This window comes from Pseudophryne corroboree, chromosome 2 (genome assembly GCF_028390025.1).
Source record: "Pseudophryne corroboree isolate aPseCor3 chromosome 2, aPseCor3.hap2, whole genome shotgun sequence".
NCBI lineage: Eukaryota > Metazoa > Chordata > Amphibia > Anura > Myobatrachidae > Pseudophryne > Pseudophryne corroboree.
This window is the reverse complement of record NC_086445.1, coordinates 155,672,142-155,816,320: the sequence shown is the minus strand read 5'-3', so window position 1 is coordinate 155,816,320 and position 144,179 is coordinate 155,672,142.

Below are 144,179 nucleotides of genomic sequence, written 5' to 3'. Positions count from 1 at the left end.
GCGGTGTTTGTTGTGGGAAAATTGTTGGCTTTAAATGATAATGTCTATTGTTGATAAAGTTGTCCGAGGAGATGATAATGAGGCTTGAAATGTACCATTGAAAATGTATAAAGCTCATCAAATCTAATGCTATTGATAATAAGGCTTGAATAGCATAATCAAAGATGGCTACCGGAATCTTAGTAAGGTATAATGGCCACAGAATATAATGTAAGTGAAATCAAGGTTTGAATAGCAAAGTTAAAGATGACCGCTGTAACCTATATAAGGAAGTGAATGAAGATGAAGCTTGGAACGCAAAATGCGGAAGTGTTGTGGCCGCTATAAATAAGCACACCACAGAGCCCAAACGTGTCTGAGGAAGCAGCTGAAAGGAAAGGCAGGGAAACACGTTACACAAGGGGCTCAACGGAGTGCTGCTGTGGTAGTATATGACATATTTACCGCTGATCGTACCAAAGAGAACGGGACTATGGAGATTACTAACACCTTCATTCCCACCAATGCTGTAAAACACTGGCAGGACCAGTAGAGTGGACGAGGAGGAGAGAGATTGTAATGTGGAGACCCAGGTATATTTTGCACTATAAGAACTGTGTTGCCATTGGAGATCAATGGCTTGATAACATTCCATCCGGGACAGTAAATAATTGCTTGTGATAATTGTGCACTATTTTGATTTGATCCAAAAAGGCATCAACCAAGCAGCTTTCCATACGGACAATTTTTCTTATTCTGATTTGTATTGGGGGATATTAGTATATGTTTTTATTGCGATATTAAACCATATTTTCCTATAATGAATACCGCCAGCAGAGTGTATTGTTAAATTCTTGTCCCTGAGGTCACCAACCGTGCTACTATTGTTTTTGGTAAGATTTGCTTCTGTTTGTCAACATATTTTATAAATGTCAGCAACTAGAACTGGTTTTACCTATTACATTGACCATAATTAATTTGCTCCTCTACCACCAATCCAAGACAACCCTGCAAGTGCCCTGAGGCACCCCAGGGTGCCACGGCACACAGTTTGAGAACAACTGTTCTAGGGAATACATAAGTTTTACTGGCGGTATCCCGACATTGGCATCCCGCCCGTCAGAATGTCAGTATCACTGACCTGGGTTGAGAGTGTTGTGAACTCGGGGGTTCTTCCGGTGACCGGGAAGGAGAACCACAGCTGGGCCGAAGTAGAGATGGCCGAATATAGGTTTTCTTCATACAGGACTTTAGCGGTGGGCAAAACTCGTGACGGATACTGGAAACCACCTGAAAGACAGGACTTGAGAACGGTGCTGGTGATTACTGTGAGATATGCTAAAGAATCACTGTAGCGATGCTGAAGAGCACTAGGAGTGAGGCTGAAGAACACTGTGACACATGATTGTGAGCGTTGCTGAAGCACACGGTGGCAAATTGTTGTGAGCGTTGCTGAAGCACACAGTGACAAATTGTTGTTGAGCGTTGCTGAAGCACACAGTGACAAATGGTTGTGAGCGTTGCTGAAGCACACAGTGACAAATTGTTGTGAGTGTTGCTGAAGCACACAGTGATCAATTGTTGTGAGCGTTGCTGAAGCACATGGTGAAAGCACTGAAGTTTGTTTCAGCTAGGAAACACGCTGATCGCTGTAAGCCCAGAGTTCGTTTGACAGAAAGTCCCGCTGAGCGCTGGTTGCACTGGTGTCTGTGCAATCGAGGGACTCACTAGATGCTGGAAACACAGAGGTCTGTGCAGCTGAAGAACACGCTGAATGGTGCAGCACAGGAGTCTAGAAAGCAGCAGTAGGAGATTCTTGATCGAGGAAGCACTGGAGTTCAATCTTGTAGATGTAGATGATACTCAGGCGCCGGAGCTCTGCCCGGCGTCTGAATTTGAACTTCCCGCCTCCGTCTGATTGGCGGGGAGCGCCGATGACGTCACCCGCCCACTCATCCTCCGTGGACGCCGGACGTACCCGCGGCGTCCACACTCTGAATGACCGCCGGGACCAGCGCCAATGGGACACCGGGACCCGGAGACCACCAGCAGGGACGGCCGCCAGGAGACCCAGCGCACCCAGAGGGGTAAGCGCGGTGGCCGCGGCAGTGTGACAGTACCCCCTCCTCTAGGAGTGGCCCCTGGACACTTTCCTGGTTTTGTTGGGTGTCTAGAATGGAAGATCCGAATTAGTCGAGGAGCAGTGACCTCAGAAGCCTTTATCCAACTTTTTTCTTCAGGTCCATAACCCTTCCATTCTACCAAATATTGTAGATTCTTATGATAGTAACGAGAGTCCAGAATAGTTTTAATCTCAAATTATGTTCCAGTTTCAGTCTCTACTGAGGTTGGACTAGAAGGCTCAGAATGGAAACGATTTAGGATGAGAGGACGAAGGAGAGAAACATGGAAAGAATTTGGTACACGAAAGTGAGAGGGCAAACCCAATTTGCAGACCACAGGATTCAGGACTTGTAAAACAGGGTAAGGACCGATGAACCTCGGAGCAAATTTCATAGCGAGTACTTTTAGACGGAGGTTGCGGGTGGAGAGCCATACCCTATCACCAACCTTGTATTGAGGAGCGGCCCGCCGTTTCTTGTCTGCAAATAATTTGTATCGGACAGAGATTTCTTGAGGTTAGCATGAACCCTACTCCAAATTTGACTGAAGTGTTGTAGAGTGGAAGTTACAGGCTGGAACCTCCTCCGACGGAAGGATTGGTAATTCTGGAACCCGTGGATGGAACCCATAATTGATGAAGAACGGGGATTCGCCAGTGGAGGAATGAAACAAATGGTTATGGGCAAACTCTGCCCAGGGTAAAAGTTCCACCCAGTCGTCCTGTGAAGGAGAGAGATAAACGCGGAGAAAAGTCTCCAAATCCTGGTTGACTCGTTCAGTTTGTCCATTTGTTTGGGGATGATAGGCAGACGAGAATTTGAGTTTAATTTGTAAGGCCGAACAGAGAGCTCTCCAAAACCTTGCAGTGAACTGTACCCCTCGATCTGAGACCACCTCCTGAGGTAAGCCATGCAAACGAAAGTGTTCCCAGATAAATAGTAGAGCCAGTTTGGGAGCCGTCGGTAGACCTGTCAACGGAACGAAGTGTGCCATCTTTGAAAAACGGTCGACAATCACCCAGATGGTATTGTAACCTTTGGAGTGGGGCAACTCGGTAATGAAGTCCATATAAATATGGGTCCAGGGTTTCCTAGGAATGGACAGAGGATGAAGCAATCCGGCAGGAGGCAGACGAGGAGTTTTGTGCTGCGTGCATTGTGGACAAGAGCTAACATAATCTTGTATATCCCTCATCATGGTGTTCCACCAGTAAGACCTTCGCAGGAATTCGAACATTTTTTGGACCCCCGGATGACTGGAGAACTTGGCGATATGGGCCCACTGCAGTATTCTCGGTCGGAATTCAACTGGTACAGACATTCTTCCAGGAGGAGGACCTAGAGAAGTGGGAGCAGCGGAAATGGAAATTGGACTGAGAATTAAACTCCTCTCAAAGGAATTCTCTTCATCTGAGGCAGTTAGAGAACGAGACAGAGCATCATCTTTTGTATTGAAAGTCCCGGCCCGGTACTTAATAACAAAAGAGAATCGAGCAAAGAAGAGCGCCCATCTAGCTTGACGGGGATTCAAGCATTGTGCGGTTTTGATGTACAACAAGTTCTTGTGATCGGTGTAAATAGTAATCAGATGTTTGGCACCTTCTAATAAGTATCTACATTACTCCAAGGTGGATTTTATTGCCAAAAGTTCCTGATCTCCAATAGTGTAGTTCTGTTCAGCAGGAGAGAACTTACGAGAATGGAAACCACATGGATGCAATTTCTTATCCGAAGAGTACTGGGAAAGAACAGCTCCGACCCCGACTGAGGAAGCATCGACCTCCAGGAAGAACGGTTCTTCGAAATTTGGTTGTTGGAGTACCGGAGCTGACACAAAAGCTGATTTCAACTGGGTGAAAGCTTCCACGGCATCGGAAGACCACAAACTCAGGTTGGAACCTTTTTTTGTCAATGCGGTAATGGGTGCAATAATGGTAGAAAAACCCCTAATGAATTTCCTGTAGTAATTTGCAAAGCCCAAGAACCTTTGTACTGCTTTTTAAAGAGAGAGGCTGAGTCCAATCACGAATGGCAGTGAGTTTTTCCGGATCCATGCAAAGCTCCGTACCCGAGATGACATAACCGAGGAACGGAATTGACGATACCTCAAAAGTACATTTGGAAATCTTGCCGTAGAGACGATTCTTTTGTAGTCGGAGAAGTACCTCTTTGACCTGTGTCCTGTGTTCTGCAAGATTCTTGGAAAAAAACAGAATGTCTTCTAAGTACACCACTACACTTTGGTATAACATGTCTCAGAAGATTTCGTTAACGAATCCCTGGAAAACGGCAGGAGCATTGCTAAGGCCGAACGGCATTACCAGATATTCATAATGCCCATCTCTAGTATTGAAGGCGGTCTTCCATTCGTCCCCCTGTCGGATACGTATAAGATTATAGGCTCCTCTCAAGTCGAGCTTCGAAAAAACGTGGGCTCCACGAACCCTATCAAATAGCTCCGTGATTAGCGGCAAGGGGTATTTATTTTGATGGTGATATCATTTAGGCCACGATAATTGATACATGGTCTTAACCCCCCCATCCTTCTTCTTCACAAAAAAGAAACCTGCTCCAGCCGGAGAGATAGAGGGGCGAATGAATCCTTTAAAAAGATTGGATTTAATATAGTCCGACATAGCTTGGGTCTCAGGTAGAGACAGAGGATAAGTGCGACCCCGAGGCGGCATCTTCCCTGGGATGAGGTCAATGGGGCAGTCCCAAGGTCTATGGGGTGGTAACTGATCAGCCGCCTGCTCAGAGAACACATCCGTGAACTCCTGATAGGCCTCCGGAATGAGCTCTTCGTCCGACCTAGAAGATGCACGGAGCGAACAGACGGGAGTAAGGCAATTAGTGTGACAGAATGAACTCCATGACAGAATTTGTGAAGACTTCCAGTTGATGTGGGGATTATGAGTTTTGAACCAAGGCAACCTGAGGAAAAGATATTGAGGCATCTCCAGAATCACTAGGAACTCCAGATGTTCTTGATGTAGAGCTCCGACCTGCAGCCTAACGGGCTCTGTGCGACATGTAATGAGGCCATTGGATATTCTGGTACCATTGATAGCAGTCAATGAAATAGGCCGTTTGATAGACTGCAACTTTAAATCCAGACTTTGGACACAGGAAAAAGAAACGAAATTCCCAGCAGCCCCAGAGTCCAATAGGGCATTAAAAGATTTGGCAACTGACTTGGAGATCAAAGACACGGAAAGTAAGCAATCCAAAGTCGGAGAAGATTTGGACGTGACTCCCAACTTGACTCCTCCGGAACAAGCTAGGCCTGCCCGTTTCCCGGACGGGATTTACAAAACTTGATGAAATGATCTGCGGCTCCACAGTAAAGACAGAGTTTACCCTCACGACGACGCAGTCGGGACCGGTTAATTTGCATGGGTTTCGTCTGGACTTGGTACAGCTGCTTGCCTAGGAGGAGGAAGCCGGAACCTGGAACGATCCGAACGACTACGTTCTCCTCCACGCTCCTGCATACGGAGATCCACCTTGACGCAGAGGGAGATCAACTCTTCTAATGGATCCGGCAGATCCCTAGTGACCAACTCATCCTTCAGACGGTCGGAGAGACCGGTCCAGAAAGCAGCCCTCAGGGTGTCATTATTCCAGTGAAGTTCAGAGGCAATGGTCTGGAAATGGACCACGTACTGACCCACGGAGCGGAAGCCCTGACGGACACGGAGCAAGTCGGAAGAAGCAGTGGTCATCCTGCCGGGCTCATCAAAGATTCTTTGAAAGGACGTGATGAAATCGGTGTAGTTGGAAACCAATGGATCAGATCGTTCCCATAGTGGAGACACCCAATCCAACGCTGACCCTTCGAGCAGGGAAATAATGTACGCCACCTTAGACTTATCTGTAGGGAAATTATGTGAGAGAAGCTCGAAGTGCACTTCGCACTGGTTTAAAAAACCATGGCAATTCTTTGGATTCCCATTATAGTGAGAAGGAGTAGGAAGCTGAAGGCGTGACCTGGTACCGGCCGAAGGTTGCACATTAATGGAAACGGCAACTGGAGCGGTTACGGGAACTGGAACCAGAATTACTGAGGCTAAGGATGCTTGAATTTGATCCAAACGACCGGACAATTCCTGGAGATACTGCATCACCTGGCCCTGTGTCGCCACCTGACTCTGAACTCGGGAAGCCACATTTTGGATGGCGCTCGACTCTGTGTTCCGATCCCCCGGGTACATGTGGCCTGAGTATACTATCACTGACCTGGGTTGAGAGTGTTGTGAACTCAGGGGTTCTTCCGGTGACCGGGAAGGAGAACCACAGCTGGGCCGAAGTTGAGATGGCCGAATATAGGTTTTCTTCATTCAGGACTTTAGCGGTGGGCAAAACTCGTGACGGATACTGGAAACCACCTGAAAGACAGGACTTGAGAACGGTGCTGGTGATTACTGTGAGATATGCTAAAGAATCACTGTAGCAATGCTGAAGAGCACTAGGAGTGAGGCTGAAGAACACTGTGACACATGATTGTGAGCATTGCTGAAGCACATGGTGGCAAATTGTTGTGAGCGTTGCTGAAGCACACAGTGACAAATTGTGAGCGTTGCTGAAGCACACAGTGACAAATGGTTGTGAGCGTTGCTGAAGCACACAGTGACAAATTGTTGTGAGCGTTGCTGAAGCACACAGTGATCAATTGTTGTGAGCGTTGCTGAAGCACATGGTGAAAGCACTGAAGTTTGTTTCAGCTAGGAAACACGCTGATCGCTGTAAGCCCAGAGTTCGTTTGACAGAAAGTCCCGCTGAGCACTGGTTGCACTGGTTGCACTAGTGTCTATGCAATCGAGGGACTCACTAGATCAGGGGTGGGCAATTATTTCAGCTGAGGGCCACTTGACATTTCCTGTCAGTATCCGAGGGCCACATACAAAATAGCAGCTCGCCCCACTTGCCAAAAATATAGGGACGTGGCTTCATGTGGAAGGGGTGTGGGCAAAAAATAATACAGATTCATATTAGGCTGCACAATAGTCTCCATTATTCAAATTGCGCCACACAGCGCCACTTACACACATTACACCAGGTAGAGCCCCTTTTACACACATTACGGCAGGTAGAGAGCCTTTTTACACATTAACATTTTATTTAGGATAATTATTGTGCAGCAAGCAAATTATCCAGTGTCTTATGGCCCCTGGGGAAAGGTGTGACACGGTGACAGAACACGGTGGGGGTGACACGGTGACAGAACACGGGGATGGGGGTGACAGTGACAGAACACGGATGTGTGACACAGTGACAGAACACGGGGAGGTGACACAGTGACAGAACACGGGGAGGTGACACAGTGACAGAACACGGGTGGGTGTGACATAGTGACAGAACACATGGGGGTGTGACATAGTGACAGAACACGGGTGGTTGTGACATAGTGACAGAACACGGGGGGTGACAGTGACAGAACACGGGGGTGACACAGTGACAGAACACGGGGGGGGGGTGACACAGTGACAGAACATGGGGGTGACATGGTGACAGAACACGGGAGGGGTTGGTGCAGCGAGAGCTAAAGATCTCTACCCCCAACCTAAAAACAGTCTGACGCCACTGCCCGCACACACAAATATATGCACACTATCACAAACACACACACACACACACACACACACACACACACACACACACACACACCATTAACTTACTGATCTGGCTGGCAGTGGCAGGAAGGATGGATCTGTAGCAGTCTGGCTCTTGTCCCGTGTAGGCCCGCCCCCTCATCAACACGTAGCCCCGCCCCCTTCTCGGCTGAACACAGCCGTTGTCAGTCACTGGGGACTCTGGAGGAGGCTGCTACAACGCAGCAGCAGGAGCAGCAGGGGAGAGAGGCGCCGCTGGCAGCTTGGAGGTACTGCAGTGCAGAGCAATGACAAGCAGCTCAGCCGGTCGGGCCGCTTGTCATTGCTCGCTGGTGGGAGGCAGTGGGCCGGGCAGGATCGGTTTGCGGGCCGCATCCGGCCCGCGGGCCGAATTTTGCCCACCCCTACACTAGATGCTGGAAACACAGAGGTCTGTGCAGCTGAAGAACATGCTGAATGGTGCAGCACAGGAGTCTAGAAAGCAGCAGTAGGAGATTCTTGAACGAGGAAGCACTGGAGTTCAATCTTGTAGATGTAGATGATACTCAGGCGCCGGAGCTCTGCCCGGCGTCTGAATTTGAACTTCCCGCCTCCGTCTGATTGGCGGGGAGCGCCGATGACGTCACCCGCCCACTCATCCTCCGTGAACGCCGGGCGTACCCGCGGCGTCCACACTCTGAATGACCGCCGGGACCAGCGCCAACGGGACACCGGGACCCGGAGACCACCAGCGGGGACGGCCGCCAGGAGACCCAGCGCACCCGGAGGGGTAAGCGTGGCGGCCGCGGCGGTGTGACAGTCAGCAGCGGGGCAAGCGCTACGAGTCCCCTTGCGGGCTCAATGCGCTCGCCACGCTGTGGGCTCAGTGGCTCGTTTAGCTTGCCACAGGATCTATTGTGTCGTGGACACCCATGAGTGGGAATAGCCCTTTTGAGACGGTATTCCGGCTGTTGGGATTCCTACATCAGTATCCTGACTACCAGAATCAGAACAGCCGGCAAATTGTTTACCTCCCGTTTCTAGCACTGTATGTTTTTATGTGTTTCTGTGTATGATTATCAATTTGTAAGAGTGAAAGCTAAGTCTGCATTTACGTAGATGGAAGGAAACTATATATGGTATGATTGTAAGTCCCACATTGATATGGTCTGAATAAATAGTATATAATGATATATATGTCTATTAGAGTTATTTTATGGCAAAAAACAATTGTATCCCATGGAGTTAAACTGATAGTACTTCTAGTTATTAAATGGTTATTAGTATTTTTTCCTCAATATAGGGAGAAATGGGGAATAATAGTGAGATATATATATTTTTTCAGCTGAGCTTTACATCACATAGTTGTTCCTGTTGCTCGGGTTGTTATAGAGAGGTACTGTACAGTGGGGATCAGGAATAGATCACTAATGTAAAGAACATATAAGTATTTAATAAATCTAGAGTATTACAAACATGCTGTATATCACTTGGTTGTACAGACATGATCAGTCTGAATTACTGACGGTCGGGATGCCAGACGTCAGTATACAGACAATGGCACCCCGGCAGTCAGTATGCCGGTAGCGGGGCGAGCGCAGGGAGTCCCCTTGCGGGCTCGCTGTGCTTTCTATTCCCACTCTATGGGTCTAATGGACACCCACGAGTGAGAATAGCCCCTGTGAGCTGAGATTCCAGCTAGCAGCATTCTCAGCAGTCGGGATTCCAGCATCTGTATCCTGACCGCCAAGATCCTGACTGCCTGCAGTGTAATTGCATCCCATTCAGACTACACAAGGATAACACATGTAGTTTATGAATGCCAACATGCAGGCACACAGAGACACACTCATAGGTGCACACCCACAACCAAGATTTGTGTCGGAAACTCTATCTGCACTCACTGTCCTGTTGCAGGATAGCAATGTGCATTGTGGTAGAGATGCAAATAACACTTCAGTGTCCATTCTACTACCAATACAGAGCCACAACCTTCATCCATTCTCATTCTCCCATTTGTGTCTTAAAATACTGCTCGGTTAAGCATTGTTTATCTCAAACAATATTCATAGCAGTGGATATTGGGACTGTCTTTTGACTGGGATACTATTTTGATTACAGCCAATGAAAGTAATCTAATGTACTTTCCAATAACAACAAAGTACACCTGGATGAAGCAAAAGGGCTCCATTTAAAGTACAAAAAGTATGCTCCATTAGGGATGGCCATTGGTGTGCTCACTATCGACGGTTTCCATCGATGGTGAAGCTGTGAGTGGCCATCGATGGTGACCAACTATGACATGGGAGACCATCGATGGTTTCATCCATTAATGGTCATCCCTTCTCTTTCAGTGACTGGCCAGTGGGATAATCACAGCCTGGGGGCGGAGCTTTGCAGGTGTCAGGGGTGGAGCTAAGCTCTGTGTCCTGGCACATTGGAAAATATATATAAGTCTTCAAAATCTACCATAAACCATTGATGATTCCAAATCATCGATGGTCAATGGCCATCCCTATGCCCCATTAGTACTTATGATTAGCTGTAATAAAATAAGTCCTTTTGTGGGGAGTTAAAAAAGGTAAAGTCCTGCTAAACAAGGAATACCTTTAGTCCCAAAAATTGACCTGCTCCATTCCTTGGATCTCATATTAACAATGTCAGCAGTACTCCTGCTATCTACCCCTCAAATCAGAAAGTGATAAATTTACATCTGTAAAGACACAACTATTGAATCAGAAACCCATATTGTACTGTCACTTAAAAAGTCCACCCTGGCTATATCTTTGAAATACACACTATCATCCTTGATGTACTGTGAATAATGTAGTTATGGCTCATGGCTTAGGAATCTGAAATCATTCAGCTTTATTTAAAACTGACATTTTACTGTAGGAACTGGAGAAGTTTTGAAATTGTTTCCAGCATGGGCTCATTGGAGACATTAAATATGCAAAACCTGGAGCATCACCACATCAGCTACTGCTGATAACAGAATTAATGTACCACATGTCTCCATATTTCATGCAGAGGAAACATGCTGTATAGGATTAATTAAAACTAATGTATTTCAGATTAATTTCAGTGGCATTTTCATTTTATTTTATAAGCATCTCAGGTGACTAAGTAAACAGAAAAATACACTGCAATGTGTTTATTGATTACATTGCATTAACTGCCATGTGTTGATTTTCTCTTGGTCTTTGATTTTACAATATGCATTTGGGGATTATTGGCATTTTGAAGAAAGACTGGTTCTTCTTATATACATTTAATATGCACTTGTCATGCTTTTGTAGGAAAATAGGGTGTATTAATGTTAATATATTCCCATACGCTGTCCCTAGATAGGCTTGTTAATCTCTTACACACTCTACACACTCTTCCTTTTCAATTAACACTGACTCAGTACTGTAATTAAGATTATTTTAAATATAACACAATCCTTTAAAGTAATTTGTGCAACAGTAATGTTTTAAATTGTTATTTTTTTTTCCCATAAAATTCCCAATCACACTGCAGTTGTTTATACATTGTACCTGTTATTTATACAACAAACGTCAATGCTTACCTTCAATAACATAATCTTACCAACCAAATATATAAAAGTTCAATATAGATAATAAAAAATCTGTGTGTAGGTACTGTAACTTCCATTGCTGACCTCTTATTGTGTCTCCCATATGATTCCTATTGCTTTTTGTAGGTGTACAAGTCCCATGTATAAACCTTGGATCATAACAATACGGTGCACCAATCTATTGAGTTAAAATCAACCATTGTTTTCTTATAATAATCTATACTAAATATAAGAAGCACACTACAAGTTCCCGGGACAACCTCTGTGTACTTTACTACTTCATTATGTGCAGTACAGTTCCATTATTAACCTGGCAAACTCCATTGTTTTAGTTACAAACAATTATGCACTATATAAACTGTGCAATACTATATGGAACCTCAAGTATATCACAGTCTCCATTTAATCATATACCATAGTCTCCATGTAACCTTGTGTATATCATATTCTCCATATAACCTCAGGTATAGAACCATCTCCTGTAAACATATTTACACATTAACCCTTACAGAAAAGAAACACAATGGCCTCTATAGAAAAAAAACTAATTTACTCCCAACAGGAAAGAAAAAAACACATAATACCCCATAGCAAAAAAGAAAACACGTTGGTCCCCACAAGGGAAAAAAAAACACATTGACCCCCACAGTGAAAAAAAACACACAGGCCCCCACAGGAAACAAAAAACAAATTGACCCCTCGACAGGAAAAAAAAACCACATTGATCTCCAACAGGATAAAAAACACATTGGCAACCACCGGGGAAAAAACACCTTAGCCTCTACGGGGAAAATAAAACACATTGGCCCCCACAGGAAAAAAAACACATTTACCCTGACAGGAAAGAAAAAAACACATTAGGACCCAATTGCAAAAAATAAAACACATTGATCCTGACGGTGAAAAAAAACCCACTGGCCCCCACAGGAAAAAAAATTGACCCCCCCCAACAGGAGAAAAAACATACTGGCCCCATTGGGAAAAACACATTGGCCCCCACAACACAAACACATTGACTCCCACCAAAAACAATAAAAACATTACCCCCCACAGATAAGAAAACACACAGGAAAAAAACATCAAATTGACAGACAGGAAAAAAAAATCACATTAGCACCCACAGAAAAAAACTCATTGGCCCATACAGGAAGAAAAAATACAAATACATTGGCCCACACATGAAAAAAATACAAACACATTGGCACAATAAAAACTGGGTGGATATTGTATGTCCCTGGGTTGAGGGGTACTGTGTCTAGGGCTCCTTGGGTAGGGTAGACAGTGTATATCTCTGGGGCTGGGGAGATGTGTATATGGTGGTTAGTGTATATATCCAGGGCTGGGGGGTGTATGTCCTTGTCTTGGGGTGGTACTGTATGTCTAGATGGGTATGTTCTTGAGGCCGGCAGGAGGGAGAAGGGTGATGTTTGGGGTGGGTACTGTACAGTGTACAGTGAGGCCTGGAGCACACATTCCATATACTCTGATGTAGCTGGGTGAGGGAAGCAGGATGGAAGTAGTAGTGGGAAGCTAGGGGCAGGATGGGAGAAGTGGCAGTGCAGATCAGTAGGAAGGATGGGAGTAGTAGTAGTGCAGAGCAGGGGGCAGGCTGGGAGCAGTAGTGGTGGGAAGCAGGGGGCAGGATGGGAGTAGTAGTTGGAAGCAGAGGGCAGAATGGGAGTACTGGTGGGAATAAGCGGGCAGGATGGGAGTGAAAAGGACTCAACTGAAAAAGAATCTCCTCTCATCTCTACAGCTCCTGGGTCCCAGCTGCTGACACTCCATCCGTGGACAGTGCTGACAGCAGCCTCACACAGGATGGACAGACTGAGTGAGTGTTGTAGGAAAGATCCTCTGTCCTGCTCCTCCAGCTCCTAGACAGCAGCAGACACCACTTTCCGTGCTCACCTCCTCTAGAAGCCCCATGGGATGGCTGAACCCATCTCACAGGCACAGGGGGGTTGGACAGGCAGTGGAGTAAGGGGTCTGATGTAGAGATGATTGATATAGAACCAGGAACTTCTGGTTTGCATCCCTTAGTGGAACACAAATCCTGTAATCGTGGAAGCCAGCCTTGGCAGAGTTGGCATGGGCCAACATTCAGTGTCGGCTGGCTTGGCAGAGGGCACCAAGGGACAAGTTCAGCAAGATTTTTCCCAGTGGGGCAATCCACCCCTGGTAACCACATAGTCCAACTGCACAAAAGTAGAAACAAGGGAGAGGCAAGCAACTACCGTCCACTGAGCCTTACATCAGTAGTAGTGAAATAATAATTATAATAATAATAATTTTATTTATATAGCGCTCTTTCTCCAATAGGACTCAAGGCGCTTAACAGATACATAGCATAATATAGTACAGAAAATAATGAAGTACATTTTCATAAAATACAGAAGCATGAAGATACTAAAAGGGACATTATGGAAATGCTTGAGTAAACAGAAAAGTCTTGAGTCTACTTTTGAAGGGTTCTATAGTTGGGGCCTCTCGCGCTGTGCGGGGAAGTGAGTTCCATAGAGTCGGAGCCGCATGACTAAAAGCTCGACCCCCAGATGAATTACGGTAGATTCTAGGTACTGCTAAAAGTCCTTCATCTACAGATCGCAGTAATCGAGTGGGGCAGTATGGGGTCAGAAGCTGTTTCAGGTACCTTGGGCCTTGGTCATGTAATGCTTTGAAACTCAGTAAGTCAATCTTGAAGATGATTCGCCATCGTACAGGCAGCCAGTAAAGGGAGTAGAGGATGGGTGTTACGTGGCTAGAACGGGGCTGGTTGGTTAATAGCCTGGCAGCTGTGTTTTGCACCAGCTGTAAGCGCTGCAATTCTTTTGCTGGTAGACCAAGGTAGAGGGCATTACAGTAGTCTAAACGAGATGATACAAATGCATGTATGACTTTTGGCATATCATCTGAGGGAATTAAGTGCTTGATTCTGGCTATGTTCCTCAGGTGAAAGAATGATTGTGGCTGATATCTGATGTTTAAGTGTCAAGCCACCATCCAGGACAACGCCAAGATTCCGCACACGATCACTGGTCTGTAATTCTGAATCCCCGAGTGTAAGTCCAGTTGGTTGGCTATGCTGCAGTCTTGTCCTTTGATGTTGCGGTCGTATCATAAGGACCTCTGTTTTATCCGGGTTCAGTCGCAGCCAACTGGCGCTCATACACTCCGGGAGTTCAGCTAGACAGCCATTTAGGGTTGCTATTGGATTATCAGTGCCCGGAGCAAAGGACAAGTACAGTTGTGTATCATCTGCATAGCAGTGGTAGACCAGGCCATGGCGCCTGATTATTTCGCCCAATGGGAGCATGTATACTGCAAAGAGCATGGGGGATAGTATAGAACCTTGTGGGACACCACATGGCAATGGCACTGGTGGTGATGAGTATAATCCAGATGATACTCTCTGTGACCTGCCTGTGAGAAATGATAGAAACGCTCTTAAAAGAAAAAGTTGTAAAATATCTAAAATCCAGCAATTTACAGGATCCCCAACAGCATGGATTTACTGGGTTAGATCATGTCAAACAAGCCTTTTTACTTTTAAGACTGGGTGCTGAAGTAATCGATCAAGGAGGGCCACATATGTAGCTTATGTAGACTATAGTAAGGCTTTTGTCACTGTTCCACTTCACAGACTGTTAAATAAACTTGAAAACTTGGGATTGGATTCTGAGATGATTGAATGGATATTATTTTGGTTGCAGGATAGAAAACAGAGTTGTAGTAACTGTAGCGTATTCACAGGAGGGAAATGTTACCAGTGAAGTACCCCAGGAACCTGTACTTGAACCAGTGCTTTCTAATAACTTTATTGGTGACGTTGCAAATGGTACTGAAGGGAAAGGATGCCTTTTTGCAGATGACACAAAGATAGTCAACAGGGTAGACACACCAGGAGGGGTAAAAGAAATGACTGATGATCTAGGTAGACTAAAGGAATGGTCAAGAGCGTGGCAACTACAGTTCAATGCCAAAAAATGCAAAAATCATGCACTTGGGTCTCAAAAAGGCTAAATATAGTATAATGGCACTATACTGGAAACTACTGAGGAGGAAATGGATATGGGAGTCACTATTTCAGGTGACTTAAAGGCAGGTAAGCAATGTAACAAAGCAATGAGGAAGACAAGTCATATGCTTGGTTACATAGGGAGAGGGATCAGCAGCAGAAAAAAAGAAGTAATAATACCACTGTATACTTTAGGTCATTGGTTAGGCCTCATCTGGAATATTGTGTTTAGTTCTAAAGGTCATATCTCCAGCAGGATAATAATACATTGTTCAAAAAAGGGCAACTAAAATGGTGCATGGCCTACAGCACAAAACTTAACCTGGAAAGACCAAAAAAAATCTTGATATGTATAGTTTGGAGCAGAGAAGGGAAAGGGGGGGACATGATAGAAACTTTCAAATATATCAATGGTTTTAGCAAGGTACAGGGAGAGACATTCTTCAAAGGAAGAGAAGTATTAGAACTCGAGGACATGCACTGAAACTGGAGGTAAATTTGAGGAAAAATATCTTCACAGAAAGGGTAGTGGACTAGTGGAATAGCCTCCATCAGAGGCGGTAGAGGCTGACTGTAGAGCAATTTAAACATGCTTGATATAGACATAAGGATCTCCTTACAAAGAAATAAGGTAAATGTAATAAAACAAAACATATGACTATTTTCAACATCTAGCATATATTATAAACATAAATAACTCCATCAAAACTCCCTAAAGTCTAATTAACATTGCAATGCAAGGTGTGCAAAAATTAAAAAGAAAAAAAAATATATATATAAGCTACTGTAGATTTGAGCTTGGACAAGTCCCTCTCAAATCTAAATCTCTGTACATTTTAAATCTGCCCCCTCCCTCTGCAATGCAATATGGTTTTGCAAAGGCGCAAAATTACTTGTTCATTTCTGCTTTGCTTCCAACTCATTATCAGCCCTACTGACTTTGTACCTGTGATCTGATTAACATCTGGGATATGAGATCCCCCAAAGCCCAGGGTTGCTGAAAATTGTAGATTCTGTTACGGTGTCTGCACTTGCTGGGAAAAAAAATTTAATGGAAGAATTTAACTTTCCTCACTTTGTACTTAAATATTTTGGTTTCAGACCAAGGGGAGTGATTGTCACATTTGGAGTTAGCTAGCAAGCGAGCAATTAATAGAGGTTTCTGCAGACTTAACACATTACTTTGTCTTATTAGAGAATGTTTAAGAAAGCTACTAAAGCTAACAAAAGCAGCAAAACTCCCCTACAAATCCATGCTGCCTCTGGGGGGAGCACAAGATCAAACATTAAGTCCCTTTTAATAAAAACAGGTTAAAACAAGGCAAAGGAAAAGCCACAATGGTTTTATTTTTACAGTTTAAAATTAAAGGTTCTATTAGGTTTGTACAGTAGGACTGGGACTATAGATGGATAATAATAATTATATTTCTCTTTCATCCATCTGGGGGACGCTACGTCTGAACTGATGGGTTAGAGTGTGTGGGAAGGGAGCTTTGGCACAGAACCTATAAAAATTAACCCCTCTAACCCCTCCCATCTCCAGCCTGACTATCAGGTTTCCTCAGTTTAAGTTTTCTGCCTGGAGAGTGCACTGCAGGCACAGTTCCCTGCTTTTGATTTTAGTTAGGTTTCTTTTGTTTGATTTTCTGTTTTTTTCTACATGTACCCTAAGTCCCTGTTTACGGGCGACAGGTATACTTTGAGCGGGGAGTAGTTAGTAGTTTCCCTGCTCTCTACAGCCTCTGGTGAAATCACCACTTTCTGATTACTGGGGCTCCCTATATCCGAACTGGGATCTGAGGAGGCAATATTTCAGGTAGGATAAAAAAAGAGAATGACAGCCACAACCTGTCTGACAGTGGGGGGTAATTCAGAGTTGATCGCAGCAGCAAATTTGTTAGCAGTTGGGCAAAACCATGTGCACTGCAGGGGATCAGATATAACATGTGTAGAGAGAGTTAGATTTGGGTGGGTTGTTTTGTTTCTGTGCAGGGTAAATACTGGCTGCTTTATTTTTACACTGCAATTTAGATTTCAGTTTGAACACACCACACCCAAATCTAAATCTCTCTCTGCACATGTTATATCTGCCCCCCTGAAGTGCACATGGTTTTGCCTAACTGCTAACAAATTTGCTGCTGCGATCAACTCTGAATTAGGCCCAGTGATGGGCTGTTAGTTTTTCTTCCCCTATAACGTTGTCTGTATGGCTCTGTGTATGCAGAGAGCACTGTGATTGATATACAGCGCGCGCTGCAGCGGCGGGACGGGGGGGGGGTGACAGGGGTCAGGGAACTTTTTTCCCTTTTTACCCCAAAATATATTTAGATACTCCGACGTTACCCCCTTGATTTGAAAGGCAATGAATGGGTTAATTAACACTTTCTCCCCAAAACACCAGAATGAATGTAAGAAAGATGGATGAGGGGGGACGGGACACGACTTTTAGGAGACAGATGGTCAAATCCTCACCTCAGTAATGTCAGTGGGAATTTCCCACTGTTATGTGGGCCTCTGTCTGATCCTGCGGAACTCCATCAGCGGTCAGCCACAGAACACTTCAAGTTCTGTGTGTGGTTTGGCGTGCCGCAGGTGGAAGGACAGGACAGCGCAGGACGGGCGGGCAAGAGCGAGCGCTGTGTGACATCAGCACATCACACCGTGGCCAGGAACACAGCACAGGGTGGCCAGGAGCACAGCGCAGGGTGGGCAGGAGGGAGCACGGTGTGACATCAGCACGTCACATCGCGAGTCAGACAGTGCTGGACGGGGATGTGTCTCGTAAGTGTGACCATCCATTACCCCCAGGAATTTAATTTTTACCCCATTTGGGGTATTTTACCCCTGTTCTCCACTGATCTAATAGAAGCGGTTGCACAGCTTCCCAAGACACTATGGCTGTGAGGCAGCCTGCTGGCTCAGCGGTTACAGCTGAAGTCAGTAGAACGAGGCACCTAGGTGCTGCTCCTGCTCGCTAGCGTCGGTCCAATTTAGTTTCCCATCATCAAGGTCCCCGTCCAGGGTGCGGCGGAAGCAGAAGGGGAAGCACAGCTTCCTGTCTCCATCTCCCGCCCAGAGTATGATCACTGTGCTGCCCACCTCAGTCTGTGGGGGTGGGCTTCTTCAGCGGTCGCCATCTTCTCCACGCTGCTGCAGACGGCGGGGGATGGTACGCTTCGGACACATACACACATATCAGGGGGTTTTCAGCGGGGGATCAGCTAACTGCAAGTACACTGTGTGACTGCTCCTACTCTTTTATATTAAAGTAGAGGCTCAGTTATTATATTAGCCCCACTTTTCACACCTTTGTCCTTATACAGATAGTGTTAGGTCTACAGACAGGAGTAAGGGATTACACTGTACTGTGTATTTACTTTTTAGGACAGGGGTGATTCCCTTCACAGCAGTATGGCCAATGAGCCGGACAAATCTGCTAAGAGGAAGGCAGGCTCGGCTGTTTACTTTGCCTGTTCTCAGTGCGGATCCAAACTGGATAAAGGTGGCATGGATCTGGGTTCTCTTTGCACTACATGCTCTGGGTCGCCTGTTGTTGAGCAGTCTGGTGGATCTGTGGCTCTGTCTATTCCTCCATGGACCAGGAACATGGCTGATGCTATTGCGGATTTGCGTCAGTCCCAGTCAGGCACTGATTCAAATCAATCTGCTGAGGAACCACCTTGGTCTAGACATATGGGCAAATGTCTTTCGGACTTAGCACAGTCTGTTAACAAACTTGTAACTGCTTCGGGTTCAGCAGCCGCTAAAAGACAGCATCCACTGCCCGCTATCACCTGTCCAGGTGAGGAGTTAGATTTGGGCTTTCCTTTGGAGGAGGGTGAACTAGATTCTGAGTGGGAGGATACATCCGCCTGGGAAGAAGAGGATTTGTCTACAAGTTCAGGTGTCAGGTTATTGATTGAAGCCATATGTCAAACTCTTAATCTTCAAGATACGGTAGAGGCGGAGACTTCAACTGCCTTTTTCAAATGATAGAAAAGAAAAGTAGCTGTCTTTCCTTCATATACACATTTTGCAGACACTTTGAAGGATCCTTGGCTTAAGCCGGATTCCCGTTTTCAGGCTCCTAAAAAGTTTCGGTTTCTATATCCATTTGCTGAAGAGAACACCAAAATCTGGGAAACAGCTCCAAAGATGGATACACCTATTTCTCACCTGGCGAAGGCTACAGTAATTCCTTTGGTACAATCAGTGATTCTAAAAGATTCAACAGATAGGAAGATTGAGGCGATTCTTAAATCTGTGTTTGCCTTATCAGGTATTTCTCTGCATCCAGTTCTCGCGGGTGCCTGGGGCCTTAAAGCCGTAGATGACTGGTTAGCACGAGTAGTGTCGGGCATGCAGTCTGATGACCCATCACAGGCTATTCAATTAGCTGAGCAGATTTCTGAGGCTCTTACTTATGTTGGCCTCACTACAATCATGTGTTTCTGCTTTAGCGGTTACCGGAAGTCATTCACTCTGGCTACGTGTTTGGAATGCTGACTCTGATTCAAAACAGACATTGACAGCCATTCCGTTTGAAGGAGAATACCCCTTTGGTCCAGAACTTACGAAGATTATTTCTAGTACCACGTGTGGCAAAAGGCCGTTTCTACCATTTGCACCTCAGAAGCCGAAAAGTAGAAACCAACTAAGTTTTGGTCCTTTCGTACTCAGGGCAGGGGCAGTTTCCGGTCCTTTCGTGCCTTTTCAAGATTTCCATGCAGAGGTGCGTACCGTGGTAGAGGATCACAGGCTCCTCGCAGACCGGCAGTCAAGCCTGCCGACAAGCCTGCCGCATGATGCGGGGAGGTCTCCGGAGGGATCTGTTGTGGTAGGGGGACGGTACTACATTTCAAAGAAGTGTAGCTCCTGTCGCAACCAGATTGGTGGGTGACGGGGGTCAAAACCCGAGGTTACATTTTGGATCTCGAGGAACCTGTTCCAGACCACTTTTTCACCACTCCTCTACCATGCGATCCCTCCGGAAGACAAGCACTGATTCAGGCAACTTCCACACTTTTATAAAATAGAGTAATTGTTTCAGTCCCCAGACTACAATGGGGTCAAGGCTTTTATTCGGGTCTTTTTCTCGTAAACAAGCCGGAAGGTTCGTTTCGACCCATTTTAAATCTAAAAGTACTGAATCCGTATCTCTCCGTCCAAAAATTAAAAATGGAATCGATTTGTTCAATCATCGTGGCCATGGAGCCGGAGGAATATTTGGCATCTATAGACATCAAGGACGCATATCTCCATGTTCCCATTTGGACAGGTCATCAACATCTTTTGAGGTTCGCAATTGGTCCTTGGCATTTCCAGTTTCAAGCTCTTCCGTTCGGTCTATCCACGGCCCCCTGAGTATTTACCAAGATATTGGGTCATGTAGTGGCAATTCTCAGATGTCAGGGGATCAACATTACTCTTTACCTGGACGATTTGTTGATCAAAGCTCCATCATATGATCTTCTTCAGCAGCACTTGTAACTCACCACGGAGACTCTACAATCATTTGGATGGATTGTGAATTTCTGGAAATTGTCCTTGATCCCCTCTCAGGAGATAGGTCTCTTATTCGACACAAGGAGTCAGAAGGTTTTTCTACCTCCAGACAAATGCCAGGATCTGCAATCCAGAGTTCGCTCCCTGTTACAACTGCCGAGAGTCTCAGTACTCCGATGTATGCAGGTGTTGGGCAAGATGGTGGCGACCTTCGAGGCGGTGCCGTATGCCAAATTCCATGCTCGGCCCCTTCAGGCTCAGAGTTTGGGCTCTTGGAATCAAACGGGTCCGCATCTGGACTTACAGTTGTGCCGCCTGTCGACTCAGACTCGGCAGTCTCTCCATTGGTGGCTTCACAGTCCCAATTTAACCAATGGGGCACCGTTCACTGTTTGGGTTTGGATGATGGTCACCACAGATGCCAGCCTCACCAGTTGGGGGGCAATGTTTCAATCGCAGCACTTCCAGGGACTCTGGATCAGTCAGGAGTTGAGGTTATCCATCAACATTTTGGAGTTGAGAGCGATTCGGCATGCTCTGATTCAGGTGCAAGGCAGCGTCCAGGGTCATTCAATTGCATTCAATTAGACAATGCCACGGCAGTGGCTTACATTAACAAACAAGGCAGAACTCGCAGCTAGAGAGCCATGAAGGAGGTCACCCATATTCTCCCGTGGGCGGAACGGTGGATTCCAACCATCTCTGCAATTCACATCCCAAAAGTTGACAACTGGGAAGCAGATTTCTTAAGCCGTCACATTCCCGGAAGAATGGGAACTTCATCAAGAGGTTTTTCTGTCACAAGTATCTCTGTGGGGAACACCCGACATCTACCTTAGTACGGCTCATGAACTCAGGATATTCAAGCATCGCTGATCGATGCCTTGACGGCTCCATAGCATTTTCACCTGGGCTATGTGTTCCCACCATTCCCCTTGATACCACGTCTGCTTCCACGCATTCGGAGAGAGGGTCTCCCGGTCATTCTTATAGCGCCAGACCAGCCTCGTCATCTTTGATACTCTCTTCTCCACAGCATGCTGACCAAAGACCTGTTTTGTCTACCTCTGCGACCCGATCTACTTCTACAAGGTCCTTGTCGCCACCACTATTTAAATCGTCTGGCTTTGACGGCATGGTTCTTGACTCCAACATTTTAAGGGCAAAAGGGTTATCTCGACCTGTTGTCCAGACTATGCTTCAGGCTAGGAAGCCAGTCACCTCTCGTATTTATCACAGAGTATAGTGTATCTACATTGCTTGGTGTGAAAGATGTGGGTTGTTGCCGCACCTCTTTCATTTACCTCGTCTGTTGTCTTTCAGGATAGTCTGACGAAAGGGCTTCGTTTGTCTTCCCTTAAGGGTCAAATTTCGGCAATGTTGATACTTTTTCAGAAACGATTGGCTCTTATTCCGGAGGTCCATACTTTCCTTCAGGGTGTCATCAGGATTCTACCTCCGTTTGTTCCTCCGGTACCACCGTGGGATTTAAATTTGGTTCTTCGGGCCCTTCAGAGGCCTCCTTTTGAGCCACTGGAAACTGCTGAATTATGTTTTCTTACTCTGAAGGTGGTTTTTCTTTTGCCCATTGCTTCGGCCAGGCGTGTTTCAGAGTTGGTGGTGTTTTCTTGCAGACTGCCTTTGTTAGTTTTTCATGACGATCGCGTAGTCTTACGTACAAAACCGTCCTTCTTACCAAAAGTTGTGTCGGCTTTCCATATGAATCAGGACATAGTACTTATGGCGTTTGTTCCAGAGTCTTCTGGAAAGGATAGTCATTTGGCCTTATTGGATGTAGTTCGAGCATTACGCATTTATTTGTCCCGTACGGAGCCTATTTGTCGTACGGATACCTTGTTGGTTTTAATTGATGCGCCCAAACATGGTTCTAAAAACACGGTGGCATGTTGTGTTACTTCTGCTATTCGACAGGCATATGTTTCTTCAGCATCACCTGTTCCTGACTCGTTGAAGGCTCATTCGACTAGAGCTGTTGGAGCCTCCTGGGCTGTTCGCGGTGGTGTTTCAGTTGAGCAGTTGTGTAGAGCGCCAACTTGGTCTCCCATGCATACCTTCACCAGGTTTTACCATTTTCATACTTTTGGTTTGGAGACTGCATCTGTTGGGCGTCAAATTTTACAGACGGCTCTGCCGTCTGGTTCTCACTCCTATATTTAGCTTGCTTTGGGAAGTCCCATCAGTTCAGACACAGCGTCCCCCAGATGGATGAAAGAGAAGTAGGGATTTTTGTTTACTTACCGTAAAATCTCTTTGTCTGATTCCAATGGGGGGACGCTGCGATCCCTCCTTTATTTGTCTGGTTTATTGGTTGTCTTCTGTCTGCCTCTTCCAGCTTTGCTAAATGTTAACTGAGGAAACCTGATAGTCAGGCTGGAGATGGGAGGGGTTAGAGGGGGGAGGGGTTCGTTTTTATAGGTTCTGTGCCAAAGCTACCTTCCCATACACTCTATCCCATCAGTTCAGATGCAGCATCCCCCAGATGGAATCAGAGAAAGAGATTTTACGGTAAGTAAACAAAAATCCCTATTTTAAATGTAAAAGCTACAGTATAAAGATGGTATAAGCATATAAAAAGATTTTTATTTCACATATTCAACATCTATTAGAGGGTGAAAAATGTTCCTGTATTTTTAAAAGAATATAATGGGAAAAAAATAGAAATTTGCATGTAAAGTTGAGGGTACTTGAAATACTTACATTTTAAGTATAATTTCAAAAAGCTTTTACTATCCCTTTCTCTGAGAGGCAATATTATGTATAACTACATTTCTAAAAGTGTGGAGACCCATAACTTTGTAAATTTTAATTATAAAATAATGGTCACATTAATAGCTACACATGTAAAATCTGTAATTACTAAGTTTATTCATAAAATTAATTTACAAATCTCTAACAAAAGAAAACCAAGATTGTACATGTTATTGTTACAGTACATTTAGAAAAAAAGAACTGGAAGTCTATCCCATGAGTACCTTTGATAGGTTTACAGAAAATGCCACTGTCTTATGGGGATACGTTTGGCATGTGACCGACTAAGGAGACTGGCTCCAGGACAGCGACATCCCGAAGGTAAGTATCTCTGTGGGTATTAGTGTTAGGACTGGGGGAAGGGGGTAGAGCTGGGGTTAGTCATTAGGCGGGGTTAGGGTTAGGCACTAGGGGGTGGTTAACCATAGCCGCCACCCACCCAAAATTTTGCCTTAGCTGCCACACCCTATATTTAGCCCTAGCTGCCACCAGAGGAGGGTTACAGTAAGGGGAGGGGGGCGGGTGTCGGGTTAGCCTACTTACCCCATGTCGGCATTCTCGGGTTTGGGATACTATGGCCGGTCATGTGACTGTCAGCATCGGGATATTGTATAACCCCTGTCTAAAGTGCTTTTAAGTTATATTATACTTTTAATTTTAGTTACATTTCTGTAGTTTTTAATTACCACAAATATATGATGGAAAAATGTCCTAGTTACATGGATGATGATGTAACCTTCCTTTGCATAACATGAATATCACTAAAGAAAGTCCTGAGAACTGAGAAATTGGCCTCCCTCAGCCCTCTACTGGAAGCTTGTTTGATGGCAAAGAAATGCCAAACCTTTACAAATTGGTTGCATTTATACTTTATATCTCTCAAAGCATTTTCTTCTTATTGGAAATGGTCGGGGGGTTTTATCTAAAAAATATACAGCAAGATGACAATGATACTCAATTCAAAGGGAAACAGCCTCTCATTTTGGTCAAGCTAATTTTCCTAATTGGTGGACACAATGTACGAAAAGGGTCTTGGCATATTTACCTAAGGACCTTACTTGCCAATTGTTTATCACTTTTACTGCACAGATGAGCCCTCATGACAAATGCCAAGTTTGATACAGATTTACATTTTCTATTTATTTGGATTTGTCTATGTTCACAAGAGATTTGAAGGAAAGCATGCCTACTGCTAAATTAGTTTGTGGTCTAAGGAATTATAGCTATGACTAACTGTAATATGCCATTATTAACTATCTTGCCTTTTAACCGCAAATAATTTGTTGGCTATGTATTGACTATGAAAAAGGCCTTGTTAAACATTCTGAATACTTAACTGATTACTTGTGTTTTTATTGATGTAAACATCTATTGTAAAGTATTATATGAAAATGTATTTTATGAATATGTACTGAACTGATTTTTTAAGGTACAAAAAGGAAGTAGAGAAGTGAAATCTGCCTGTTGCTTACAAATAGGGCTGTACATTTGAACTTGAGAATATTAAACTTGAATATTTCATGATATTATTTATATTTTATTATTGTATTTTACAGTCCTGAAATTTTTTTTTATGATGATGATAATGATGTTGCTGTTGTTGATGATGCTTATTATTATTAATAATTATTGCTATTACACTTTTATTTTAAATATAGATCTTGTTTCATCTTCCATGATAGTTTGAGATGTAAAGGAATACATTGTAGATAATCTAGGAGCTACATGAATAGAATAAAACTGGAACATTCTTTCAGCTATTGTTGAGTTGACCATTCTTGCAATATTTGTGAAGGAAATGGTATCTGAAAAACAAGTGCAACAACAGAAAAATCCCCCCCCCCCCCCAAAAAAAAAAAAAAACAGTTGAAAAAATAATAATTCTATACGGCAGTACTTGTAAGAGATGTGTAATTTTTTTAATGGGCACCCACAATTGGTATACTTTTAGCTTACCCTATGGTAATTATTCTTTGTTACTTTCTCCTCTGTTAGGTGAATAAGGACAGCAAAAATATAATAATTTGTACTTATTGTCACAATCCTGCGCTTATAAAAAGAAAAAGAGAGGCCTTTACTTATCTTTTCCCTAAGCAAGCTCCTATATATATATATATATATATCTCAAAGTGTTAGCTTCTCTCTAAGTCCCTGAGTGTGCTCAGTCTGTGCTTACCACTCTCCAGCTGCCTCCGTTTATTAATGAATGTGACCCTTGATGAGGGTGCTTGTGTTTACTGTGGTCACCTGTTATTTTCATTGATATTACTGTGTTATGAATGTCCCATTGGGAATACCCTGACCCTGGGCTCGTTTTTGGACTTAGCCCTTTTTTTTGCTCCCTGGCTCAAAAGTGTTATTACAATTTTTAATGCAAAGCAATTCAACAGGTTCATTCTGTTTTGATTTTAGATTTATAGTGATTTATAAGGCACAGTAAATCATACATGATTTTTACCCTCATATTTACAGATTATGGGGTATATGCAATTCACGGCGAATCGCGGCAAATTATCGCCGTTTTTAAATTCGACACAATTCGACAGATGAATTCCGGCAGGTGGCTGCTGGAATTCACCATATTCAATGCAAAACGGATTCGACAGTCCCGCGGGCGAAAATCGGCCGATTTGCCGGATTTTGCCGCGATTTTAAAAAACGGGAAAAAACTGGAAAAAAACGGAAAAAAAAATGGCGTGGGGTCCCCCCTCCAAAGCATAACCAGCCTCGGGCTCTTCGAGCTGGTCCTGGTTCTAAAAATGCGGAGAAAAATTGGGCATGGATCCCCCGTATTTTTAAAACCAGCACCGGGCTCTGCGCCTGGTGCTGGTGCAAAAAATACGGGGGACAAAACGAGCAGGGGTCCCCCGTATTTTTTACACCAGCATCGGGCTCCACTAGCTGGACAGATAATGCCACAGCCGGGGGTCACTTTTATACAGTGCCCTGCGGCCGTGGCATTAAATATCCAACTAGTCACCCCTGGCCGGGGTACCCTGGGGGAGTGGGGACCCCTTCAATCAAGGGGTCCCCCCCCCCAGCCACCCAAGGGCCAGGGATGAAGACCGAGGCTGTCCCCCCCATCCAATGGCTGCGGATGGGAGGCTGATAGCCTTGAGTAAAATGAAAAGAATATTGTTTTTTCCAGCAGTACTACAAGTCCCAGCAAGCCTCCCCCGCAAGCTGGTACTTGGAGAACCACAAGTACCAGCATGCGGGAGAAAAACGGGCCCGCTGGTACCTGTAGTTCTACTGGGAAAAAAATACCCAAATAAAAACAGGACACACACACCGTGACAAGTACAACTTTATTACATACTGCCGACACACACATACTTACCTATGTTGACACGCCGACTGCCACGGTCTCCGACGATCCGAGGGTACCTGTGAAAACAATTATACTCACCTTCCAGCGTCCAGAGGTACATCCACGTCCAGAGTATAATCCAGGTACTTGTTAAAAAAACAAACCGAACACCCGTTCCATGCCGTACTGAAAGGGGTCCCATGCTGACACATGAGACCCCTTCCCCCGAATGCCGGGACATCACGTGACTCCTGTCACTGAAGTCCCTTCAGCCAATCAGGAAGCGCTACTTCCGTGGCGCTCACCTGATTGGCTGTGCGCTGTCTGTGCTGTGACAGCGCATCGCAAAGCCGCTCCATTAGTTTCAATGGTGGGAACTTTGCCGTCAGCGGTGGGGTTACCCGCGGTCAGCCGCTGACCGGCGGGTGACCCCACCGCTAGCCGCTAAGTTCCCACCATTGAATATAATGGACGGAGCTGTGCGATGCGCTGTCTGCTCAGACGCGCAGAGCCAATCAGGTGAGCGCAACGAAGTTGCGCTTCCTGATTGGCTTTAGAGACCTTTCTGTGACAGCTGTCACTGACAGGTCTCATTCGTGGAAAGGGGTCTCATGTGTCAGCATGGGACCCCTTTCAGTCCGCTGGTCGGGTATTTGCGGTTTGTTATTTTGCCAAGTCCGTGGATTTATCTCTGGACCCTGGCTGAGGTGAGTATATTGAACTTTTCTTTTCAGGTATCAGTGGATTCTACATGGAGAAGAGGACCGATGTCGGCGTGTGAACATAGGTAAGTATGTGTGTGTCGGCAGTGTGTAATAAAGTTTTACTTGTCACGGTGTCTGTGTCCTGTTTTTATTTGGGTATTTTTTTTCCATTAGAACTACAGGTACCAGCGGGCCCATTTTTCTCCCGCATGCTGGTACTTGTGGTTCTCCAAGTACCAGCTTGCGGGGGAGGCTTGCTGGGACTTGTAGTACTACTGGAAAAAACAATATCTTTTCATTATCACAAAAGGCTATCAGCCCCCCCATCCGCAGCCCATTGGATGGGGGGGACAGCCTCGGGCTTCACCCCTGGCCCTTGGGTGGCTGGGGGGGGGGACCCCTTGATTGAAGGGGTCCCCACTCCCCCAGGGTACCCCGGCCAGGGGTGACTAGTTGGATATTTAATGCCACGGCCGCAGGGCACGGCATAAAAGTGACCCCCGGCTGTGGCATTATCTGTCCAGCTAGTGGAGCCCGATGCTGGTGTTAAAAATACGGGGGACCCCTGCTCGTTTTGTCCCCCGTATTTTTGACACCAGCACCAGGCGCAGAGCCCGGTGCTGGTTTTAAAAATACGGGGGATCCCTGCCCAATTTTTCCCCGCATTTTTAGAACCAGGACCAGCTCGAAGAGCCCGAGGCTGGTTATGCTTTGGAGGGGGGACCCCACGCCATTTTTTTTTATGATTTTACCGTTCCAGCAATAAAAAAAAATTTTTTTAAGAATATATAAATAATACTTGTGCCTCCAAAAAAAAAAAAAAAAAGTACCTAATCCCTTCTAATATAAATAGATATGCTATTCCCAAAAAAAAAAACACAAAAAAAAACATGTTTAATTTTTTTTTTATTGTTTTCACCCTCAAAAGTGTGGCGGATTGAAAATGACGAATTTGCTGTCTAAAAGCACTGCTGTCGAATTTCCAAACTTGAATTGAATATGCTTTTGTCGAATTGCAGCACTTGTATCATTGCAGAAAAGTCGAATTTGCAAAAAAACGAATTTCAAAAAGTCGAATTTTGAAAGTCAGTTTTTTTGACGGAAAGTACTGAATTGCATTGACAATTTTTTTTTTTTGGGCGAAAATGACCCGAAATTCGACAATTTCGGGAATTCGACTGCAATTGCATATACCCCTATATGTATTAGTTGATGGAGAGCTATCATATTAGGTACTATGATATACTGTTCTAAGGTTAACTAATACCAATCAGCCTCTACCTCTACCAGTTTTGTTACACTTATAATAGGGAAGGTTAGGAGTCACATCTATACCACAAGGGTTGGGTACTATATGCTGACAATCATCATGATGACATGAGAATGTCAATGTGGTCATAATATCATCATGACTATGCTGATATTCATCATGTTTACAGTGATGAAATGTTAATATGTTAGAATGTCAGCATATCATCCTGGTGGCCCAGTGGTGACTTACCTGGGTGGATCAGGCCTTCAATCCACCAGCATTCCAGTAAACATTTCTCTGTGAACCCTAAATTCCACCCCTTACACCAGTGGTGGCCAAACAGTCGATCGCGATCGACTGGTCGATCGCGGACATGCGACCAGTCGATCGCGATACGCCGCCCAGCCACCCGAAGCCGCGCCTCTCCTGCCCTCCGCTCCCGCTCTGTCTCCTCACAGTCTGACGGCCGAGTGTATAGCTCAAATCAGGTGCCGGTTCGTTAGCCAATGAGAGCTCGCGGACCGGCACCTGATTTGAGCCATACACGCTGCCGTCAGACTGAGGAGGCAGAACGGGAGCAGCAGGCAGGAGAGGCGCGCGCTGCGCTCACCACACACCAATGGTGAGCTGTTCTATAATCTATACATGTCTGGCACTGGGGGAATATCTGGCTCTGCAGACACATGGCACTGTGGGGGCATATCTGGTACTGTTGGGGCATATCTGGCACTGTGGGGCATGTCTGGCACTGTGGGGTCATGTGTGGCACTGGGGGCATATCTGGCTCTGCGGGCACATGGCACTGTGGGGGCATATCTGGCACTGGGGGCATATCTGGCACTGTGGGGCATGTCTGGCACTGTGGGGTCATGTGTGGCACTGGGGGAATATCTGGCTCTGCGGGCACATAGCACTGTGGGGGCATATCTGGCACTGGGGGCATATCTGGCACTGGGGCATGTCTGGCACTGCGGGGTCATGTGTGGCACTGGGGGCATATCTGGCTCTGTGGGCACATGGCACTGTGGGGGCATGTCTGGCACTGTGGGGTCATGTGTGGCACTGGGGGAATATCTGTCTCTGCGGGCACATGGCACTGTGGGGGCATATCTGGCACTGTGGGGCATATCTGGCACTGTGGGGCATGTCTGGCACTGTGGGGTCATGTTTGGCACTGGGGGCATATCCGGCTCTGCGGGCACATGGCACTGTGGGGGCATGTGTGGCACTGTGGGGTCATGTGTGGCACTGGGGGAATATCTGGCTCTGCGGGCACATGGCACTGTGGGGGCATATATGGCACTGGGGGCATATCTGGCACTGTGGGGCATGTCTGGCACTGTGGGGTCATGTGTGGCACTGGGGGCATATCTGGCTCTGCGGGCACATGGCACTGTGGGGGCATGTCTGGCACTGTGGGGTCATGTGTGGCACTGGGGGAATATCTGGCTCTGCGGGCACATGGCACTGTGGGGGCATATCTGGCACTGGGGGCATATCTGGCACTGTGGGGCATGTCTGGCACTGTGGGGTCATGTGTGGCACTGGGGGCATATCTGGCTCTGCGGGCACATGGCACTGTGGGGGCATGTCTGGCACTGTGGGGTCATGTGTGGCACTGGGGGAATATCTGGCTCTGCGGGCACATGGCACTGTGGGGGCATATCTGGCACTGGGGGCATATCTGGCACTGTGGGGCATGTCTGGCACTGTGGGGTCATGTGTGGCACTGGGGGCATATCTGGCTCTGCGGGCACATGGCACTGTGGGGGCATATCTGGTACTGTGGGGGCATGTCTGGCACTGTGGGGTCATGTGTGGCACTGGGGGAATATCTGGCTCTGCGGGCACATGGCACTGTGGGGGCATATCTGGCACTGGGGGCATATCTGGCACTGTGGGGGCATGTCTGGCACTGTGGGGTCGTGTGTGGCACTGGGGGCATATCTGTCTCTGCGGGCACATGACACTGTGGGGGCATGTCTGGCACTGTGGGGTCATGTGTGGCACTGGGGGAATATCTGGCACTGCGGGCACATGGCACTGTGGGGGCATATCTGGCACTGTGGGGGCATATCTGTAATCTGGCGCTGTGGGGGCATATCTGTATCTGGCACTGTGGGGTCATATGTGGCACTGGGCATATCTGGCTCTGTGGGCACATGGCACTGTGGGGGCATATCTGTATCTGGCAGTGTGGGGGCATATCTGGCACTGTGGGGTCATATGTGGCACTGGGCATATCTGGCTCTGCGGGCACATGGCACTGTGGGGGCATATCTGGCACTGTGGGCACATGGCACTGTGGGGGCATGTGTATCTGGCACTGTGGGGGCATGTCTGGCACTGTGGGGTCGTGTGTGGCACTGGGGGCATATCTGTCTCTGCGGGCACATGACACTGTGGGGGCATGTCTGGCACTGTGGGGTCATGTGTGGCACTGGGGGAATATCTGGCACTGCGGGCACATGGCACTGTGGGGGCATATCTGGCACTGTGGGGGCATATCTGTAATCTGGCGCTGTGGGGGCATATCTGTATCTGGCACTGTGGGGTCATATGTGGCACTGGGCATATCTGGCTCTGTGGGCACATGGCACTGTGGGGGCATATCTGTATCTGGCAGTGTGGGGGCATATCTGGCACTGTGGGGTCATATGTGGCACTGGGCATATCTGGCTCTGCGGGCACATGGCACTGTGGGGGCATATCTGGCACTGTGGGCACATGGCACTGTGGGGGCATGTGTATCTGGCACTGTGGGGGCATATCTGGCACTGTGGGGGCATGTGTATCTGGCACTGGGGGCATATGTGTTTGAGGTTTTTACCTGTGGGGGCCAATGTGTTATTTTGCGTGAGGTAGTCATTACACTCTGCGCAGCAAGGCTACGTCCCTTTTTTTTTGTTATACCACGCCCATTTTTAGTTATAGCACGCCCACTTTTTGTTATGCCACGCCCCTTTTTTTGCGCGCGCGCCTGCGGCGCGCGCTATTATTCCTCCTAGGTAGATCACAAAAGCTTTTTAGCTTTCACAGTAGATCACCGACTCCAAAAGTCTGGCCACCCCTGCCTTACACTAACCCTTCCTCTAGTGCCTAACCCTAATACCCCCCAACCTCCGCAGTCTAAACCTATCCTCCTAACCCTAACCCTCCCGCAAGCAGCCTATCCATAATATTGACATTCTAACAATGTTGACATCTCACCTGTTGGCATTCTGTGGTGTTGACATGAATGTTGACATTGTTTATTGTTAACCTTTTGACTACATCTTTTACCACCTTTAGCTACTTCTCATAATGTACAGATTGCACCTGAATCTGGTGTGGGAACATTGCTGAACTTCCATGTTGCTGACAACAACTGTATAGTGAAACACTGTAAAGGGTACAATATTTTATAGTACGTACTGTACATAAAGGGCAGCTAAACCTGACTAGGAATCTTAGAGCATTGGTACACACTATTACAAATGTATGAGTTCTGCATGAGAGAACATAGCTATTCTAAAGCAGAGGTTTTCTAACTTCGTCTTCAGGACCCCAAACAGTTCATGTTTTCCAGGTCACCTGTGGATCTTTAAAATGTGACAGTTCTGTAATACATCTGCGCACTTACCAGGTGACCTGGAAAGCGTGAACTGTTTGGGGTCCTGAGGATTGAGTTTTAAGAGCCACTGTCCTAAAGCGATCTCCCAATCCACTGACATGAGATGGTATTCTACTGTTAAGCCTCATGAGGTAAGAATATGTTTCACTGTGTTGTATGTTCAGAGACTGTACATAATGACCATGTAAATAATGCAAACTAATTTATTCACATCAGCCTGTGACCTGATAAACAAACATGTTTGTTACTGTAATTTATAAAGTATTTTGACTTTAATTTGGTCACACCTAACTTGAAGTCAGAATATTTGTTAGCACAAAAATAATAATATAGTCGATTGAAGCCTATTATTGTAATCATCAATGTTTGTGCACCACTTTACCTACCTCCTCAGTTTACACTTGTTTCATCTATATAACACTTGTGTAGGGACTCTTGTACAATTTGTAAAAAACAACCAAGTAGCCTGCGCTTATAATATGGCAATAATATAGGGCAAATTAGTAAATATGAATGCTATAAATTTTCTAGCATTCATATTTACTAATTTGCTATATAATATTGCCGTATGTCAGAGATTTTCAACATTTTACAACTCGCAGCGCACTGATCAAGATTTAAATATTTCCAAAGCACATGCAAATATAATGGTGATGCATGGTGCAGTTGCGTGTCCTAGGATGTCATATCGCAGCTTTTCCATAGGTAACGCCTGAGCCACATCTGAGAGAGCCAGAAGAGCCCAACACTGCACAGGTCCAAAATTAGATCTGGCTCTGCAACCACCAAACCTACCAGTATTGACTGTTCCAGGGCCTCAGTAGCAGCAAAACACTGACGGACCTGGCTCTGCTTCTATGGCGGCACACCTGAACACATAGGGCATACTAGTGTGCCACGCACAGTGGCTAAAAAAACTGCAATATATCTTATAAAACAAATTTACAAGTTTTAGAGTTTACCTACAGTAGTTCAAAAATAGTTTTAGAATTACTGTATATACGTAATAGATTTTTACAGTACAGCACAATCACTTTACAAATATACATGTATTGTATTGCACAATGTAAATAAAATTCAAAACATCTCATTAACCATGATATACATGCAATATTGGACTATAAGTAGTTCCTAAGTAGCATCATCCAGATAGATAGTCCATATGATTGAAACAGGTCCTTATAAGACAAATGCCGTCAGAATGACACTCTTATTAAGTAAAATGTTATAACAGTCAAGCAGTGGAATCACTCCCGGGTGTCACCCACCGAGAGGTGACACCAAAATGCCGGCTCCTCTTCAGTGAAATGAGACATTATGTGCAGCACTCGGCTCCTGTCACAGTGTAGGAGCCGGCACTGCAGACAGACAGTCTTCATGAGCAAAAACAAACAAAAACCCCCCCTTGCGCTATTCAGACTCAATTAGAGGCAACAAGGTTTGAATAATCTCAAATAAGATTATAATTACAAGATGATTTTATTATCTATAAAATTAATCAAATATGAACATATATAATTCATTAATAACTGTAATATGCGCATATACATAAAAATAAAAATAAAACATTAATAATAATACAACTACTAATGAGCATAAGAGGTGGATCATATGTGACCACAGTGACATCAACAGTGGATCAACAGTGACCACAGTGGGCTAGACACTGATAACATCCTTGCTTTTAATTTTCAAATAAGACCTTCTCATCAAATGTGTTCATGAGTCATTCATAATTAGATATCATATGGTGTAATATATTTGAAGCCTTTGTTTAAAGATCTCTCAATGAATAGAATTCATCCAATTGCTCACATATACTGATGGTGCTTTACTTGTGGGATATCATTCAAAAAGGTCATGGAGGAAGTAATACACACCCGGGACTCTTAGTGCATCGCAAGCACCTGTGAGAACAAAGCTCCCGTCTCAATTGCCACAAATGATGTCCTCCGTCTCCCACTGAAACTGGCTCCCGTGCACACACCTGTATTGGTTTGGAGAGAGAAGTAACAGTCCGGCTCCCGGAGCCCCGCGCACTGCAGGCGCTAGAGATAGATTCCGCTCCTGTTTTCCAGCCGCCGCATATAGCGTCCTCTCGTCTCCTGCGTGTCAGTCTCAGACACCGCTGCACTTCAATGAGAGCTAACAGCCAAGGTCCACCGGGTCACAGATAGGGCACTTTCTCTGACGCGTTTCGCTTCTAATTGAAGCTTCCTCACTCTATATTCCTCACACAAGTAAAGCACCATCAGTATATGTGAGCAATTGGATGAATTCTATTCATTGAGAGATCTTTAAACAAAGGCTTCAAATATATTACACCATATGATATCTAATTATGAATGACTCATGAACACATTTGATGAGAAGGTCTTATTTGAAAATTAAAAGCAAGGATGTTATCAGTGTCTAGCCCACTGTGGTCACTGTTAGTTATATGATCCACCTCTTATGCTCATTAGTAGTTGTATTATTATTAATGTTTTAGTTTTATTTTTATGTATATGCGCATATTACAGTTATTAATGAATTATATATGTTCATATTTGATTAATTTTATAGATAATAAAATCATCTTGTAATTATAATCTTATTTGAGATTATTCAAGCCTTGTTGCCTCTAATTGAGTCTGAATAGCGCAAGGGTTTTTTTTTGTTTGTTTTAGTTCACACCCGGTTTTTTAAAAATCGGGTGGATTGTGTTGGCCATATCCACAGGCCATTTCACCTTTGTTGCTGCTGGATAGATCTTGTGAGGTATGAGAGTATTGGATTAATTCCCTGATACCTGTGCGGAGTGGGTTTGACTGTGTATATAGGCACCCACTCGCAATTACACATATTTATATATATATATGTATATATATATATATATATATATATATACAATAGCGCCAGACATCACTAGTGTTTTTTAAGTCTTCATGAGCAGCCAGCATCTCAGGAACCCTCGTTGTGATGAAAAAAAGGGTCAGGTCATGAGGCCATTCCCCCTTTCAATGAAGCCACACCCTTTTTTAGCGCACATGCCTATCTGTCTGCACCAGGTTTCACCATGGCTAGTGATGCTCCTGCAGTGAAGGATTATTGTGGAGCCATGCAGCACACTTATGGGATGCTAAGGACTGAATATAAATAGTTATAGTCCCTATCAGCGGCGGTTCCTACCTTTTATTGGCAGAGGGCTGCCTCTGCGGGTGCCGGAGAGGGAGAGGTGAGAGACGGCCAAGTACAACTGTGTCCTGGTGCCTGTGCAATGGACCTGACAGGCGCCGGGACCTGCGCATGAGCACAAGCAGTGGCTTGTGTGCACATGCACATACCCCGGCTTCTATGGGCTGCATCGGCAGCAGCCCATAGAAGCTGCGTAGGACTGAGGAGGCAGGGAGTGACGTCCTACAGGAAGCCAGCTCTCTGCTAATCGCTGCCTGGCCTGGCAGTCCCGGAGGGAGGAAACACCTCCCAATGGGACTGCCTATCCTGCTGGTGACTGGCAGCTAGGACCTCCAATAGGAAGTCGCTGCCAGTCACAGTGAAGCTGGTGCAGTCACGGACTGCATCTGGCTTCACTGAGGCTGATCGGGGTGGCGGATTTTACCTGGAGGGGGTGGAGGGGAGAGGGGGGCTGCAGTCCATAGGCAAAATCCACCACTGGTCCCCATATTAATAATGGATTGTAATGTAATGTGAATCACAGCACAATGGTAATGCAGGCTGTTCAGAACCCCTGTTCATGGCCTCTGTTTGGTGAGGACAAACCCTGCTAGAATGCCAGTGTACTGCAGCTATCTCAAGTCACCTTTGGACTACAGACATAGGGTCAATCCAATTACCTGCGAAGAGTGTGAAGTACTGTTGCCACAGTGTTTAAACGTTGGCAACGGCACCCGATCTCGCACCCTTTGCAGCCTGGAATGTGCCTGAATTGCTCGCTACCCTATGGGGCAGCAAGCACTTTTGAGCGAGTTCAGGCCGCCATAAAGTGCTGCTGCTGCCGAAATGATTCGCTCATGCAATATCATCGCAGCTAATTGGAATGACTGCATAGAGTGATTGACAGATAGGGAACACTTGTGAGAGGTAATGGGGGAGTGGCTACAAAAACCCAGTTCCATGGAGTAGTTGCAACAGACATTCTGGGTACTCATAGATCTGCTCAGAGGTCCGATGGTGACATCAATATGCATCTGATTCTGCATCTTTGTACGCAAGCTGTGGATCTGAGACACTGGCAATGAGCATCTCTGTATACCAGACAGCGGCTGTAGCGTTAGCATATCTTCTCAGATCTGCTGCGTACAAAGGCGCAGTCGTGATGCAATTAGCATTTATTAATGAAGAATATTTTAGAAACTATTGCTGCTGTTATTATTATTATTATTATTATTGTTTTGTAATAATAATTGGAAATCTGTGATCGAAACTTTTATCAAGTCATGATGTAAATACAGTAAAAGTAACAGAAATAGACCTGAAGTGGAGATCCCTGTCCCCTGTGTTCTTCCCGTTGGCCTTGGTTAAGAGAGCTGGCTAGAAGTGTTCCAGACATCCTGTGCAGGAGCACGCAGCTGTCTGCAGGCACACTTCATTGCATAAAACATTGCTCACACTACTATAAACATTTTTATTTTTAACTATTTAAATTAATTTGTCCTTGACAATTGCCACATTGTTTTACGGACTGGTCTGGGCTATCTTGCGGTATCTGTGATGGTCACCATCCTATTTCCAGTTTGAAATCATTTTGCAGAACATAAGCAAGTATTCTTTGCACACTGGTTTTGAAAATATCAAACTTACATAGCAGCCTCTGGGTATAAAGGAGAAAAGTTATTTTTCTTTAGATAACTGGAAAAAAAGGGAGGTAAGTAATATTTAATAAATACGTCAAATAATCATATAACATGTGACTAATCAAAAACAAATGCCTCTTATTTCTTTTAGTGTTACAGTGTTGCAACATATTGTAAATCACCAACATAGAGACCTGTGTCATTAATTTGTCCTGCAGTTACTAGACATGCAATACACATAGCTGATGTATTATTATTATTGTTATTTCATTTTATTTATAAGGCGCCACAAGTGTTTTGCAGCGCATACAAAGGACAGCACAGGGAGACAAAACTTAGTATTACAGTAAATAAATAACAGAAATAAAGTACAGGTAACAAGGAGCACCACAATTCTCAAAACATAATACAGCTAAGATGTAAGTAGTGAGGGAGTAATCATTGTACTACTAGGGGCTGGCGGCCATAGATGAAGATGAGCCTTTACCAGCAGGAGAAAAAGCGGGTAAAGATGGTCGTTGAGTGGGGAGAGCTGCGTGTGAAATGTGTTGAGACGAGGGCTTAGATAACAAGAGGAAAGAGGGCCCTGCTCTGAAGAGCTAACAATCTAGTGATGAATAGGTGGGTTTTTAGTGCCCGTTTGAAGCTTTGCAAGGTCGGGGAGTGTCTAATGGAGCGGGGGAGTGTGTTCCACTGAAGGGGTGCAGCATGGGCATAGTCTTGAACACGAGCATGGGAAGCAGTGACCAGGGCGATGGAGAGGCGACGGTCATTGGTCGACCATAGGGGGTGGGAGGGAGTATGAAGGGAGAGGAGGTTGGAGATGTAGGGAGCAGTGGAATTTGAGATGGCCTTGCATGTGAGGGTGAGGAGTTTGAAGAGGATTCTGTAGTGGAATGGGAGCCAGTGTATATTTTGTCGAAGGGGAGTGGCAGATGTGGTGCGGGAGAGGAAGATAAGCCTAGTTGTGGAGTTCAGGACATATTGGAGGGGAGCAAGATGGGAGCAAGCGAGGCCAGTGAGAACATTGCAGTAGTCTAGTCGTGAGATGACCAGTGAGTGGATGATAAAATTAGTTGCACTCTGGGAGAGAAATGGCCTGATGCGAGCAATGTTGTGTAGCTGGAACCGACAGGATTGTGCCAGAGCTTGGATGTGGGGTGCAAATGAGAGGGAGGAGTCAAGAGTGACTCCCAAGCAGCGGAGTTGGGGAACGGGGGAGATGGTGGTGTTGTCAACAATGATAGAGATATTGGTCGGGTGTGTTGCTCTGGATGGGGGGAAGATGATGAGTTCAGTTTTGTCCATGTTGAGCATCAGAGAGCGCTCAGACATCCTGGAGGAGATTGCGGAGAGGCAGCTGGAAACCTGAGAGAAGACAGAGGGGGACAGATCAGGAGAGGAGAGGTAGAGTTGTGTGTCATCTTATTTCTTTTAGTGTTACAGTGTTGCAACATATTGTAAATCACCAACTTAGAGACCTGTGTCGTTAATTTGTCCTGCAGTTACTAGACATGCAATACACATAGCTGATGTATTATATTCTATACACTTGTTTTAATTAGCACTTATTAAGATAATTCAGCCTGCTGTAAATATCATTCAACAAAACTGGTTTGATGTTTATCCCATACCTGCCTAATCTCCTGGAAGTTGCAGGAGACTCACGAATGTTCAGGATGTCCCCCACACCACCGCAAGAGTAGCTGGATCTCCCACATCCTGGCCACTTTCTAGTGATGCGGGCAGGATGGGGAGATAATCACGGGAATAGGCTTGCATAATTTTAGCTCTTCTTCGCTACCAAAATAGCCTTATCATCTCCTTTCTGCTCTTCTATTTTATAATGTGTCAATTATATTTGTCTTTACGTTTTCATTTTATTTTTCCAGAAAAATATTTATGTGTTCCCAGCTATGGCTTTTCCTCTTATGGGGCTTGATTCAGAGGCATAAGTGTTGCCGGTGCGCGCAGTCGTGTGCCAGTGGTGGCATCTAGAGAATCACTGGCGGTATTACATTGTGCAGAGGCACTAAAAGTGGGTGTCTCAGTCCTTGCGTATTCACTTGCAGGCTACTACACCAGGGGAAGGCCAATACTATAATTTGCATATAAATGTAACTACAGCCCATCAAGAGTAGTGATCATTATTTCATGACACAATTTTATGACATCAGCCATAAGTTTCTCATCTAATCTATTCGTTCCCTGCTCCATTCTCCTGTCAATGTGTTCCTGAATCACTGCTTGCAGTAGGAAGTGCAGGGTGACAACAGTCACTGCAGTGTGAGTAGAGAAGGGGCAATATAGGAACTTACTCTTCCCATTACATCAGCTTGTGTTATCAACTCACTGGTAATGCTGAGATTGCAGGAGTAAGTAGAGGAGAATGTAGGTGATTGGTGCCTCAGTATGGTTTTCTCGGCTACAAATAAATCAGGATCGTGTTTGCTGATAGATGTTACAGTATTTTTGTTGTGTGTTTATGTCAAAAGGGAATTAGTGCAAGAAGAACCCCTTCTCCACAATATGGTATATCTGTAGAATTATGTTTTTCACACACACTTTGGCCCTCATTCCGAGTTGATCGGTCGGTATTTTTCATCGCATCGCAATGAAAATCCGCTTAGTACGCATGCGCAATATTCGCACTGCGACTGCGCCAAGTAATTTAACAATGAAGATAGTATTTTTACTCACGGCTTTTTCATCGCTCCGGCGATCGTAATGTGATTGACAGGAAATGGGTGTTACTGGGCGGAAACACGGCGTTTTATGGGCGTGTGGATGAAAACGCTACCGTTTCCGGAAAAAACGCAGGAGTGGCTGGAGAAACGGAGGAGTGTCTGGGCGAACGCTGGGTGTGTTTGTGACGTCAAACCAGGAACGACAAGCACTGAACTGATCGCACAGGCAGAGTAAGTCTGAAGCTACTCTGAAACTGCTAAGTAGTTTGTAATCGCAATATTGCGAATACATCGGTCGCAATTTTAAGAAGCTAAGATACACTCCCAGTAGGCGTAGGCTTAGCGTGTGTAACTCTGCTAAATTCGCCTTGCGACCGATCAACTCGGAATGAGGGCCATTGTACATATCGACAAAGACATTTCCAGAATCTGCCAAAATTGAGATGGATTTAGGTAAAGTTATTTTTTCCCTTCTTTCAGTTCCATAATATGTGATTGGCTTCCCACAGAGGGCTTTCACAATAGAGCAGCACCTCAGATTGAAAAGCAACCATCTGTTTCATTCACTCAGCAATTTCCACAGTTCTGTTGCTGTCGCTAGTATCTATATTGATTTGTTCTACAATTACAGTTGCAACATTTGTACAGAGGTGGTAAGCGTTAAATTAACACCAGCTGCAATTCAGACATTGCGCTGCGCTGCTGAGGTTTCCCAAAGCATTCCCACTGACCTTTCATTTTTTTTTTTAACATGTACCCTTTTCTGTCTCCCGATGTCATAATGTTCAATTTCCCTTTAACATTATTGGGTAAATCTGTAATAAATACAAACAGGCAGCATGGTCCTCCTAAATGAATATCCTATACCAGCACTATAGCCAGAATTGCTTATCACTAAAACCAGGGGAGCCTAAGGTATGCGGTACCAGAGCAACAGTAATTACCACCTCCACTGGCAAAGTAAAATACCTTGTTGAATTAATTTAATCATTTCAATTCTATATCCAAAAGAGCACACCATATGCACATGTACTAAAAAAATAATAAATCAGGAGAAATTGGAGAAATAGCGTTATATAAATAAAATTATTATTAATTATTATTAAACTGGCATCCTACATGGCACTTCTCAGTGTGATTGACCGGCGGACGGGATGCGCGTGGTCACAATACCAACGCTGGCATCCCAATCTTTGAAATCCCGATAGGGGCAAGGTAAGGATGTTCCCTCCACTCCCCTATACCTTATCCCCTCCCTTCCTGCAGCCTCACTCTAACCTCCCCCTGGTGGTGCCTACACCTCCCCCCCTCCCCCCCAGCCTAACTCTATCTCTCCCCCCTTAATGCCTAACCCTAATTTCCCCCTGGTGGTGCCTAACTCTAAGCCCCCTCCCCACAGCCTAACCCTAACCCCCCCCCCTGTGCAGCCTAGCCCCCTTTCTTCCCCCGTGTCACCCCAAAAAAAAACCCAGCCCTAACACTGCCCACTATACTTATACGCTGGATGTCAGGTTTTCAGCGTTGTCATCTTTTACCCCTCGTGTTTAAATCTGCTACTTTTCTCAGACTGTCTTCTGTATGTTTAAGTTACGTCCAATGCCATCTTATTATCTTCTTGTTCAATTGCATTTGGAAATGGTGGACTTTGGTTCTAACTCAGACCTGATTGCTAGGCTGCGTTTTTGTACAGTGGGCAATCTGGTCTAAACTGTGCATGTGTATGCACTGCAATGCGCAGGTGCGTCACACGGGTACAAAGCGGATCGCCGCTCAGTGATGGGTTTGTGCGAAGGATCCGTTCGTATAGGCGTTCGCAAGGAGATTGACAGAAAGTTTGTGGGTGGCAACTGACCGTTTTCTGGGAGTGTTTGGAAAAACGCAGGCATGTCATGCGTTTGCAGGGAGGGTTCCTGACATCAATTCTGGTCCTGGACAGGCTGAAGTGATCGCAGCGGCTGAGTAAGTCCTGGGCTAATCAGAGACTGCACAGGATCTGTATGTACAGCTCTGCTACACATGCGTTGGCACACTTGCAAAGCGAAAACACACTCCCTATGGACGGCGACTATGCGGACGCAGGACTGCAAAAAAACCCTAGCAAGTGAACAGGTCTAAATTAGCCCCTTTGCCCACTTGTATCTAAACTGTCATCTTACTGTCTATCTGAGACTGCTATTTGCATCTGATCAATGTGCATCCTAACCTGTGGGGAATAAAGATTATCTGGGCTTTAACCAAAATGATGGCCTCCGTCACTTTTCTGTGTCAAACTTATCAGTATGTTTCATATATATACTGTAGTCAGATTTTGCTAGTATAAATAGGATTCAGTGTTGTCACTCACTACGAGCAACCTGGAGGCGCAGAGGCTAACAGGGATACCCACATGGCATTTAGGGATTCACTCCAGCATTCCCACAGGTAGGGACCCCCTTGGCAGAACCTAGGTGCAACTAGCAGGGAACATGGTCAGCACTGGTAATAACACAAGCCTCTAAATCAGTGTTTCCCAACCTTGGTTCTCAGGCACACTAACAGTACAGATTTTAGTGATATCCATGCTTGAGCAGAAATTGTTAAATTAAAAAAATGGGGTAATAATTAAGTCACCAGTGCTCAAGTATACCTATCCTTATAAACCAGTACTGTTAGTGTGCTTTGAGGACAACAGTTGGGTAACCCTACTATAAATGGATACTGAGTCTGTGAGAAGTAAGTATAATAATAATTGGGCAGTCTTTATAGGAGCCAGCTGCAAGAAACACACTGGCAGAGAGAGGGAGACTAGAATCCAGCAGAGAATCAACAGAGGTACTTGAAGATCCAGCAAAGTATCCACAGGATGTTCTCGAAGGTCCAGCAGAATATCCACAGGTTGTACTAGAAGATCCAGCAGAGTATCCACAGGATGTACTAGTAGATCCAGCAAAGTATCCAAAGTAGGAAGAAGAAACCACTGTACAAGACTGTAGCAGCCAGGCTGTAAAGACAAGGATCTGATACTGTGTTGAGAGAGAGAAGGATTTAAATAGGGCACCCATTCAAGGGGAAGAAACCCTTTGGAGCAGGGTTGATTAATCAGCGTCTGCAAAGATGAAGTCCACTAGAGGCCAAACAGGAGGAAGCATCAGCAACATGGCAAGGCCAAGAGGATCGCTACGAGAGCAGAGACCAACTGTATCCAGCAAAACTGATGCCAAAGGAAATGGAGAGGAGGGACGCTGGCCAATCCCCCAATGCCACCAACCAGCCTAAATTGCCCCCAACTTGGCTTCCATACGTACTCCAATGTGGCTGGTCCTAATTGCCTAAAGCTGTCCCTTACATTCTCCTTACACAAAGCATAAAAACAGACATTGGTGATTAATTTTAACACGTACACAAATAAAAAATACAATCTCAACACAAACTTGTAGAGACAAGGTCTCAAGCCCTGCTATTGGGCCACAAAGTCATCTGTGCCATTTTGTTTAATCCAGCTCTGTGCAGGGTAAATGGAGCTAAATCCATTGACCCCCTACTGTTTGGGACCCGGAATGGTTAGTCTTTCTGTTCCTATGCCTCTACTTACAATACCTTTGCCAACTTGTCAAGGAGTACAGTGATAACATCATGTCACAGAAACAGGTTTGGTTTGGTGCACTGCCTTTGATGATGGCAGAACAGACATTCAAGATGAGAAGCAATCCAGCCGGCCAAGCACGTCCACCACAGATGTGTCACATTGAAGGTTTGATTCAGGAGGGCACATGCATTGGAGTTATTGATATTGCTGACAAACTGAACATCTCAGTGGGTACTGTGCACATCATTTATGAGCAACTGGGGGACAGGAAAAAGTGTTCACGCTGGGTACTGAAGAAGAAGAAGAAACATAAATTCACAAAACCGATAGGATGGGATTATCTCTCGTGCACTTGATGTGTTGCCATGAGGAAGAAGTACAGTTTCTGCATTGTATTGTTACAGGTGATGGGTGTATCATGTGACACCTGAGATGAAGCAAACATCCATAACATGGAAACATGCATCATCCAATTTTCAAAGATATTAAAAAAAATTACATCAGAAAAGATCATGGCAACCGTGTTTTGGGACAACAAGGGTGTGCTTCTTGTTGATTTTCTCACCAAGGGAGATACTGTGAATGCTATTGTGACACACTCATCCGGTTGCGGAGGGCAATTGACCGGGTTGCTGAGAACATGAGTCATATTGTTGCATAATAACACCAGGCCACACTCTGCCAACCACACATGTGAGTCATTACAGTGCTACTATAGGGAAGTACTGGACCATCTTCCCTACAGCCCTGAACTGGCACTGAGTGATTTCCATCTCTTTGGACCATTGAAGAGGAACCTTGGTGGAAGGCAATTCGCAACTGATGTCCAAGTTCAGCAATCCGTCATGTCCTGGCTCCAGGCACTTGACACTGATTTCTTCTATGCCGGGATAGATGTCTTTGTGTACAGTTGGAATAAATACTTAGACAACCAAGAGGACTATGTAGAAAAAGAATCTGTACCATACTATTGATTATACCTACTGTATATGTAAGAGTTGAATACATTTATGTAGTGAGAGGTCTTGTTATCTTATTTGTTGAACCACCCTCATATTTATTAATAACTAAAAGGTGTATGCATTATATTTATTAACAAACTAAAGAGGGTACGCATTATGTTGAATAATTAAGAGGGTACACATTATATTTATTAATAAGCTAAAGACCGCATATTTAATTTACCAATTTAACAGGGGGGCTGGCAAACATCACATTTAATATAATAATAAAGGGGGTACTAAAGGAGACATGGTTACTTGGACCACCGGCCAGGGATACCAGGAGGGGAGCAATTTTTTTTCTTAACAGTTTCTTACATAACGCATAATATTTTGTTGCACTTTATAATTGGAAACAACAGTAATAGAATAAAACTGGGTAATAACAGACAGTCATAGAGGTAGGAAGACCCTGCATGCAAGCTTACAATCTATATGGAATAGGCATTGATATACAAAGATAGGTGCTATCTATTGCATAATGGTCCAGTCAGATAGCAAAGGTTCTTCGTGGGCTGTATGATATACTGTAATTACACAGTATATTGTGCAGTATATAGTTGACTAGGGGTCAGGAGGATGTGAAAGCGAAGAAATAGAAAATATGTGAGGATATGTGTGGACTGTACAGAAGGGATGTAATTAGGAAAGTTTATGAAGGTTATGTGGGCGGTTCCGGAAATTTGATAAGCTTGCCTGAAAAGTTGAGTTTTCAAGGTTTGGAGACTAGAGAAGAGTCTTATTGTGCATGGGAGGGCATTCCATAGAGTGGGTGCAGCCCAGAGAAAACCCAGTAAAGATGAATGGGAGCAAGTACTGCATGCACTGTAGATGAGAGATGCAGATATTGTGCAGAGTGGAGAGGTTGTGTGTAAGTAAAAGTATTTGATATGAATACGGTAGAATACAGGTTACCGATAGAGGTACTGACAGAGCGGATCAGCAGATAATAAATGTCTAGCGAGGAAGATGTCTTGCAGCTGCATTCAGAATAAATTGTAGTGGTGAGAGTCAATTGGAGAAGACCAATAGGGAGTATATATATTTTTAGATGTATATAACATGATTTAGAACCATATTGAATTTGGGGAACAAAGAACAGTTCAGAGTCAAGGATGACACCTAGGCAGCGAGCTTGTGGGGTAGGGTTGATTGTCGATTTATCAACAGAGATAGAGATATCAGGTTGGTAACTATTATTGGTCGGTGGAAACATAATTAATGCTTAGTAACATCTATAGGTCTTGCTCGGTCACCCCCACAGAGGATCTGGATTACCACCAGCAGATTCCATTAATCACATGTGGTGTGGGTTATATGGATATTTGAGATTTGGCTGTTCACACTGCTGGATAATAAATTCTATAGTTTAGATGGCAAAAATCACCGGTCTGCAGGGCTATGCGACAGTTTCAAATCTGCTGGAAAAGACGATCATTGATAAATGTACCCCTATATATCTTTCTAGGAGCAGTTATATGAAGACTACAAAAGTTGGAAACATCTTTTAGTCACATTTCTCTAAACTGATCCAAAGTTGTAAAAACACCGTAAATTACCTGATGAAAGGATATTAAAACTACTTTAGACAAGATATCAAAACAGATTGCAGGCTATTCAGTGTGAAGGATTATATATTATTGTGTTCTTTCTGCTGGATTTATACTCTTGAACCTTGTACTAATTCCTTTCTCTGTTTCTTGTTAGCTTGTGAAAATGATGTGAGCAATGTTGATGTATAAATTTGACTTAAAACACAGTAACCTAGAACTATGATTAGAAAGAACACACTGTACAGTTAGGAGCTAATATATACACTACCTGTCAAATGTTTTACAACACACCCATTTTTCCAGTCTTTATTGAAATTTAAGCAATTCAAGTTTGGTGAATAACCTGAAAAATGGTAAGCGGCAAACTGCTAGTAGTTAAAAAGGGTGTGGATCATCAAATCGACAGTGTCTAGGTAAACAATGTTTAGGTTGACCACTATAGGTCGACAGTCACTAGGTTGACAGGTTCTGAAGGTCGACAGGGGTTCTAGGTCGAAATGTGCTAGGTTGACAGGTCAAAAGGTTGACATGAGTTTTTCATGTTTTTTTTTGTATCGTTTTCTCCACACAGTGACCGGGAATCCCAATTAGTGCACCGTGTCCCCTCGCATGGCTCGATTCGCTCGCCATGCTTCGGGCAACGTACCTCGCTCCGCTACCACTTTGCTCGGCACAGATTACCGTTCCAATCGTAGTTCATGTGGATCGTTAAGTATAGAAAAGTTCAAAAAAAGGAAAAAAATTGGAAAAACTCATGTCGACCTTTTGACCTGTCGACTTAGCACATGTCGACCTAGAACCCCTGTCAACCTTTAGACCCTGTCGACCTAGTGACTGTCGACCTTTAGTGGTCGACCTAAACATTGTCGACCTAGACAGTGTCAATCTTCAGACCGGATCCCGGTTAAAAACACATAAAAAGCTTACATTAGAAAAATAAAAAAAATAATGTAAATTTCAGCGTTATAAAAAACTGCCCTTTTGCAATGAAAAAAAGTCTTGCCTGGGCCTGTAAGCATGGCCAGCGGACTACTGATGACTGGAAGAAGGTCTTATGGACAAATGCATCAAAATATAAATCTCTGGTTCATCACATAGGGCTTGAGTAAGGGAAAGAATGGGTCACTGAGTGTGTGGGGTTTATTTATTAAATGAACACAAAATTAGTTATTTTCAATTGTCCATTTGTTCTATGTTTTAGAGACATTGGGGCAGATATATTAACCTGGAGAAGGGATAAAGAAGTGATAAAGCAGTGATAAGTACAAGGTGATAACTAGAGATGTGCGGCGGCCATTTTTCGTGTTTTATGTTTTGGTTTTGGTTCTAATTCCCCGCTCGTGTTTTTTGGATTGGTTTTGCCAAAACCACCCTTTTGTCTTTTGGTTTTGGTTTTGGATCTGGGTGATTTAAAAAAAAAACATAAAAACAGCTGCAATCACAGAATTTGGGGGTAATTTTGATCCTACGGTATTATTAACCTCAATAACATTCATTTTCACTCATTTCCAGTCTATTCTGAACACCTCACACCTCACAATATTGTTTTTAGGCCAATGTGGCTGCATGACTAAGCTAAGTGACACAAGTGTGCGGCACAAACACCTGGCCCATCTAGGAGTGGCACTGCAGTGGCAGACAGGATGGCACTTCAAAAAAAATAGTACCCAAACAGCACATCATGCCAAGAAGTAAAAGAGGGCAATGAGGTAGCTGGATGACTAAGCTAAGCGACACAAGTGTGCAGCACAAACACCTGGCCCATCTAGGGTTGGCACTGCAGTTCCACTACACTAATGACGGATACTGGACGTCTTCACCAGCATAGTTGTTATGGCCTCAGTAATCCGCTTTGCAACAGGGTATATATATATACAGCAGTATCACTGGAATTATATGGCAGTACCACTGGACATATACGGCAGGATCACTGGAATTATACGGCAGGATCACTGGAATTAAACGGCTGGATCACTGCACTTATACGCCAGTACCACTGGACATATACGGCAGTATCACTAGACTGGATTTATACGCCAGTACCACTGGAATTATACGGCAGGATCACTGGAATTATACAGCAGGATCACTGGAATTATGGCAGGATCACTGGACTTATACACCAGTACCACTGGAATTATATGGCAGGATCACTGGACTTATACGCCAGTACCACTGGAATTATACGGCAGGACCACTGGAATTATACGGCAGGATCACTGGAATTATACGGCAGGATCACTGGATTTATATGGCAGTACCACTGGACATATATGGCAGTATCAATGGACATATACGGCAGTATCACTGGACATATACAGCAGTATCACTGGACTGGACTTATACGCCAATACCACTGGAATTATACGGCAGGATCACTGGATTTATACGGCAGTACCGCTGGACATATACGGCAGTATCAATGGACATATACCGCAGTATCACTGGACATATACGGCAGTACCACTGGACATATACAGCAGCACAGTGACACCACCACTGGACTAATGCAGGACAAGACAGCAGCACTGGACATATGGCAGCAGAGGACACTACCACTGTGACTGGACTGATGCAGCACAAGACACGACCATTGGACTGATGCAGCACAACACAGCACCACTGGACTGGACTTATACAGCAGCACTGGACATATGGCAGCAGAGGACACAAATATTGTGACTGGACTGATGCAGCACAAGACACTACCACTGAGGACACTGAGGATGGAGACACGTTCTCTCTCTACACTCTCCAATGCCAGAGTGAAAATGTCGGGGACGCAGCGGGATGATGACGTTTTGCCTCGTTCTGGTTTCCAAGTCAGGTGGGAAAACCCGAGCCTGACTCGGATCCGGGCTTGTGACGTGAAGTCTGGGGAGTTCGGTTCTCTGAGAACGACTCCGCTCGTCTCTAGTGATAACGCACCAGTCAATCGTTACTGATTTGAAAAATGACAGGAGCTGACTGGCTGGTGCGTTACTTAACACCTTGAACTTATCACTGCTTTATCACTTCTTTATCCCTTCTCCTGGCTTAATACATCTGCTCCATTAAACTGTACATTTCAATAAATACTGTCTAATTGTGTTATTCAGGTTTGTTAGCAAACCAAAAAAGTTAGCAATTGGGCAAATCTGTGTTGCACTGCAGGTGGGGCAGATGTAACGTGCAGATAGATTTAGATTTGGGTGGGTTATATTGTTTCTGTGCATTGTAAATACTGGCTGCTTAATCTTTACATTGCAATTTAGATTTCAGTTTGAACACACTCCACCCAAATATAATTTCTCTGCACATGTTACATTTTCCCCACCTTCACTTCAACATGGTTTTGCCCAATTGCTAACTTTTCTTACAAACTTGAATAAAGGGGGTCATTCCGATTTGAATGCTAGCTGAAAATGTTCGCTGCGCTATGATTAAGGAAAAAAACGGCACTTCTGCGCATGCGGCGCAGTGCGCACGCGCGACGTACTTTCACAACGGCCGATGTATTTTCACACAAGGTCTAGCGAAGCTTTTCAGTCGCACTGCTGACCGAAGAGTGATTGACATGAAGTGGGCGTTTCTGGGTGGCAACTGACCGTTTTCAGGTAGTGTTCGAAAAAATGCAGGCGTGCCATGAAAAACGCAGGTGTGGCTGGCCGAACGCAGGGCGTGTTTGTGACGTCAAATCCAGAACTGAATGGTCTGAAGTGATCGCAAGCGTTGAGTAGGTCTGAAGCTACTCTGAAACTGCACAATATTTTTTTGCAGCCGTTCTGCGATGCAATCGTTCACACTTCTGCTAAGCTAAAATACACTCCCAGAGGGCGGCGGCAGTGGCGGAACTACTGCCAGTGCAAGCAGTGCCTTGCACTGGGGCCCGCCACTGTCCAGGGGCCCAAAGCCAGTGCGGCATGTAATGAGTCAAACTGACTCATTACATGCCGCTGTCTGCCGCCGGCCGAGGAGACGAGCGCTGCGCCAGATCCAGACAGGGGAGGAAAGGGTAATCGCCCCCCTAAACATGCCCCCGCATATTGGAGAAGCCGGCGCCAGGACCTGTTCCCGTACAGTACTTCCGCCCTGCGCTCACAGTGGCCGCGATGATCATGATCTGCGGCAGCCAGCCGCAGGGAGCACTGACAGCCCGCTGCCACTGAAAGTCTGAAATTGGAAGGCGCAGCGCCGGGGGCAGAGTGTGTTAGCGTGGTGATCATGATCTGCGGCAGCTGCAGGCAGCCCGCAGACAGCCCGCCACCGCCGCTGAGAATCTGAACTTGCAAGAGGCTGGGTCGGGGCCGGGCTGGGGCAGTGTGTCATCACTTACTGTCTTTTCCGTGACCGGCTCCCCTCCCCTGGCCCTTTCCGCGTGGAGACGTCACTGTGTGATGGGCACACCCTCATGGCGGCGCCACCGGTCATCATAATACAAGGTGCACGGGAAGGGGGGATAGAATAATTAATTGCTGGAGGCGGTATATCAGGATGTTACCCAGGTGGCATAAGGGACAGAGCTGTAGTAATATGGGGATATATATATATATATATATATATAGTGTGTGTGTGTGTATGTATGTATATATATATATATATATTTATATAGTAATATGAGGTAATGTGTAAAAAAAGGGACGCTGTCTGCCGTAATGTGTAAAAAAGGGGATGCTGTCTGCCGTAATGTATAAAAAGGGGGACGCTGTCTGCCGAATTGTGTAAAAAAGGGGGACTGGCTGCCGTAATGTGTAAAAAGGGGACGCTGTCTGCCGTAATGTGTAAAAAGGGGACGCTGTCTGCCGTAATGTGTAATAAGGGGGACGCTGTCTGCCGTAATGTGTAATAAGGGGGACGCTGTCTCCCGTAATGTGTAATAAGGGGGTCTCTGTCTGCCGTAATGTGTAAAAAAAGGGGACGTTGTCTGCCATAATGTGTAAAAAAGGGGGACTGGCTGCCGTAATGTGTAAAAAAGGGGGACGCTGTCTGCCGTAATGTGTAAAAAGGGGACGCTGTCTGCTGTAATGTGTAAAAGTGACTCTAACTGGTGTAGTGGTGCTACTGTGTGGCGTAATTTGAATTATGGAGACTACTGTGCACCGTTATATGAATTGGTATTATTTTGTGGCCACGCCCCTATATTTTTTGCGCGCGCCTAAGGCGCGCACTGCCCCTGTTTTGCAAATAGGGGGGGCTCCAATGCCGTCTCTTGCACACAGTGCTAAAATCTCTAGTTATGGCACAGTTGCTAGGTATCCATTTCCCTGACCCTGAGCAGGTCCCCCTCACCAGATCCTCTCCAGGGGTGAGGGGGTGGACTTGGATGGGATGGGGGGGGGGGGGGGCAAAGCATTTTGTCGCACCCGGGCCCACCGCTCCCTAGTTCCGCCACTGGGCGGCGGCATAGCGTTTGCACGGCTAATAAAAACTGCTAGTGAGCGATCAACTCTGAATGACCACCAGTGACCTAACTGGCCCATTTATCAAGCCTTGGAGTGTGATAAATAGCATGATGATTAAGTACCAGCCAATCAGCTCCTAAGGCTGGGTTTGAAAAATTACAGGAGCTGATTGGTTGGTACTTTATTACCGTGTTATTTATCACTCTCCATTGCTTGATAAATCTGGGCATAAATCTGTTAACCAGTAATGTATAAAGTATATAGGGCCTAATTCAGCTTGAGATTTAGTACTGCAAAAAATCGCAAAAACTACAACTCACTTCTCTACCATGCGGGGGGCAAGGCCGCCCCACATGCTGGGTTCTGCCCCCCCATCCGCTAACATACAAGTGCATCTCTGTACAGCGATGTGCTCGCATGATTAAGGTAGCCCCCTGGCTGCGTAGGCAGTCGGAGGACCGCCTTCTTTTGGGTCACCCCCAGCAACGTTCCGAAACATGCCTGCGTTGTCCACACTGCTCCCCTTAAACGGAGCTTTGATTTCCACAAAACGCAGCGTCGATGCCCCATTCCTGCCCTCCTCCAGGTCTTAGACATGCGTGCACTGGTGTGCGCAGTGCCAGAAGTGCTGAAATCACCAAATGGCGATTTCAGCACTTTTGCTGCATTACTGAATTAGGCCCATATTCAGGTAAAACTAAGATAAACCATCTCATTACCAGTAAGAAATCAGGTGCTATACATGAAAGGGAGGCAAGGACAGATTTACTGTGCAGGTTACTGCACTTTCTCTAATTCATACTTGCCATTTACAGTGATGTGCAGTGAGGTCAATGGCTGGGGAGGAACTGGCTAGTATCAGAGCCAGATTTACAGACACACACACACACACACACACACACACACACACACACACACACACACACACACACGGATAAAGGGGGGGGGGGCTCGAGGGGCACATTACCCTGGGCCCCCTCTATGAATGGTTGGGATCAGTACTAAGTTACAGCTGCAGTGCAAAAGTGGAGGCAGGACGGGATCAGATGCACAGTGTGCCTGCAGTGCCCACCCAGTGATTTTAGAGGGTGGTAAGAGGGAGGAGTGGGGGGGGGAGGACTGTGTAAGATGGAGGAGGGAGACACTGTATATGAATATGTGTGAGAGGGGGGTGGGGGGACACTATGTATATGAATATGTGTGAGAGGGGGGAGGGGGACACTATGTATATGAATATGTGTGAGAGCGGGGAGGGGGACACTATGTATATGAATATGTGTGAGAGGGGGGAGGGGGACACTGTATATGAATATGTGTGAGAGGGGGGTGGGGGACACTATGTATATGAATATGTGTGAGAGGGAGGAGGGAGACACTGTATATGAATATGTGTGAGAGGGGGGTGGGGGACACTATGTATATGAATATGTGTGAGAGGGGGGAGGGGGACACTGTATATGAATATGTGTGAGAGGGAGGAGGGGGACACTGTATATGAATATGTGTGAGAGGGGGGAGTGTTTTGTTCATATGTTTGTAAATCCAGTCATCAGGACACAGACATGTGAGTTCACTGCTGTGCTTTTTATTCCATCACCAACTCCAGGCACACTGCACACTGGACCACCCACTTCCCAACATCCCCTTGGTCCTAGGGACCATCACTGAAGATTCAGGCTTACACAGATTAGTAAGGGAGTGTCTACAAATATTAAGCATTCTAATACACTAACATCACATCCTCTTTTCTTTAAAGATAAGCCCTATACGCTTCAATGCAACAATTAACAACGTCATATTAAGAACATCATCTAACACGTTTCAATGAGTCTCTCAGGTCTGCGTATTTCCCTTTTGGGTCTTTCATACACAGTCTGTGTTTCATCTACCATGTTGGACCTTTCTAGAATCGTGGTTTGTTCACCATTATGAGGATCATCATACATATCAGATGAAGGGTATTCTTCAGTCATGTTGTCTTCATTATGGTTAGGTTTAGATCTTAAATCCACCCGATTTCTTCTTACTTCCGTTCCATGCTCTGTACGTATAAGATCTTGGTGCTACTTGTGCTTGCACAATACCTTTCTGCACCCAAATACCTTTCTCGTGATCTCTGAGACGGACTTGGTCACCCGATTTTAGATCAGATAAGTTGTTTTCTCACCTGTCATGGAACAGTTTCTGTTTCGCCTGTTGATGTTCCTTACTCAGTCTGACCAACGCTGAGTTATGTGTATTAAGCAGTTCATCATGTATCGCGAGATTTGCTCTAATCCTCCTTACCATCAGCATTTGTGCAGGAGAAAGTCCATTCTGTAAAGGTGTACTGCGGTAGATTAAAATACTTTTGTAAAAATCTTCTTTACCTTCTTGAGCTTTTTTCATGAGACTCTTTACAGTTTTTACTGAACTTTCCACCAACCCATTTGAGCGTGGATAGTGGGGACTTGACGTAGTATGGACAAATTCCCACTCATCAGCAAATTGTCTAAATTCAGCACTGGAAAACTGAGGACCATTGTCAGTGAACACTTCCATAGGAACACCATGCCTTGCAAAGATTGACTTCATGCAATTGATTACGGCTTTACTAGTAGTTGTATGTAGTGTCTTCACCTCATGGTAGTTAGAGTAATAATCAGTCACGGCAATGTACGTTTTCCCATTACAATCAAACAAATCTGCGCTAACTTTCTGGTACGGTCTCTCTGGCACTGCGTGAGGACAAAGTGGCTCGACTTGTTGTGTCGATCTATACGTGAGACATAATTCACATGTAGCTGTAGTCTGTGCTATGTCTTGGTTCATTCTTGGCCAATACATAACTTCAAGCGCTCTCCGCTTACATTTTTCTTCTCCTAAGTGGCCTTCATGTATCTTGCACAGCATATTTTTTCTTAGTCGTGCAGGTATGACAAACCTATTGCCTTTGTAAATAATACCATCGAGAACTGTAAGGTCACTGCGGTACATCCAATAATCATGGATAGACAGCGGGCACACATGTTTTTCTGCTGGCCAACCCTTCAGAATGATATCTTTTAACACTTTCATTGTGTCATCTGTCTCAGTTTCTATCTCTTCATCCATCAGACTTTTGTAACCTTCACTTTTGTCCACAACACGAGAAAGTGTATCAGCAATGTACATGTATTTGCCGAGACAGTACAGCAAGTGTACATCATATTACTGTAGTCTGATAAGCATTCGTTGAATTCTCACGGGACAGTCATGTAATGATTTGGTCATGATTGCTACCAATGGCTTGTGGTCAGTTTCCACTGTAAATGTTTGACCATACACAAACTGATGAAATCGCTCACATGCATATGTGATCGCTAGAAGTTCTTTTTCTATCTGAGCATACCTTGTTTCAGCACTTGTCTGTGCTCTTGATGCATAGATTACTGGTTGCCATGTATCCTCATGCTCTTGTAACAGCACTGAGCCTAGGCCAAATTGCGAAGTATCTGCTGAAATTCTTATTCTTTTTGCAGGATCAAAGAATTTTAGCACTGGTTGCTCTGTAATGATCTGTTTCAAGTTTTGCCAACTTTCTTCTTGTTCATGTGACCACATCCACTCGTTATCTTTGTCCAACAACCATCTAAGAGAGGCTGTTCATTCAGAGAGTTGAGAAATAAACTTTCCTAAGTAAGTAATCATTCCTAGGAATCTTCTGACGTCGTCTTTGTTGTTAGGACGTTCCATGTTCACTATGGCTGATATTTTCCTTGGGTCTGGTTTTACACCTTGATCCGAGACCACGTCGCCCATAAAGGTAAGTGTATTCATGCCAAATTCACATTTGTCCTTGTTTAGCTTTAGATTCACTTTCTTGACAAGTTCCATTACTTGTCTCAATCTAGAATCATGTTCTTCCTTTGTAGATCCCCAGACAATAATGTCATCCATCATTGTTTCAACACCTGGAATATGTTCAAAAATCATGTGTATCTTTTTGTGATATACTTCTGGAGTAGACAATATTCCATATGGTAGTCGAAGAAATCTGTATCGACCTTCTGGTGTATTAAATGTACAAAGCTCTGAGCAGGCCTCATCTAGCTTCATTTGCCAGAATCCTGAAGATGCATCCAATTTACTGAACCATTTTGCTCCCGCAAATTGCAACATGATTTCATCTCTGGTTGGTAGTTTGAAATGTTCTCGTTTAATAGCTTTGTTTAAATATCTGGGCTCTAGATATATTCTGAGTTGTCCATTTTTCTATTCAACAATTACTAAGGAGCTTACCCATTCAGTAGGCTCATCAACTTTCTGTATCACACCCAAGGCTTCCATGCGATTTAACTCTTGTTTCAGTTTTTCTCTCAGCGCAAACGGCACTTTTCTACAGGGGTGTATCACTGAAGAAACTTGTGTGTCTATATTTATTGTATGCTCTCCAGGCAAACAACCTAGACCTTCAAACAAGTCTCTGTATTCTGTAAACATCATAGCTTAATCTGTATAGTGGTCGACCTAAACATTGTCGACCTAGACACTGTCGATCTAATGATCCACACCCGTTTGGACGCCCCAAAATCATGAGTCTCTTGGACCTGAATGAGTATGCTATAATGCCTTGTGGTTTTACTGATATGTTTTGCATGAAATAATGAAAAAGATAAAACTGTACATATGCAGTGCACAATTAGATTTATTAGGGGAAACCAGTTCTCTTATCAGCACACATTCCTTTCTTCTTTGTAATTACACTATGAGTCTTATATATCATGAATGCAGCTTAACAATATTAAATAGTTTAGGCCTAATATATTCTAGATGTGAGAGGTAAACTACACGATTTCTTACAGGACCGTGAGAGTCATTCTGACTTTATTGCACACTGCCATTCATTGCAGCGATCAGGTCAGAAGTGCGCATGCACTGAAGCCGCAGTGTGCCGGCGCATGCCAGACAGCCGACGACTGTCATTGCCCAGCGATTGCCTCTGCCTAATTGACAGGCAGAGGCGATCGCTGGGCGGGAGGGGGTGGTTTTGTGGGTGCGGTCCGGCCAACACAGGCGTGGCCGGACCGCGCGGGGGGCGGACTGCAGCGGCTGTATGGCGTCACACGCAGCCACTGCGACCCATGCAGCAACGAGTAGCTCCCGCTAGTGCGCAGGAGCTGCGCTGGCCAGAAGCTACTCGTGAAGTACAAAAGCATCGCCGCTGTGCAATGCTTTTATACTTCTGTGACGGGGCAGGGCCTGACATGCAAGGCGGGCTAGCCCTGTGCTGGGCGTCCCCATGCATGTCAGTGTGTGAATAAATTTAGCACAGCTACGATCAACTCTGAATCACCCCCCAAGTTTTGATGTTATTATCACACTTAGCATAAATCCATTTGTCTCATGAATGTATGTTATTAAAACCTACACAGTGTGCCATATTGTATAAAAACAGCTAATGGGTGCAAAAATACTAGATGCTTATATACAGATGGAGCCAGGCTAATCATGGCTCCGTCTGTGCTGGGGCGTCTGGGAGACACGCATGCGCCCCATTCTCTGCAATGGGAGCAATCCTGTGCACTCCCATAGCGTGGCGTGGCTAGTTACGCCGCGAGTGCACGTTTGCGATGGATCCGCATCAGATGAGCGTGGCTCCATCTGTATGAAACATTTGTATATAATGAATACATTCGCCAAATTTTTAAACATTATTTTTTCTTTTAGTCCTACATTTCTATAGGGGTCATTCCGAGTTGTTCGCTCGTTATTTTTTTATCGCAACGGAGCGATTAGTCGCGAATGCGCATGCGCAATGTCCGCAGTGCGACTGCGCCAAGTAAATTTGCTATGCAGTTAGGAATTTTACTCACGGTTTTTTCTTCGTTCTGGTGATCGTAATGTGATTGACAGGAAGTGGGTGTTTCTGGGCGGAAACTGGCCGTTTTATGGGTGTGTGCGAATAAACGCTACCGTTTCTGGGAAAAACGCGTGAGTGGCTGGAGAAACGGAGGAGTGTCTGGGCGAACGCTGGGTGTGTTTGTGACGTCAAACCAGGAACGACAAGCACTGAACTGATCGCAGATGCCGAGTAAGTTTGAAGTTACTCAGAAACTGCTAAGAGGTGTGTAATCGCAATTTTGAGAATCTTTCGTTCGCAATTTTAAGAAGCTAAGATTCACTCCCAGTAGGCGGCGGCTTAGCGTGTGTAAAGCTGCTAAAAGCAGCTTGCGAGCGAACAACTCAGAATGAGGGCCCATGTTTGTTAGTGTTACTATATTTGTTTTTCTAATAACTGATTGCTTAACACAGCTTATTCCTGAGCCAAGCTGCATGTCATGTAATGCTGGCAGTTGCAGTAATTATACTTTATATGGCGCCAAGAGGGTTCTGCAGCACCTAACAAAGTACATTAACAGTACATTCCCTTGTGTTTTTCTGCATGCTTTAATCAGTAGTGAGTGCATGTGATTGATTGATTGATTGATTGATTGATTGGTTAGTGAATGACCTGCTCTATGTGTATTGAGGAGTGTGCTGTTTACAGTGAGATGTACTATGGAGGGTGGAGACTTTTGCGAAGAGTGACTCCTGACTTACATCTCCTCTCTCCTCTCAGAGGCTCATTCATGTGCGGTCTCAAAGCAGCTATTGTACGCATATCGGTCAATGTTTTCGTGCTGCGCATGCATCCGAGCCGCAATGCGCACGTGCAGCGAGTACACACAGAGTAATTAGTCACAAAGTAAGTGACTGGAGGTGGGAATGGAGTCATCGGGTAAATGCAGGTGTGTCATGGCCATTCTGATGCCATTTTTTGGCCGTGCATAAATTAGCAGTTGTGATCTCACTTGCTACTGGAGAGCCCTCTGTGTCCCGGGAGAATAACGCAGCCTGCATGTCTACAGAGGCACTTAGACTCTGCAACATGACCCATTTTGTGATGATGGTACTGATGTATCAGCAATGATATGCCATTGGGTGGAAATAATGCTATAGCAGTGGGTGTCCCAATGCTCAGGTTAGCTTCTGCCCATATTAGCATATAATCGTGTAACATCCCCAGAGTAGATGACGGGAAACAGAAGGTGGGGTGTGGGGGTAATTACAAGGCCAGATTCGGGTGATCAGAGAGGCAGGCCTGGTTGGAAAATTCCCTCAGACACCTTAACCAAAACAGCAAAATGTGGTACAGGCCTTGTTGGAAAATTCCCTCAGACACAATAACCAAAACAGCAAAATGTGGTGCAACGCAATTTCATTTTAACAGCTTTTCAGAATGAAGAACAATACCATAACTTGACTACTTATCTATTAAGAAAAACACAAAATGCAATAGTATACCGATGCTTGCCTTCTTATGACCTAACAGGATTTTCTTCTGTATGCTGTGGCAGTCAAGCAGTAGGTAAGTATCACAGTCAGTATGGTACCTGTCAGTGGCATCAGAACGTTTTTAGGTTGGGGGGGCAAGATATCATTTCAGTTTGGCGCCTCTAAATATCTAAATGTCGCCCCCTCTGTGTTATACCTCATAACAAAAATGGAGAGAGAGAGATGGAGAAAGACATGGCGAGAGAGAGAGAGATGGGGTGAGAGAGAGACACACATGGAGATGGAGACACATGGAGAGAGAGAGATACATGGATAGAGAGAGAAAGAGAGAGAGAGAGAGAGAGAGAGAATGGGAGAGAGAGATACCTGGAGAGAGATGGAGAGAGAGAGAGACACCAGAAGAGAGATGTATATCATCAGCACCAGAATGTGTGCCCAAGAGAGCAGTTACCTGGAGGTTTCCGGGAGGAGGTTGCATTGTCTCTCCGGCGCAGGCTCTGGTGGGCTCCCAAGCCGTCACTCACATTTAGGCAGTAGTCCAGAAAAAATTTGGTGGCCGTAGGGAGAGCGGGGGAGGTAGGAGGGAGGAGGAGAGGATAGGCAGTGACAAGACGGCTGATGCAGGGTGGTATAAGGCAGGGCGTAACTAGAACTTTGTGGTTCCCATAGAAAAATCTTGACAGGGCCTCCCCTGACCCCCGCCATTGTCACTTCAATGCCCTTGGGGGGCAGGAGAGACTGAGAAAGACAAATCGGGTAACAGGCTTAGAGCGAAAGAGAGAGGGGTGCGAGAAAGAGGCAGGTCAAGGAGGAGAGAGAGAGAGAGAGGTTTTCACGGAAAAAGAGGGAATGAGCAAACGATAGGAGCGAGAGAGAGAGGGTGTAAAGGCGGGTACACACTAGGCGAGCGTTCAATGATATAGTGCGTACACACTGATCGTTATCGTTCAACGATAACGATCAGTGATGTCACCGCCGGCATTTCCGAACATGCAGCTCAGCCCGACATTGATTGGTTAAGCTACATGTCAGCTCAATATTGGTGATTGCTGAAAGGCGTGCGGGAGCGCGCATCGTTCATCGGTCACAGATATTGCCACTGGACGATATAAGCCTAAAAATAAATGATAATGATATTTATGTCGTTATAGTTTATTGTTTAGGCTAAAATCACCTAGTGTGAACCCCCCTTAAGGGAGAAAGAAAGAAAGTGTCAGGGAAAGAGAGAGAGAGTGTCAGAGGGAGAGAAGGAGAGATAGTGTCAGGGGGAGAGAGGGAGAGACAGTGTCAGAGAGAGTGACTGACTCAGAGAGAGAGAGACTGTCAGGGGGAGAGAGAGGGAGAGACAGTGTCAGGGAGTGAGAGGAAGAGACAGTGTCAAAGAGAGGGACAGACAGTGTCAGGGAGAGAGAGAGAGAGAGCGAGAGAGAGAGAGACAGTGCCAGCAGGGAGAGAGAGCTAGACACAGCATCAGGGAGAGACATTGTCACAGAGAGAGAGATAGCGTGCCAGGGAGAGAGAGACAGTGTCAGGAAGAAAGTGAGGGAGATGATGTCAAAGAGAGTGAGTGTAGGGAGGAGACAGAGAGATAGTGTCAGGGAGAAAGAGGAAAGGGAGAGTGGCAGAGAGAGAAAGGGGGGTTGGCAGCCAGAGATACCATACACTACCTGACTAGTTGCTGCAGTCACGTTAAACTCCCAGACCCAGCCTCACCCCCGCAGCTGTCCTTCACAGTGGGTGGTCCAGGGAGGCCGATGACGCAATCCGCGCTGAATCACGTCATAGTAGTCCCACCCCCACTATTCAATGGCGCTAATCAGGGCACTGAATACTAGGAGCAGGGCCACGTTGAGCGGACCCTGCGTCCTTGCCCCCGAACTGCCCACCTCCAATGAGACCATGCCCCCTGTAATGCCGTCCCAGCTGCCCCATCACATCCTGCTGAGGAGGCGGCGCAGAAGCGTGGACCAGAGGAGTGCCTCTGCTGCAGTTGATAGGCGCCTCTCTCATCTTTGCGGGGGGCGAGCGCCCCCTTGCCCCCCCCCCATTCTGACGCCCCTGGTAGCCTGTGGTGCACCGGCTTTAAACACAGTCCCGCAATTGTGCAGTGGTACACAATATAATAACTTTAAACACTGGAATTCCCCTGTGCACATATGACTGTAGCTGTAGCAGTCAAGCAGTAAGTAAGTAGCACAGTCAGTATGGTACCTGTAGTGCACCAGCTTTGAACACAGTCCCGCAATGGTGCAGTGGAAAACAATATAAAAAATTTTAAACCCTGGCGTTCCCCTGTGCAGAGATGGTTGTTGCTGTAGCAGTCAAGCAGTAGGTAAGTACACAGTCAGTATGGTACCTGTGGGTCACCAGCTGTGAACACAGTCCCGCAATGGTGCAGTGGTACACAATATAATAACTTTAAACATTGGCGTTCCCCTGTGCACAGATGGCTGTAACTGTAGCAATCAAGCAGTAGGTAAGTAGCACAGTCAGTATGGTACCTGTGTTGCACCGGCTTTGAACACAGTCCCACAATGGTGCAGTGGTACACAATATAATAACCTTAAACAATGGCATTTCCCTGTGCATGGATGGCTGTAGCTGTACCAGTAAAGCAGTAGGTAAGTAGCACAGTCAATATGGTACCTGTGAGACACTGGTTTTGAACACAGTCCCGTAATGGTGCAGTGGTGCACAATACAATAATTTTAAACACTGGCGTTCCCCTGTGCACAGATGGCTGTAGCAGTCAAGCAGTAGGTAAGTAGCACAGTCAGTATAGTACCTGTGGTGCACTGGCTTTGAACACAGTCCCGCAATGGCGCAGTGGTACACAATATAATAACTTTAAACAATGGCGCATCCCTGTGCACGGATGGCTGTAGCTGTACCAGTCAAGCAGTAGGTAAGTAGCACAGTCAATATGGTTACCTGTCAGGGCCAGTTCTACACTTTGTGGCGCCCAGTGCGAAAGTTTCCACTGGCGCCCACCCTCCCCGCGGCAAAACAGTTAGTGTGCACTGGGGGAGACACCTGTTGTCCGTGGGATGAAGAAGCCCATTGTGATGCCTGGGCAAAATACCAAAAAACTCACATCTTCGGTGTGGAATTATTTCTCCACAAATCCGGACAACAGGGGGTATATTTACTAATATTCGTGTTTGAGTCAGTTTGTGTAGAGTTTAAACTCATTTTTTATCGGCTGCATTTTACTGCAACTGTTTGAATTCTAATACGGTAATTTACTAAGCTGCCGAGTTTGCAACATTCGTATTTTCCAATGTTGATGTGATTCGTAATGTAAGGCAATGTTTTACGGGAGTGATTAGTAAAACACTGCCTGACAAAACTCAAGGAATCCCGGCCGGATCTGTGAGAACCATGCAGGGCTTCAATGTGTGCATTGTGAGCAGTACAGAATGGGTTAAAAACTGTAAAAAAACATTGCGTGCGGTCCCCCCTCCTAAGCATAACTAGCCTCGGGCTCTTTGAGCCGGTCCTGGTTGTAAAAATACAGGGGGGGAAATGACTGGGATTACCCTATATTAAGCAACCAGCACCGGGCTCTGCGCCTGGTCCTGGTGCCAAAAATACGGGGGACAAAAAACGTAGGGATCCCAGGTATTTTTAACACCAGCACCGGGCTCCACGAGTCAGAGAGATAATGCCACAGCCGGGGGACACTTTTATATTGGTCCCTGCAGCCCTGGCATTAAATCACCAAGTAGTCACCCCTGGCCGGGGTACCCTGGAGGAGTGGGGACCCCTTAAACCAAGGGGTCCCCCCTCCAGCCACCCAAGGACCATGGGTGAAGGCCGAGGCTGTCCCCCCCATCCGTGGGCGGTGGATGGGAGGCTGATAGCCTTTTGTGTAAAAATAGAATATTGTTTTTGTAGCAGAACTACAACTCCCAGCAAGCCTCCCCTGCAAGCTGGTACTTGGAGAACCACAAGTACCAGCATGAGGGGGGAAAACGGGTCCGCTGGTACCTGTAGTTCTACTACAAAAAAATACCCAAATAAAAACAATACACAGACAACGTGAAAGTAAAAGGTTAATAAACATACATGCACACTTACTTACATACATACATACTTACCTAAGTTGACACGAAGCACTCGGTCCTCTTCTCCAGTAGAATCCCGGGGTACCTGTAAATAAAATTATACTTACAAAGAATCCGGGGTAGATCGGTTCTCTTCTTATAAATTATAATCCAGGGACTTGTTAAAATAAAAAATGAAAAACCCGGTCCACGAACTGAAAGGGGTCCCATGTTTACACATGGAACCCCTTTCCCCAAATGTCGGGACCCCCCCATGACTCCTGTCAAAGAGGGTCCCTTTAGCCAATCAGGGAGCGTCGTGTCATGGAACGCTCCTGATTGGCTGTGCGCTCCTAAGCTGTCAGTCAGGCTGCTCACTGTGGATACAATGTACTACATTATATCCAATGGTGGGAACTTTGCGGTCTGCGGTAGACCGCGAGGTTAAGTGGGGCCAACCACAATAGTGACCCCACTTAACCTAATGGTGACCCTTTCCCATAGATAACCATGCACAGATCTCACTGATCCGTGCATGATTATCCAAACTCGCCTGGAAAAAGCAGGTCTATATTTTTGCTGCTTTTTTTAACGAATCGCAAAAAAATACACCCGCAATTGAGCATTCAGGGACTAACACCCAAATACGAATGAATAGTAAATTCCTGTGTTGTATGAACAAACAGCCGCGTTTAACCGATGGTCTATTGATTTGTATTTCTGAACTTTGCCGTCAAAACCTTTACGAATAGCCCAAACACTGCCGAGATTTGTGCTTAGTAAATTCCCGTGTTGCCACTTAGAAAAAAAAAAATCGGACAAACTCGAAATTTTAGTAAATATACCCCCAGGTGTCAAGCCGTGTGTTGCCTCTGTCAATCTGTAATAAGTAGGGGTAAGGATGTTAACCACCTAGGAACATCCTCCCTTATACGTCACCTGCAGCGCATTCATCAGAAGTCAGTGTCAAGTTGTGAAACTTTGGGTAAGAGCGTAAGCAGTCCACTGACACCTAAATCCCTTCTTCCTGTTGTACCCAAGCTCCTGCAAGCAACACCACCAACTTCCTCAACATCAACTTCCTCCTCAGCCATGTACGTCAGTAGTCCTGCAGGCCATGTCCCTGGCAAGACCTTGAGTGGTACGCCTGCTGTTGCTGCTGCTGCTGTTATTGCTGCTGGGAGTCTATCGTCATCCCAGAGTGGAAGTCAGAAGACCACTTGTACTACTTCAACTAAGCAATTGACTGTCCAACAGTCCTTTGTGAGGAAGATGAAATTTGACAGCAGTCATCCTGTTGCAAGGTGGATAACTGAGGCCTTGACACTTATGTTGGTGTTAGACGTCATTAGGGCGGTGGGATTTAGACAATTGATGGAGGTATTGTGTTCCCGGTACCAAATCCCATCTAGATTCCACTTCACTCGGCAGGCGATACCGAGAATGTACAGAGACGTCAGAAAAAGTGTCGCCAGTGTCCTACAAAATGCGGTTGTATCCAGTGTCCACTTAACAATAGACATGTGGACAAGTGGAACAGGGCAGACTAAGGATTACGTGACTGAGACAGCCCACTGGGTAGATATATTGCCTCTCGCAGCAACAACAGCAGCAGCGGCACCAGTAGCAGCATCTCGCAAATCCAAACTTGTTTCTAGGCAGGCTACGCTGTGTATCACCGCTTTCCGTAAGAGGCACACCGCTGACAACCTGTTACGGAAACTGAGGGACATCATCGCGCATTGGCTTACCCCACTTAGACTCTCCTTGGGATTTGTGATATCGGACAACGCCACCAATATTGTGTGTGCATTACATCTGGGCAAATTCCAGCACGTCACATGTTTTGCACATAAAATTAATTTGGTGGTGCACAATTTTTTGAAAATTGACGGGTGTACAGGAGATGCAGGCCACTTTCAACATTCTGCCACTGCGTGCCGAAGACTGGAGCACCAACAAATACTCCTGAACCTGCCCTGCCATCACCTGAAGCAAGAGGTGGTAACGAGGTGGAATTCAACACTTTATATGCTTCAGAGGATGGAGGTGCAGCAAAAGGCCATTCAAGCCTATACATTCACCTATGATATAGTCAAAGGAGGGGAAATGCACCTGTCTCAAGTGCAGTGGAGAATGATTTCCATCTTGTGCAAGGTTCTCCAACCCTTTGAACTTGCCACATGTGAAGTCAGTTCAGACACTGCCAGCTTGATTCAGGTCATTCCCCTCATCAGGCTTTTGCAGAAGCAGCTGGAGAAATTAAAGGAGGAGCTAAGATGGAACGATTCCGCTAAGTATGTGGGACTTGTGGATGGAGCCCTTCATTGGCTTTGCCAGGATTCAAGGGTGGTCAATCTGTTGATATCAGAGCACTACATTTTGCCCACCGCGCTCGATCCTAGGTTTAAAGCCTACATTGTATCTCTCTTTCCGGCAGACACAAGTGTGCAGAGGTGCAAAGATCTGCTGGTGAGTAGATTGTCAAGTCAAGCGGATCGTGACCCGTCAACAGCTCCTCCTTCAATTTCTCCCACCACTGGGGCTGCAAGGAAAAGGATAAGATTTCCTAGCCCACCTGCTGGCGGTGATGCAGGGCCGTCAAGAGTGAAAGCTGACATCTGGTCCGGACTAAAGGACCTGCCAACGATTACTGACATGTCTACTGTCACTGCATATGATTCTGTCACCATTGAAAGAATGGTGGAGGATTATATGAGTGACAGCATCCAAGTAGGCATGTCAGACAGTCCAGATTTATACTGGCAGGATAAAGAGGTAATTTGGAGGCCCTTGCACAAACTGGCTTTATTTTACCTAAGTTGCCCCCCTCCATTGTGTACTCCAAAAGAGTGTTTATTGCAGCCGGTAACCTTGTCAGCGATCGGCGTAGGAGGTTACTTCCACAAAATGTGGAGAGGATGATGTTCATCAAAATGAATTATAAATTCCTCCAGGAAGACCTTGACCAGCAATTGTCTCCGGAAAGTACACAGGGACCTGTGATGGTGGATTCCAGTGGGGATGAATTAATACTCTGTGAGGAGGGGGATGTACACAGTGAAAGGGGTGAGGAATCGGAGGATGAGGATGAGGTTGACATCTTGCCTCTGTAGAGCCAGTTTGTGCAAGGAGAGATTGAATGCTTCCTTTTTGGTGGGGGCCCCAACAAACCAGTCATTTCAGCCACAGTCGTGTGGCAGACCCTGTTGCTGAAATGATTGGTTTGTTAAAGTGTGCATGTCCTGTTTATACAACATAAGGGTGAGTGGGAGGGCCCAAGGACAATTCCATCTTGCACCTCTTTTTCTTCTTTGCATCATGTGCTGTTTGGGAACTATTTTTTTAAAGTGCCATCCTGTCTGACACTTCCGTATATGTCCAGTGGTACTGCCATATAATTCCAGTGATACTGCCATATATGTCCAGTGGTACTACCATATAATTCCAGTGATATTGCCATATAATTTCAGTAATATTGCTGTATAATTCCAGTGGGAATTGTTTGTGTCGCTTGGCTTAGTCATACAGCTACCTCATTGCACCTCTTCTACATCTTTGCATGAGGTGCTGTTTGGGAACTTTTTTATATCTGCCCTCCTGTCTGCCACTGCAGTGCCAATCCTAGATGGGCCAATTATTTGTGTTGCTTGGCTTAGTCATACAGCTAGGTAAAGGATGAGTCGCACAGACACTTATTTTCATTCAATATTTTTTATGTATATATGTAATATATGTCCTTTCCCTTATGTTCAATAATCTAGGTATATACCTTTTATCTATTGGGAGGTGCTCCAAGGGATAGCGTAAGTATAGAAATTCAAAAGAAGAAGATTCCCTGTACTGGGCACACGCGGACAAGTATACTTTCTTAAAGTCAAATATCTGTTACGATAGATGACCACAGATTCTAAAATATAACTTTTAATATTATTACTAAAACATGAGCGAAATATAGTGCATGTGAATTGTGAATAATTGTGAATGAATTTAATAAAGTGAATTAAAAAGTCTAGCCACTGTAATGATGTATTTCTTCACTGTCTCCAATGTTTTAAACAGTGTTTCAGTATTAGTAACAACTAAAGTTGCCAAATGTCTTGCAATGATACATTTGTATCTGGGAGTAAACAACTCCTTCATGTAACTTAGTGATACCACCACTATTCTAATTTTGACTTCGTGTTTTCAGTGTGCGCATCACTGACTACAATTTACTGTATTTAAATGGTGGGCCATAATATAATGTTGCCTCCTCTGAATAATGTATTGATTACTTTGCTGCTTAGGGGATAATGTCCCTGTGCTACTGTCCTAAATAATTATATGGTGCCTTATGTGTTAATTTTCTCCTTGAGCTGCCCTTATTACTGTCTAACAGAAAGTTCTCAGACAGATGGGGCTTGATATCATTCTCTACACATATGTATCGTTGATAATACTCTTTACTATATGGCTGTGAGTCATATTATTGATCCTATATCAACATCACTTGCACATAATGTTTTTCATGCATTTACCATACAGCCACTGCTTTTTATCAGGTTCTACTCAACATCTGTTATGCACGTGTGTAGTTTATTGAACAGTTTTTGCCAAATAGTTGATATTTATCCTTAATACTGAAGCAATTGTTTCTTTAATATCACAACCAAAGTGCTCATTAGGCAATCACCCATATATATTGTAATATTTCCTTGTATCACATTTACCAAACAGATTATTTCATAATAGGACAGTTGATTATTCAGTATTGTGTACAGCACATATATTTTCTTTATTTCTAATAGTAAATAGTGCCTGCAAGTTCATCCACACTGTAGCTGGGACCACTATGTATCCCCTCAATATTTTGCCGCTATTACATTAAACGTTACAGGGCCGGCACAATGGGATCTTATACTTTAAACCCCAGTGCAGCAATATCGTCAGCTCCCTCCCGCAGCGTGTATCAGCGGGAACAAGCTACAATGTAGCTGGGACCACAACGTGTCCCCTCAATGTTTGGCCGCTATTGTATTAGGTGTTATAGGGCCGGCACACTGGGATCTTAATGGAAAGTCCCAGTGCAGCAGTGCCCTCGGTTCCTTCCCACAGCGTGTGTCAGCAGGAAGCCGCTGACCGCGGCTCTCCCGTATGAGACCACCCGCGTGGCTGGGTATACTATATAGCAGCCGTCTCCCGTGCGATAAGCACACAGGGAGACCCGCGGCAGCAGCAAATACTCTTGAGGCACAAATTATCTTAACAAGCTGGGCAACAAAAATTGTACAGTGGCTAAGCTAAATATTTAAAAGGACACATAGTAAGTGCGTCCGATCCCTAACGATCGTTTCGCATTTGCTTAATCATAGGAAACCCGATTTCCGGGTTTGAGGAAACTATATCCCCTGTCTCAGTCCCTCATTCGTCAATTACATTGATTGACAGGTCCAATGACCTATCCGTATTTTTTAGCCTTAGAATGCAATGTTCTGATTATATTTTTCATTGTATTTTAATTACTCGGGTTTCCTATGATTAAGCAAATGCGAAACGATCGTTAGGGATCGGACGCACTTACTATGTGTCCTTTTAAATATTTAGCTTAGCCACTGTACAATTTTTGTTGCCCAGCTTGTTAAGATAATTTGTGCCTCAAGAGTATTTGCTGCTGCCGCGGGTCCCCCTGTGTGCTTATCGCACGGGAGACGGCTGCTATATAGTATACCCAGCCACGCGGGTGGTCTCATACGGGAGAGCCGCGGTCAGCGGCTTCCTGCTGACACACGCTGTGGGAAGGAACCGAGGGCACTGCTGCACTGGGACTTTCCATTAAGATCCCAGTGTGCCGGCCCTATAACACCTAATACAATAGCGGCCAAACATTGAGGGGACACGTTGTAGTCCCAGCTACATTGTAGCTTGTTCCCGCTGATACACGCTGCGGGAGGGAGCTGACGATATTGCTGCACTGGGGTTTAAAGTATAAGATCCCATTGTGCCGGCCCTGTAACGTTTAATGTAATAGCGGCAAAATATTGAGGGGATACATAGTGGTCCCAGCTACAGTGTGGATGAACTTGCAGGCACTATTTACTATTAGAAATAAAGAAAATATATGTGCTGTACACAATACTGAATAATCAACTGTCCTATTATGAAATAATCTGTTTGGTAAATGTGATACAAGGAAATATTACAATATATATGGGTGATTGCCTAATGAGCACTTTGGTTGTGATATTAAAGAAACAATTGCTTCAGTATTAAGGATAAATATCAACTATTTGGCAAAAACTGTTCAATAAACTACACACGTGCATAACAGATGTTGAGTAGAACCTGATAAAAAGCAGTGGCTGTATGGTAAATGCATGAAAAACATTATGTGCAAGTGATGTTGATATAGGATCAATAATATGACTCACAGCCATATAGTAAAGAGTATTATCAACGATACATATGTGTAGAGAATGATATCAAGCCCCATCTGTCTGAGAACTTTCTGTTAGACAGTAATAAGGGCAGCTCAAGGAGAAAATTAACACATAAGGCACCATATAATTATTTAGGACAGTAGCACAGGGACATTATCCCCTAAGCAGCAAAGTAATCAATACATTATTCAGAGGAGGCAACATTATATCATGGCCCACCATTTAAATACAGTAAAATTGTAGTCAGTGATGCGCACACTGAAAACACGAAGTCAAAATTAGAATAGTGGTGGTATCACTAAGTTACATGAAGGAGTTGTTTACTCCCAGATACAAATGTATCATTGCAAGACATTTGGCAACTTTAGTTGTTACTAATACTGAAACACTGTTTAAAACATTGGAGACACTGAAGAAATACATCATTACAGTGGCTAGACTTTTTAATTCACTTTATTAAATTCATTCACAATTATTCACAATTCACATGCACTATACTTCGCTCATGTTTTAGTAATAATATTAAAAGTTATATTTTAGAATCTGTGGTCATCTATCGTAACAGATATTTGACTTTAAGAAAGTATACTTGTCCGCGTGTGCCCAGTACAGGGAATCTTCTTCTTTTGAATTTCTATACTTAGTCATACAGCTACCTCATTGCACCTCTTCTACATCTTTGCATGAGGTGCTGTTTGGGGCCTAGTTTTGAAAAGTGCCCTCCTGTCTTCCACTGCAGTGCCACTCCTAGATTGGCCAATTGTTTGTGTCGCTTGGCTTAGTCATACAGCTACCTCATTGCACCTCTTCTACATCTTTGCATGAGGTGCTGCTTGGGGCGTTTTTTTATATCTGCCCTCCTGTCTTTCACTACAGTGCCACTCCTAGATGGGCCAGGTGTTTGTGTTGTCCGCTTGTGTCGCTTAGCTTTAGTCATCCAGCAACCTTGGTGCAACCTTTTGGCCTATAAACAATATTGTGAGGTGTTCAGAATAGACTGGAAATGAGTGGAAATGAATGTTATTGAGGTTAATAATACCGTAGGATCAAAATTACCCCAAAATTCTGTGATTTTAGCAGTTTTTATGTTTTGTTTAAAAAGCGCCCAGATCCAAAACCAAAACACGAAAGGGTGGTTTTGGCAAAACTAAGCCAAAACCATAATACGAAAGTGGAAATAGGACCAAAACCAAAACACAAAACACGAAACGTGCCATCGGCACATCTCTACGTTGAACACAGTCAGTCCCGCAATGGTGCAGTGGTATACAATATAAAATTTTTAAACACTGGCGTCCCCTGTGCTCAGATGGCTGTAGGTGTAGCAATCAAGCAGTAGGTAAGTAGCACAGTCAGTATGGTACCTGTGGTGCACCGGCTTTGAACACAGTCCCACAATGGTGCACTAATTCCTTGGCAACATACACTTAGGTCAAGCATCGGTTAACATGGGTTATGACTTTAGCAGGAATGCCACGCATTGACATCAATTAACCATCGGTTAACCATCGATCAGCATGAGTTATGCACATTAGCAGGTATGCAACACATTGACATCAATTAAACATTGGTCAACCATCGATCAGCATGAGTTATGCCCATTAGTAGGAATGTTATACATTTGGCATCGATTAAACATCAGTCAACCATCAACCAGCATGAGCTATGCACATTAGCAGAAATGCAATACATTGACATACATTAAACATCGGTTAACCATAAAATGTAGGACTAGCTAGCATGCAGTCAAAGTACCTTGGTCAATATAAATGCACCATTGTTAGCAATAAACATCGTCAAATCATCGATGGCATGGACTATCATCTGACTAGCTAGTATGGATTAAACACATTTGGCATCATCGGTGGAAACATCGATAGCATAAATATCATTTGACTAGTTAGTATGCATTAAACACATTAATAATCACCCCTCTGCATTATATAGTTAACCCTTTCCTCTCTCCGTTGGCTGGTAGGCATAACATTTACTGTACATACACAGGGGGTCATTCCGAGTTGTTCGCTCAGTATTTTTTTCTCGCAATGGAGCGAGTAGTCGCTAATGCGCATGCGCAATGTCCGCAGTGCGACTGCGCCAAGTAAATTTGCTATGCAGTTAGGTATTTTACTCACGGCATTACGAGGTTTTTTCTTCGTTCTGGTGATCGTAATGTGATTGACAGGAAGTGGGTGTTTCTGGGCGGAAACTGTCCGTTTTATGGGAGTGTGTGAAAAAACGCTACAGTTTCTGGGAAAAACGCGGGAGTGGCTGGAGAAACGGAGGAGTGTCTGGGCGAACGCTGGGTGTGTTTGTGACGTCAAACCAGGAACGACAAGCACTGAACTGATCGCACTGGCAGAGTAAGTCTCGAGCTACTCAGAAACTGCACAGAGAAGTCTTTTCGCAATATTGCGAATCTTTCGTTCGCAATTTTGATAAGCTAAGATTCACTCCCAGTAGGCGGCGGCTTAGCATGTGCAAAGTTGCTAAAAGCAGCTTGCGAGCGAACAACTCGGAATGACCACCACAACTCACATTTATCTCAGAATTTGGCACATTTATTCCCCCTTTAACTGGCATGCAGGATTTGCCTGTCTGTATTTGAAAACCGGCATCGCAGCACTGAAAACATGGTTACTCTCATGTACAATACTTCAGCATAGCAGGCATTTCACATCTGCATTCCACATACCGGCACGGCGGCACCGAATTCCATGGACAACCACAATAGTCACACTTCAGCATAGCAGATTAGCAGGCATTTCTCCTGTGCATTCACATATCAGCATCCTACCCCCTCTTTTTCATTAACATGGCAGCAACACCCAAGGGGAGCCCACTCCCTAGTAACTTTTTAACACTGGGGAGAGATGGGGAAAAGGGAGTGTTTGCAGAAGAAGAAGGGCATGGGAGAGAGTTTGGGGCTCCAATATCTCACCCCCTGCTGCGGTTTCTCCTGGGACTCCGACACTCCAGCTCCCTTGTGGTGAGTGCTCCTCCACAGCAGCAGAGGCAGCAGCCATGTAGTACTTCTCCTCCCCAGGGGTCTGATCCACCATGCAGCAGCAACCTCCTCCCCACAGGGAGGGGGAGGGAGAGCGCCCACTCCTGGCAGCACAGCGACGCTTCTCCTCCCCAGAGGTGAGAGAGAGAGCCCCTTTCTTGCAGCCGGCTCTCCTTTTTAAGGGCCCTGGCAGCCCTCAGGAACTCTTTTCTGCCCGGCTCATTTACAGGTCACTGGCTCCGTGGGTCCCAGCAACAACCCAGGTCCCTCTGCCCTGCAGCCCAGGGGACCTAATCAACTGGGGGCCATACTTTTCCGGACTTTTTTTATGTTGCTGGGTAAAAGGTGACACACCAGAGAATTGGTGGCAAAATAAAGTTCAGGCAGGGCTTCCATTTAGTCCCTATAGGGATGTATACAAAGGATGCTGCATAGGGATTTTTGGGGAACGGGAGTAATTTACTAGAAAAAAAATTGGGGTCTGCATTCTACTGTTACAGGACATTACAATCGTAATTGCATATGGCAAAAGATAGCAACAGCAGCAGCAAGAACAACCGCATTGAATGCATTCTAGGGATGGGCATACAAAGTTGAGCTTCCAACATCAAATCACGCAGTGCCATGGCTCGTTTTTAAACCATTCAGTGGTATAACTATCGATGGTTATACTTTACACATGTAAAGAAGTAGCCGGAGCTTTGTGTATGCACACATGAGCTGTGTTCTGGACACAACATCCAGATGTCAGTAGAAGAACACGAACAGTCAGTCTTCGGATGAGTATAGGTAAGCAGCGCTCAGTGGGCGGTATTCAATTCTTTTCACCCCCTTTCACACCCATTCTGTTTCTCCTGACGGGCGTGTTATAATCATTTCAGCTTGCTACACCCGGGGTAGCGGGGGCACCCAACCCTTTACGCAGCTAAACCTGATTACTACGGGCGCGATATGCACGATAACGGGGATCACTTTAGAAAGGAGATTGGGCCTGATATATCATTTGAATACCGCCCAATGGCTACCAATCAGCCAATCCAGAATCCTGCAGTTCAGTGGAAAAAGAAAACATTTCTATCAGACCAGGAACTTCTATGATAGCTAGTTTCCCATGTCTATCTCTCATGCATTCCTCAAAACACTTACAGACTGTCTGAAGTATTAGCCATACACTTACAAATCACTGCACAGCTCTTCCAGCTTGCCATATGCGGGAGCACAATGGTGATAAATAATACTGGGAGATAAGAGAGGTAGGTGCATGTCCAAAACCATGAAACTGCGGTACAGTAGGTATTTAAATTGTTTATTATAGCCTATAATAATACACTGGAGGCTGTATTCCATTATTTTTAACTCCAGCTGGCAGCTTCTGCTTCAGTTCTTAATGCCATGTTGCACACAATTCAAGTTCAAAATAATTGCCTGCGGGAGTCTAGCCAACATTATGAGAACAAAAGAAAGGAATAGAATCTAGGCCCTCATTGAAAAGAAAGGGGAAGCAGTTACCATACCGCTAGTCGGCAGGGGCGGATCCAGAAAAAAATTACAGGGGGGGCACCATAAGGGGCGTGGCTTCGTTTGAATGGGCGTGGCTTCGTTTGAATGGGCGTGGTATTGCAGGAAAAGACTACCTTATACCCCAGTTTTGCAACCTGCACGCCCAGACGTTGGCCACCACAGGAAAGAAAAATAATCCTGATTCATGCCCCTTACATTATTTGTCATTTTTCCTCCTTATAGTAATGCCCAGTATACATTATGCCACATACTGCAATGGCCCTTAGACATTATGCCACACACAATAATGCACATGACACAGTATGCACACACCGTAATGCCCCCGACACATTATGCCACACACCGTAATGCCCCCGACACATTATGCCACACACTATAATGCCTGTGACACATTATGACAGGAATTGCAATGCCCGTTATACATTATGCTACACACTGCACTGCCCCTGATACATTATAGCACATACAATGTCTGTGACACATTATGCCACACACTGCAATGACCTTGAGACATTATACCACAATGCCCGTGATATAGTATACCATACACCGTAATGCCTGTGACACATACCGCAATGCCCGTTATACCCTATGCCACACACCGCAATGCCCGTTATATATTATGCCACACTGCAATGACCCTGAGACATTATACCACATACCACAATGCCCGTGATATAGTATACCACACACCGTAATGCCTGACACATTATGACACACACCGCAATGTCCGTGATACATTATGCCACACACTGCAATGACCCTGAGACATTATACCACATATCACAATGCCAGCGATATAGTATACCATACACCGTAATGCCTGTGACACATTATGACACACACCGCAATGTCCGTGATACATTATGCCACACACCGTAATGCCCATTACACATTAAGTCCTACAGTAAGGCTTCTAATTACTTTTCAAATACCTGCTCGTTGTCAGGGGTTTCATGCACTGGGTGTCATGCTCGTTGCCAGGGGTTTCATGCTCTTGGTTCCATGCACGGTGCCAGGGGTTTTCATGCTCAGGGTGTCATGCTCGTTGCCAGGGGTTTCATGCACTGGGTGTCATGCTCGTTGCCAGGGGTTTCATGCACTGGGTGTCATGCTCGTTGCCAGGGGTTTCATGCACTGGGTGTCATGCTCGTTGCTAGGAGGTAGTCCTTGTTGCTAGGGCTGTGCTCCCAGTGCCACATATGTCCCCAGTGCCAGATATTCCCCCACGGTGCCAGGTACTCCCATGCCCCCAGTGCCAAATATAGCCCCCCCCCATGTGCCAGGTACACATATACCCTCCCAGTGCCACATATGCCCCCAGTGCCAGATATTCCCCGACAGTGCCACATATGCCCCCAGTGCCAGATATCCCCCCCAGTGCTATATATGCCCCCAGTGCCACATATGCCCCAGTGCCAGATATTCCCCCCCAGTGCCACATATGCCCCCAGTGCCAGATATCCCCCCCCAGTGCCACATATGCCCCCAGTGCCAGATATCCCCCCCCCAGTGCCATATATGTCCCCAGTGCCAGATATTCTCCCCCCCCTGACAAATATGCCCCCAGTGCCAGATATTCCCCCCCCAGTGCCAGATATGCCCCCTCAGTGCGTCCCCCCCCTCGCTTCCTCTGCCGCCGCCGCTGCTCCCCCCGCTCCCCTGCTGTTAGGAGGGACACGGAGGGCACAGTGCACGCCTCCCTGTGTCCCTCCTGTGTCTCCGGCGGCCGCGGGTCACTCTAATAAAGGAAGTGCTCACGAACGGCACTTCCTTTATGAGACCCGCGGCCGCCGGAGACCCAGGAGGGACACAGGGAGGCGTGCACTGTGCCCTCCGTGTCCCTCCTAACAGCAGGGGAGGAAACGAGACCGCAGACTGACATGCGGACGCTCGTCCGCATGTCAGTCTGCACTAAATCAGTGGCGCCCCCGCAGCCCCTCGCCCCCAAGCCACCGCGAGGGCTGCGGGCTGCGGCGTGCGCACAAAATAAAATAAAAATTCAAAAATCAACTAAAAATGACAGGGGGTGCCTTGGTGCCCCCCCCCCTAAATCCGCCACTGCTAGTCGGGATCCTGGACATCACAATGCCGATGTCGGAGTCCTGACTAGCAGTGAAATACCGCCGCTGGAATCCCGGTGCCACAGGCTTTTCTCCCTCTATGGGTGTACACAACACCAAAAGAGGGAGAATAAATCCTGTGGCGGGCCACTGTCCCTACAGCATGGCGAACGCAGCAAGCCCGCAAGGGGCTTGCTTGTGCTTGCACCCCTGCCGGTATACCAGTAGCCATCATCCCACTGTGGGTTTACTGAGGGCTGGGATCCCGGGCGCTGGGTTTACATACTTCTCCTGAAGAAACAAATACATACAGTAAAACATGTCCAACAGCTATACACTATACTCTTGATAGTTAGAAGTAAGAAACTTTGAGGAGTTTAGAAGGTAAAACACAGTGATATCTTCTGCAGACAGTGCTCCATTGTTTGTTTATAGCAGAATGATGGATTTATCCTTTTATCCTTTTTAATAGTTACAGGAAGCTTCATTATAAACAATACCCCGAAACTCTTAAATTACACGTTCCTGTTCTGTATCTGCAAACCCTGCTAGTTGTGAATGTGACTTCCATAAATACTGTACTGTTAGACAACCCAATCTTTAAGTACATGCAATAAAGTTAGTGCTTTAGAATCCAATAGATAAAGCAGGAATGTTTCTTGTCGTCTTTTGGCATTGATAATAAATGACAATTGTACTTTTCTCTTCTGCAATATAAAAATTGCACCTAATAGATTGATGAGGGAGTAGTAAACTAGTTTAGTTTATCAGATACAATGTTACATTAGCTATAAATAAAATGGTGTTATATTTTGTGGTTTAAATTTGAATGCATTGTTATCAGTGTCAGGTCTCATCATTTATTATAGTTTGTGGCATTAACGGTCTAGGCAGAATACGAAAACTCCATTAGATACTGTATTTAGATATATGTGCTCAATTATAACTAGAGATGTGCGGCGGGCACTTTTTGTGTTTTGTGTTTGGTTCTAATTCCCCGCTCGTGTTTTGGTTTTGGATTGGTTTTGCCAAAACCACCCTTTCATGTTTTGGTTCTGGAGCTGGATGATTTTTGAAAAAAACATAAAACAGCTAAAATCACAGTATTTGGGGGTAATTTTTATCTTACGGTATTATTAACCTCAATACCATTCATTTCCACTCTTTTCCAGTCTATTCTGAACACCTCACAATATAGTTTTTAGGCCAAAAGGTTGCACCAAGGTAGTTGTATGACTAAGCTAAGTGACACAAGTGTGCGGGACAAACACCTGGCCCATCTAGGAGTGGCACTGCAGTGGCAGACAGGATGGCACTTAAACAAACTAGTACCCAAACAACACATCATGCAAAGAAGTAAAAGAGGTGCAATGAGGTGGCTATATGACTAAGCTAAGCGACACAAGTGTGCGGCACAAACACCTGGCCCATCTAGTAGTGGCAATGCAATGGCAGACAGGATGGCACTTTAAAAAAACTAGGCCCCAAACAGCACATGATGCATAGAAGAAAAAGAGGTGCAAGATGGAATTGTCCTTGGGCCCTTCCACCCATCCTTATGTAGTTTAAACAGGACATGCACACTTTAACAAACCAATCATTTCAGTGACAGGGTCTGCCACAGGACTGTGGCTGAAATAACTGGTTTGTTTGAGCCCCCACCAAAAAGTAGCAATAAATCTCTCCTTGCACAAACTGGCTCTACAGAGGCAAGATGTCAACCTCATCCTCATCCTCTGATTCCTCACCCCTTTCACTGTGTACATCCTCCTCACAGAGTATTAATTTGTCCTCACTGGAATCCACCATCACAGGTCCCTCTGTATTTTTTGGAGGCAATTGCTGGTCAAGGTCTTCCCGGAGGAATTTATAATTCATTTTGATGAACATCATCTTCTCCACATTTTCTGGAAGTAACCTCGTACGCCGATCGCTGACAAGGGTACCGGCTGCACTAAACACTCTTTCGGAGTACACACTGGAGGGGGGGCAACTTTGGTAAAATAAAGCCAGTTTGTGCAAGGGCATCCAAATTGCCTCTTTTTCCTGCCAGTATACGTACAGACTGTCTGACATGCCTACTTGGATGCTGTCACTCATATAATCTTCCACTATTCTTTCAATGGTGACAGAATCATATACAGTGACAGTAGACATGTCAGTAATCGTTGGCAGGTCCTTCAGTCCAGACCAGATGTCAGCACTCGCTCCTGACTGACCTGCATTATCACCAGTGAGTGGGCTAGGAAATCTTATCCTATTCCTCGCAGCCCCAGTTGCAGGAGAAAATGAAGGAGGAGCTGTTGACGGGTCATGTTCCACTTGAGTTGACAATTTTATCACCAGCAGGTCTTTGAACCTCTGCAGACTTGTGTCTGCCGGAAAGAGAGATACAACGTAGGCTTTAAACCTAAAATCGAGCATGGTGGCCAAAATGTAGTGCTCTGATTTCAACAGATTGACCACCCTTGAATCCTGGCAAAGGGAATAAAGGGCATCAACCACAAGTCTCACATACTTTGCGGAATCGCTCCAACTTAGCTCCTCCTTCAATTTCTCCAGCTGCTTCTGCAAAATCCTGATGAGGGGAATGACCTGACTCAAGCTGGCAGTGTCTGAACTGACTTCACGTGTGGCAAGTTCGAAGGGTTGGAGAACCTTGCACAAAACATAAATCATTCTCCACTGCACTTGAGTCAGGTGCATTACCCCTCCTTTAATTATATCGTAGGTGGATGAATGGCCTTTTGCTGCTCCTCCATCCTCTGAAGCATATAGAGAGTGTTGAATTCCACCTCGTTACAACCTCTTGCTTCAGGTGATGGCAGGGCAGGTTCAGGAGTGTTTGCTGGTGCAGTGGCAGAATGTTGAAAGTAGCCCGCAATTTTTCGGGCCACTGACAGCATCTCCTGTACACCCCTGTCATTTTTTAAAAATTCTGCAACACAAATTAATTGTATGTGCAAAATATGGGACGTCTTGGAATTTACCCAGATGTAATGCACGCACAATATTGTTGACATTGTTTAATATCACAAATCCTCAGGAGAGTCTAATTGGGGTAAGCCATTGTGCAATGATGTTCCTCAGTTTCTATAAGAGGTTGTCAGCGGTGTGCCTCTTATGGAAAGTGGTGATACATAGCGTAGCCTGCCTAGGAACAAGTTGGCGTTTGCGAGATGATGCTACTGGTGCCACTGCTGTTTTTGCTGTGGGAGGCCACATATCTACCCAGTGGGCTGTCACAGTCATATAGCCTGCCCTGTTCCACTTGTCCACATGTCCGTGGTTAAGTGGACAGTAGTTACAACATTTTTAGGACACTGAGGACAGTTTTTCTGATGTCTCTGTACATTCTCGGTATCACCTGCCTAGTGAAGTGGAACCTAGATGGGATTTGATAAGGGGACACAGTACCTCAAACAATTCTCTAAGTCCCACTGAACTTACGGTGTATACCGGACGCACGTCTAACACCAACATAGCTGTCAAGGCCTCAGTTATCCGCTTTGCTGTCAGGGCCGAGTGTTTTTGTGAATCCGTTAACCCTGGACCAAATGAAGGTGTAGGTGCTGGGGTATGATGAAAACAGGGAGGACAAGGAAAGTTCAGTTTTATATATTTATTAAAGGCAACAATTCCAGTAAGGAGTTAAATGACAATTATTAGTCACCATATGTATACTGACGTATTGCAATGAATGGTATAATGATAAGGAGGATCAGTCTTAAAGATGCATTGAAGAAATGTTCATACATCTGAGTTTAAACAGGCTTGTGAATGAAATGAAGAATTGTCCAAATGAAGAAATGATTGGTGCCAAACTGTAAGGAGTGTTAACTGGATATTGTAGACATAATTGAATAACTGTAAAGACTTTTACTGAAGCTTAAAGGTTAAACTGGAAGGCTGTGAAGAATTGTCCTTGATTGCAGCAACCATGAAAATACAATACTGAATGGAATACTTGCAAGTTGTAAAGATAACACTTGAAGCACTGTGAAACTGCAGCAGACGACAATGGTGAAGAATGAGTTAAACTGGATGATGAGAGAACGAGAACCAGGATGAAGTGGAAACTTCCACAGACTGCGATTATAGCAGGCAGTCACTGAACAGAGAAACCTCACACAGGACTCTGGGGATTCCACTTGTTGCCACTTGGAGAGCGATTAACCAACAGCACAACAGGGAGCTGGTGGATCTCTTGTGGTGAAGGCTGTAGGCAGACCCCTGGGAGCGGAGGCGATATCAGGAACACTGGAACTACACAGGATATCACAAAGAGAGCACAGAGCTAGGGCATAGAGTAGATTCAAAAAAGCACTGGCTCAGAGTAACATAATCCCAACCTACTTAAAGGCAGCACCAGCACGGGATTGGCTAACACTTACCCACAGGTGTTCACAAGTGCTCTCAGGTTGCTCATTTGGTCTCTAACATGGCCGCCTCCTATACTGCAGACACACAGTGGTGCCTTCGGCCATTCGTTCCCCGCACTCCCAAATCCCAGAACCTGCATCACCTCTGCCACTGACCATGCCGCGTCCCCACATGGTCGCACAGCACCGCGAGCAACTGCGCCGGCAACGGACGGACCCCAGAACCCGCAGTGGTGAGTGATAGGTTCGTGACAGTACCTCCCCCTTTAAGGGTGGACTCTGGACACCTTTGAGCTTTGTCAGGATCCTTGGAGTAAAATTTTTGTAACAGTCTTGGAGCATGAACATCTTCAGCAAAAACCCAAGACCTCTCCTCCAGACCATAACCCTTCCAATTAACAAGAAACTGCAGACGTCCATATCGACGACGTATGTCCACAATCTCCTTAACCTCAAATTCCTCATCCTGCAAAGAGTGAACTTTAGGAGGTTTGGACAGGGCAGTACGAAACTTATTGAGAATCAAAGGTTTCAACAACGATATATGAAAGGCGTTAGGAATTTTCAAAGAAGGTGGCAACTTGACTTTCTATGACACAGGATTGAGAACCTTTTCAATGGGAAATGGACCAATAAACTTAGGAGCAAACTTCTTAGAAGGAACTTTGAACTTAAGATTGCGAGTAGAAATTCAAACTTGGTCTCCTACCTTGTAGTTTGGTACAGCCTTACATTTTCTATCTGCAAAAGATTTAGAACGAGCAGTGGATTTAATCAACGACTTGTGCGCACACAACTCCAGATTTTAGACAAACGTTAAAGGACTTGATTTGCTGCTGGAACCTCTTGAGCTGGCAAAGGATGGAACTCTGGCACACGAGGATGATAACCAAAGTTAGTATAAAATGGCGTAGATTCTGAAGATGAATGAAAGAGATTATTATGAGCGAATTCTGCCAATGGAAGGTAGTCAATCCAATCATCCTTTTGGGAAGATATGTGTAACTGGAGAAAGGTTTCAATATCTTGATTTACTCTCTCAGTTTGTCCATCAGTCTGTGATGATATGCTGAAGAAAAATTCAACCTAATGTTTAAAGATGAACAAAGCAACCTCCAAAACTTGGCTACAAATTGTGTTCCCCGATCAGAGATGATCTCTTGAGGAAGGCCATGCAATTTAAAGATCTCAGAAATGAATAATCTGGCTAGTGAAGGAGCTGATGTTAATCCAGTTAATGGAATGAAATGTGCCATTTTCGAAAATCGATCCACTATCACCCATATGGTATTCCGGCCTTTTGATGGAGGTAAAGTGGTCACGAAATCCATTGAGATATGAGTCCATGGTTGTTTGGGTATAGATGACGAATGTAACAAACCTGGAGGAGAACCCCTTGGACTCTTGTGTTGGGCACATTTAGGACATGCTGCTATATATCTTGAACATCGGCTTTAAGATGTGGCCACCAGTAAGACTGTTGAATAAATTTGAGATTCTTTAGGACCCCAGGATGACCCATGAAGGATGAAGAGTGAGCCCAAGTAAGTAGTCATTTTCGAAGATTTGTGGCGACAAAGGTTTTGCCAGGCGGAGGAACTGGGACCGGAGAAGTTTGAGTCATTAAAAAGAACGTAGGACTCACAATGGCTTGATTCGTGATAGCATAATCTGATTCGGAAGAATTGAAAGACCGAGAAAAGGCATCTGCTTTTTTGTTTTGAGACCTTGGACGATAGGTGAGCTTAAAATTAAATTGGGTGAAGAAAAGAGCCCATCGAGCTTGTCGTGGATTCAAACACTGAGCCGACTGCAAATAAAGAAGATTCTTATGATCAGTATATACTGTAATGGGTTGTTGCACTCCCTCTAGAAGGTATCTCCACTCCTCAAACACCAATTTGATGGCAAGTAATTCCTGCTCCCCTATAGCATAATTACGTTCGGCCGGTAGGAACTTACAGGAGAAATATCCGCAGGGATGAACTTTTTTATCTTCAAAGACTTGTGACAACACAGCTCCCACTGCTTCCGTAGATGCGTCTACCTCCACTAGAAAGGGACGGTTCAAATCTGGCTGTCGAAGAATGGGGGCTGACACAAAGGCTTGCTTTAAATCAGAGAAGGCTTTGGTTGCTTCAGAAGACCAGTTCATAGGATTTGCTCCCTTGCGAGTAAGGGCTGTGATGGGAGTGGCCAACATAGAGTAATTCTTAATGAATTTCCTATAAAAATTAGCAAAGCCAAGGAATCACAGAATTCCCTTCAGAGTCGTAGGAGTGGACCAGTCTCAGATAGCTTGTACCTTTACAGGATCCATACATAGCTCTGATCCAGAAATGATGTAACCAAGGAACGGTATAAAAGATACTTCAAATGTACACTTCTCCAACTTACAATATAGTTGATTTTTCCTCAGGCGGGTCAGTACCTCTTTAACTTGGTGACAGTGAGACTTCAGATCCTTGGAGAATTTTAAGATGTCATCCAAGTACACTACTAAACACTTGTAGAGAAGATCTCAAAAAAGTTTGTTCACATAGCTTTGGAAAACTGCAGGAGCATTACAAAGACCAAAAGTCATTACAAGGTATTTGTATTGCCCATCCTGGGTATTAAAGGCAGTCTTCCATTCGTCCCCTGCACGGATGCAAATTCAATTGTAGGCTCCACAAAGATCTAATTTTGTAAACACAGTAGCTCCCTTTACCTGGTCAAATTATTCTGGAATTAATGGCAATGGGTACTTGTTTTTCACAGTGATCTCATTAAGTCCGCGATAATCTATGCATGGTCGTAAACCACTGTCTTTCTTCTTAACGAAGAAGAATCCGACTCCTGCAGGTGAAGAAGATGGTTTAATAAATCCTTTGGATAAATTCTCTTGTATATACTCAGACATAGCTTGAGTCTCCTGGATGAACAGCGGATAAATTTGCCCCCTAGGAGGTATTTTGCCCGGCACCAAATCGATTGGGCAGTCCCATTCGTGATGAGGGGGTAAGGAGTCTGCCGCGTGTTTACTGAAGACATCCACAAAAGATTGATAGACTGAAGGTAACTCGAGAAGACCGACTGACTGTAGGGGTTTAACTGAAGCTAAACAGTCCTTGGTACAAGATTCTCCCCACGAAAGAATTTCCATGGTTTGCCAGTTGAATTGTGGATTATGTTTCTGCAGCCAAGGTAGTCCAAATATCACAGCATGAGAGGCTTTGGGAATCACGAGGAAGGAAATATATTCAGAATGGAGCACACCAACTTTCATCTTGAGACATACAGTTCGATGAGTAATTATGCCGTCTAGAATTCGACTTCCATCCACTGCTGTAACAGCAACTGCTACTTCCAGAGGCACGGTTTGAACTTTAGATCGTATGACAAAGGCTGAGGTGATGAAGTTCTCGGCTGCACCAGAATCTAGGAGAGCAGAAACTTTAACTATTGAACCCGGAACTTCAAAACGAATAGAAAAAGTTGTCTCCTCCCCGGAACGTGATTCCAAAGTAACTCCCAGCTTAACCTCTATTGAATAAGCTAGGAGCAAAAGTTTCCTGGCCAGAGTTTGCAAGACTTAATGAAAGGACCCGCAGTACGTGCAGAGGTTACCTTGTCGACGACGAATTCATTACTCCTTCGTAAGGCGAGAGCACCCAATCTGCATAGACTCTTCTGTCGTTACAGGAGACTGAGATGAAAAAGAATGTTGTCGAGATCTGTGATGATAGCATGGACTAGATCGCTCTGCCTTGGATTTCTCTAAACATCGCTCTCTGTAGCGCAGATCAAGTTTATTGCAGATGGAAATTAATTCATCCAGCTTAGTTGGCACATCACGAATCATTAATTCTTTCTGAGAGTCTATTCCAAAATGCTGCGACCAGGGCCTCCTCATTCCAATTTAACTCTGAAGAAAACGTGCAAAACTAAATAATATATTGAGTAACAGGACGTAAACCTTGACGTAGATGGAGATTCTCGAAAGATGCAGAGGTGGTTCTACCTGGTTCATCAAAGATTTTCCGGAAGGATGATACGAACTCTTTATAGTTAGAGAGAATAGGATCTCCCCTCTCCCACAGTAGCGATGCCCACTCCAAGGCCTGACCAGACAGAAGGGCAATAATATATGAGATCTTAGAATGGGCCGATGGAAAACTAGCAGACTACAGTTGAACTGGATCTCGCATTGGTTCAGAAATCCTCTGCAAAGCTTTGGGGTTCCGTCAAACTTACTTGGCGAAGGTAACTGCAGACAAGACATAGGCACCATCACTGGAGAAACCGCTGCAAAAGCCGAGACAACCGGAGCAGGAACTTGTGGTGTCTTTATAGCCGTATGAAGAGCCTCCAAACGATCTGCCATAGTTTGCATAAACTGAACTATTTGTGTCTGTATGGACTCCTGATGTTCCAGACGGGAAAGGATGTTTGCTGTAGCACCGCCTCCTGTGAATTGGTCACCCAACGGATCTATGGGGCCAGTGCTTACTGTCAGGGCTGAGTGTTTTTGTGAATCCATTAACCCCAGACCAGCCAAAGGTGTAGGTGCTGGGGTATGATGAAAACAGGGAGGACAAGGAAAGTTCAGTTTCATATATTTATTAAAGGCAACAATTCCAGTAAGGAGTTAAATGACAATTATTAGTCACCATATGTATACTGATGTATTGCAATGAATGGTATAATGATAAGCAGGAACAGTCTTAAAGATGCATTGAAGAAATGTTCATGCAACTGAGTTTAAACAGGCTTGTGAATGAAATGAAGAATTGTCCAAATGAAGCAATGATTGGAGCCAAACTGTAAGGAGTGTTAACTTGATATTGTAGACATAAATGAATAACTGTAGAGACTTGTACTGAAGCTTAAAGGTTAAACTGGAAGGCTGTAAAGAATTGTCCTTGATTGCAGCAACAATGAAAATACAATACTGAATGGAATACTTGCAAGTTGTGAAGATAACACTTGAAGCACTGTGAAACTGCAGCAGACGACAATGGTGAAGAATGAGTTAAACTGGATGATGAGAGAACGAGAACCAGGATGAAGTGGAAACTTCCACAGACTGCGATTATAGCAGGCAGTCACTGAACAGAGAAACCTCACACAGGACTCTGGGGATTCCACTTGTTGCCACTTGGAGAGCGATTAACCAACAGCACAACAGGGAGCTGGTGGATCTCTTGTGGTGAAGGCTGCAGGCAGACCCCTGGGAGCGGAGGTGATATCAGGACCACTGGAACTACACAGGATATCACGGAGAGAGCACAGAGCTAGGGCATAGAGTAGATTCCACAAAGCACAGGCTCAGAGTAACATAATCCCAGACTACTTAAAGGCAGCACCAGCATGGGATTGGCTAACACTTACCCACAGGTATTTCACAAGTGCTCTCAGGTGCTCATTTGGTCTCCAACATGGCTGCCTCCTATACTGCAGAGACACAGTGGCACCTTCGCCAATTCGGTCCCCGCACTCCCGGCCACCAGAACCTGCATCACCTCTGCCGCTGACCATGCCGCGTCCCCACACGGCTGCACAACACCGCGAGCAACCGCACCGGCAACGGACAGACCCCAGAACTCGCAGTGGTGAGTGATCAACTTGTGACATTTGCAAAAGGATGACTGCTGTCATATTTCATCTTCCTCACAAAGGACTGTTGGACAGTCAATTGCTTAGTTGAAGTAGTACAAGTGGTCTTCCGACTTCCCCTCTGGGATGACGATCGACTCCCAGCAGCAACAACAGCAGTGACAGCAACAGCAGGCGTACCACTCAAGGATCCTCCGGAGGAATCCCGGTTAGGAGAGGACTCCTCAGTCTTGACAGTGACATGGCCTGCAGGGCTACTGACATTGCTGACTGAGAAGGAAATTTATGTTGAGGGAAATGGTGGTGTGGCTTGCAGGAGCTTGGGTACAAGAGGAAGAAGGGATTTAGGTGTCAGTGGACTGCTTACGCTCTTACCCAAAGTTTCACAACTTGACACTGACGTCTGATGAATGTGCAGCAGGTGACATATAATGGAGGATGTTCCTAGGTGGTTAACATCCTTAACCCTACTTATTACAGATTGACAAAGGCAACACACAGCTTGACACCTGTTGTCCGGATTTGTGGAGAAATAATTCCATACCGAAGAGGGGGCTTTTTTCGTATTTTGCCCAGGAATCACAATGGGCTTATTCATCCAGTGGACAACAGGTGTCTACCCCGATGCCTGATTTAAGCAAACCACATCGCCATCAGAATCCTCATCGTCCACTTCCTCCTCATCGCCAGCAACACCCATATCCTCACCTTGGTGTACTTCAACAGTGACATCTTCAATTTGAACATCAGAAACTGGACTGTGGGTGCTCCTCCCAGCACTTACAGGGGGCATGCAAAAGGTGGAAGGAGCCACCTCTTCCCATCCAGTGTTGGGAAGGTCAGGCATCGCAACCACCGACACACTTGGACTCTCCTTGGGGATTTGTGATACCATCTTAGAACGCACAGTTCTTTTCTGTGCATTTTCCATCTTAACTCATAATTTTTCTAGAGGGAGGTTTAGGGCTTCCATCGTCATGTGAAGCTGAACCACTAGTCATGAACATAAGCCAGGGCCTTAGCCATTCCTTGCCACTCTGTGTCGTAAATGGCATATTGGCAAGTTTACATTTCTCCTCAGACCATTTACATTTCTTTTTTTTGGGTCTTTTTACTGAACTTCGGCATTTTTGGATTTTACATGCCCTCTACTATCACACTGGGAATCGGCCTTGGCAGACAACGTTGATGGGATTTCATCGTCTATGTCACGACTAGTGGCAGCAGCCTCAGCAATAGGAGGAAGTGGTTCTTAATCTTTCCCTATTTTATCCTCCAAATTTTTGTTCTCCATTATTTTTCTGGAGTTATATAACAATGGGGGTCATTCTGAGTTGATCTCTAGCTGCCGTTGTTCGCTGCGTAGCGATCAGTGAAAAAAACGGCTAATCTGTGCATGCGTATGCACAGCAATGCGCATGCGTGTCGTACGGGTACGAAGTCCATTGTGTTTTTACACTGGTTCTAGCGACGATTTCAATCGCAAAGCCGAACGCAAGGAGAAGAAAGAGGGCGTTTATGGGAGTCAACTGACCGTTTTCTGGGAGTGTTCGGAAAAACACAGGCATGGCCAGGCCTTTGCTGGGCTGATATCTGACGTCATTACTGTGTTACTCATCGCAGCAATCATTGCACAGAATAAGTAACTACAGGGCTGGTCTTGTTTTGCACAAAATGTGTTTGCAGGCGCTCTTCTGCACAGCTTTCACACTCCTGCAAAGCAAAAATACACTCCCCCATGGGCGGCGACTATGCGTTTGCATGGCTGCTAAAAACTGCTTGCGAGCGATCAACTCGGAATGACCCCCAATATGCGGTACAGGAAAGTGTACCTCTACACCACACAGGGCAAACCCTGTGAAAATTATTTTGATTAAATATTAATAACCCCTTTATTTGGAGTAAATAATATACAGCACAGAAGAGCACCACTGAATTTATATGGCAGCACCACTGGACTGGATTTATACGGAATTATATGGATTTATATGGAATTATATGGCAGGATCACTGGATTTATACGGCAGTACCGCTGGACATATATGGCAGTATCAATGGACATGTACGGCAGTATCACTGGACATATACGGCAGTATCACTGGACTGGACATATACACAAGTACCACTGGAATTATACGCCAGTACCACTGGAATTATACGACAGGATCACTGGAATTGTGTGGCAGGATCACTGGAAATTTACAGCAGGATCACTGGATTTATACGGCAGTACCGCTGGACATATACAGCAGTATCACTGGATATATACGGCAGTATCACTGGACATATACTCCTGTACAGTGGAATTATATAGCAGGATCACTGGACTTATACGCCAGTACCACTGGAATTATACGGCAGGATCACTGGATTTATACGGCAGTACCGCTGGACATATACGGCAGTATCAATGAACATATACGGCAGTATCAATGAACATATACGGCAGTATCACTGGACATATACGGCAGTATCACTGGACATATACGGCAGTATCACTGGACATATACGGCAGTATCACTGGACATATACTCCTGTACAGTGGAATTATATGGCAGGATCACTGGAATTATACTACAGGATCACTGGACATATACGTCAGTACCGCTGGACATATACGGCAGTATCAATGGACATATACGGCAGTATCACTGGACATATACGGCAGTATCACTGGACATATACGGCAGTATCACTGGATTTATACGCCAGTACCATAGGAATTATACGGCAGGATCACTGGAATTATATAGCAGGATCACTGGATTTATACGACAGCACCGCTGGATATATACGGCAGTATCAATGGACATATACGGCAGTATCACTGGACATATACGGCAGAATCACTGGGCTGGACTTATACGCCAATACCACTGGAATTATACGGCAGGATCACTAGACTTATACACCAGTACCACTGGAATTATACGGCAGGATCACTGGATTTATAAGGCAGTACCGCTGTACATATATGGCAGTATCAATGGACATATACGGCAGTATCACTGGGCTGGACTTATACGCCAATACCACTGGAATTATACGGCAGGATCACTGGACTTATACACCAGTACCACTGGAATTATACGACAGAATCACTGGAATTATACGGCAGGATCACTGGATTTATAAGGCAGTACCGCTGGACATATATGGCAGTATCAATGGACATATACGGCAGTATCACTGGACATATACAGCAGTATCACTGGACTGGACTTATACACCAGAACCACTGGAATTGTACGGCAGGATCACTGGATTTATACGCCAGGATCACTGGAATTATATCCGGCAGGATCACTGGAATTATACGGCAGGATCACTGGATTTATACTGCAGTACCGCTGGACATATACGGCAGTATCAATAGACATATACGGCAGTATCACTGGACTTGACTTATACACCAGTACCACTGGAATTATACGGCAGGATCACTTGAATTATACGTCAGGAACACTGGATTTATATGGCAGTACCGCTGGACATATAAGGCAGTATCACTGGACATATACGGCAGTATCACTGAACTGGATTTATATGCCAGTACCACGGGACATATACAGCAGCACAGGGACACCACCACTAGACTGATGCAGGATAACACAGCACCACTGCAATGGACTTGACTTATACAGCAGCACTGGACATATGGCAGCTGAGGACATTACCACTGTGACTGGACTAATGTAGCACAAGATACTACCACTGTACTAATGCAAGACAACACAGCACCACTGCAATGGACTTGACTTATACAGCAGCACTGGACATATGTCAGCAGAAGACACCTCCACTGTGACTGGACTGATCCAGCACAAGACACCATCACTGGACTGATGCAGCACAAGACAGCACCACTGGACTGGACTTATACAGTAGCACTGGACATATGGCAGCAGAGGACACAACCACTGTGACTGGACTGATGCTGTACAAGACACTAGCACTGAACTGATACAGGACACTGAGGACGGAGACACAAACTCTCTCTACACTCTCCAGTGAAAATGGCGGTGACGCACGGCTCCTTATATGGAATCCAAACCCCGCGAGAATCCGACAGCGGGAGGATGACATTTTGCCTCGTTCTGGTTTCCGAGTCAGGCGGGAAAACCCGAGCCTGACTCGGATCCGGGCTCGGGTGGTGAAGTTCGGGCGGGTTTAGTTCTTAAGCCAAGTTATTTCAGGATAGACCCCCATCTATACTGCACCCATACGCAGTCTTCATGTTCTGCCGGTACTTGCAGATGACATAATCTCCAAGCACCGGTGATCCAGCAGCTCTCCATAGGCTTGTAACGGGACCTGGCACAGATGACCTGTGTCACCTGTTTACACAGCGCCATTACCTGGGTGTTTCCCGGGTCCAACCCTGTTAGTTACACTAATAGGATTCCCCCGGTAACTGGACCTGGGTTATTTTTTGACGACCCTTTTCCACTGTGCTGCGACCCATGTAGACCCAACAATAACCCAGGTTATTGTGGCAGTGGAAAACAGGTATAAGGGTGGTTGAACCCTGCTGTTGATAAAATATATTACCCAGGGTGGCCAATTACTTCTAGTATTCAGAAAAAAACTAGTCATAACAAAGACTGGAAAGACCATGCTGATAAAATAATTTTATATACTGTATTACAAAAAGAGGAGATTTACATACCAGAAGTTGGAAACCAACAACACTGGATGCAGTTTTCAGAGACAAATGACAGGATTTGTTACAGTACTGTATATCAAACTGCATACTGTACAATGTGTTGCTATTTGGAAGCCCCTAAATCATATGGTAGAAAGAAAATATAGATGTAATGCCAGTTTCTACTGTCTTATTGCACCATCTATTTTTAGCTATATATCTATATACATATACTAAGTATTTTTTTCCCTTTCCTCCTCTGCTACACAAAATCTGATTGCTTTATCATTAGTTGTTAATATGGTAGCCCACAAAAGTGTCCATATATGAATTATTTCTTTCTGTTAGAATAGTTTTGTCATTTTTTTTTTTTTACAAGCAGCACATCTGAAAAGTAAGAGAACATTTTTCACAGTTTCTTGGCTTTAGTATATGACATACCAAAGATATGATGGTATATAGAAGACAATAGCTTTTAATTTAATCACTTAAGGGGAATTAAGCATTGGTTCAGTGAGTTGTAAGAGTACCAGCAAACTTGTGTGTGTGTGTGTGTGTGTGTGTGTGTGTGTGTGTGTGTGTGTGTGTGTGTGTAGGGGCGGATCCAGAAGAAAATGAAAGGGGGGGCACCATGATAGGGGAAAGGTAATAGTTATATTTAAATGCACCTAAGGCACGCGTGCTCCCAGATAAGGGGTGTGGTATCACAGGGGGGCGTGGCCTCACAGGATACACAGTCAGGTAATGATTGGCTGTAGGAGTGCATCCCTGCTGGTTTATTGCCAATGTTTCACCCTGATGAAAAAGCTGATTGGGCCTTGAAATGTTGGTCACCTGTTCCATTAGTTATGGGAGCCTGGAAGGCACCCCAGCACAATATAATTATTATAGTTTTTAGTTGGTGGTAGCAGGTGCAGCATACCTTGTTTTGGGCACTGCACTGATACTCAGACTGCAGGACACGAACTGCCCATCTTTAATTAGCAGAAGCAGCCAGCTGGATCTCCAACAAGCAGCATAAGACATCTGCAGGACAGCCCTGTCACAATCACACAGCATAAGACATCTGCAGGACAGCCCTGTCACAATCACACAGCATAAGACATCTGCAGGACAGCCCTGTCACAATCACACAGCATAAGACATCTGCAGGACAGCCCTGTCACAATCACACAGCATAAGACATCTGCAGGACAGCCCTGTCACAATCACATGGGCTGCCTTCTCAAAGCTGAGGCTGAGTTTGACTGCACCGAGCATGGTGATAAAGGAAGTGGAGGAGGAAGCGCTGGGAAACTGTGCGGTGCAGTGAGGGCTAATGAAGCCTTCTGCGCCGTCATAAGTTACAGTCTTACTCGATGCTGGCATTTGAACCCCATGCCTGGGCTGGACTCTGGCTGGCTGGCAGTGGGGGAGGTAGGTCGCGGTGTGAGCAGGGGGTCTCAACATTGGTTACCACATGGACTTGTTGTTAGAGCTGCGGCGGATCCTTGTGCCTGCCGGATCTTTTATCAAATCTGACTGACGGAAATAGCAGTAGTGCTGCTGCTGTTCTCCTTTTGAAAAAAAGAAGAAGTCAGAAATAACAGGGGGGCACGAGCCCGAGTCCCCCCCCCCCCCCCCCCCCCGGAGCCACCTGTGTGTGTGTGTGTGTGTGTGTATATGTGTGTGTGTGTGTGTGTCTGTGTGTGTATAAACCACATGCAGAAAGAAAAATCATGTCCCTCCCAAAACATACAATCGTGAACATGTATAGAAAACAAGTAATTCTCTTCAACAGGTAATTCCATCTATTACCCTCCTGCAGAATATTTCACCCAAATGACTGCTTGTGAATTTATACTTGTCTAGGTATATGGAAAATGAGAGCTGCAGATCATCTTTACTGATTGCACTGAAATGCTAATTATCAAATTTGAGTGTTAAGAATTATAAGCAAAAGGCATCTGCTTTTGTATTAGATTGCTTATGCACATGATGGGTTGCTATTGATAAATTGGAATATTATCTCCAGACTATAGGAATGAGGGCATGATATCTCAGGTGGTTGGTATGTTAGCTTGTTTTCTTTAAACTGTTTTATTACTAGCCATTGCTGGGGGAGGGTTTATTGGAGTTTGGGTGTAATCAGTCTGTTCATATGCTTTACCCATTACTTAAAGTGCATCAGGAAGGCTTGTGGCCATTAATTCAAAAGACATTATTCAAAGGATAGCTGCAATTTTAAACATAATTTTAACGTTACACCGACATTAAACCGAAGAAAAACAGAAGGACAACAATCAACCCACAATATGGACTACTGAAGGACAGCATTCAAACAAATGTGAGTCCAATTCCTCTACACATCAAACTACTCCAGTCTGAGTTACCCATACACTTATAACTTACATCTGTGTTAGGAACGCTGCAAGACCTTTCCACTTCATCCGCAACTACTCAAATTTATGTCTACAGTTTACAAAAAAACGCCTGTATTCTCACCTATACCAATGTTATCTGTCTTTTTAAACTATGAAAAGACATCCCCAATCTGCTCACTACAGTTCTCTCTTATGCAAACTCATGTATGTTTTTTGATGTCATGATTGGCTTGTAATTGGCATTGCATGTGTAGGGAAGTTGCTCAGTGACACGTAGTTTATTATTGTATGCTGTCTGGTGTTTACCTCCTTTGATCATTTGTCTATTTGTGGTCAGGTGTACTATATCTTTACACATAGTTGCCTACCCTCCCTCATTCTGCAGGAGACTCCCTAAAATAGTAGAAATCTCCCTCACTCCCTGACTACTGGAGGAACTTGTAAGGAGTGCAGGAGTGGTGGGAAAAACTGAAAAGTGCAATAATAAGGGCAACAGACCTTTGTATCAAAAAGGTTAGAAAAAGCACCAGGAAAAGGAAGCCAGTGTGGTTCACAAAAAAAGTATCAACTAGTGCGAAAGCAAAAAAGATGGCTTTTAGGAAATACAAACAGACTCAAAATAATAATGACAAAGAGGTGTATCTTGACAGATGGAAGGATGCTAAAAAAGTGATCAGACGTGCAAAGGCAGAAGCTGAGGAGAAAATGGCCCAGTCAGTAGATAAAGGGAGCAAAACTTTTTTAAGTATATAAGTGAAAGGAGAAAATCAAATGGTGGAATAATAAGACTTAAGACAGAGAGTGAGCATTTGGTAGAGGGAGACAAGGCAATAGCAGATCACCTAAATAATTATATTTGCTCAGTATTTACTACAGAAGCAGAAGGGATGGGATGGGGCCAAAGTTAAGTTGCAAGGACATTCATAAAAATAAGGTAGATGAAAGTACATTTACAGAGGAGAAGGTCCTAAGAGAACTTTCAAAACTAAAAGTGGATAAATCAATGGGGCCAGATGGGATACACCCAAGGATACTAAAAGAGCTAAAAGATGTGCTGGTTACACCTTTAACAGAATTATTTAACCAGTCACTAAATACTGGTGCCATTCCAGATGACTGGAAAAGAGCAAATGTAGTTCCACCACACAAAAGTGGAATCAAGGAAGAAGCAAGTAATTACAGACCAGTAAGCCTTACATCAGTAGTAGGGAAAGTAATGGAAAAACTATTAAAAGAAAGAGTTGTGGAATATCTCAAATGAAACAACTTACAGGATCCAAAACAGCATGGATTTACTGGTGGGAGATCATACCAAACAAATCTTATTGACTTTTTTTACTCTGTGACAAAAATAAAAGATCATGGGGGATCTGTACATGTAGCATATCTAGACTTTAGTAAGGCATTTGACACTGTCCCACATCGCAGACTGCTAAATAAACTTGAAAGCATGGGGGTGGATTATAAAACAGTTAAATGGATAAGAACCTGGTTGCAGGAAAGAAAACAGACAGTTGTAGTAAATGGAGTGCAATCTATGGAGGGAAATGTTACCAGTGGAGTACCCCAGGGATCTGTACTTGGTCCAGTTCTCTTTAATATCTTTGTTGGTGACATTGCAAATGGTATTGAAGGGAAAGTGTGCCTTTTTGCAGATGATACAAAGATATGCAACAGGGTAGACACATCGGGAGGGGTAAAACAAATGATTGATGACCTAAGAAGGCTTGAGAAATGGTCAAGAACATGACTCCTGTTTAATGCTAAAAAATGCAAAATCATGCACTTGGGTCTCAAAAACCCAAAGGCTAAATATAGTATCAAGGGTACTATAGGGAAGAAAGGAATTCAGGAGTCACTATTTCAAGTGACTTAAAGGCAGGAAAGCAATGCAACAAAGCAATGAGAAAGGCAAGTCAGATGCTTGGTTGCATAGGGAGAGGAATCAGTAGCAGGAAAAAATAAGTAATAATGCCACTGTATAGGTAATTGGTACGGCCCCATCTGGAATACTGTGTCCAGTTCTGGAGACCATATCTCCAGAAGGATATAAATACATTAGAGAGTCTACAAAGAAGGGCAACTAAAATGGTGCATGGCCTACATCACAAAACTTACCCGGAAAGGCTAAAAGATCTTAACATGTATAGTTTGGAGGAGAGAAGGGAAAGGGGGGACATCAGAATCAGAATCAGAATCAGCTTTATTGGCCAGGTATACTTACGTATACTAGGAATTTGTCTTCGGTTTGCTATACAACAGCCAAGTAGGTAACAGGTAAGCAGGTGTGTGTGTGTGTGTGTGTTTGGGGGGGGCAAGTATAGTTACACAGATAGGTATACCGTAGGGACACAAGTGAGTTACATGTACGTCTAGTCAGTTAATGTTCAGGAGTTCAGCAGGCGGACAGCTTGGAGAAAGAAACTTTTGAGGCTTCTGGTGGATCTGGCGGGGACAGCCCTGTAACGCCTGCCTGAAGGAAGCAAGTTAAACATACTGTGGCCGGGGTGTAGCTGGTCTTTTACTATCTTCATTGCCCGCTTTTTAGCTCTGGACAAGTACAGGTCCTGGACTGAGGGAAGGTCGGCCCCGATGATCTTCTCTGCGGTTCTGACCACCTTTTGGAGCCTGCATATGTCCCTCACGCTGGCGGAGCTGTACCATATGAGTATCGAGGAGCACAGTACCGACTCCACAATCGCGGAGTAGAAGAGGAGCAGGAGCTTCTGTGGGATGTTGAACTTCCTTAGTTGCCTGAGGAAGAACAACCTCTGCTGCGCTTTCCCAACAGTGGCGTCAGTGTTGGACCCCCATTTAAGGTCCCTGGAGATTGTGGTCCCTAGAAACTTGAAGGAGTCCACTAGCGATACCACACTGTCAGCAATCGTTAGCGGAGGTGCACTAGATGACTTCTTCCTGAAGTCCACTATCATCTCGACAGTTTTGAGGGGGTTGAGCTCAAGGTTGTTGTGGATGCACCACTGGGCCAGTCGGTCTACTTCCCGTCTATAGGCCGATTCGTCCCCATCCTTGATGAGGCCGATGACGGTGGTGTCATCGGCGAATTTGATGATCCTTACTGATTGCGCCTCTGAGGTACAGTCATTTGTGTACAGGGAGAAAAGCAGGGGTGAGAGGACACAGCCCTGAGGGGCCCCTGTACTGATGGACCGCGCTTGAGAGGTGAATTCCCCCGCTTTCACCACCTGTGTCCTATCTGTCAGGAAGTCTATTATCCAGGAACAGGTAGCTTCTGGGACCCCTAGGCGAAGTAATTTGGGGTGGAGGATGCTGGGGGCGATTGTATTGACGGCCGAGCTGAAATCGACAAACAGGACCCTCGCGTAGGTACCGGGAATGTCTAGGTGCTGTAGAATGTAATGCAGGCCCAGGTTGACTGCATCCTCGACACACCGATTCGAGCGATAGGCGAACTGCAGGGGGTCCAGTTGGGGGACAGTCACAGTTTTCAGGTGATTCAAAACCAGACGCTCGAACGTTTTCATGACCACAGACGTCAGTGCTATCGGCCTGTAGTCGTTCAGGTTCGTGATAGTGGGTATCTTGGGGACCGGGACTATAGTAGACCTTTTGAGGCAGGAAGGGACTTTCTGTAGCTCCAGCGATTTATTGAAGATCTTGGTGAATATGGGGGCGAGCTGACCCGCACATGCTCTTAGGGCAGATGGTGACACTCCGTCAGGACCCGGAGCTTTCCTGGTTTTGGTCCTTTTGAACAATGCCTCCACCTTTTCTTGGGTGACTTGCAGTGCCTGGGGTTGGCCGTCGGTGTTCGGGGCATCGTAGAGGTGATTGTTTGGGTTGCAGGGGACTTCTTTTGCGAACCTGCAATAAAAGTGGTTCAGTTCATCTGCAAGGTCTTGGTGCATGGCGGTGGACTTTGATGTTTTCCTATAGTTGGGTATGGATTGCATTCCTTTCCATACAGATACGGGGTCATTGGTGGAGAGATCGTTTGTCAGCTTGTCCGAGAACCGCTTTTTTGCTAGCCTAATTCCTTTAGTCAGAGAGTTCCTAGTACGGTTGTATAGTGCTCTGTCACCGCTGCTATAGGCCTCCTCTTTGGCTCGACGAAGTTGCCTGAGCTGGGCATTGAACCAGGGCTTGTTGTTGTTGTAAATGCGGTAAGTCTTGGTAGGTACACACATGTCCTCACAGTAGCTGATGTAGGATGTGACAGTGTCTGTCAAGTCATTCAGGTCGGTTGCCGAGGCTTCAAAGACCCCCCATTCCGTGCAGTCGAAGCAGGCCTGGAGCTTCATCTTGGCCTCATTGGTCCATTTCTTGACAGTCTTAACGACAGGCTTAACTGCTTCTCAGCTTCTGTGTATAGGTAGGGAGTAGGTGGACGAGGCAGTGGTCAGATAGGCCGAGTGCAGCACGTGGGATAGACCGGAAGGCAGACTTGAGGGTAGTGTAGCAGTGATCAAGGGTGCGCCCTTCCCTAGTGGGACACGTGACTTGTTGTTTGTACTTAGGTAGCTCCTTGCTCAGGTTAGTTCTGTTGAAGTCACCCAGTACTATAAGCAGAGAGTCTGGGTGTTTTTGTTCTATGTCGGATATACATATGGCCAGGTGGTGCAGGGCTTCATTCGCGCAGGCGAGGGGGGGGGATGTACACTCCCACAAGGACAATTGAGGCAAATTCCCGGGGGGAATAGAAGGGGTTGCAGTTGATACTCAGCATCTCCAGGTGAGGGCTGCATGATTTGCCTATGATCGTGACATTGGTGCACCATCCGTCGTTGATGTAGAAGCAGATGCCACCACCCTTCGTTTTTCCTGAGAGAACCTTGGAGCGATCGGCCCTGAAGAGACTGAAGCCCGGCAGAGACATCGGGTTGTCCGCAATATGGTCGTCCAGCCACGTCTCCGTAAAGCAGAGGATAGATGACCCTGTAATGCCTGACCCTGCGCTGCCCAGAAGGAGGGACAATTCGTCGAACTTGTTTGCCAGTGAGCGCACATTCGAAAGCAGGATCGCGGGTAGTGCAGACCGGTGCCCTCGCCGCCGCCACCTCACTAGGGCGCCTGCGCGACAGCCTCTCCTCTGAGTCCAGGTCCTTCTACTAGGGCCGACATGAGGGCCTCCGTCATTCTCTTTCCGGGGCCGGTGATCCATCCGCCAGTCGCCACCTGGGCTGCGGGGGGGCGCGGCTTCTCGGTCATCCACTTCGGTGTCCACAACGTCTGCATCCTTGCCACACAGGGCAGCAAGGGCAGCGAGGGCTGCAAGGGCCACTGATCTGCCCGCCGACGGGCCCGAACGTGTGGTAAGCACCTCGGGAGCGCACCAACTAAGGAGGGCTTCCCTGCTGTATTTGGTCACCGGTGGGGTAGACAAGGGCAAGGGAAAACAAGGGGAAACAGGTATTTTGGCTGAGCTGCGTAGCTCCGAGGCAGCCATCTGCGGCGCCATCTTAGATTGTAATCGCTATAATCGTTGTTGCTGTAACCTATTGCTGCTCCTTAATACAATGGGTATATTTGAAACAAGTGATACTGTAAATAAAATAACTGCTTTTTCTGTTGCTGATTTAGTCAAAAGCAGGCTTGTGGAGAGGTGTTAGAATCCAATTCCTGTTGTGTAGGTGTGAAAGATCTCAGTGTGAGAGGCCTTTGAAGTAAATTTCTTGTGGGGGGTAGTGATAACATGTGTCCTTTGGAATGGCTCTTGCAAATTGAAGTGAGCAGTGACCCTTCAGTGATTCAGAGCCTGAATATGCTGTATATTAGTTGATTAATGCAAGAAGTCAGTTATTTTTTGCTCAGAGAACAGAGGTGAATGATGTCTAAGTGAGGGGCTGGATGGAGCCAAATATAGGTTGTAGTCCACAGTACCTTGTCTGGGATGTCCAATGCAGAGCACAGTAGATTCCAAACTGAAGGACTTCTAAGTGGAGAGTTGCAGAAGTTTCAATCTAGTGTGTATCTCAGCGCAGGAATGCAATCCGTTGGTTTTGATCAGATGTCCGCGTAGAGTAGAACAAGTTAAAGGTAAGTCCTTGGATATTTACGATGATTTATGGGTCAGTTGTGGTGAATTTCAGCTGTTTTATGGAGATGATCAGGAGCATGCAAAAGGTGATGCAGCCATCTTGGTGTTACATAATAAAAAAAAAAAAAAAAAAAAAAAATGATAGAAACTTTCAAATATATCAAGGGTCTTAACAAAGTTCAGGAGGGAAACATTCTTCAAAGGAAGAAAAGTGTTAGAACTCGAGGATATACACTGAAACTGGGAGGAGGCAGGTTCAAGGGAAATTTAAGGAAACATTACTTCACAGAAAGGGTAGTGGACAAGTGGAATACCCTCCCATCAGAGATGGTAGAGGCTAAGACTGTAGAGCAGGGGTGGGGAACCTCCGGCCCGCGAAGCCGCTTGCTCCGGCCCACCCGCTTCTGTCAGTGAGACACGCCGCCGCTCAGTCCGGCGGCAGCATGTCTCAGCTGTCAGGACAGGGAGGAGAGCGCGGCTATGTCGGGTGGCGGCGGCATGTAGGACTTCAAACCAGCCGCCAATTTGTGAGCCAATCAGAGCTCGCGGACCGGCAGCCTATCAGGAGCCGCGGCTGCCGGCCCGCGAGCTCTGATTGGCTCTCGCACCGGCGGCTGGTTTAAAGTCCTACATGCCGCCGCTGCCACCCGACATAGCCGCGCTCTCCTCCCTGTCAGCAAGCAGCAGCAGCGGTAAGCAGCACGGGGGGGGGGGGACATCTGTATACCTGGCACTGTTGGGGCATCTGTATACCTGGCACTGTGGGGACATCTGTATACCTGGCATGGTGAGGGGCATATGTATACCTGGCACGGTGAGGGGCATTTGTATACCTGGCATGGTGAGGGGCATTTGTATACCTGGCACTGTGGGGGGCATTTGTATACCTGGCACTGTGGGGGCATCTGTATACCTGGCACTGTGGGGGCATCTGTATACCAGGCACTGTTGGGGGCATCTGTATACCTGGCATGGTGAGGGGTATAGGTATACCTGGCACGGTGAGGGGCATATGTATACCTGGCACGGTGAGGGGCATTTGTATACCTGGCACTGTGAGGGGCATTTGTATACCTGGCACTATGAGGGGCATTTGTACACCGGGCACTGTGAGGGGCATTTGTATACCTGGCACTGTGGGGGCAATTGTGGATCTGGCACTGCACTATTGGGGGCATATGTGTATCACGTCCCATTTTAACTGGCCACACCCATTTTTTTTGGCGCGCTCGCCTCCGGCGCACACACACAGTACCTCTAAGGGGCAGATCTACTGGGGGGGCAGGATAATTTTTTAAGTTGAGGATTTTTGTATGGCCCTCGAAGGATTTTATAAATATCCAAATGGCCCTCGGTAGAAAAAAGGTTCCCTACCCCTGCTGTAGAGCAATTTAAACATGCTTGGGATAAGCATATGAACATCCTTAAAAATAATTAATGTTCACAAAGAGTTGAGATTACCTAAAGGATAAAAAATGGGGCAGACTAGATGGGCCAAGTGGTTCTTATCTGCTGTCAAATTCTATGTTTCTATGAGAGAGAGAGAGAGAAAGAGAGAGAGAGAGAGAGAGAAGGAAACAGAGGCAAAAGGATAGAGAGAGAGACACCCAGGCAGCATAAGGAACGACTACTTATATATTTGAAGCTGAACCAAACACAATAGAGCATGTAGTCAAAATGGATACAGTTACAATGTTGACCATTCATAATGTCGGCATCACAGTGTCGACAGTTATGGTATTGCCATTACTAAATTAAACACCTACATTCTACATAGACTGGCAACAGAGGGTTAAGGCTAGGCTGCAGAATGGGAGCTGGAAGTCCTCATCAGCAGGCCACCAGACTCGGAAGTTATCGCTGGAGCTATCAAGCCTGCTGTACCATGGTAAGTCACCATTAGGCCACGGGGGATGTTTTGTTGACGTTCTATCCACGCTGATAATTCTTCATTATCAACATGATGAATGTTGATGCGGTTAATGACGACCTTGCGAACATGTGGACATTATGATTATGTCAACATTCTAAATGTCATCATGATGAATGTCGATAAAATATACCAGACCCCACAAGAGGGCAAACATAATGCATTAATCTGTTTATAATATGAAAATCACTTAATATTAATTGCAGCTGTGTGTCAAAATCATTTAATATTTTCCATCAGCATATGAGTTACATTTATCACTACCCAAAATTGATTGCTCAGATGGCTACTATTTATAGATCCCAAACGTAAACAGTATTCATCTCTCTCTACTAGTTTACACCTGGAAACCAAAAACCTTGCTTGCCGTTTATTGGAGACTGTCATGCCCAAATCTAATTTCTTCAAAGTTCATTAATTCTAGTTAGTGGTGCTAGCATGAGCATGCTATACAGAACAGCGTGATGTGTGTGCACATGATTAGTACGGAAGGGAGACTACGGCAATCACAGACCAGCTGACATAGAACTGACAGAAAACAGGGTAAGCAGCTGTGTACAAAGACAGATTATTATCTGTTATAATGATTGCTTGTAGCTTTCCTGTGCTCTTGTGCATCTCAAGGATCATTTTAATAGTTTTCTAATCCAAGGCAGGATGAAAGATGTCCCTCAAGTTCACACTCTATGAAATAGCCAAAAGCGCCCTTTTCTCTTGCATTCAATTCTTGATACAGCAGTAAAAGAAAAAATGTCATGGTTTCAGTCTGTGGAAATTACAAGATGTGAAAATGATCGTGTTGTTTAAAAATTGTGAAGTATTAGGGGTCTATTTTTCAAGCATTTATACACCCATTTTCTAGCATTTTAGGGTTATTGTAGATTTTTCTAGAAAAAAACCCAATGCCATCTCAGGATGGTGTTATGTATTCTTGCCATGCAGTCCAGTATCCAAAGTTTTCTTAAGGGCCCTCATTCAGGGGCGATCGATAGGCCAATGTGCGCGACTGACACAGGACACCTGTGACGTCGCAAGCAACCCTTCATCAAGGGGCGGTGACGGCCTCCATTTGTGAAAATAGAGGCATGTTGCCGCAGTTTAGGGGAAGAGGTCAGGACTCTCCGTCCTTGGACGGAGATTTCATGGCCTCTGCGACAGGTGGCATGTGCGGCAAAATGGGTTCCGTAAGCCGCCTGATGTTGGGTGCCTTATCCAAGGAAGCAGCAGTCATAGCACCTCCAGCCGCACCTGAATGGTCCTCAATATGTACAACACGTGCCTGATCTTCACTTCACCAGTATAAAAGTTGACATATTGGCTGGCACATGCTGAGTAGAGATAAGGCCACACATTTTTTGGCCATGCGCTGGCTCTCCAACCCCCTGCACACATACTAATTACTCAAAGAAGCCTTTTGCCAGAGTCCTATGCTACCGGCAAACGCTGTTTTATATTTTGGAAGGGGCCTCTATTACCTTTTTACTTGCATTGGTCTCCTCTCTATTATCCTACTCTGGATCATCTGCTGCCTCTGCACTGCCCTCCACTCCAGACCGCCTCCTGTTGTTTGTTGCTTCACTTACAGCTCTGAGCTGAGGGTGACCATGGTGGGGGAGGGATATCGTGTCATTCTGAGCAACAATGTGTAATGCAATGTCGTGAACTGAGGCATTACATGGAGGTTATGGAGGTTATGGAGCTATGAATTCATGATTTGCAGATAATCCCATCATCACCTCCCTCATTTCACTAGGATGTAGGCAGGATGATGGAGGGTTGCTCACTCTTCCTGGAGTCTGTGGGACTCCCCAAAAATTTGGGAACCCAATACAGTCTCCATTTAACTGCCTGAGAAAGTCAGCTGACCTCAAAACATGCAGCTTTTATTCACTTGACTGACAATTTTTTCCAGAAAGCGACGGGGCTTTAGCTCCAAAACATTGATGTATTGGAATACAACTGTTTCTTCATTATGTTGCCTTCGAGTGCCATTCCTCTTGGAGGGGTGTGTGTGTGTGTGTGTGTGTGTGTGTATATATATATATATACACTGTATCTACATAGTAACATCATTTCTGAGGTTGAATAAAGATAGTTGTCCATAGAGTTCAACCTGTTAGTGATCTCCTACACTGTAATATTTTTAAGACTTATTTTAACTGTGGTAAATGTTTAGCCGTAAACTAAAATACTCCTTTATTTTATTTTTTTTCATTTATTTTTTTTCATTACTATAGTACATGATTTACTCACCATAACCCTGCATATCCTTATCCATTAGGAATTTTTCTAGCCCATTCTTAAAAGTAATGACCAAATTCACCATTACTACTCTCTCAGGCAGGGAGTTACAAATACTTATTGTCCTTACTGTGAAGAAACCTTTTCATCTCTGAGTGTGAAACCCTCTCTCCTCTAACCAAAGCGGTTATATATATACATATTGTAACACTGTAAGGGTACAAGGTGCCATTTCCTGGGATAAATGGCAGCCTGCAGCAGCTGAGGAACCACACAAGTCCAGTTTCCGGTACAACTGGCCCCAGCCAGTTTTATTATACAGAAAATAAAACAAACAGCAAAAGAAAATACCTTGCCTGGCCGGCACTAACTAAACACAAGATGTTCCTAACTATCACTAAACAAAACACAGAGTATTCCAGTAAACACTGTATAGCTCACTTGTATCAGGAAGCGTGTTTCTCTCACAGAGATCCTGCAGTCTTCCCAGGCAGTCTGCACACCCTAATCAGGCCAGCAGCTCTATAACACTCTTACACAGCTGAAAGCCTAAATTAGCCTTCTGTGAGGCCAAAGACCCGAACTGGGCCCAATGTCTGGAACTTGCCCCATCTCTCTTTCAGGGCCCTTACCCAGCTTTTCCAACAAACTGAAAAGGTTCTGACAAAACAAAACATATTCCTAGCAGTTTTCATTTTTCTAATACATGTAAGACAAGAACCTGGGACAAACATACCTGCCCTCAAACACTATCCCAGTGTTCTTGTCACATATCCCCCTCCCCTGTTTTGACCTAGGGGCCGGAACACTTGTAGCCCCCAAACAGAAGATGCGGGACAATGCATCTGCGTTGGCCAATTGTGTACCCGGTCTATGTTCGACAGTAAACCTAAAATCCTGCAACGCTAGAAACCATCTAGTTACACAAGCATTCTTGCCTCTATTTACATACATCCATTTTAAAGGGGCATGATCCGTCGCTAGTCTGAATTGTCTACCCAAGAGGTAATATCTCAAGGTATCTAGTGCCCACTTAATGGCCAAAGCCTCCTTTTCCACAATGGCATACCTTTTTTCATGCTCATTGAGTTTCCTACTCAAATAAATGATAGGGTGTTCGTCCCCATCTCTGGTTTGGGACAGCACAGCGCCTATCCCTACCTCTGAGGCATCTGTCTGTACCACAAATTCTTTTGAAAAATCTGGTGTTATCAACACCGGTTGTGAACACAAAGCCACTTTTAACGCTTGGAACGCTTTTTCTGCATCAGGGTTCCATTTCACCATATTTGACTGCTTCCCTTTGGTAAGGTCTGACAACGGCACCGCTGTGGTCGCAAAATTGGGAATAAACCGTCTATAGTACCCAGTTATTCCTAAAAAAGCCTTTACCTGTTTTTTATTCACTGGATGAGGCCAGTTTTGAATAGCATCAATTTTATTCAATTGGGGCCTAATCAGACCTCTGCCTATGGTGAAGCCCAAGTATTTGACCTCCTCCATAGCGTGGCAGCACTTCTTTGGGTTAGCAGTTAACTCTGCCTCTCTGATTGAGTCCAGTACTGCTTGTACTTTAACCAAATGGGACCCCCAGTCTGTATTGTGAATTACCACATCATCCAAATAGGCAGCTGCATATTTTCTATGGGGCCTCAAAATTTTATCCATCGCCCGTTGAAAGGTTGCTGGAGCCCCATGCAACCCAAAGGGTAGCATCTTATACTGGTACAGCCCCTCCAGAACCGAAAAGGCTGTTTTTTCTTTTGCGCTATCAGATAAAGATATTTGCCAGTAACCTTTGGTCAGGTCCAACGTGGTGAGAAACCTGGCTGTTCCCAGCCTTTCTATAAGCTCATCCACACGGGGCATGGGGTATGCGTCAAACTTGGACACCTCATTTAACTGACGAAAGTCATTACAGAATCGTATGCTACCTTCGGGTTTCGGGATGAGCACTATGGACTGGACCACTCACTGTTAGATTCCTCTATGACTCCAAGTTCTAACATGGTTTTAACTTCTTTAGAAACAGCTTCTCACTGAGCTTCAGGAATCCTATATGGCTTTAAATTAACCCTGACCCCTGGTTCTGTGACAATGTCATGCTTTATTATGGTCGTTCGGCCAGGCAGCTCTGAAAATATCTCCCTATTTTGGATGAGAAATTCTTTAACCTGATTGTTCTGATCAGCTGATAATGTCTCTGACACCTTCACTGCGGGAAGCAACCGAGGTGAAGACACCGAAGGGCAAGGCTCCGCTGACAGAGACAACCTATCTTTCCAGGGTTTGATTAAGTTAACATGGTAGATTTGTTCGGGTTTTCTCTTACCCGGCTGGTATACATTGTAATTAACCTCATTCACTTTTTCCCTAATCTCAAATGGACCCTGCCATTTAGCTAGGAATTTGCTTTCCACAGTGGGTACCAAAACAAGAACTCTATCTCCAGGAGCAAATTCCCGTATCTTGGCACTCCGGTTATAGACCCTCTGTTGAGCACTTTGGGCCTGTTCCATGTGCTCTCTGACAACAGGTACCATGGCTGCAATCCTATCCTGCATTTGTGTTACATGTTCAATAACGCTTCTATAAGGAGTGGGCTGTCCTTCCCACGTCTCTTTGGCAATGTCCAACAGCCCTCTGGGGTGTCTACCATACAACAAATCAAATGGAGAAAACCCTGTAGAGGATTGAGGAACTTCTCTGATGGCCATTAACAAGTAGGGCAACAAACAATCCCAGTTTGTCCCATCTCTCTCAACAACCTTTTTTAACATACTTTTTAATGTTTTATTAAACCTTTCCACCAACCCGTCAGTTTGAGGATGGAAGATGGACGTCCTGAGGTGAGTGACCTTAAATAATTTGCACAATTCTTTCATGATCCTTGACATAAATGGAGTACCTTGGTCAGTCAAAATTTCTTTTGGTATTCCCACTCTACTAAAAACCTGCACCAGCTCCCTAGCTATCGCCTTGGTTGTGATAGTGCGTAAAGGGACAGCCTCAGGATATCGAGTGGCATAGTCCATAATTACCAGGATATACTGATGGCCCCGAGCAGACTTTAACAAGGGCCCCACGAGATCCATGGCTATTCTGTCAAACGGGACCTTTATAATAGGCATGGGAACTAGTGGGCTCCTGAAATGGGGTCTAGGGGCATGATACTGGCATTCAGGACAGGAAGAACAATATTCAGACACTTCTTTATAAACCCCTGGCCAAAAGAACCTTTGTAAAACTCTTTCAGTGGTTTTTTCTGCCCCTAAATGTCCTGCGGTAACGTGACTATGAGCTAAATCTAGTACCGTTCTCCGATAAGGCTGGGGAACTACCAGCTGTTCCACCACATCCTCACCCCTTTTGACAATGTGGTACAAGAGCTCATTATAGATGGCCATGTGGGGATACGTAACCCTGTCACCTGGTACCACAGGTTCCCCATTAACAACCTTAACATTCTTTCTAGCCTTTATTAAGGTAGGATCCTTTAACTGTTCAGACGCAAACAGATCCTTCTTTACCTCCAGGTCAGGCACGCTTTCAGTTCTAACTACTATGTCTTTGTTCCCAGCAAGAGGGTCCTCACTGGACTCCCCATCTGTCACTTCCCCAGCCAAACTAGCAAAAGGCAAAGGGTCAGAAAGTTCCGAAGACACACGTACATCCATAAAATCACCGGTATTATCAACTGGCTCTTTACTTCTCACATCTGTTGATAACCGTGATTCCCACAGTTTCCAAAAATGAGGAAAATCCCTCCATATTATGGCCTCATGCACCAAGGTGGGGACCAGTCCTACTTTAACAATTGCTGACCCACAACAAGTTTCTATATTCACTTCAGCAGTGACATAATGTTGGATATCCCCATGTATGCAAGTTACCCCAATAGGTATTTGCTGGACCTTTAAGGGGTTCACTAACCCAGCTTTCACGAGGGTAACTAAACTTCCTGAATCTAGCAAGGCCTCTACCCGGTTACCCTCTAAGAACACATCACACATTTGTTTTTCCAGCTCAGGTGAAGGTACCACAGTACAGGCTAACCTAGCAAAGAAAGACATTCTGCGACCTTCAAAGGCAGCATCACATTGCATGGGTTCTTGCGTGACTGGGCAATTGGCAATAACATGACCTGGCATACCACACCTAAAACATTTAATCACACGATTATCAACCCGTTTGGGCAGCATAGACCGTTCTAGCCCCATTGGCCTGTCTCCAGGGCCAGTATTTACAGTCTCTCCAGCCTTGCGTTCTCTTAACCGCCAAGCAACGTTTTCCCACGGAACAGTCTTACCAGTCTTTACTGAAGGGCGCTGTCGAGGATCTATGGGTTGCTGGGTGGTCATCAGTAGTTCCTCTGCTGCCAAATACCTCTCTACCATGTCCACTAATTGGTCAGCAGTACCCGGGTTTCCATGGCTCACCCACTTGCGCAGGACCATGGGCAAATATCTCAAGTAGCGGTCCATGACGACTCTTTCAACCATCTGGGGACCAGTTAATGTCTCTGGCTGTAACCATTTTTTTGTTAGCTGAATAAGGTTGTGCATCTGGGAGCGAGGAGGCTTCTCCATGGCGTACACCCAACGGTGCACCCGTTGTGCTCGTACTGACAGCGTGACTCCCAGGCCGGTCAGGATCTCAGTGTTTAGTTTATCATAGTCCCGAGCCTCAGCAGGGCTTAAATCAAAGTACGCTTTTTGGGGCTCACCTGACAGAAAAGGTGCAGGCAGACTGGCCCACTGTGCTTTCGGCCAGTTCTCACGCTCGGCAGTCCTTTCAAACGTGGTCAGGTAGGCCTCCACATCATCAGCCTCTGTCATTTTCTGCAGGAAGTGACTGGCCCGTATAGAACTAGAGCTGGTCGGAGCACTGACGGCCATATCTCCAATCCGGGCTGCAAGGCTCTGCATCACTTCTGTTAAGGCCTCTCGCTGTAGTCTCCAATTTTCCTCCATTGCCACCTGCTGCTGTCTGTTGGCCTCCTGCTGAGCCGCTGTAGCTTGTAGAAAGGCTTTGAGCAGTTCCTCCATGTCGACAGACTTTTCAGGCGGCTTTGTAGCTGCTTTCACCCAGGACATATATCAAATCCTCAGGGCGAGTCTCAGTAACTTCACACTGGGCTGTATCTGCATAAACCACCGTTTTCACAAAGCTGCTGCTTTCACTTGTGCGCAGAACGGAGTGCTCGCATTCTCCACCAAGTTGTAACACTGTAAGGGTACAAGGTGCCGTTTCCTGGGATAAATGGCAGCCTGCAGCAGCTGAGGAACCACACAAGTCCAGTTTCCGGTACAACTGGCCCCAGCCAGTTTTATTATACAGAAAATAAAACAAACAGCAAAAGAAAATACCTTGCCTGTCCGGCACTAACTAAACACAAGATGTTCCTAACTATCACTAAACAAAACACAGAGTTCTCCAGTAAACACTGTATAGCTCACTTATATCAGGAAGCGTGTTTCTCTCACAGAGATCCTGCAGTCTTCCCAGGCAGTCTGCACACCCTAATCAGGCCAGCAGCTCTATAACACTCTTACACAGCTGAAAGTCTGATTAGCCTTCTGTGAGGCCAAAGACCCGAACTGGGCCCAATGTCTGGAACTTGCCCCATCTCTCTTTCAGGGCCCTTACCCAGCTTTTCCAACAAACTGAAAAGGTTCTAACAAAACAAAACATATTCCTAGAAGTTTTCATTTTTCTAATACATGTAAGACAAGAACCTGGGACAAACATACCTGCCCTCAAACACTATCCCAGTGTTCTTGTCACAATATATATATATATATATATATATATATATATATATTATACTGTGTATTTATATATAACTCTGCAACACAGCATAATAGCAGAATTGTTCTCAAGCATTATATATTAATCTATATGAATCTGTATTGGTGATGTGAATGTGGGAGTAATTACATCTTTCTGTTAAATATAAATATATACAGTATACTGTATAAACTTAAATAAATTAACAGAGAATTGCTGTAAAAAATCAATACCTGCACTAGCGCAGTTTGTTTCCACATAGTAAAGTAATGTTTAAATGTATATGTATAGCTAGCAATTTTTTATTTTCTAATTGTGTATTCATTATCAGGGATTATAATACTTTTACATAAACAAAATGTTTTGGCAGTTTTTATTTGGGGACCCCCCCCCCCAACAAAAAAAAAATCAACAAATTAAGTGTAAAGCAGAAAGTAACGATTGCAGTCATCTCCCCATGGCACCGCTCTTCTGTAGGTGATTACCCAGCTGGACGCAGAACACAGTCATTATGAAAAGAAGTGGCCAAATATGGAACACTTTGTGCTGGTACTTAGATGATAGATGGAAAGTACTGCGACAGCTTAACCATTGCTTAACTGGATGATTTTCAAACATTTGTGATCATGCCAACCTTCTGTTTTTTTGTTTTTTTTGTGAAGAATGGGTGTGTTGGATAGTAGTACAGTATTAGTGTTCCTATCATAAGTAGGACACCCAATTTATCACGGGTTAGGGTATGGCATTGTGCTTCACATGCACTATACATGCTACCAAGGGCGTAGCTACCATAGGGGCAGGCAGTGCAGCTGCAATGAGGCCCAGAGCTGAGAGGGGCCACCTTCCCTGTCACAGTTACATGTGTTATATATATTTTTTTAGGCCAAAAGGTTGCACCGAGGTTGCTGGATGCAGTAGCGGATCTTGCCACGGGCAAGCAGGACTTTTGCCCGAGGCGCCGCCTTCCGGAGGATGCCGGCGCCATCCGGAGGGCGCCGCACCATGGCAATATCCTCTACTGTGCCCCCCGCTGCCGCTGTGTCCCCCGCTGGTCCCCCGCTGTGAAGGGAACTAGATGCTACACGTCTAGTTTCCCTTCGTGGAGAGGACCTTTGCTGTGCGGTGCGTGATGATGTCATCGTGCACCGCACAGCATTGTGGGACTGGCACAGACGATAGGGGTTATCATTGACCTCTAGTGTCTATGCTGTGCTATGTGAGAGACGTCATGACATCTCTCCCATAGATCCGAGGAGAGGAGCGGCGCCAGCGGAGGTCTGCAGCGGTCGGGTATTAGGAGCGGGTATAGTAAGTATTCATTTATTTATTTATTTATTTCAGCGGCGCTACTCTACAGGGGGCACAAATGGGGGCATAACTGACCATGCCCCCGCAGGAAGCCACGCCCCTATTTTTTGCCCGGGGAGCCACAAGGGCTAGAACCGGCCCTGGCTGGATGACTAAGCTAAGCGACACAAGTGTGCGGCACAAACACCTGGCTCATCTAGGAGTGGCACTGCAGTCTCAGACAAGATGGCACTTTTCAAAAACTAGGCCCCAAACCAGGGCTGGTGCTAGGGTATTCGGCGCCCCCCTGCAAACTTTAAATTTGCGCCCTCCCTCTCATACTTTACAAAGAGACCAAGCAAGCCTGCATGGAGGGGGCAGTGGATGTTTCTCCCAGGGACAGGACAGTACATTGCACAGGGGGAGGCAGTTACATTGTGGGGGACAGTTACAGGGTGCAGGTAGGCATGTTACACGGAGCAGGGGGAAGTTACAGGATGTAGGGGAGGGGTAGTTACATGGGGATGCAGGGGTTTCACTTGCATGGGTGACAGTTACAAGGTGCACCAGTAGGAGTTACAGGGTGCAGGGGTAGGAGGTCACGGTGCAGTGGTAGGTGTTAAAGGGGGCAGGGAGAGAAAGTACAGGGTGAATGGGTGTCATTTACATGAGGGCAATTACAGAGTGCAAAAGTGACAGTTACAGGGATACAGAATATACAATGTGCAGTGGGGACACTTGCATGGTGCAGTTACAGAGGGGGGTAAATGGGTGCAAAGGAGGAAGTTATAGGGTTAAGGAGTGAAACTTGCATGAGGTGAGGGACAGTTATAGGGTATAGGGAAGCAATTACAGTGTGCATAGAAGGACTAGGGGGTGGGGGGGTTGATGTCATAGTTGCAGGGGATGTGCAATGGTGTAACTTAAAGGGTACAGGGTGTCCCTTGCATGGGGAGGAGTTACAGGTGCAAAGGTGGCATGGGGAAAGGGTGTAGTTACAGTGTTTAGTGAGAGCAGGAACATGGTGCAAGGAGGTAGTTGCAAGGTGCAGGGATGGAAGGTACATTTAACAGGGGCTAAATGCACCTGTCATCCGGTGATCTCAGCACCAACCCCCAGCCTGGCACTAAACTACTCCATCCACCACCCTCTCCTCTGTGCTCCTTCACTGTATATTTATGTTTGGTTACTAGGGGAGAGGGAGATATTGTAGCCCTACACTGCACTGATCAGGAGGGGGGGGGGTGACAGGAGTGACACAGTGACAGAGCACCTGTGTGGTGTCTGTAATATCACAACATCCCGGAGCCTCAGTGGGTATGCTATCCCAGGCTGGCTTCTGCAGTTCCTAGCCCTCCCCCTGCCTGACCTGAACTGCTGTGCTCAGAGCCGCCCACTCAAGATGCCAGGGGTCCAGGCGAGCGCGTTTCTCCTTGTGCGCTGCCGACCGCAGCTGTCCGGGGTCTTCATTGTGGCAGAAGAGGGGAATGGCGTGGCTGTCCGCAGCAGTACTCTGAGGTGCTGTGGAACATATGGGGGCGGTGCATGCTGCAATAATGCTGGGAGGAGGGGGAGTTTGCTGAAGTCTGTCCCACTCCGGAGAGGATATCACTTTTTGTTTTACAAATACCTGGCGCACCTGTATCATAGCTGCCGGCGCCGCTGCCTGTAACAGCGTGAGAGGTGCAGCGGCAGTCGGCAGAACCAATAGACACTGACAGCACAGGGATGCAGAGCAGGAAAAGTGCCTCTCCACCAAGGCGCCTACCTGCTCTGCATCCCTTTGCTGAGCGGGTTCCACCGGGCCTTCCCCAAACAGCACCTCATGCAAAGATGTAGAAGAGGTGCAATGAGGTAGCTGTATGACTAAGCCAAGCGACACAAACAACTGGCCCATCTAGGAGTGGCACTGCAGTGGCAGACAGGAGGGCAGATATAAAAAAAGGCCCCAAACAGCACATGATGCAAAGAAGAAAATAAGGTGCACCGAGGTTGCTGTATGACTAAGTTAAGCGACACAACCACCTGGCCCATCTAGTAGTGTCACGCAGTGGCTGAATGTCGAGAGTATACCGCAACTATTCGGTCCACTGACAGCATCTCCAGCACGCCCCTGTCATTTTTTTTAAATTCTGCAATTGGTGGACTTATACGGCAGTACCCCAGGACTAATACAGCAGTACCCCTGGACTCATACGGCAGTGTCAGACAGGATGGCACTTTTCAAAAACTAGGCCCCAAACAGCACCTCATGCAAAGATGTCGAAGAGGTGCAATGAGGTAGCTGTATGGCTAAGCCAAGCGACACAAACAATTCCCACTGGAATTATACATCCAAATCACTGGAATTATATGTCCAAATCACTGGAATTATACGTCCAAATCACTGGAATTATACGTCCAAATCACTGGAATTATACGTCCAAATCACTGGAATTAAATGGCAGAATCACTGGAATTATACGTCCAAATCACTGGAAATAAATGGCAAAATCACTGGAATTATACTGCAAAATCACTCTAATTACACATCAAAATCACTGGAATTATATGTCCAAATCACTGGAATTAAATGGCAAAATCACTGGAAATAAATGGCAAAATCACTGGAATTATACGTCGAAATCACTGGAATTAAATGGCAGTACCACTGGACATATACGGTAGTGTCAGACAGGATGGCACTTTAAAAAAATAGTCCCCAAACAGCACATGACGCAAAGAAGAAAAAAGGTGCACCGAGGTTGCTGTGTGACTAAGCAAAGCGACAAAACCACCTTACCCATCTAGTAGTGTCACGCAGTGGCTGAATGTCGAGAGGGGGCTGCAAATGTTCGGTCCACTGACAGCATCTCCAGCACGCCCCTGTAATTTTTTTCAAATTCTGCAATTGGTGGACTTATACGGCAGTACCCCAGGACTTATACAGCAGTACTCCTGGACTCCTCATATGGCAGTGTCAGACAGGATGGCACTTTTCAAAAACTAGGCACCAAACAGCACCTCATGCAAAGATGTCGAAGAGGTGCAGTGAGGTAGCTGTATGACTAAGCAAAGCGACACAAACAATTCCAACTGGAATTATACGTCCAAATCACTGGAATTATACTTCCAAATCACTGGAATTAAATGGCAAAATCACTGGAATTATACTGCAAAATCACTGGAATTATAATGAAAATCACTGGAATTATACGTCCAAATCACTGGAATTATACGTCCAAATCACTGGATTTAAATGGCAGTACCACTGGAAATATACGGAAGTGTCAGACAGGATGGCACTTTAAAAAAATAGTCCCCAAACAGCACATGATGATAAGAAAAAAAGGTGCACGATGGAATTGTCCTTGGGCCCTCCCACCCACCTTTATGTTGTATAAACAGAACATGCACACTTTAACAAACCAATAATTTCAGCGACAGGGTCTGCCACACGACTTTGGCTGAAATGACTGGTTTGTTTGGGCCCCCACCAAAAAAAGAAGCAATCAATCTCTCCTTGCACAAACTTGCTCTACAGAGGCAAGATGTCGACCTCATCCTCCGATTCCTCACCCCTTTCACTGTGTACATCCTCCTCCTCACAGAGTATTAATTCATCCCCACTGTAATCCACCATCACAGGTCCCTCTGTACTTTCTGGAGGCAATTGCTGGTAAAGGTCTTCCCAGAGGAATTTATAATTCATTTTGATGAACATCATCTTCTCCACATTTTGTGGAAGTAACCTCCTACGCCGATCACTGACAAGTTTACCGGCTGAACGAAACACTTTTTCGGAGTACACACTGGAGGGGGGGCAACTTAGGTAAAATAAAGCCAGTTTGTGCAAGGGTATCCAAATTGCCTCTTTTTCCTGCCAGTATACCTACGGACTGTCTGACATGCCAACTTGGATGCTGTCACTCATATAATCCTCCACCATTCTTTCAATGGTGACAGAATCATATGCAGTTACAGTAGACATGTCAGTAATTGTTGGCAGGTCCTTCAGTCTGGACCAGATGTCAGCTTTCACTCCTGACTACCCTGCATCACCACCAGTGGGTGGGCTAGGTAATCTTATCCTTTTCCTTGCAGCCCCAGTGGTGGGAGAAATTGAAGGAGGAGCTGTTGACGGGTCACATTCCGCTTGAGTTGACAATTAGATAACCAGCAGGTCGTTGCACCTCTGCAGATCTGTGTCTGCCGGGAAGAGAGATACAACGTAGACTTTAAACCTAGGATTGAGCATGGTGGCCAAAATGTAGTGCTTTAAGTTCAACAGATTGACCACCCTTGAATCCTGGCAAAGCGAATGAAGGGCTCCAGCCACAAGTCCCACATACTTTGCGGAATCGCTCTGTCTTAGCTCCTCCTTCAATTTCTCCAACTGCTTCTGCAAAAGCCTGATGAGGGGAATGACCTGACTGGCAGTGTCTGAACTGACTTCACGTGTGGCAAGTTTGAAGGGTTGGAAAACCTTGCACAAGATGGAAATCATTCTCCACTGCACTTGAGCCAGGTGCATTCCCCCTCCTTTGCCTATATCGTAGGTGGATGTATAGGCATTAATGGACTTTTGTTGATCCTCCATCCTCTGAAGCATATAGAGTGTTGAATTCCACCTCGTTACCACCTTTTGCTTCAGTTGAAGGCAGGACAGGTTCAGGAGTGTTTGCTGGCGCTCCAGTCTTCGGCAGAATGTCGAAAGTGGCCCACAATTTTTCGGGCCACCGACAGCATCTCCTGTACACCCCTGTCATTTAAAAAAAAATTCTGCACCGCTAAATTAATTGTATGTGCAAAACATGGGACGTGCTGGATTTTGCCCAGATCAGTGGTCGAAGTGGAAATTTTGAAGTGGGGGTATGCAAAAGTGAAGGACGCAATTATGCGCGCAAAGGGGGCGAGGTCACCCAAAAGGGGGGTGTGCCCAGTGTAGTAGAACCCCTTATACTATCTAGTACTGGTGCCCCTTTTGCCTTTTAGCACATGGTATGAGCTGAAATTCACATTATAGCACACGGTACGAGCCAAAAGTCACATTATAGCACACTGAATGAGCCAAAATTCACATTATAGCACACTGAATGAGCCGACATTCACATTATAGCACACTGAATGAGCCGATATTCACATTATAGCACACTGAATGAGCTGAAATTCACATTATAGCACACTGAATGAGCCGACATTCACATTATAGCACACTGAATGAGCCGAAATTCACATTGTAGCACACTGAATGAGCTGAAATTCACATTATAGCACACTGAATGAGCCGAAATTGTGACAGCAGGGACAGCCAGAGTGACGACAGGGAGAGAGAGAGTGACGACAGGGAGAGAGAGTGACGACAGGGAGAGAGAGTGACGACAGAGAGAGAGAGTGATGACAGGGAGAGAGAGTGACAGTGACAGCAGGGAGAGAGAGTGACAGTGACAGCAGGAAGAGATTGACGACAGTGACAGCAGGGAGAGAGAGAGTGACGACAGTGACAGAAGGGAGAGAGAGAGGGACAGGGACAGTAACGACAGGGAGAGAGGGTGACAGCAGGGGAACATTACCTGACTCAATTGTCGTGGGTGAGCAGCTGGTGGTTGGCGGCGGTGAGCGGTGGGCGGCTGGCAGCGATGAGTGGCTGGCGGCAGTGAGTGTCGTGTGGCTGGCAGCGGAGAGAACCGCCGTCGGCCATCGAGCAGGGACGGGAGCAACATGTTCAGCAGGATGGCCACTTCCCTCGCCTCCTGCTGCACTTTCATTTCCTCATTTCCGGGTCAGTGGAAGAAGTGGCAGTATACCATACCACCGTATACCACCCCACTTCGACCACTGGGCCAGTTGTAATGCACGCACAATATTGGTGGCGTTGTCCGATATCACAAACCCCCAGGAGAGTCTAATTGGGGTAAGTCAATGCGTGATGATGTCCCTCAGTTTCCGTAAGAGGTTGTCAGCTGTGTGCCTCTTATGGAAAGCTGTGATACATAGCATAGCCTGCCTAGGAATGAGTTGGCGTTTGCGAGATGCTGCTACTGGTGCCGCTGCTGTTGTTGTTGCTGCGGAAGGCCATACATCTACACAGTGGGCTATCATAGTCATATAGTCCTTAGTCTACCCTGTTCTACTTGTCCACATGCCCGTGTTTAAGTGGACACTGTATACTACTGCATTTTTTAAGACACTGGTGACTCTCTTTCTGACATCTTTGTACATTCTCAGTATCGCCTGCCTAGTGAAGTGGAACCTAGATGGAATTTGGCACCAGGGACACAATACAGATGGGTCCTCCGTTATCTTGACTGTTTCTGCACCTAGACTGAGGTTTAGTCACTCCTAGGTGATAGCTTTGGTTGCTGAGTTTAATCACGGACAGGCGCGTTGAGGCGTGATTAGATACTCAGCATGCAATACACATCTCCACCACTGGGTGGCTAATGCTCCACTAATCCAGTACTTTAGTTTGAATAGCGGTGGATTGATCTACAGTACAAGCTCTGCAAATGGTTAGTGACAGCTGTAATGTTAATATACAGTCCTGTACTGCATAGTGTACACACAGATGGTGACCAATGGTCAGACGGAGAGAGTAAAAAAAAATAAAAAATAGTTTTTTCAGAGGCAAACGAACGTGCTAAAAGCTCCTCCTTAAGTTCCTGGATGCCAAATCACCGTCCTTAGTATCTCTGGACAGTATGTTCTACTAGTGTACTAATTAGCATGAACAGCTAATTAGTACCCTAATAGAACATACTGTACAGAGATACTAAGGATGATTATTTGGCATCCAGGATTTTAGGGAGGAGCTTTTATCTCCATTATACATAGAAGGATAAAAGTTGCCACTGTACGTTACAAGCTGTTCGTGATAATTAGTACACTAGTAGAGCATACAGTACAGAGATACTAAGGATGGTGATTTGACATCCAGGAACTTAGGGAGGAGCTTTTATCTCTCTCCATTATACATAGAAAGATTAAACTTGCCACTGTATGTTACAAGCTGTTCATTCTAATTAGAACACTAATAAAACATACCGTACAGAGATACTAAGGACGGTTATTTGGCATCCAGGAATTTAGGGAGGAGCTTTTATCTCTCTCCATTATACATAGAAAGATTAAACTTGCCACTGTACGTTACAAGCTGTTCGTGCTAATTAGTACACTAGTAGAACATACTGTACAGAGACATTAAGTACGGTGATTTGGCATCCTGGAACTTAGGGAGGAGCTTTTATCTCTTTCTGTTATTTAGAAAGATTAAAATGGAGAGAGATAAAAGCTCCTCCCTAAGTTCCTGGATGCCAAATCACCGTCCTCAGTATCTCTGTACAGTATGTTCTACTAGTGTACTAATTAGCATGAACAGCTAATTAGTACACTAGTAGAACATACTGTACAGAGATACTAAGGATGGTGATTTGGCATCCAGGAACTTAGGGAGGAGCTTTTATCTCTCTCCATTATACATAGAAAGATTAAACTTGCCACTGTACGTTACAAGCTGTTCATGCTAATTAGTACACTAGTTGAACATACTGTACAGAGATACTAAGTACGGTGATTTGGCATCAGGAACTTAGCGAGGAGCTTTTATCTCTCTCCATTATACTTAGAAAGATTACAAGATTATCGCCTGCCAAGTCAAGTGGAACATATATGGGATATGGTACCGGGGACATGATACCTCCATCAATTGTCTAAATCCAACTGCACTAATGGCGGATACCGGACGCACGTCTAACACCAACATAAGTGTCAAGGCCTCAGTTATCGGCTTTGCAACAGTATGACTGCTGTGATATTTCATCTTCCTCACAAAGGACTGTTGGACAGTCAATTGCTTAGTTGAAGTAGTACAAGTGGTCTTCCGACTTCCCCTCTGGGATGATGATCGACTCCCAGCAGCAACAACAGAAGCGGTGGCAGCAACAGCAGCAGTAGGCGTACCACTCAAGGATCCTCCCGACGAATCCTGGTTAGGAGAGGACTCCTCAGTCTTGACAGTGACATGGCCTGCAGGACTACTGATGTTCATGACTGAGGAGGAAGTTGATGTTGAGGGAGTTGGTGGTGTGGCTTGCAGGAGCTTGGGTACAAGAGGAAGAAGGAATTTCGGTGTCAGTGGACTGCTTACGCTCTTACCCAAAGTTTCACAACTTGACACTGACTTCTGATGAATGCGCTGCAGGTGATGTATAAGGGAGGATGTTCCTAGGTGGTTAACGTCCTTACCCCTACTTATTACAGATTGACAGAGGCAACACACGGCTTGGCACCTGTTGTCCGGATTTGTGGAGAAATAATTCCACACCGAAGAGGTGGCTTTTTTTTTGGTATTTTGCCCAGGCATCACAATGGGCTTCTTCATCCCACGGACAACAGGTGTCTCACCCGGAGACTAACTTAAACAAACCACATCACCATCAGAATCCTCATAGTCAACTTCCTCCTCAGTGCCAGCAACACCCATATCCTCATCGTGGTGTACTTCAACAGTGACATCTTCAATTTCAATATGAAGAACTGGACTGTGGGTGCTTCTTCCAGCACTTGCAGGGGGGGTGCAAATTGTGGAAGGAGCCACCTCTTCCCATCCAGTGTTGGGAAGGTCAGGCATCGCAACCGCTGACACACTTGGACTCTCCTTGGGAATTTGTGATACCATCTTAGAACGCACAGTTCTTTTCTGTGCTTTTTCCAACTTAACTCTTTTAATTTTTCTAGCGGGAGGATGAGGGCTTTCATCGTCATGTGAAGCTGAACCACTAGTCATGAACATAGGCCAGGGCCTCAGCCATTCCTTGCCACTCCGTGTTATAAATGGCATATTGGCAAGTTTACGTTTCTCCTCAGACCATTTAAATTTATTTTTTGGCGTCTTTTTACTGAACTTTGGCTTTTTGGATTTTACATGCCCTCTACTATCACATTGGGCATCGGACGATTGGCAGACGACGTTGATGACATTTCATCATCTATGTCATGGCTAGTGCTAGCAGCTTCAGCACTAGGAGGAAGTGGTTCTTGATCTTTCCCTATTTTATCCTCCAAATTTTTGTTCTCCATTATTTTTCTGGAGTTATATAACACAATATGCGGCACAGGAATGACTGATGGCTGATGCACAGGACACTACCACTGGTCTGATGCAGGACAACACAGCAACACTGTAAGGGACTTGTTGTTGTTATTATTATTATTATTATTATAATACTGTAGCAGTAGACATATAGCAGCAGCGTATACCACTGTGACTGCCTGGTCACTGGAATGACTGATGGCTGATGCACAGGATACTAGCACTGGTCTGATGCAGGACAACACAGATAATTATACAGCAGCACTGGACATATGGCAGCAGATGACACCACCACTGTGAATGGTCACTGGACTGACTGATGCACAGGACACTAGCACTGGTCTGATGCAGGACAACACAGATAATTATACAGCAGCACTGGGCATATGGAGGCAGATAACACCACCACTGTGAATGGTCACTGGACTGACTGATGCACAGGACACTAGCACTGGTCTGATGCAGGACAACACAGATAATTATACAGCAGCACTGGGCATATGCAGCAGATATCACCACCACTGTGAATGGTCACTGGACTGACTGATGCACAGGACACTAGCACTGGTCTGATGCAGGGCAACACAGATAATTATACAGCAGCACTGGGCATATGGCAGCAGATGCCACCACCACTGTGAATGGTCACTGGACTGACTGATGCCCAGGACACTACCACTGGTCTGATGCAGGGCAACACAGCAACACTGCAAGGGACTTATTATACAGCAGCACTGGACATATGGCAGCAGAGGACACCACCACTATGACTGGACTGATGCAGCACAATACACCGCCCTGAACTGACGCAGCACAACACAGCACCCTATACAGCAGCACTGGACATATGGCAGCAGAGGACACAAGCACTGTGACTGGACAGATTCAGCATAAGACATAGACACTGAGGACACTGAGAGAATGGAGACACGTCCTCTCTCTACTCTCCAATGCCGGAGTGAAAATGGCGGGGACGAGCGGCTCCTTATATGGATTCCAAACCCCGCGAGAATCTGACAGCAGGATGATGACGTTTTGCCTCGTTCTGGTTTCCGAGTCAGGCGGGAAAACCCGAGCCTGACTCGGATCCGGGCTCGAATGGTGAAGTTTGGTAGGGTTCTGTTCTCTGAGAACCGAACCCGCTCACCTCTAGTTACATACATTTTTCACCACTGGGTGGTACGTAGGGGTCCTTTCAAACTTTTTCTTTGGGGCCTGCAATCAGTAGTGGCTCTTGCCGCGGGCAAGCAGGCTTTTTGCCCGGGGCACCACTGTCCCGAGAGCGCCGCCGCCATGGCAAGAGCCGCTACTGGTGCCGTGCGGTGTGCCTGATGTCATCGTGCACCGCAACGGCATTGTGGGAGTGGCTACAGATGCTGGAGGTCATAATTGACCTCTAGTGTCTGTGTGGTGCTATGGGAGAAATGTCATGATGTCTCTCCCATCGATCCAAGGAGCGGCGCCGGTGGCCGGAGACAGATGGCAGCAGCGGTCGGGAAACAGGAGCAGGGCTGGTATTATTTTATTTTTTTGGTAAGCGGCACTATTAGGCATAAATACAGGGGGCATAACTCTACAGGGGGCACAGCAACTGGGGACACAGCTACAGGGGGTACAATTACTGGGGTCACAGTACTGGGGGCAAAACTACAAGGAGCACAACTGCTGGGGGCACAACCACTGAGGGCACGGTACTGAGGGTACAGCTACTGAGGGCACAACTACTGGGGAAAAAACTAATGGGGGCACAACTACTGGGGGCACAATACTGGGGGCACAGCTACTGAGGGCACAGCTACAGGGGGTACAACTACTGGGGGCACAACTACTTAGGGCACAGTACGGGAGCAAAACTACTGGAGGCCACAAGGTCTAGAACCGGCCCTGCCTGCAATATATCTAGGTATGCCCCTGGACCTGCTCATTGTAGTGTGGTATAAAATGAACTGGAGAGCATTTTAATGTTATATAATGTGAAGTGGGGCACTGTAATGAGGCGCAATATGAACGGGGAGCTCTATATATCATAATGTGGATTGGGGGTACATAATGTGTACTGGCAGCTCTGAAATGTGACATAGGGTGAATTTAAGCACTACTGTGATTCATAAAAGAAACTAGGGCACTACTATGGGGCATAACATTAAATAAGGCTCTACTATGGTTCAGAAAATGAACTAGGGCACTATTATAGGGCATAAAATTAACAACTGCTGCAATGAAGTGTCTCTCTAAAAGCACTGGGATGGGGGCCCCTTCAAAATGTTGCAATGAGACCCACAAAGTTCTGGCTATGCCCCTGCATGCTACCAATGCGAGGTGGCCATGCTCCAGTGCCAACTGCTAAAATTGGAATGTTGGCAGTTGTGTTATAGTGCTGGCAGGGAAAGAGGGACTTCATACAGATCTTCTCTCCACTGTGATGAGTCTGATTTCTGCTGGGTTATATCTTCTTGACATTAATGTGCGGCAGCATAGCAAATCTATTATTGCTGCAGTTCCTATTTGCCCGTACGTCTGGTAGACTTCTAAATCTCGGATGGCTCTCCCAGAACATACAGAGTGGGCATGTCTCCCGGAGTTGGCGGTCTGAATGGAATGCATTCCGGTGACCCTGGAATCCCGACACCCATTAGGAATCTGGTGCCGGGACACTGACAGCCAACATCCTGAAGGTGAGTTTTGGACTGGGGGTTAGGGTTAAGAACCAGGGAAGGGGGGGATTGATAGGCACTAGGGGAGGTCAAGGTTGGGCACTGGGGGGGGGGTATCCATAGCCGACACCCTTGGCGGGTTAGGGTAGGGGAGAGGGGCAAAATACTTAACCCCGTCTGGCGTCAGGACTCTCATTGTTGGGATGGCGCGGCCCATCATGTTACCGCCGGCATCCTGACCGCTGGCATTTTATACCCAACCTGTCTGAACTGTCAATTACATGATTTTCACAGAATTACATTAGCTTCCTGCTTCACAGTGCTGGTAATCACAGCATTATATAGCAGGTGGTTGGGCTACGATGATGCGATCGTGCTATTAAACCCATCCCCATAGCCCACTTGACTGTACAATGCCTCCAGCATCTCCAACCTGGCTTCCCCTCCTGGTGGGGGCATCCAGAATATCGCTAACTATGCTGCAGTTCACCATTACGAAAATGCCAGAGCAACTGAGTGATACTCAACTGCCTGATGATATAGGATGACTGCAGTAAACAGTCTTAGGGGGTAATTCAGATCTGATCACTGCTATGCGTTTTTGCACAGCGGGCGATCAGGTCATAACTGCACATGCGTATGCACTGCAACACGCAGGCACTTCGGACAACAACAACGGACATAGCTGGTCAGCAACGGGATGGTGTGAAAAATCTGATAGCACAGGCAATCGCAAAGGTTATTGACAGGAGGAGGTCATTTGTGGGTGGCAACTAAGCATTTACAGGGAGTGTTCGTAAAAATTCAGGCGTGTCCAAGCGTCTTCAGGGAGGGTGTCTGACGTCAGCTCCGGCCCAGATTAGCCTGATTCTATCGCACTGGAGGAGTAAGCCCTGGGTTGCGCATAGACTGCACAGAGTGGATTTTTGCAGCTCGGCGTACACATGCGTTCGCACACTTGCATGGTGATTATACACTCCCCCTGGTGGTGGCGACTATATGAACGCAGGACAGCAAAGTTAGCAGCCCAGCGATCAGATCGGAATTGCCTGGGTAGCAGCATTGGCTCATGTGTGACCCGACTTGGGTTTACAGTTACATTTAAGAATAAATAAAATAGAGAAGAAAATAGAAAAATAAATAAAAAATAAAAATCCTTTTTTTTTTTTTTTTTAGTGTCTTCCATTTAAGAAAAAAATGTGCTACATAATAAAGCATTTTTTCCACATCATTATGCCCTGCTACCAGCATCCAGAGATGGCAATGGGCCTAATTCTGAGTTGATCGCAGAATCAAATTTGTTTGCAGTTGGGCAAAACCATGTGCACTGCAGGGGGGCAGATATAACATGTGCAGAGAGAGTTAGATTTGGGTGGGGCGTGTTCAAACTGAAATCTAAATTGCAGTGTAAAAATAAAGCAGCCAGTATTTACCCTGCACAGAAACAAAATAATCCACCGAAATCTAACTCTCTCTGCACATGTTATATCTGCCCCCCCCCCCCCTGCAGTGCACATGGTTTTGCCCAACTGCTAACAAACTTGCTGCTGCGATCAACTCAGAATTACCCCTAATAGCCAAAGGAGGACATGGCTATCCTTGTACTGCCGCAGTCCTTGTACTGCTGATTTCATTATTAAATAGATTTTCCTAGGCAAAGCTTTTGCATCTCTCTTTGGCAGACAGCCCCAAAGACAGAAGTACTGTAATGGATTTACTTTCAGGAAATCATATAAGAAAGAAGAGATGAGTCTTGGATTTTTATTTGCATAGTAAGGGCTAGCTAATGCTGTTGTACTTTTATTCTGCGCTAGTTCTGTAGCTGTGAGACATATTGCACATTATTCTTATATTTAAAGGTTTACTGAAATATTGTGATTCTGGCTTTTACTACACAGCTATTTTTTTTCCTGCAGTAAGAATCATACATAACTTACTGTACTTATTTTTTTATTTTTTATTTTAAGCAGGAGAGAGACAAAGTTGTCTGGACCAAGATTCTAGGGGAAGATATTAGGGGGCAAAGACAGGGGAGAGAGGAAAAGGTTCCAGACAGGACCACATAGGCAAACGGAACCGGAAACCCCCCTCCTTTCGTTGACAACAATAGCAATGGTCAAAATAAAGGAAGAAAAGAAAGACTATGGGGTAAATTTACTAAGATTCGTATTTTCCCGTTTCAGGTCAAAGTTCAATCACGAATGACATCGGAAGTGTAAAACTGCAACTTTTTGAATTTGTTACGATGGATTTACTAAGCTGTCGTATTCGGGTTTTTCTTTTCTTCCGATGTCGATGTCATTCGTGTTTTTTTTGTGTTTTTTACGGCAGTGATTAGCAAAACACTGCCGACTTTTTTACAATTAATCTCGGCCGGATCTGTGTGATCCGTGCTGGGGTTCTATTTTTTTTTTTTTTTTAATTAAACACTGTAAAAATTTTTAAAAAAATTGCGTGGGGTCCCCCCTCCTAAGCATAACCAGCCTCGGGCTCTTTGAGCCGATCCTGGTTGCCGAAATATGGGAAAAAAAATGACAGGGGTTCCCACATATTTAAGCAACCAGCATCGGGCTCTGCGCCTGGTCCTGGTCCCAAAAATACGGGGGACAAAAAGAGTAGGGGTCCCCCGTATTTTTAAAACCAGCACCGGGCTCCACTAGCTGGACAGATAATGCCACAGCCGGGGGTCACTTTTATATAGTGCCCTGCGGCCGTGGCATCAAAAATCCAACTAGTCACTCCTGGCCGGGGTACCCTGGGGGAGTGGGGACCCCTTCAATCAAGGGGTCCCCCCCCCCCAGCCACCCAAGGGCCAGGGGTGAAGCCCGAGGCTGTCCACCCCCATCCAATGGGCTGCGGATGGGGAGGCTGATAGCCTTTGTTGTAAAAGAAAAGATATTGTTTTTAGTAGCAGTACTACAAGGCCCAGCAAGCCTCCCCCGCATGCTGGTACTTGGAGAACCACAAGTACCAGCATGCGACGGAAAAACGGGCCCGCTGGTACCTGTAGTACTACTACTAAAAAAATACCCAAAAAAAGACAAGACACACACACCGTGAAAGTATAATTTTATTACATACATACACACATACATACATACTTACCTTAAGTTCCCACGCAGGTCGGTCCTCTTCTCCAGTAGAATACAAGGGGTACCTGTTGAAGAAATTATACTCACGAGATCCAGGGGTCCAGGGTCCTCGGGGAATCCAGGTGTAATCCACGTACTTGAAAAAAATAACAAAACGGACACTCGAGCCACGCACTAAAAGGGGACCCATGTTTGCACATGGATCCCCTTTTCCCGACTGCCAGAAATCCACTCTGACTGATGTCTAAGTGGGTTTCTTCAGCCAATCAGGGAGTGCCACGTTCTAGCATTCTCTCGGCTGTGTGCTCCTGTCCTAACTGACAGGCAGCACACGGCAGTGTTACAATGTAGCGCCTATGCGCTCCATTGTAACCAATGCTGGGAACTTTCTTGCTCAGCGGTGACGTCACTTTAGGTCAACCGCAGGGCAGAAAGTTCCCATCATTGGTTACAATGTAGCGCATAGGCGCTACATTGTAACACTGCCGTGTGCTGCCTGTCAGTGAGGACAGGAGCACACAGCTGATCAGGAGAGTGCTACAACGTGGCGCTCCCTGATTGGCTGAAGAAACCCACTTAGACAAAAGTCAAAGTGGGTTTCTGGCATTCGTGGAAAGGTGACCCATGTGCAAACATGGGTCCCCTTTCAGTTCGTGGTCGGGACACCGTTTTGTTATTTTTTTCAAGTACGTGGATTACAAAGTAAAAGATATGGAGAGGTTACTGATATGCGCAAAAGAACAGAATTGTGCAGCAGAAAACACGCGAATAGAGCATTCATCCAATGCTCAGGAGACTGGATATTAAAAAATATATTTTTCACGTGTTCAAACCTGCGCTCCTCTGCTTCAACCATGTGCAAATAATTGGGCAGTTTGTGCCTATATACAGATATATGATAGTGCAGTGAAAGTATATGCATGCAAAGCACCACATCCAAACCAAACAAAAAATACTGATCTTTTATAATTGAGTAGTTCTCGAATTCCTGTTACAAATACTCCTTAATGTATTTTGAGAATGATACAATCCATAGGTTCAACATCAGATGATTAAAATCGCATGTAACGTCTCCTCTCACGGAAACAACACTGGAACAACCTGGAAATGTCACCAGACTCCTATTGATGCACTCAGGATGGGTTTCAGCGACCACAATTTAAAAGTCAAAGGAATCTGCAGATTTCTGTAAGCAAGATAAAAGCGCTTTCCTCTTAAGGGCATTCACCCATTGCAGGGGAGGTCAGCACAACAAAAAAATCATAGTGCAGTACTTTGTATAAAATCAAACGTATTTTAATACAAATCGCACTTACAACATAAAGAAATTAAAATCACATGTAAAGTCTCCTTTCACGGAAACAGCACTGGAACACAGTAAAATATCACCAAAGTCCTGTTGATGTACTTAGGATGGGGTTCAGCAACCACAGTTCCGGATTCTGTAGGAGCCTCTCCTGGGTGATAGTACCGCGTCCGTGGATGTCCGATCAGGTTGACGACTGAAGTACCACACTTAACGCGTTTCGGACCTCACTGGGTCCTTCATCAGAAGTGTGGGTCCAGTAAAACAAAGCGCCATTTAAAAGGGTTCACTAATTAACAGATTAAAAACAGCCGTGCTGATCATTAGTTTTTTTCGTTCCTGAACCGGAAGTGACGTTATCCGCATCGATGGCGCTGCGTTCCACAGGTACAACCGGAAGCAGCGCTGCGTACCACCGCAGATCATAGAGTCTTTGAATTTACGTTTCAATGCCGATCATAGAGTTTGTATCGTCACTAATGGCACAGTCCATTTGAGCGCTTACATTAAAAAAGATACTGGATACTTATAGTATTACTTTATCCAAACACAGCCTGCCAAAGAAACAAAGTAATACATATATTCAGAACCTCACAAATTATCATAAATAACCGTCACCATACCAACATTTTTAAAGTGACAATGCATAAATTATGAGGTAGAAAAAAAAGAATTCATTTTTAATCGTTATGTTAAAAAACATCCCAATTCAAATTCATTATTCAAACCCTTAGGCGCAAGAGTTTTCAATGAAAAAATCCACCACATCTCAGCTTTAGATAGCCTTTTTTCCACATCCCTAGTTCTTGGTTTTGGTAAAATCAGTTCTATGCCACAAAAATTTTTTAAATGACATTCTTTCTTATCATGATGTTTCTTAAAATGAGCTGACACCGTATGTGTATCTAAACCTTTTCTAATGTTGTATATGTGCTCGGCAAGCCTTGTTTTCAATGCTCTAGTCGTCCTGCCTACATAGTAGAGACCACAGCTACAGCCGAACACATACACAAAACCAAGAACTAGGGATGTGGAAAAAAGGCTATCTAAAGCTGAGATGCGGTGGATTTTTTCATTGATCGGACATCCACGGACGCGGTACTATCACCCAGGAGAGGCTCCTACAGAATCCGGAACTGTGGTTGCTGAACCCCATCCTAAGTACATCAACAGGACTTTGGTGATATTTTACTGTGTTCCAGTGCTGTTTCCGTGAAAGGAGACTTTACATGTGATTTTAATTTCTTTATGTTGTAAGTGCGATTTGTATTAAAATACGTTTGATTTTATACAAAGTACTGCACTATGATTTTTTTGTTGTGCTGACCTCCCCTGCAATGGGTGAATGCCCTTAAGAGGAAAGCGCTTTTATCTTGCTTACAGAAATCTGCAGATTCCTTTGACTTTTAAATTGTGGTCGCTGAAACCCATCCTGAGTGCATCAATAGGAGTCTGGTGACATTTCCAGGTTGTTCCAGTGTTGTTTCCGTGAGAGGAGACGTTACATGCGATTTTAATCATCTGATGTTGAACCTATGGATTGTATCATTCTCAAAATACATTAAGGAGTATTTGTAACAGGAATTCGAGAACTACTCAATTATAAAAGATCAGTATTTTTTGTTTGGTTTGGATGTGGTGCTTTGCATGCATATACTTTCACTGCACTATCATATATCTGTATATAGGCACAAACTGCCCAATTATTTGCACATGGTTGAAGCAGAGTAGCGCAGGTTTGAACACGTGAAAAATATATTTTTTAATAAGTACGTGGATTACCCCTGGATTTCCCGAGGAGCCTGGACCCCTGGATCTCGTGAGTATAATTTCTTCAACAGGTACCCCTTGGATTCTACTGGAGAAGAGGACCGACCTGCGTGGGAACTTAAGGTAAGTATGTATGTATGTATGTGTGTATGTATGTAATAAAATTATACTTTCACGGTGTGTGTGTCTTGTCTTTTTTTGGGTATTTTTTTAGTAGTAGTACTACAGGTACCAGCGGGCCCGTTTTTCCGTCGCATGCTGGTACTTGTGGTTCTCCAAGTACCAGCATGCGGGGGAGGCTTGCTGGGCCTTGTAGTACTGCTACTAAAAACAATATCTTTTCTTTTACAACAAAGGCTATCAGCCTCCCCATCCGCAGCCCATTGGATGGGGGGGGACAGCCTCGGGCTTCACCCCTGGCCCTTGGGTGGCTGGGGGGGGGGACCCCTTGATTGAAGGGGTCCCCACTCCCCCAGGGTACCCCGGCCAGGAGTGACTAGTTGGATTTTTGATGCCACGGCCGCAGGGCACTATATAAAAGTGACCCCCGGCTGTGGCATTATCTGTCCAGCTAGTGGAGCCCGGTGCTGGTTTTAAAAATACGGGGGACCCCTACTCTTTTTGTCCCCCGTATTTTTGGGACCAGGACCAGGCGCAGAGCCCGATGCTGGTTGCTTAAATATGGGGGAACCCCTGTCATTTTTTTCCCCATATTTCTGCAACCAGGATCGGCTCAAAGAGCCCGAGGCTGGTTATGCTTAGGAGGGGGGACCCCACGCAATTTTTTTTTAAAAAATAAGCACTTTCCCACCCCTTCCCACTGATATACATGCACGGATCTCATGGATCCGTGCATGCCTATCCAATCACGAATAAAAAAAAAAGGTCTGTTTTTTTTTAGCACTTTTTTACGAGTTGTAATTTTTCACGGCAGTGTTTGTTTGTTTTTTGCTTTGCACTTCTTAGTAAATGACGAGATTCATACTTAAACAGCCGCGTTTTGACCGATGGTGTATTCATTCGTAATTTTTTACTTGGACTTGCAAAAAATTACGAATGCCCTCATCTCTGCCGTGATTAGTGTTTAGTAAATTACCGAGATGACACTTTGATGAAAAAACGGCATCTCGGTCAAAATCGGGAGCTTAGTAAATTTCCCCCTATGTGCTGGGGCACTCTTGTAAAACATTATTAGATGATAAAACTTTACTTTTAATTATTTCATTAAAATAATGTGACTAGAAAAATTAATATACCGTAGTATTCAATATGTGGTTACAAATTGCTCACATAAATTGTAACACAAGAGAAAAATAATAATAGATAATGATTAAACACCTTGGTGAAAAATATTTCATCTTAGTTGTACAGTTACCCATGTAAACCTGTCTGTCAATAATATATTGAGACAGGTTTATCGTTCCCAAGGGAGTATCCTTTTAATCGGTCCTCATCATTGCAAATTGTTTATGATATAAATAGTATAGCTGAAAAAAATTGAATTGTTGCCTATATGGGTTTATAAACACCTTCAGCTCTATAATCAGGCAGCAGTGTCACCAGAAGGCATTTGATTCAGCAGATTATTGCCTTTCGAACATGTGAAAATTAATGTGTTTAATGTAGGGCCCCTCTCTCTCAAAGTCCTTAAGAGGAGAGGTCACAGATATTGTGTATAACCTATCACTATTGGGTCTACTTCAATTAAATAAAAAAAACAATAAGTGTATTAGATTTCTTATAACCCAACATTGAAAGATGGTCACTGTATATATGAAAATAGAAAAGAGGCACTAGCAAGTATGTAGAGAAAGTAGTAGGTAGATATCTTCCTTCTTCTGTTCAGCATGGATGTTTACTGCACCTGGTATTCATTGCTGGTCTCCCAACCAATTACTAACCAGGCCTACCATAGATACCTTATGAGAGAAACGTGCTTCTGCTGTCCAAATGGATGAGAGAGCACATGATAAAATAAGAAAAGTATTTAGATAAAGTGCTGAAAATTAGGTAGGTACAAGCCAGGAAAGGCTTTGAGGAAAAAAATTAGGCTTGAGAGTCTCTATAATGAAGTATAATAATTGTTTCTTAGCTGGACAATCTAATAGCAATAGAGCTTCTCAGAAATAACTTGCAAAGTGTATTACTCAATTATTGGCTAATGACTCCTATTATCAGAAAGTGACTGATGCTCTATGCACAGAGCTCTAGGTCTCCTGTTATCCAAGATAATAAAAGTGTATATGTGGTATAGACCTATCACACAGGTACCATATCACTATTCCAATAACTTAAATTATGTGCAAATATGCATGAGCAACGGCTCCATTTCCAAACAAAAAGAATGAAGAAATATAGATGTTCATAAATTGAACCACAGTGTATAAAGTATTAACTGATTCCTCAGTATCTTTTACAAGGCAAAACAACAATTACTGTAGCAATGGAAAAATTACAGTAAAGTAAGCATGTTAAAAATTGGAGCCCTAATGGGCGCTTACTGGACCGAGGTACCCCCAAGGTGGGTAAGGGCTGCGCAGTCCCAATACCCACACAGACCAAACGGACCGTTTCACCTTTAGGTAGGCTTGTTCACTGGTTTGGTAGGCTTGTTCACAAGGCATTTAATCATTATCTATTATTATTTTTCTCTTGTGTTACAATTTATGTGAGCAATTTGTAACCACGTATAAATACTAAGGTATATTAATTTTTCTAGTCACATTATTTTAATGAAATAATTAAAAGTAAAATTTTGTTATCATCTAATAACGTTTTACAAGAGTGCCCCAGCACAGAGTCTTTCTTTTCTTCTTTTCTTTGTTCATGTATCTCTACTGACTCTGGGAACACCACCGACATGTGATTATCACATAAAGTGGAAATTATAAGTATGGTCGGTAACAGACTATTATCCATTATAGGTTTTGTCTGATATTATAACCTGTTGCGGAACTATCTATTTCATGTTTAAGAACAATAGCAATGGTGTATAATAATGCTGTTGTACATTCTTTCATTCTACGCTAGTTCTGTGGATGGGTAGAAGACATAGGGGGTCATTCAGACCTGATCGTAGCAGCAACTTTGTTAGCATATGGGCAAAACCATGTGCATTGCAGGGGGGGGGGGGGGGGGGGCAGATATAACATTTGTAGAGAAAGTTAGATTTGGATGGGTTATATTTTTTCTGTGCAGGGTAAATACTGCTTGCTTTATTTTTACAGTGAAATGTAGATTTCAGTTTGAACACACCCCACCCAAATCTAACTCTCTCTGCACGTTATATCTGCCCTCCCCCTGCAGTGCCCATGGTTTTGCCCAACTGCTAACAAATTTGTTGCTGCGATCAACTCTGAATTAGGTCCATATTACACATTGGCCCTCATTCAGATGTGGTTGGAGGTGCTGCATCCATTGCAAAGTACTGATTATCGATACTTTGCGCAAGTGCAGGACCCTTTCTGCACATGTGACGATGGACACAGATCGGCATCAGACTGTCAGTGATTGACAGTTTGATGACGTTTGGGGGTGGTGAGGGGGCGGCAGTGGCCTCCATTTCCCCAAACAGAGGCATGTCACCGCCGTTGCAGAGGAAGAATGAGCCCAGGATCACCATCAGAGGGCGGATCCTGCAGCATCCAGCTTTGTAGATCCTGCGGCATCCGGCTTGTGCAACCCCATGGGTCATACAGCTGGTCGATGGTGTCGGTGATGATCCGATGCTGCATCTTAGGACTCAGTTTGGATCAGTAATACAGCAGGAGGCATTGTATTAAAGGTTTACTGGAATATTGTGATTCTGACTTTAAGTGCACAGATAATTTTTTCTGCAGTAAGAATTCTGCGGTAATTAATTTACCCCTCCCCTGCCTCCTACCCTAACCCGCTTGGGTTGGCAGCTATGGTTAAGATAATGGGGGAATGTCAGCTATGGCTAACCACGGGGGTTGGCAGATAGGGCTGAGACTGGGGGGGGGTGCCAGTTAAGGCTACCCCCCCTGCAGTATTAACCCGAACCCCCCCTTCGCCCCGACCCTAACCCTCACCCCAATACTTACCTTCGGGAAGCCATTGGTTAGGGTTCTGGCACCAGGATTTTGAGTGGTGTCGGTCACCTGACCACCGGCATCCAGTGCACCAAGATGCTGACTGCATCCCTAATTATACTTGCTTGTTTTTTGTTTTTGTTTTATATTTTAAGCAGGAGAGAGTAGGTTGTCTGAACCTGGATGCTTTGGGAGTATATTTGGGGTCAAAGGGCCTTATTCAGGTTTATTTGCAAACAAAAAAAGGAAACTAAAGGAAAAAATAAGATTTTACTCACCGGTAAATCTATTTCTCGTAGTCCGTAGTGGATGCTGGGGACTCCGTAAGGACCATGGGGAATAGACGGGCTCAGCAGGAGACTGGGCACTCTAAGAAAGAATGAGTACTACTGGTGTGCACTGGCTCCTCCCTCTATGCCCCTCCTCCAGACCTCAGTTAAGGAAACTGTGCCCGGAAGAGCTGACATTACAAGGAAAGGATTTTGGAATCCAGGGTAAGACTCATACCAGCCACACCAATCACACCGTATAACTCGTGATAACATACCCAGTTAACAGTATGAACAACAACAGTGCATCAAACAACAGATGCCAACATAACATAACCCTTTTATTAAGCAATAACTATATACTCGTATTGCAGAAAGTCCGCACTTGGGACGGGCGCCCAGCATCCACTACGGACTACGAGAAATAGATTTACCGGTGAGTAAAATCTTATTTTCTCTAACATCCTAGTGGATGCTGGGGACTCCGCAAGGACCATGGGGATTATACCAAAGCTCCCAAACGGGCGGGAGAGTGCGGATGACTCTGCAGCACCGAATGGGCAAACACAAGGTCCTCCTCAGCCAGGGTATCAAACTTATAGAACTTTGCAAAGGTGTTTGAACCCGACCAAGTAGCTGCTCGGCAAAGTTGTAATGCCGAGACCCCTCGGGCAGCCGCCCAAGAAGAGTCCACTTTCCTTGTGGAATGGGCTTTCACTAATTTTGGATGCGGCAAACCAGCCGCAGAATGAGCCTGCTGAATCGTGTTACAGATCCAGCGAGCAATAGTCTGCTTTGAAGCAGGAGCACCCAGCTTGTTGGATGCATACAGGATAAACAGCGAGTCAGTTTTCCTGACTCCAGCCGTCCTGGCTACATAAATCTTCAAAGCCCTGACTACATCAAGCAACTTGGAGTCCTCCAAGTCCCGAGTAGCCGCAGGCACCACAATAGGTTGGTTCAAATGAAAAGATGACACCACCTTCGGCAGAAATTGCGGACGAGTCCGTAATTCTGCCCTGTCCATATGGAAAACCAGATAGGGGCTTTTACATGACAAAGCCGCCAATTCTGACACACGCCTAGCCGAAGCTAAGGCCAATAGCATGACCCCTTTCCATGTGAGATACTTTAGCTCCACGGTCTTAAGTGGCTCAAACCAGTGATATTTCAGGAAACTCAACACCACGTTAAGATCCCAAGGTGCCACTGGTGGCACAAAAGGGGGCTGAATATGCAGCACTCCCTTTACAAACGTCTGTACTTCAGGAAGCGAAGCCAGTTCCTTTTGAAAGAAAATGGATAGGGCCGAAATCTGGACCTTTATGGACCCTAATTTTAAGCCCATAGTCACTCCTGACTGTAGGAAGTGCAGGAACCGGCCCAGCTGGAATTCCTCTGTAGGGGCCTTCCTGGCCTCACACCAAGCAACATATTTTCGCCATATACGGTGATAATGTTTTGCTGTCACGTCCTTCCTAGCCTTTATCAGCGTAGGAATAACTTCATCCGGAATGCCTTTCTCCGCTAGGATCCGGCGGTCAACCGCCATGCCGTCAAAGCCGCGGTAAGTCTTGGAACAGACAGGGCCCCTGTTGCAACAGATCCTGTCTGAGAGGCAGAGGCCATGGGTCCTCTGTGAGCATTTCTTGCAGTTCCGGGTACCAAGTCCTTCTTGGCCAATCCGGAACAATGGGTATTGTTCTCACTCCTCTTTTTCTTACGATTCTCAGCACCTTGGGTATGAGAGGAAGAGGAGGAAACACATAGACCGACTGGAACACCAACGTTGTTACTAGTGCGTCCACAGCTATTGCCTGAGGGTCTCTTGACCTGGCGCAATACCTTTGTAGCTTTTTGTTGAGGCGGGATGCCATCATGTCCACCTGTGGCAGTTCCCATCGATTTGTAATCTGTGTGAAGACTTCTTGATGAAGTCCCTACTCTCCCGGGTGGAGGTCGTGCCTGCTGAGGGAGTCTGCTTCCCAGTTGTCCACTCCCGGATGAACACTGCTGACAGTGCTTGCACGTGATTCTCCGCCCAACGAAGAATCCTGGTGGCTTCCGCCATCGCTACCCTGCTTCTTGTGCCGCCCTGGCGGTTTACATTAGCCACTGCGGTGATGTTGTCTGACTGAATCAGCACCGGTTGGTTGCGAAGCAGAGGCTCCGCTTGACTCAGGGCGTTGTATATGGCCCTTAGTTCCAGGATATTGATGTGCAGTCAAGCCTCCTGACTTGACCACAGCCCTTGGAAGTTTCTTCCCTGAGTGACTGCTCCCCATCCTCGGAGGCTTGAATCCGTGGTCACCAGGACCTAGTCCTGTATGCCGAACCTGCGGCCCTCGAGAAGGTGAGCACTCTGCAGCCACCACAGAAGAGACACCCTGGCCCTGGGGGATAGGGTGATCAGCCGATGCATCTGAAGATGCGATCCGGACCACTTGTCCAACAGATCCCACTGAAAGGTCCTCGCATGGAACCTGCCGAAGGGAATGGCTTCGTATGACGCCACCATCTTTCCCAGGACTCGCGTGCAGTGATGCACCGACACCTGTTTTGGTTTTAAGAGTTCTCTGACCAGAGTCACGAGCTCCTGAGCCTTCTCCGCTGGGAGAAACACCTTTTTCTGGTCCGTGTCCAGAATCATGCCCAGGAAGGGCAGACGAGTCGTAGGGATCAGCTGCGACTTTGGAATATTCAAAATCCAGCCGTGCTGTTGCAACACTTCCTGAGAGTGTGCTACGCTGATCAGCAACTGCTCTCTGGACCTCGCCTTTATGAGGAGATCGTCCAAGTATGGGATAACTGTGACACCCTGCTTTCGAAGGAGCACCATCATTTCCGCCATTACCTTGGTAAATATTCTCGGTGCCGTGGAGAGACCAAACGGCAACGTCTGGAATTGGTAATGACAGTCCTGTACCACAAATCTGAGGTACTCCTGATGAGGTGGATAAATGGGAACATGCAGGTAAGCATCCTTTATGTCTAGAGACACCATAAAATCCCCCTCTTCCAGGCTTGCAATGACCGCTCTGAGCGATTCCATCTTGAACTTGAACCTTTTCAGGTAAATGTTCAGAGATTTTAAATTCAATATGGGTCTGACCGAACCGTCCGGTTTCGGAACCACAAACATTGTGGAATAGTAACCCCTTTCCTGTTGAGGGAGGGGAACCTGTACCACCACCTGCTGGAGATCTAATTTGTGAATTGCCGCTAACACTACTTCCCTTTCTATGGGGGAAGCAGGCAGGGCTGATTTTAGGTAACGGTGAGGGGGCATCACTTCGATTCCAGCTTGTATCCCTGAGACACAATCTGTATAGCCCAGGGATCCACCTGTGAGCGAACCCACTGGTGGTTGAATTTTCGGAGACGCGCCCCCACCGCTCCCAGCTCCACCTGTGGAGCCCCAGCGTCATGCGGTCGATTTAGTGGAAGCCGGGGAGGACTTCTGTTCCTGGGAACTAGCTGTATGGTGCAGCTTCTTTCCTCTACCCCTGCCCCTGGCAAGAAAGGACGCACCTCTGACTTTCTTGCCATTTTGTGATCGAAAGGACTGCATTTGGTAATACGGTGCTTCTTAGGCTGTGAGGGAATATACGGCCAAAAATTTGACTTCCCAGCTGTAGCTGTGGAAACTAGGTCCGAGAGACCGTCCCCAAACAATTCCTCACCCTTGTAGGGTAAAACCTCCATGTGCTTTTTAGAGTCGGCATCGCCTGTCGGTTGCCGAGTCCACAGGACCCTTCTGGCAGAAATCGACATTGCATTTATTCTAGAGCCCAGTAGGCAAATGTCCCACTGGGCATCCCTCATATATTGGACAGCGTCTTTTATATGCCCCAGGGTCAGTAAAATAGTATCCTTGTCCAAGGTATCCAGTTCCTCAGACAGTGTATCTGTCCATGCTGCTACAGCACTACACATCCAGGCCGACGCAATTGCCGGCCGCAGTATGGTACCTGAATGTGTATAAACAGACTTCAGGATACCTTCCTGCTTCCTATCCGCAGGATCCTTTAGGGAGGCCGTATCCTGTGACGGCAGGGCCACCTTCTTAGATAAGCGTGTCAGAGCTTTGTCTACCCTAGGGGAGGATTCCCAGCGCATCCTGTCCATTGGCGGGAAGGGGTACGCCATAAGTAACCTTTTGGAAATCAGCACTTTCCTATCAGGAGAATCCCAAGCTTTTTCACATAACTCATTTGACTCATGTGAAGGGGGAAAAGTCACCTCTTGCTTTTTCTCCCCAAACATATAAACCCTCTTGTCAGGGACAGGGTTTACCTCTGATATGTGCAATACATCCTTCATAGCTACAATCATGTAGCGGATGGCTTTAGCCATTTTAGGCTGCAATTTTGCATCATCGCCATCGACACTGGAGTCAGAATCCGTGTCGATATCTGTGTCAACAATATGGGATAGTGGGCGCTTCTGAGACCCTGACGGCCTCTGCGCTGTAGGATCAGGCATGGGCTGAGACCTCGACTGTCCCAAGGCTTCAGCTTTATCCAACCTTTTATGCAAGGAGTTTACATTATCATTTAACACCTTCCACATATCCATCCAATCAGGTGTCGGCGCTGTCGGTGGGGACACCTCATTCATCTGCACCTGCTCTGCTTCCACATAGCCCTCCTCGTCAAACATGTCGACACAAGTGTACCGACACACCACACACACAGGGAATGCTCTATATGAGGACAGGACCCCCACAAGGCCTTTTGGAGAGACAGAGAGAGAGTATGCCAGCACACACCCCAGCGCTATATGACCCAGGAATCACACAGTAACTTAGTGTTTACCCAGTAGCTGCTGTATATATGATTATTGCGCTAAATTTATGTGCCCCCCCTCTCTTTTTACCCTCTTTCTACCGTGAGTCTGCAGGGGAGAGCCTGGGGAGCTTCCTCTCAGCGGAGCTGTGGAGAAAAAATGGCGCTGGTGAGTGCTGAGGAAGAAGCCCCGCCCCCTCAGCGGCAGGCTTCTGTCCCGCGATTTGGTGTAAAAAATGGCGGGGGCTCATGCATATATACAGTACCCAGCTGTATATATGCTGCTTTTGCCAGGAGGTACTCAATTGCTGCCCAGGGCGCTCCCTCCTGCGCCCTGCACCCTACAGTGACCGGAGTGTGTGGGTTAGTGTGGGCGCAATGGCGCACAGCTGCAGTGCTGTGCGCTACCTCATGTGAAGACAGGAGTCTTCTGCCGCCGATTTTGACGTCTTCTTGCTTCATCCGCCGGCTACTGTCTTCTGGCTCTGCGAGGGGGACGGCGGCGCGGCTCCGGGAACGGACGACCAAGGTTAAGTTCCTGTGTTCGAACCCTCTGGAGCTAATGGTGTCCAGTAGCCTAAGAAGCGCAACCTAGCCACAGTTAGTAGGTTTGCTTTTCTCCCCTCAGTCCCACGTAGCAGAGAGTCTGTTGCCAGCAGAAGCTCTCTGAAAATAAAAAAACCTAACTAAAATACTTTCTTAATAGCAAGCTCAGGAGAGCTCACTAAAATGCACCCAGCTCCTTCCGGGCACAGATTCTAACTGAGGTCTGGAGGAGGGGCATAGAGGGAGGAGCCAGTGCACACCAGTAGTACTAATTCTTTCTTAGAGTGCCCAGTTTCCTGCGGAGCCCGTCTATTCCCCATGGTCCTTACGGAGTCCCCAGCATCCACTAGGACGTTAGAGAAAACAATGTTGCACTGCAGGTAGGACAGATGTAACATGTGCAGAGAGTGTTAGATTTGGGTGTGGTGTGTTCAAACTGAAATCTAAATTGCAGTGTAAAAATTAAGCAGCCAGTATTTACCCTGCACAGAAACAATATAACCCACCCAAATCGAACTCTCTCTACACGTTATATCTGTCCCACCTGCAGTGCAACATGGTTTTGCCCATTTGTGTGCTTTTTTGGTTTGCTAACAAACCTGAATATTCCCCAGAGGTACAAATCAAGTTACGTGTGCTTAAGCATGGATATTCTTAAAACCTGATGCCTTGAATACCAAGTCTATTAACCACTGCAATACACAACTACTACTACTACTGCTACTAATGGTATTATCATATTCAACGATCACGCCATTTAAGAAGTTTGAGATTTTCTTGCACTGCTCAGCAGAAATTTACATTTAAAAGCATGGAATATAAATGTCTTCTACATTTCTCACCATATATTTTGAATGTAAGAATTCAGTGAAATGTAATGGACTGTTACTCTGTCATGGAAGTTGGATAAAGTTTTTGGCAGCAATGTATGTTTTCCATTTATTCTCATCTAGTTAAAAGCTTTCATGGCAGTGCCAACGTACGTTTCCTCTTAAATGTAATGCTTAATAAAGCCTTACGATGTCTGGCATGAAATCTTGCTGCTAGACTTATTGAACAAGAATGCATGCCCAATATTGCTGCCACATAGCTATAAGTACAGACAGTAGAGTTAATTTAATCATTTTTAGTTCTTCCAATGGGACTTGCACTTAACAGATTTGGGCAATTATCCAACAGCTAAAAAGTGTTTAGTGTTATAGCTTTAGATGCTGTAAACAATACATTAAGTGGAATAAACCTCTGTTCAAACCCTGTGTAATCTTTTTTAAGAGTAAATTAAATTCCTTTGGGCATAATAATATCAAAGTATGTGTTACAGGACCAAATGATATACATTAAATTTCACCACCAAAACACGTCCTTACTGAGCTAATACTTAGATGGGATGGCTCATCAGCAAGGGAATAACTATAGTGGGTGCATGTGATGCTGTTGATATGTTTTCCCTGCACCTAGCTCATGTTGCACATCGTTGTTAACTTTAGTGAACTTGGGGCAAGCGATATGACATAATAGGGACTGCGGGCCCTACGGTCTCCAAAATTTGTGGTGCTTAAGCCTCTCAAAATTTGATATGGGTCCTATAAAATTCTAGTTACACCACTGCTCTTGGGTTATTCTGCTGTTTCCGATATTCACCACTGTCCTGTTACATACATCAGCTGGGGCCTTTCCCAATCATCTTGTGTAAAGCTCTCTGGACACTTGAGGAGGGTGGGGGGGGGGGAACCAGCACACAGACTTATATTGACAATTGTCTCTGAATCAGCTGAAAACAAGGCCAACCAACATGCTGATGTCTATTGTTTCAGCGGTATCCGGTCTATAGATCTACACTAAAAAGGTCAATCAATAGGTCTACCACTAATGGTAGACATGCGTTGGGGCGACAGGGCCAAAATGCTGACATGTAAAATGTAGACAGTTCAAAAGGTCGACAAAGTTTTTTTTATTTTTTTGTTAATTTTTTCACCTTTTTTATACTTTATCATCCACGTGGACTACGATTGACAACCGTAACCGATACCACAGTGGTAGCAGAGCGAGGCACCTTGCCCAAAGCATGTCGAGTGAAGAGAGCCGAGCGAGGGGATGTGGTACACTAATGGAGCTTGTTTGTAGCAGAAAAGTGACAAAACACTCAAAAAACATCAAAAAATAGTGTCTACCTTTTTTGTGTTGACCATTTCCATGTCGACCTTTTGACCCTGTTGACCTTTTCTACTGTCTACCTAATCTATGTCGACCTTTTAACCCATTTGACCTTTTGATCTTGTCGACCTAATGCATGTCTACCTTTAGTGGTCAGCCTATTGACCGTAGACCTTTTTTAGTGTACAGTAGCTCTAATAATCCACACCCAGTTTTAGCTCAGAGCATTTGGCTCCATTGGTGCTCAGAGAGCTTTACACAAATTGACAAACTGAGATCCCATTAGATCTTAAAATTTGATTGATCAAGCATTTGGTGGTTGGCCCTAGGACCAAATTGCTAAAATAAGAAATAAGTAGGAAAGAATCTTTGACTTAGGTAGGAAATAGTATTAATTAAATCTGTCCAATGTGATGCTTGTTTTATCTTCGAGAACAAGTTGTCACTGCCAAATAATCACTTAAAGTGGTTATATTTCTCTATCGTGCTTCACTTTGAGCTAGTTTTAATGTTTTATCCAAGTCTCTATAACCTTTGACCATGGTAACAACATTTTCTGTATAGATTTGGTTTTTTTGCATAAGGATTTTGCCTGTGATGTCACAGGAAGCAAGTCTGACATGCTTATATTTATCTTGTATTTATTTATTTTTAATTATTATTATTATTATTATTATTATTATATCAAGTGCACTGTATAAGTAGTATATCAGCATTTTAAAGCAAAATCAGGATAAAATACTGTAAGGACAGATTTGCGCTACTCAAAATAGATACATCCGATTATGGGCCTGATTCAGAGATGTACACTTTTTCATTCGTAGCTTTGATTTCTGTATGCAGCGGATGTGCAAAAATATGCTTATGCTGCTGCCACCTGGAATGTATTGAGAAGCCAACTGGGCCATCTGAGTGCGCCTATGGTGACGTAGAATGGCCACAGAAACTGAAACTTAGGCGCTATGTTTTGTGTGTATTGGATCACAGATGTAGACTGAGACATACCCCGAAAAATGGCCGCTACTCTGGCTTAACACTCGCTCAAAGGGAAACAGGATAGAGAACAATAACAGGTTTAAGTGAATACAGGTTGAGTATCCCATATCCAAATATTCCGAAATACGGACTTTTTTGAGCGAGAGTGAGATTGTGAAACCTTTTGTTTTTTGATGGCTCAATGTACACAAACTTTGTTTAATACACAAAGTTATTAAAAATATTGTATTAAATGACCTTCAGGCTGTGTGTATAAGGTGTATATGAAACATAAATGAATTGTGTGACTATAGATACACTTTGTTTAATGCACAAAGTTATAAAAAATATTGGCTAAAATGACCTTCAGGCTGTGTGTATAAGGTGTATATGTAACATAAATGCATTCTGTGCTTAAATTTACGCCCCATCACCATGATATCTCATTATGGTATGCAATTATTCCAAAATACGGAAAAATCCCATATCCAAAATACCTCTGGTCCCAAGCATTTTGGATAAGGGAGACTCAACCTGTATTTGGTAATAACATTATATCCTCAAATATAAAACAGTCAGCACGCTGGATAGCATTAGTTAAAGGAGGTTTTCACCTAAGATAGGGAATGTCTCAATTAGTACAGTCATATAGTCCCACTTCAGCGCCAACCACCATATACATAATCAAACTGGGTCCCATTATTTATAATCTACTGGGATCTCATCTTGTCAGCTTGTGTGCCAAAGGAGGCCAATGCTCTGAGCCGAACCTACAGGCATCATCCAATTGTCTTTAATGTCTATTATATGCATGTCTGCATTCAACCATGTAATATGCAATTTTATATTATGTCATGCCACTATATTTTTAATATTGTTATATTATTTTGTGTAAATCTGCTTGTTTTTTTTTACTCTCGTAAGTAGCTCTTACCTACTGTATAACTATGTAGAACTTTGTGATATAATGATAACAATTAAACAATAACCCAGTACTAAATGACACACAGACAATGATGCTTAAGATATAGGAGGTACCCTACCATTACATATAACTGACTAAAATCACTAAGAATAAAGTACAAGTATAGTATAAGGCTTCATCAAGCAATATTTTAGCAGAAAAAAATGTAAAGATTAATTTAATTAAGGGCCAGACTTAAAACAGCAATCCTACATAGAAAATTATTTTCCACCATTAAATAGACAGTTAAATACCTTTTACACAAACATATGTCAGCCTGTCCTACTGTAAATCATTGTCTCCTTGTCTCCTTGTTAAAATTTATCTGGGGGGGGGGGGGGGGGACACCATCATATCTACCAGTCATATACTCACAGTTCTCATCATGTCATGTCATGGGACAGAGAGGAGAATGAAGATGAGATTTATCAGTGCACTGTACAGCTATAGCTCAGACGGGTGTTCCAAAGTTCTTCTGCTTACCACATCATGTGTCATGTGACTTTGGTTGCCATGGTAATCACATGAAAATTGTGGATGTATTATAAATGAACAATATCAGACTGAAAAAAAACAAAGAAATTGGTTTTTGCAAACTTTTTCTTATAGCCTGCAATAGTGATTTATGATTCTTTTTAATGTTTTATTGCTGCTTCGAAAGCAGCATAAATTCGAAGTTTAACTTTTTTCATCCTTGGACATTCCCATCTGGGCCACAATTCATGCAGTGCATTTTGCACAGTTTGCCCTTTGCAGAGATATAGTTTTACTGTTTTCACAATATACATGTACAATAAGTAACCCAATCCTTTAAACATACTGTAGGTACAGATGGATTTCCTGGGAGCACCTCCCAAAACCATAATGTGGTTATGGACAATGTGACAAATAGTTGTTCTTGCAGAAAATGAAAGTCAGCATGTTTACATGTTTGCAGATAACTATTTTTCTTTGTGCATACTTTAACTATTGTGAAATATATTTTAGTCAGTAGCAGATAAATGAACACATTATTTAAAGAGATATGTGCGGACCCCATATTTTGGTTTAGGTTCTAATTTTATCTTTGTGTTTTGGTTTAGGGTTTGCAAACCCATTCTCAAATGTTTTAGTTTGGATTCAATCTTTGGTTCAGTTAAAAACCGCCAAAAAAAAAAATCCTCAATCATTGATAAAGATCGCTAAAACAGCTAAAATCATGTAATGTTTGCAATCCAAATTCCAAAAATCGGATTTAAAATCCAGGTTTCCAAACCGCAGGAAGATCTGAACTGGGACATGGTTCAGATTAGAGATATGCGGCGGGCACTTTTCGTGTTTTGTGTTTTGGTTCTAATTCCCCGCTCGTGTTTTGGTTTTGGATTAGTTTTGTCAAAACCACCCTTTCGTGTTTTTGTTTTTGTTTTGGGTCTGGATGATTTTTTTAAAAAAACATAAAAACGGCTAAAATCACAGAATTTGGGGGTAATTTTGATCCTACGGTATTACAGGTTGAGTATCCCATAGCCAAATATTCCGAAATACAGAATATTCCGAAATACGGACTTTTTTGAGTGAGAGTGAGATAGTGAAACCTTTGTTTTCTGATGGCTCACTGTACACAAACTTTGTTTAATACACAAAGTTATTAAAAATATTGTATTAATGACCTTCAGGCTGTGTGTATAAGGTGTATATGAAACATAAATGAATTGTGTGAATGTACACACACTTTGTTTAATGTACAAAGTTATAAAAAATATTGGCTAAAATGACCTTCAGGCTGTGTGTATGAGGTGTATATGAAACATAAATGCATTATGTGCTTAGATTTAGGTCCCATCACCATGATATCTCATTATGGTATGCAATTATTCCAAAATACGGAAAAATCCGATATCCAAAATACCTCTGGTCCCATGCATTTTGGATAAGGGATACTCAACCTGTATTACCCTCAATAACATTAATTTCCACTAATTTCCAGTCTATTCTGAACACCTCACACCTCACAATATTGTTTTTAGGTCAAAAGGTTGCACCGAGGTGGCTGTATTACTAAGCTAAGCGACACAAGTGTGCGGCGCAAACACCTGGCCCATCTAGGAGTGGCACTGCAGTGGCAGACGGGATGGCAGATTTAAAAAATAGGCCCCAAACAGCACATCATGCAAAGAAGAAAAATAATTGCAATGAGGTACTGTAGCTGTATGACTAAGCTGAGCGACACAAGTGTGCGGCACAAACACCTGACCCATCTAGGAGTGGCACTGCAGTGGCAGACGGGATGGCAGATTTAAAAAATAGCCCCCAAACAACAGATCATGCAAAGAAGAAAAAGAATTGCAATGAGGTAGCTGTATGACTAAGCTAAGTGACACAAGTGTGCGGTACAAACACCTGACCCATCTAGGAGTGGCACTGCAGTGGCAGACAGGATGGCAGATTTAAAAAAAGGCCCCAAACAGCACATATGCAAAGATGTAAAAGACGTGCAATGAGGTAGCTGTATGACTAAGCTAAGCGACAC